The sequence below is a fragment of the Vulpes lagopus genome, chromosome 24 (assembly GCF_018345385.1).
Source record: "Vulpes lagopus strain Blue_001 chromosome 24, ASM1834538v1, whole genome shotgun sequence".
Classification (NCBI taxonomy): Eukaryota; Metazoa; Chordata; class Mammalia; order Carnivora; family Canidae; genus Vulpes; species Vulpes lagopus.
Window position 1 is genome coordinate 41,552,714 of NC_054847.1, and position 108,665 is coordinate 41,661,378.

General features: G+C 44.8%; 1 protein-coding gene, 1 non-coding gene and 1 pseudogene across 3 annotated transcripts; 1 reads left to right on the forward strand and 2 right to left on the reverse strand.

Moving 5' to 3' along the window:
• Positions 1-6,283: 6,283 nt before the first annotated feature.
• On the reverse strand, positions 6,284-6,387 carry LOC121482202. Its single transcript, XR_005985556.1, has one exon. It is a non-coding gene; the product is annotated as a U6 spliceosomal RNA (small nuclear RNA).
• Positions 6,388-11,296: 4,909 nt separating this feature from the next.
• On the forward strand, positions 11,297-70,287 carry MALT1 (MALT1 paracaspase). 2 transcript variants are annotated; one of them, XM_041739707.1, is made up of 17 exons: positions 11,297-11,704; positions 20,095-20,261; positions 30,586-30,707; positions 36,731-36,890; positions 39,503-39,681; positions 40,202-40,298; positions 40,795-40,827; positions 43,766-43,792; positions 44,944-44,976; positions 49,810-50,013; positions 58,449-58,626; positions 59,368-59,442; positions 60,129-60,256; positions 62,595-62,744; positions 64,893-65,050; positions 66,182-66,307; positions 67,342-70,287. In XM_041739707.1, the coding sequence occupies exons 1-17, from the start codon at positions 11,427-11,429 to the stop codon at positions 67,780-67,782; spliced, it is 2,556 nt and encodes an 851-aa protein (XP_041595641.1). In that variant the 5' UTR covers positions 11,297-11,426; the 3' UTR covers positions 67,783-70,287. The 2 variants fall into 2 exon arrangements, with proteins under 2 accessions (XP_041595641.1, XP_041595642.1); XM_041739708.1 differs by lacking the exon at positions 40,795-40,827.
• LOC121481981 lies at positions 31,477-31,947 on the reverse strand (annotated as a pseudogene).
• Positions 70,288-108,665: the final 38,378 nt, after the last annotated feature.

Sequence of the window (108,665 nt, forward strand, 5' to 3'; positions counted from 1 at the left end):
GGTTATTTTTAAGCTGAAGACACTTTTGAGACTAAGCAGATGGCAGTGGGGTCAGCTCTGGGAGTTTCCCTTATGTGATTAAAAGGAGCAACTTCTGGGAAATAAGGCTGCCACAAATTCTTCTTTGGGGCTAATCTACTCTGGAAGGAAAAACATGAATAAAACCTCCCCCAAATCCCTTCTCCAGGGCAGTCTTATTACCCTGAAGATGGAAAGACCACTCACACCTATCTAGACATTATCATAAATCTTCTTATTCTCTACTTTTTTCCTAAAACCCATCTGCCTTTCCTTTTAAAAAAAAAAAGATTTATTTATTTATTAATGAGAGACACAGACAGAGAGAGGCAGAGACACAAGCAGAGGGAGAAGCAGGCTCCCTGTGGGGAGCCCGATGTGGGACTCGATCCTGGATCCTGGATCACACCCCAAGCAAAAGGCAGACACTCAACCACTGAGCCCCTCAGGTGTCCCTCATCTGCCTTTACTAAAGAAACCTATTTGCAAAGTTACAGATCTTTTCTAAAAGTGACTTCCTTTAACATTTTTGATGCTAACGTTTTCTCCCATTTTCATATTGTTGCTACTGTAAATTTTAAAAAGGTTGAAAAAAATAAAAAACCTATTTGTTCTTCACCTAAGAAGCCTTTTCTTCCCCCCTTCCTTTTTTCTACTAGATTAGGGTTGTTGTTTTTTTTTTTTTAAGATTTATTTATTTATTCATGAGAGACACAGAGAGAAAGAGAGGCAGACACATAAGCAGAGGGAGAAGCAGGCTCCCAGCAGGGAGCCTGATGAGGGACTGGGATCCCCAGATCCTGGGATCACATACTGAGTGGAAGGCAGACGCTCAATTGCTGAGTGACCCAGGGTCCCAGTATTTAATCCTTTAACTCTAACAATTTAAGAAGCCAGTTGCTTCCTTTGATGATTCTCTTGTGCGTACAAAATAAACCTTTTCTCCCGTTCATCTGTCTTTTATTGGTATAATTTGCAGGCCCCAGGTACTGAATGGAGGAGGGTAGAAGAAACTCCCCCCCCCCCTCCCCTCCTAGTAGCAAAAAAGGGAATTTGTTGGCTCAGCCAACTGAACTGCAGAAAAGGTAGATGTGAGCCAGACTCAGGGAGGATTACAACCAGGCACTGGAGCAGCACCAGTCTTTTCTCCACCTCTTGTTTCTCTTTCTCAGTGTACCAGTCACTTTTCCCCACCGCCTTACTGGCTTCCTCCACACAGCTGGTGGGGACATGACCACCAAACAGCTCAATTTGTACCTCCCAGTTTTGCTACCTGACACAGCCTGAGACCCTCTCCATTTGGTTGAAGGTCAGAAATTCCCAGCACAGACCAAGCTTGGGGAACAACATGCCTACCTCCAGCGAATCACTGAGCCAAAGAAACATATTGGTAAGAGACTGAAGGCTCCTACTGAACCCCACACTGAGAAGCAGTATTTCTGAGACAGGAGTGCTATTCTAGGCAGACAAAACAGTAACCACCCACTGTGCCATCCTTCCAAACAGCATTGTGAAGACCTCAGAAACAGTGGCCTCACGTGGCTCCCTTGGCATTCTGAATCCTCAATTTCTTGAGCATCCTGAATCCCTGGATTTCTCTGCTAACTCAGTTGGCAGGAGTGAGTGGGGAACAGTAGAATTCTTCCATGAATCACAGCCAGTCCATCTGGAGCTCTGTTTTTTTGTTTTTTTTTTTTGTTTTTGTTTTTGTTTTTTTGTTTGTTTGTTTGTTTTGTTTTTTTTTTTTAGCTTGTCAACAATGCTCAAGTCCCAGAGGGCTGGATCCTTCTCGATTCTATTTTGCTTTTAATCAGAGTTTCGGGAACAATATTGGCTAATATTCTAGATTCTCATCTTTTCTACTCTGTAGCTCCCAAGTTTTCCCCCCACTCTGTATTCCCTTGATTCCATGTTGTCTTAGGAACCTCAGACCCTCAGAGCACCTGGGTGGGTGGCTCCGTAAGTTGGTCGTCTGCCTTCAGCTTGGGTCATGATCTCAAAGTCTTGGGATCAAGCCCCACATGGGGCTCCCTGGTCAGCGAGGACCCCACTTCTCCCTTTCCCTCTTCCTTCCCCTCTGCTCATGCACTCTTTCTTTCTCAGATAGATTAATGGAAAGAAGAAAGAAAGAAAGAAAGAAAGAAAGAAAGAAAGAAAGAAAGAAAGAAGAAAGAGAGAGAGAGAAAGAAAGAAAGAAAGAAAGAAAGAAGAGAGAGAAAGAAAGAAAGAAAGAAAGAAAGAAAGAAAGAAAGAAAGAAAGAAAGAAAACGAACTCAGACCCCCAACTAAACTGTACCATGCTCCTCTTCGGAGTTGATCTTGGATTACCAAATTATCAAATAATGGTAATGGGGAAGGGATGGAAGGTCAGGTCTTGTTTCCCTACTCTCTGCCCACTGCCAGCTATCTTCATCTCCCCTCTCAGCTTGGTTCCCCTTCTGCTGAGACCCATCCTGCACTGTTACCCATAAAAGAACTTTAGAGAAGTATCTCTACACTTGTGAAGACTGTGTGACACGCCCTTCAAAACTTCAGGGAGATAAATTTAGACATAAAACAGGAAGTAATTCTCTATGTGGCTGAGAGAGATCTAAGGGAACTGACTGCCTCAAGATATTTTAAAGCCAAGATGTGAGGGAGTAGTTCTTAAACATTCAGGTGGATCAGAATCAGCTGGAAGGCTGGTAAGCTACATACCCACAGGTCCCATCCCAGAGTTTCTATGAAGTAGTTTTGGGGTGGGGCCTGAGAATTTGCATCTCTAAAAAGAAGCTGCTGTTGGTCCAAGGGCCACACTTTGAGAATTACTATGTAGGGGTTCAAGAAGGGGGCAGCAAACCTCTCTAGGCCACAGGGCTCTCATCTCAAATTAAAGGTGTTGGCTAAGTCGGCCAGAGTGCTCTTTAGGACTGACATTCTGAGCTTACAGGGTTCAACATGTGTTGAATTCTGACTACATGTGTTCTTATTCAAGTTATTCTCATTACCATGAAATAATTATTGCTTACCTATATTAAGATGCCATAAAAATTCCCAGAAGCTTAAGAGCTCTGATCTATACACGGCAAAACCCCATTAAATAAAATTCATTCCGGTCACTTTTGAAAAATTTATATTACTGAATATTTAACTAAATGCCCTTTTACTCACAATGTCAGCTAGCCTCCCACAAAAAAAGGGGGGGGGTTCCAAAAAAAGTCTTCACTGACGTGGCTTTACGGAACAAATTAATAATTAGCATATAAGGCTTAGCATGGAACTAATATTTAAAGACCTTAAATATAATTTAAGCTATTGGTCAACTAAATATGTACTTCTCCTCCCCTTTCTTCTAACAAATAAATATTACTTGCATTTTAATGTAATGCTCTGTCTGCCTACCCTCCTGAAATAGCCGTGCTGTTCACAACATCTAACTTTAGCAAATAACTAATATGGTACCACTTGACCTGTCAGTCATTTAAATATTGTCCCTCTGCCCCACACAAATAAATTGTATTTACATGTTAATTTGCTTAACTCAATCCTGGAGCAGCTGCAGTTACCCTGATAAGACCTTGGCTGGTCTTTGATCACATGGTCTCCTCCCTCTGGGACCTTATGCCTTTCTATGCAGAACCTTAGGATTAAAGGGGACTTCTTGTCTAGTCCCCTCCCCTAATCTGAGCCACCAAATGTGTCTTCAAGGTAGCACGCCAAGGGATTCCCAGATCCAGAAGGGACAGTCCGAGCAATCAGGAGCTTTGAATGGATCACTAACATCTTGTGACAGTCTGCGAAGGTCCTCCATCAGTCACCCCAGAAAACAGGACAGGTCACCTTTGGAGGCACGGAGTAGAGCCAGCACAAATGTATTTAACCACCTTTCTACCTGGGTGTGTTCACATGCAAAGGTTAATTTCATTAACTGGGAATAGTCACAGTTGCCACATTTAAAAAAATATATAAATGATACCATTATCATCCAGGAAATAATCATGCCTTCATCGCTCAGATTCCTTTAACTCTCTGGCCCATCAATCCTAATCCCAGAAGTTTATTTCTCTTTGCTCCCGGCCCATTGCTAGGCCTTTTATAAGTCTCTGGAAAACTAATGAGCTACAATACACTAAAAATGTGGAAATCCTCAAGTTCAACACCTTGCTTTGCCATTTTTTCATGTTTATATAACTTATCTCCTTAACAAGATCGTAGGTTCCTGGAAAACATGGGTTCTGTTTTATATTTTTTGTCCCTTGTTCACTGTGTCTGCAGATCCTGGCCCTTGCCAGGATCTGGCACCCCAAGATCCCTTTCCAGTGTTGGGTTGGTTCCCAAGGGCCATATATATGGAAGAGGGGAATGTCTATAGGAGACATTAAAGGCACTTACCACCACTGGGCAAGTGACCAGCCAAAACCCTTATGGTGGGATTTTACCTTGATGAAATGACACAGACTAATGGGGAACCACTACTTTACCTCAATGGAAAAGAGCAGAACTGGCCTCCTCTGCCTTCTCCATACTTCTTATCTTTAGGGGCCACCCTGATCCCACATTGCCTTTGAGCTGCATGACTAAATCCCTGCTCCACCCCTGGCCTAGTTGGCTTTGGTTCCAAGGAAGTAGGGGTGGACTAAGGCATTCCTAAACAAGATAGCAGGATATCATGGGACCTAATAAGCAGAATGAGCCAATATTTATATAGAAGAGCAGAAAAACAAATGCCATGGAAGACATAAGTGACAAAAGACTGGCTGAAGGTAAGACAGGATCACACAGAGGATGGTGTATGTCTACCATCTCGATATTCTTTTAAGATAAGCTGACCAGTTTTTCATGCACCAGCAATATAGCCCCTTGATTGAGATACTCTTAGCAGCCCTGGCTTTTGGGGGCCTTGGCTGAGCAGGTCAGCTCTGAGCCCCTCCTGGGGACGGAGAGGAATTCAAAGGCAGGAAGTGGGGAGCACTGCCCATGTTAGAAGCTGTTAAGAGCTAGGTGCCTACAAGAAAGAGCCTTTCTCTTAAGAGTGAGCCTAATAGATGGATCTTCACCCTTTTCTCCTGGGCCCTCCACTGGTCTTTGCTTCTCCCATTTTTAGCATTCTGACTCTCTGGAGGGAAAGAGAAGGAATCAAGTGGCCTTTGATTTCATCATTAGCATACAGAAATACTTGTTCTCCCAAAGTGGAATGAAAGGCAGAGATCCTGGGGTGTTCCCAGAGCAAAGGTTCTCCCCTTAGGTTGCCTACTAGAATCAGATAGGGAATTCAGAAAAAATCTCGGTGATCAGGCAGGAACCCCAAGCCAATTAAATAAGAATCCTGGGTATAATCACAGACTCCACTGTATTTTAAAACTCCCCAAATGGTTCTAATGTGTAGTCAAGGCTGAGCCTCACTGCCCTGGAGATTAAGCATCCCTTCTTCTGCCTGTCTGCATTAGAATACCCTGAGGGATACATCAAAAGCTACTGCTGCCTAACCTGAGACCAATTAAATTTAGCATCTCTGAGGACTAGAGCCCAGGTATCAGTATGTTTTGAAGGTTTCTTGGGTGATTCTTTTTGTGTATGTGGTAAACTATTTGTAACATAGAATTTACCATTTTTGCCATTTTTAAGCATACAATTTTGTATGCTTAGTTTTTTTTGTACTTGTAGTGGCATTAAGTACATTCACAATGTTGTGCTCTATCCATTTCCAGAGCTTTTTCATTATCCCAAGCAAAAGGTGTATCCATTCAACAATAACTCCCCATTCCCTTCTCCCCCACGAGCCCTGGTAACCTCTATTCCACCTCTGTCTTTATGAATTTGTCTTTTTTAGGTACCTCATATAATTGGAATCATGCAGCATTTATCCTTTTGTGACTGGTTTATTTCACTTAGCATGATGCTTTCTAGGTTCATCTATGTTGTAAACACGCATTAGCATTTCCTTCCTTTTTAAAGCTAAGTAATACTGTGTTGCATGGACATGCCACATTTTTTTAACCATTCATTTGTTAATGGACATTGGGCTGTCTACCTTTTGGCTGCTGTGAATAATGAGGCTATGAATATTGGTGTACAAGGAGCTGTTTGAGTGCCTGCTTTCGATTCTTTTGGCTATATACCCAGAAGTGAAGCTGCTGGATCATATGGTAATTCTATGTCTAATTTTTTTTCCTGTTTCATTGAGATATAATTGATGCGCAGCATAATGATCTGACTTACATCGATCATGAAATGACTATCACAACAGTTTAGTTAACATCCATCATCTCATACAGATACAAAAAATATATATATGAAATGCTCCACAAATTTGCTATCATCCTTGCTCAGGGGCTATATTAATCATCTCTGTATCATTGCTATTTTAGTATATGTGCTGCCAAAGTGCACTTTAAATTTTGATGAATTGCCTTGCCCTCATATGATTCTATTTTTTTTTTTAAGATTTAGTTATTTGAGGGAACCTGGGTGGCTCAGTGGTTGAGCATCTGCCTTTGGATCAGGGTGTGATCCTGGGGTCCTGGGATCGAGTCCCACGTCCGGCTCCCTGCAAGGAGCCTGCTTCTCCCTCTGTCTGTGTCTCTGCCTCTCTCTCTGTGTCTCTGAGGAATAAATAAATAAAATATTTTTTAAAAAGATTTATTTATTTTAGAGAGAGAGAGCATGAGAGCAGGGAAGGGGCAGAGAGAGAGGGAGAGAATCTCCAGCAGACTCCCAACCCGAGCTTGGAATCTGATGTGGGGCTCAATCCCAGGACCCTGAGATCATGACCTGAGCTGAAATCAAGAGTCAGGTGCCCAACCGACTGAGCCACCCAGGTGCCCCATGATTCTTAAGGATAGCCAAAGATGAAGAACACAGGTGTTCCTCCTACATTCTAAGAGAGCACTGATTAGTTGTTGGTAAGTATTACTGCATGACTTCCTTCATTAATTACATTGTAGCTCAATGAAATTGGGGTTATTAACTAAATTGTTTTAGTCACAAAGTCAAAAGACTACTGGGTAGGTTAATAGTACTCTTGAATACCCCAACAAAGCGTCTCATGGCCATGAGAAATAGCACCTCAATCGCAATTCCTACCTTGAGCTGAAAAGGGTCCCCAGTGATTTGTTAGTAATGATCATTTAAGTATCAGAGTTTCTGAATGATTTGCTTTGTAGATAATAAATAAGACTTCAAGGCTTTTCCTATCAGAGTGCCGTATTTATCATGATACCTAAAATTATTTCTATCATCATACTAGCACTCAGATGTGTTTTCTTGACTCTGAAGGAAAAGTGGAGATACAAGTGATTGTATTGCACATGAAGGTCTTCCATGTCATAAAGCACTGCTAAACTATCCATTGATAGTCTCATGAGAGTTCAAGGGTAAAGGGATGAATAGGTAGGGCACAGATTTTTAGGGCAGTGAAAATACCATTGGTATACTACCATAATGGTGGACACATGTTATTATACATTTGTCTGAATCCACAGAATGCACAACACCAAAAGTGAACCCTAATGTAAACTATGGACTTAGGGTGGTTATGTGTCAGTGGACGTTCATCAGTTATAACACGTGTACCACTCTGCCGCAGGATGTTGATAATGGGAGAGGTTGTGCATGTGTAGAAGCAGAGGGTATATGGGAAATCTCTGTATCTTCCCCTCAACTTTGCTGTGAATCTAAAACTGCCCCCTCCCCAAAAAAACCCTTAATAAAAACTACCCTTTAACAGTATTTGGCACAGAGCCTGGCACAAGGTAGGCATCAGTAAATATTTGTTAATGATCGAATGAATGAGTGAATAAATGAATGAATGAATGAATTTAGACAAGTAATTGTAGTCTTTGGTATGGATGATTCATTATGATGGAAAATTATTATGACATTTAGTTACTATTCCAAAGTTGAAATCCAAATGGGAAAGTGCCCCTAATTCTTTGGGAGATGGCAGCAAGAAGGGACTGCAGTGGGTGTGGAGAGCCTTGTTTCTGAGGGTGCACTGAGTGGCCTCAACACAGAGTGGAGCCAGAGGACATGAAGGGTACTGGTTATAGAATGAGGGTGAAAGACAGGGGTGCCATGTAAGTTACAGGACTCCTGCATCCTCCCCCTCCATTGTACACCAGTCCAGGACTTGAAGGTTTCCTCCTGCACCCGGCCTTTGAAAACCTGTCCAGATATGAAATAACATGTTGTCCTGGCATTTTTAGTTAGAGTACCATCTAAAGTCAAATTCTGTAAAGGAAAAGAAACCTGTGAGTCAGTTTCCAGATTTGTATTTTGAAGATTACATCAACGGATTTCCATAGAAAGAAACCACAAGCTTCTTGCAGATTGTCTGGATTCAGAATGATCTATGTCACTTTTAACAAATGAGGAAGAGCTCCCAAGCATATCATCTAAAGATATGCATGAACTTTGAAGGTGCATTTAAAAGCCAGATCTCCACTCTCCATTTTACTCCTATCTGCGTATGATTGCAATGGTTAGCATAGGAAAGGAAGCGGAATTACTGCTTATTACCTTGTTCCCAAAATTAACGTGGCAGTTTTGAGAGTACTAATATACCCTGCATCTACTTCTCCCAGACACTTTTTATATGTATACATTATTTTCTCTCATTTCATCCTCACAACGTCATTTGAAGCAGGTACTGTTATCTTCTGCTTTTTACAGATGCAGAAATTGAAGCTGAGAGGTTAAAGTAACTTGCCTAAAGTCATGTCTCCAATAAGTGGCAGCATCAACATTCAAATTCAGGGCTAATTCTAAAGGTCATAATTTTCCCTATTAAACCGTCATGCCCCTTAAGAGAACCACAGGGGGTGAAATTACATAATAAAAATGTTAATATTTGATTAAGAGGAGAAAAAGACCAATCTTAAGATGTAATGTCAGTCCATGGCAGAGGTTGGAGGGTGGTGGGTGGGGTGACTGAATAGGTTATAAAACTGCAAGGTAGGTAGGAGGCACCTGGCTGGCTCAGTCAGTAGACCATGGCATTCTTGATCTCGAGTTGTGAGTTCAAGCCTCACGTTGGGGGTTAGAGCCTACTTAAAAAAATAAAATGGGGGCAGCCCGGGTGGCTCAGTGGTTTAGTGTGGCCTTCAGCCCAGGGCGTGATCCTGGAGACCCAGGATAGAGTCTCACATCGGGCTCCCTGCATGGAACCTGCTTCTCCCTCTGCCTGTGTCTCTGCCTCTCTCTCTCTCTCTCTCATGAATAAATAAATAAAATCTTTTAAAAATAATAAAATAAAACAAAATTTCAAGGTGGAAAACAGGACCCAGAGTAGAATGAAATGTGGGAGGCAGTCCTGCTGGCAGGAGAGGAGTGGGTGAGGAGGACATGGGAGGGGATGGACACCGTCAGTATCTAGCTGAGCTATGTTGGATAAAGAAGCACCTGATCAAATTAGGAAGGATTCCCAGGGTGAATAAGATAGATGTGCAGAATAAGATAGATGTGCATTTGACCCCTAGGCACATTTGAGAAGCTGCATAAGCAACGTTGAGCACATAGCAGACTTAGAGAAAAGAAGCCGGTTGAATCCCAATTTTAAAAGACTAGTTGACTAATAAAGACTAGACCAGTAAAAACTAAAAGACTTGATTTCCATAACTGGCCCATGCAAGCTAATAGATTGTCCTATATGTCCGATGACTAAGAACAAAACAGGGAGGCACCAGAAGTGTTCGGGAAAGGTTATCGAGTCAAGCTGAGTATGAAACAAGCTTTTGCGTTTGTAAAGATAAAAACTAGCATTTGTCACCTACTATGTGACAAGCAGAGTTAGGTGCTTTAGGTACATCATCAGCTTCCTTAATTCTGGTAACAAGTTTATACCCACTACTGTGTCTTCGGTCCCATTTTAACAGGTGAGGCAGAGAGTTAAGTAACTTATTCAAGGTCATACAACTAGAATCCAGCAGATCTTTCCGGATCTAAAGGCACTTAGCCGTTGCATTCTCTGAACTCTGCATTTACACCGGATGAAAAAAAGTAAAGCGATTGCTTGTGCTTAACGTGATGGGAGACTGCAGGGATCAACTACCTCGCCAGAAGGCTGCAAGAGTCGGGTCCAGGAAATCCTGCTGCCCTGTGTGATGAAAAAACTAATGGCACCAGAAATGGGGGGGGGGGGGGAGGGCAATCTGGCTGTGGTCGCATTTCATAAGTTGCTTGCTTTTGCCCCAGGAGGCTCCACAGTCTTCAATGGGGGGCAGTCTGACTCGGAGGAAACCACACAATTCCTGCTAAAAACAATCATTTGCAAGATCTGCCATCCAGTTAAGAAAAAAAAAAGTGTAGGCACAGATTTCGAGCAAATTTCCATTAGGTATCTGATGTCTAGGAACCACTTCCCTTAGCAATGCCTACACATCAAGCCCTAAACGAGGAAGCCTCCCCTGAGGTTGCCCAACGCGGCTGCGGGTGGCGCCGCGGGCCGCACCGAGTCACCGAGTCAGCTGAGCGCGGCCGGGCCGGCGCTGGGGAGCCGGGCGCCCTCCCCGCGTCCCCGGAGTGAGGCAACCCTCCTCCCACCGCCTGGGAAGCCCCGACGCCGCGGGCGTCCTCGCCGGAGCCCAGCCGCCCGGGCGCAGCCTCCACCGCTTCCTCCGCCAGCGGCAGCCGCCCGGTCCTTGCCGCTCAGCCCCGACCCCACCTCCCCGCCCCGGAGCCGCGCGTCTCAGCCGCCCCGCCCAGGCCCCGCCCAGGCCCCGCCCCCTCGGGGTAGCACCCGGGCCGCGCGGCCGCGCGCATAGGGGGCGGCCTCGCCACAGGCCCCGCCCCCTCGGCGCTGCACCCGGGCCTAGCGCGCAAGGAGTGGCCCCGCCCAGGACCCGCCCCCTCGGCGCTTCACCCAGGCCGCGCGCATAGGGGGCGGCCTCGCCACAGGCCCCGCCCCCTCGGCGCAGCACCCGGGCCGCGCAGCCGCGCGCGCGGGAGGGTCGGCCCCGCCCCATCCCAGGCCCCGCCCCCGGCGCAGCACCAGGTTCCCGCAGCCGCGCGCACAGGGGTCGGCCCCGCCCCCGCCCAGGACCCGCCCAGGACCCGCCCCCTCGGCGCTGCACCCAGACCGCGCGCATAGGGGGAGGCCCCGCCACAGGCCCCGCCCCGCCACAGGCCCCGCCCCCTCGGCGCAGCACCCGGGCCGCGCAGCCGCGCGCGGGGGTGGGCCCCGCCCCATCCCAGGCCCCCCGCTCAGGCCCCGCCCCGCCCGGGCCCCGCCCCATCCCAGGCCCCGCCCCCGGCGCAGGCGGCGGGGCGGAGCGGCCGGCGGCCCCGGCAAAGCTGTGTCGGCGGGGCGGGCGGCGGAGCTTCCTCCTCGGAGAGCGGTGCGGCGCGGCTGGGCTCGTCCTTCCGCCCCTGCCTCCGCGGCGCCGGGGCGAGCGAGGGGGCGAGCGGAAGGCGCGGCGGAGCCGAGGCCGGCGATGCGGCCGGCGGGAGGCGCGGCGCTCGCGGGGTCGCTGTGCGGGGAGCTGCTGCAGGCCCCGCCGCAGGCCCCGCAGGCCCCGCCGCCCCCGGGCTCGCAGCCGCCCCCGGCCGCGCCCTCGGGGCCGCCGCTCCCCGCGCCAGGCGGCGCGACCCTGAACCGCCTTCCGGAGCCGCTGCTGCGGAGGCTCGGCGGGAGCCTGGACCGAGCGCCCGAGGGCCGGGGCTGGAGGAGGCTGGCCGAGGTGGCGGGGAGCCGGGGGCGCCTCCGGCTCAGGTGAGGGCGGGGCGCGGGGCCTGCGCGGCGAGTGGGGGCCGGGACAGCGGGGCCGGGGCGGCGGGGGCGGGGTGGCCTGCAGGGGCTGCGGGAGACGCCGTGGTGGGAAAGGCCGACCCTGGAGCTCGCCGCCTCCCTCCATCAGACCGACCTCCCGGGCCCCTTCTCGAGGGCCCGAGGGACGGGCTGGAAGCAACGCCGTTGGCCTCCTCCCGGGCTCGGAGCCGCCGCCGTGGGGTGTCGGGACGTGTTTACGCGCCGGCCAGTGCCGAGGCCCCCGGAGAGGGCTGCTTGCGGGTTGCGTCTGCCGCGCGCGTGCCTAGGGTGGACGCTGACCGAGACACGTTAAGTTTGCTGACTTTTACAAACAGAATGGTCTGTTACATGTTCACAGAGGTGACGTGTTTTTCTTTTTTGGAAAAAGAGGCTTTTCCAGAACAGGCGAACATTAGTTAGACAAGAGGCATTGTTTTACTTTGTGAAGGTCCCTTGCACGTCGGGTCCCTGTTCCGTGTTGCAGCCTTCAGGCGGCTGCGCTAACGCCGGATGCTCCAAAGTGTTTCCTCCGAAGGTAGATGAAGACGGTAAATAGCATCTCAGTGTTCCTGTGAAAGACCGTTTTGACCTTGCGGTGCCAGGGTCCCAGGAACTGCACTAGAGATGCCCAGACCACACTTTGAACCACTCCTCTGTACCGTTGTTGGGATTTTGGCCTGCCTGGGAATCCCTGAGAAGTTCTTGTAACTCCTTGTATGACTAAACCTTGGCTTGTACTGTGATTATTTCTACGCTTTTGATGAACTCCTTGAGACCAGGAGGCATCAGTGAAGATTCTGTGTTCTATGCATGGAACCTGTCTTAGGCACTTTGGAGTAAATACTTTGGAAAGGGGAGTCATTCATTCACAGTTATGTTTGTTTTCAGGGCCTGTTATGAGCTGGACGTTCCAAAGGATAAAAAGATGACAAATATTTTATTCCTATTCACAAGGGCCTACCTAGTAATGAACTGTTATTCTGGGGCATTCACAAATAACATGTCCAAAACGCTATGTGGCATGTAAATAGTGATAATAACAACAGGTTATCATTTATTGAACACTTAGTGTATACTAATGCACTAAGCATCTCCATGTATTATCTACTTTAACCCTCACAACAACCTCGAGTTTCAGAGTTTGGGGTTAAACTAGGGTCATGATGATTTAGGGTTCTTTGGCCACATGTGAGGTTGGAATTAAGAAGTGGTAAACTCACAAAGTTGAGTGGACAGATGGCACAATTTTCTGTTCCGGGGGGGGGGGGGAAACATGCTTCTTTTAGGGAGAGGTGGTTGTGCAAAGAAAAATCCAAAATACTATTACATTAGGTCCATAGGTTTCTGAATTTCTAGACTTAACAACAGAAAAATGTTTTCTTCTTTGGAGATCAGATCATCAGATCTGGGATTGGTTAGTTTGTGATTCGTATGCTAGTTAGAGAAGGCTCTGGACTCTGCTGAGGAGGGCCTGGGAATGAGGACTCCTAATTTGGCAGTGGAGGAAAGAAAAGAAAGGAAGGCCCTGCGGCTGAAGAAGCTTGGCTGATGGAATCAGAAAGTGATGGGTACCTGACATCACGCGCTCAGTGTTCCTCCCCAAGCCTCCAGTTGGGTTTTCCCAAAGGCTACAGAATGGTTCGTTTGGCAAACTAATAGAAAAGTCTGAGGCCACATCTCTGATGAAGGTAGTATGGAGAGAAGGGCAGCAGCCTTGCAAGGGGTGACAGGCAACAAAGTGCATGTATTCCTAGAACCCGGCAAATACCAGGGTGGGAGGTCTGAAAAGAAACAGGGAAATGAAAGAAAGAAAGAAATAGATGGGATTTCACCAGACTTCCAGGTTGGTGAAGATTAGTTCAGAATAGGTGAGTGATGGTGGGAGTGGGGGCACCCCTGCAGGCTGGAAAATAGGAGAACATTAAAGCCATATACTTAACAAAATCAGAATTAAGCTGGCATAACAGAAGGGCAGCCCTGGAAACTAAGGGGCTGGAGAGTGACATCTGAGGAGCAAGGTAAGCTGGGGACGCTTTCTCTATGTAAAACCAAAAGAAGCTATTTCAGAGTAATTTCATATTGGTGCTAGAAGAGCATCTATGATAGCAGAAAATCCCAAAGATATTTTTCTCTAGTGTGAGATCGAGGAATTAAAGAGTGACAGTCCAAGTGGACCACAGTTCCCATGAGGATGTGGACTTTTCCCCTAAGGTCTTCACAGGTTGCCTATTGTTTCTTTCCTCTTTTTTTCTGACTCTATACATGTTTCCTCAAATAGATGAGAATTTACTGAATCAACCACAAGAGCCCATCCTGAACTGTCTCTCGCAGATTAGGAATAAATGTTTCATACGATTCTGGGTGACTCAGAGTCCATCCAGGCTTATGCTTTAGCTTCCCACGACCGTGTGCACACGGAAATGCCCTAATTACAAACTCAGCCCTAATTCCACTCCTAACCACCCTGCTACTGAACAGCCTTTGCTGTCAGTGCAGCTAGATGCAGGTTCCGAGTGTCTTGGCCAAGCTACGTAAACTGTGTGCTGGTGTGGGACCTTGGAGCCCGGGAGGTGCCAGAACTTTCAGGAGGCTCTCCTGCTGCCTGGACTCCATGCAGAGCTTGGAAGGGGGCTGTGGGATGCGGGCCAAGGAGACCCATCACTGCGCACCTGCTGCACGGAAGGCGTCTTCACCTGCAGATTTCTGTCCTCACACAGTTATAAGCATGAGAACCTGTGAAAAGCTGAAACAAAAGATCTCCTGTCTCTTCAGTGTCAGAAATTTGGAGTGCTGTAGGGTTCAGGCCTTGTGTCTCTACCTACACGTCCTCACCCAGTCCCCTTCTTGGTGTATCCTTAAGTCTCAGGGTGGATTACTCTTGGTTCCTATCTTTGCTTTGAACCCCCTGGATTCGTTAAGCATATCACCTCCAAAACTTAGCACATTTTCCTCCACAGCCCTCTTTCTCATGCAGTTTTCTTTACCTCGGGAAATAGCGACTGCACCCCTCGGATCGCTCAGGCCCAAAACTTCACCATCAGCCCCGACTCCGCTTTTACACAGCACATCCGTGTTATCAGCGACCCTCGTCTGCTGTACCTCCTGTGCATCCGGAGTCCAGCCTCTCTCACCTGGATCATTCCAGGAGCCGCCTGCCTTCTCCCACTTTGCCCCTGCCCCCAGGCTGTTCTCAGCATGGCAGTGAGAATTATTACTACTTTTAAAAGGTTCAGTCGAGTCTTACCCTTCTTCTGCTCAAAACCCCTTAACTGCTTTTCTATTTCAGAATAAAAACACCAGTTAGCTAACCACTTATCTCTTGGACCCTGTTGCCTTCCTCCCTTTCTTTGCTCTCAGCACACTTGCTTTCTCGCTTTTGACTTGAACACGGGAGGGTCTTGCTGTTTCCTCCATCTGAGATAGTCTCCACAGGTGAACTGACTCCCTCCTTTACCTCTTCAAGTGTTTGCTCACAAGTCACCTCCTTCAATGAGGTCTTCTGTGATCACATTATTTAAAACCACCCGGTACGTCCACTCCAGCATTACTTACTCCCCTGCTTTGCCTTTTTTTGCTCCAGAGCACTATGACCATTGGATGGACACACACACACACCTCTCTCTTTGCCTGCCAGTGCATGTGTGTGTGTATATATATATATATCGTAGTAAAATCCAGGCTGATAGAGAATTTTGTCTTGTTTGCTACAGTATCCTAAAGAACCTAGAAAAAATGGTTGGCCTATGTTAGATGACTAATGAGTAGTTGCTGAGTTAATGAATCGAGATTTCAAAGAGTAAATGTTCCAAGAAGAGAAGCAAAAGAACCTGAAAGCGGGGCCATGATTTGTACCCTAAGGGATGCATGATGTGTTTTATTTGGGTATATATTTTTTTATAGTGAAGATAAATACTTTTCTTAAAAGCAAAGCCTGTTTGTTTCGGTTATAGTCTTTCAACCTAAATGAGAAATTCCAAATTAGGGTTGATAGAAACCACTTCAAAGTATAGTCTTACAGGAATGTAACTAAAAAAGGAATGAAAGGGTCTGGGTATGTAGAGGCATCATCTTAGCTGAAAACCAGGGCCCGTGCAGAAAGTCAGTAAAAAAGGAAAGGAGATACAGAATCTTGTTTTTCTCCCGTGCCTCTTATATTGGAAATTTTTGTCTACTTCAGCTTGGCCTCTTTCTTCATTTGGAAGAAAGAAGTCAAACTGTTTTTCTCTTTCTTCTGTATCAGTATAAACATCAAAGCATCACTTGGCTGCATTTGATGAGATGGCTTCTGAATTTTATGTACCAGATTCTGACTACCTTTCTGAATCATAAAATAATAAGTGTGTGTGTGTATATATATATATACATATATATATATATATACATAGCATACAGCATCCTTGTTTTTATAGATTTTAATTCTAATTGTTTAAAAGAATAGTAATCCTATTGTCTCTAATACTGGTTTCTTGACCTGGGTGTTACAGGAACTAATGAAAGAAAATTTTACAGAATAGAGGACCAGCAGGCATCCATCCCCAGCTTTCATTGTTGCTGTCATCATAGTCACCATTATTCCATAAAAGAAAGGACACCTTAACACTAAAAAAATAGGAAAGACCATCTTGAAGTAAAAGGCAGTCATATAGTCCTTATTTTTATCATTTTACCGTGGACTTCAGATTATGCTGCCACTAGTCTACAGTCCAATTTTGGGAACAGTTGACCTATGTAATGATGAGTCACATTTAACAAAAATAGGGTATTGAATATACACATAAATCTGAGACACTTAGAAAGGAAAACCTAGTGAGTTTAGAGACAAGAGGCCTTGAACAACATGATCGGATTACCAAACTAGTAACTCAAACAGTTTTAAGGAAAAGCTAAAACAGTTTCAGAAATCAGCACAATTAGGAAATTAGTGTTCTTTTCATATCTCATATTTCTACTGCATAATAAGAACTCCCTTTTTTTTTTAAGATTTTATTTATTCATGAGAGAGAGAGAGAGAGAGAGAGGCAGAAACATAGGCAGAGGGAGAAGGAGGCTCCATGCAGGGAGCCCGATGCGGGACTTGATCCCGGAACTCCAGGGTCACGCTCTGGGCCAAAGGCAGGCACCAAACCGCTGAGCCACCAGTGATCCCCCAAGAACTCCCTTTTATTGAATGCTCATTATTTGCCAGTCACTGTTCGAAGTTCTAGCATGGATTATCTAATTTAATTCTAATAATCCTATGAGGGATCCCTGGGTGGCGCAGCGGTTTGGCGCCTGCCTTTGGCCCAGGGCGCGATCCTGGAGACCCAGGATCGAATCCCACGTCAGGCTCCCGGTGCATGGAGCCTGCTTCTCCCTCTGTCTGTGTCTCTGCCTATCTCTCTCTCTCTGTGACTATCGTAGATTTAAAAATAATAATAATAATAATAATAGGGATCCCTCCCTGGGTGGCGCAGCGGTTTGGCGCCTGCCTTTGGCCCAGGGCACTATCCTGGAGACCCTGGATCGAATCCCACGTCAGGCTCCTGGTGCATGGAACCTGCTTCTCCCTCTGCCTATGTCTCTGCCTCTCTCTCTCTCTCTCTCTCTCTCTCTCTCTGTGTGTGTGTGTGACTATCATAAATAAAAATTTTAAAAATAATAATAATAATAATAATTCTATGAGATGGATGATCTGGGATTGAAATTATTTTGCGGGATCCCTGGGTGGCGCAGCGGTTTGGCGCCTGCCTTTGGCTCAGGGCGCGATCCTGGAGACCCGGGATCGAATCCCACGTCAGGCTCCCGGTGCATGGAGCCTGCTTCTCCCTCTGCCTGTGTCTCTACCTCTCTCTCTCTCTCTCTGTATGACTACATAAATAAAAAATAAAAATTAAAAAAAAAATTATTTTGGTTGAATACATTTTTTTCCTAAAGTTACAAGATTACAAACTTCACCACAGAATTTTAAATTTTGAGTGACCATTAATATAAATGCTATAGTAGCCTTTTAATAAAACTGATCAAAATGAATGTGGATTAAGAATATTCAGGAGCACCTGGGTGGCTCAGTTGGTTAAATGTCCAACTCTTGATTTTGACTCAGCTCTTGATCTCAGGGTCATGAGATCGGGCCCCATGTTGGGTTCTACACTGGGCATGGAGCCTACTTACTTACAATTCTCTCTCTATCCCTCTCTCCCCCCACCCTACCACCCCCTGCATGCATGGGCACACCTGCGCACCTGCGCTCTCTCTCTCTCTCTCTCTCTCTTCTTAAAAAAAAAAAAAAAATTCCTAGTCCTACAAAAACTTGCTAACCATGCATCTGGCACAGCTGTGATACTGTTGTATCTGACTCCTTCCATCTAGTCGTCCAGCCTTTTTAGTTATTGAAATTCACTCCATAATCATTCAGATACAAATAATGAATGTGGGCAAGGCAGATTTTAGGTACTGAGGGATTTAAAATATGGGGTTTCTGTTTTCTAGGAGTACTACGATCTAGTTAGGTAGAGAAGACATGCCTATGAAAGAAAAGCACACAGTTTTAAGGCAAAATTGTGTCAATTGAGACATAGAGAACAGAGGTCTGCAAACAGCAATCCCTGAGCCAGATTTGGGCTACTGCCTGTTCTTGCAGTTTATGAGCTAAGATTGATTTTTATATTTAAAAAATTGTAAGACAAAACAAAAGCCAAGAAAGAAAAACATACGCTAGACTGTATGGCCCATAAAACCTAAAATATTTTCCCTCTGGCATTTTACTGAAATTTGCCAACCTTTAATATGTAAGATAAGCACAATGAGGCAACTCTAACGTGTGTTTCGGGGACTTGTGTGGTCTGGGTGAACTCCACAGAGAAACTACAGTTTATATATTGGACTATAATTTAAATTGGCAGGAAAGGGAGAGGTCGCTGCAAAGGTGTGTGAGGTACGAATTCTGCAGTATGTCATGGAGATTATCTAAAGGCTTTGGCTGGCCTTTGTTGTTGGTTATGTCTCTTTGGGAAGATTTTGGGGTTTTTTTTGTTGTTGTTTTGATTGGTTCAACTTTCTTGTTTTTCTTCTCTTGAATGTTTCATACTTGTGCTTTCTCTTCCTATGAAATGGTTGAAGTCCATACTCCTTGTCCTGTTATTTATGACTTTCTGTTGTCTGACCTTACCTGCCTTTCTAACCTTGTCTATGCCTACTGAACACAATGACATTGAAAAGGAAATGGTATATGTATGTTAAATAGTGGTAGTACATGATGTGATGAGCACTGGGTATTATACGCAACTGATGAATTATTGAAAACCACATCTGAAACTAATGATGTACTATGTGTTGGCTCAAATTAAATTTAAATAAAAATAAACAAAATAAAAATTAGTGATAGTTAAAAGAATAGTTTTAACAAAAGGGCAGTGAGACAGTAGGTTCTTTGGGACAGAGGTCAGCAAACTTTTTCTACAAAGAGCTAAATAGTCCATGTGTTTCAGCTTTGTGGACCAACTGCTCACCTCTGCTGTTACAACGGAAAGCAGCCATCCACCGCTGTAAATATGTATGTGAACGAGCGAGGCTGTGTTCCAGCCAAACTGTTTACAAGATCAGGTGGCTGGGTGGTTTGACCCACAGACCAGATTTTGTCTTGCCCCTGTATTAAGGTATTTCTAGATGCTTAGAAGTACTTTGAATGTTAGTAGTACTGCTAGTCTTAAAAACTGTTGAAAAAAATGAGCACACATAGTAAGAAAAATTTGACAGTACACAAGAGTTTATAGTAAAAAGTGAATCCTCCAGCTGCACTGGCTCTCCTCTGTAGGAGAATTACTACCACTGGCTTCTTGGCTATCTTGTCAAAGTTAACTCTGTACATATAAGAACAAATATATATTCTTACTAATAAAAATGATATGCAGAACAGACACTGTTCCTTATCTTTACTCATATTGAATATATATGTAAGCACACTACTTTGCTAATACAAAATACTGTATATTAAGTTTTTTCATTTTTCAAAATGCCTCTTTCTTGGGTCATATTATACTTTATAAAAGCAGAAGAATGAGTAGAGAAAGGTATCTGGCCTTTCTAATCAGTATTCCCAAATTAGATAAAAATTTTTATTGACATCAAAGCCAAACTTCTATCCTGTTTCAAGATTTCTCTCATCTTCTAATTTAGTAGTCAAGGAGCCGAGTTGGAGCAGGGCATAAAGAGGAATCCTCTATGATGGCAGAAGAAGGAAAGGACAGAAGCATTCATAACGTAAATAACTGCACCAGTGACTTACAGTTTATCCCTACAGCAGTTCATACCAGACATGTAGCAGGCATATCATGTTGGAGAATCCTGTTGACTTGAATTAAATCTGTTGTTTGCAGTTGTCTGGACTTGGAGCAGTGTTCTCTTAAGGTCTTGGAGCCTGAAGGAAGTCCAAGCTTATGTTTACTGAAGCTGATGGGTGAGAAAGGTTGTACGGTCACAGAACTGAGTGACTTCCTGCAGGCTATGGAGCACACGGAGGTTCTTCTGCTTCTTAGCCCCCCAGGTAGGTTCTTCTCTTGGGTCTGTTCTCCAGGAGTTTGTGTAGACAAACGTAGAGGAAGATATCTCATTTGACAATGAATTGTATTAAATATTTTTGGAAAATATAAACATTTTTTCCTTCCAGGTTGAGGCTAAAGAACACATAAAAAACAAGTATAATGCATAAATATTTATTGGGTTGTGGTTCAAAAGCATCAACTATAGATAATATTTTGGGGACTAGTAAAATCATTTGGATTTAACAAGTGTATTGATATTAGGGAATTATCATATGATAATGGTACTGTAGCTCTATAGAAGAATGTCTTTATTCCAAGGAGATGCATGCTAAAGTATTTAGGGGATGGAGCACCTGGCTGGCACAGCTGGTAGAGCATGCAACTCTCACCTCAGGGTCGTGAGTTCAAGCCCCACGTTGGGCGTGAAGCCTACTTTAAAAAAGTATTATTTAGGGGTAAGATTTCTTTTTTGTTTCTAGAGATTTTTATTTATTTGAGAGAAAGAAAGCGAGATAGAGAGCATGAAGTGGGGGAGGGGCAGAGGGAGAAGGAGAAGCAGATTCCCTGCGGAGCAGTGATGTGGAGCTCGATCCCAGGACCCTGAGATCATGACCTGAGCTGAAGGCAAATGCTTACCCTACTGAGCCACCCGTAGGTGCCTCTACGGGTAAGATTTCTATAACTCGTGTTGAAATAGTGTAGCCAAGGCTCAGTCAGTAGAGCCTGTGATTCTTGATTTTAGAGTTGTGAGTTTGAGCTCCACGTTGGGGGCAGAGTTTACTTTGAAAGAGAGAAAGAAAAAGAAAGAAAACGAAGAATCAAAGAAAGAAAAGAAAGAAAAGAAGAAAAAAAATGCAGCCAAAAAAATAAGTATATATTAATATGTAGACAAATGAGATAAAGCATATATAATAAATGTTTATTGTTTAAGTATTTCACCAACACGATGCTTTTGAAATGTTGATTGATTCAACCCTGATTTTTCTTCTGATCAGACCAATATTGAGAGATTTTTCACTTCCAGGGTCAGGTGTGAGGAATAGGAAACAGCCCCTTGTCTCCACAACGACAGATAAAGTTGGTCTGCTGCAGCAGTGTCAGGCAGGAGAAACCATGTGATCTAAGTCACTTGATGGCACCAGCACCGCAGACCTTCTCTCTCAGGGGTTTGGTTCACCATTATAGGTTCCACTAGAAGCAGAGAAACCAGTCAAGATTGGGAGGTCCATGGTCTAAGGACTCATGCTCTCTATTTTACATGGTTTTGATGTATGCAGTTTTTATTACATAACTGGCTTATTTGTGATAATGTTTTGAAGTTAACATGGGGAACCTGAAATTATAATTTAGATCTTTGTCAGTTCTGGGGTTCCGGAATCTTCTAACTGAAAAGTCTTGAAGCAGGTTGGGCTTCAAGAGAGGCTGAGGACAGCCCTGTTTTCAAAGAATTGGTTTGTTTTCATCTTTGCCCCTCCTTTCTTGTTTTTGGCTTCCTTCCAAGAGTGACTTTCTACATAGTTGCAAGAGCTCTCCTGACTGTTCCTTGCATTCATCTTTGTTCCAGCAAGAATCATAATAAGATTCACTCTTGCTAACTAATTTCAATGACATGCTTGTCCCTACACCTGTCACTGTGGCGAAGGAGATGGAATGTGCCCATTTGCTGGCTTAGACCCAGGAGAGAAGTTGGGTTGAGTCAGCTTTCCAGAAACTACGTGGATTACCAAACAAAAGTGGGCCAGCATAACAGATGCTGAGGAGGTAACTTAAAGAGTCCACTACAAATGGAAAGGACCCTAGATTATAAGTCAGGAAACTTAGACTCTTAAGATCATCCTCTGCTTCCCGAGGCCTAATGTAGATGATAAAATAGGTCTTCTGTAAATGCCTCGTTTGAGTTACACCTTGTTTTGGGTTCTTGACATCTGTTCCTTAGCCTCTTCATACCAAGAGGTATGGGGTAGGAGTAACCACTGTTAATGCAGCCCCTCTAGATGAAATCATTGTCTGTCACCGATCTTAATAAGGTGATATTTGTTAACTTTTATATCCCCACTGCCTGGACTGTTACCCAGGAATTGTGACCATTGAAATCTGCCAGTTGGGGCACTCAGCGACTAAGTTCTCACACTTCATAGAACCAGGGTCTCCGAAAACTTAGGAAACCTCTCCAGGAAGTAAATATAACTTCTATACACTAATTACTGTTGGTTGCCAAGTCTATAAAATGAGAGTAAGTCTTCTGTACCTGGCAGAGTTGTAGGAGCTGCATGAAGTGATGCTGTGTGGAGTTGCCTATAGGCAACCACAGAGGCTTCCCATCTCATTGGTTGTGGTGGGATCACTAGCCTAAGATCTCGGGCTTCCACGTTTTCCGTTTCCCAAGCGTGACACTGGGCTTTACTGAAATTGAGTCCTGTGTTTATTTATGTGTAATGGTCTGCCTAAAATTTTTGACAATATTTTATATTTTGATTTTTGACAAGCCAGCAGCAAATTACAGAGAGAGCCTTTAGAGATGGCTATAATAAGGAGTTTCTCTGTTTTTCTGAGAAGCTGAGTTTCTCTTGTGTATTTGTTTTGGTAGCGCAACAATAGTGGGGGCAGCATCCCCCTGTCTCTAACTAGAACGATTCCCTTGATTAGGAACCAGCCTCAGAGGTCCCTCACTTAGGATGGACTCTAAGCCAAGTGTAACTCACCCTTAAATTCTTGCTCTCCATGGGCTCTGACACAATATGTTTTCTGAAGGAACCCCATAGATTGAGGTTTCCTCTCTTCTGCTTTCTTTCTAATTGGGCTTTTTCATAGCACATGGATGGCTCGCTGCTCCCTATCCTCAGTATATCTGGCCTATACTTTATGTTACAGAAATCACCTATAGTTTTTGTGTGTGGATGCTGTCCATGCCCATTTCTCAGCACTGATGGTTTCCCTATTTTATTCTTTTGATCATCTCTGTGGGAATTGGAGGGAAGTGGGAGTGTTAGTGAGTATGCTGAAATGGCTTGAACCAGAAGTCCACAATGATTTTTAGACCTTTATTTTCTCATTAAAGCATCAAAAATTCTGATCCCAAAGCAACTGACATTGGCATCTCTGTCCTTTGCAAATGTCGTTGAGCCTCGATGTGCAGTTCAAGATGTTCCTGTTTCCTGTTGTTTTTTTAAGTGAAAACATTTTGAGTGTAGATTATAGGCTCCATCAGTTATGTAATTATGCAGATCACACAACTGCTGCCAAGGAAGTAATGCCCTGGCCCCAAATTAGTTAAGCAGAGGCCAGACAGTAGGGGATAGTTAGAGAGAATTAACATTTTATATATGGGTTTTGTTAGATGAATCCCAAGGTTCCAACTCCAATTCTGTGATGTTTCATTTTGTTTCCTTCTTTATATAAAAGTTAGATCACGGGCAGCCCGGGTGGCTCAGTGGTTTAGCACCGCCTTCGGCCCAGGATGTGACCCTGCCAGTGTCTCTGCCTCTCTCTCTGTGTGTCTCTCATGAATAAATGAATAAAATCTTAAAAAAAATAAATAAAAATAAATAAAAGGTAGTTCACTGGGTGGGGGGATGGGGTACTGGTGATGGGCACTTGATGGGATGAGCACTGGGTGTTATACCATATGTTGGCAAATTGAATTTAAATTTTAAAAAGAAAAATAAAGATTTAACTGAAAACAAACAAAAAAATACTTCACTCTCCAGACATACCAGAAGACTCTGGCCAGGGTCTCCTCATCTGCCACTTCTCAAGTGGCATTTTTACACTTGCCCCACATCTTTTTTGTCTTTAAGAAAGGAGCCAAGGGGCACCTAGGGGGCTCCGTCAGTTAAGCATCTGCCTTCGGCTCACGTCATAATCCCAGACTCCTGGGATGGAGCCCCATGTCTGGCTCCTGCTCAGCAAGGAATCTGCTTCTGCCTTTCCCCTCTCATACTCTATCTTTCTCTTTCTTTCTCACTCTCTCTCAAATGAATAAATAAAATCTTAAAAAAAAAAAAAAGGCAGGAGCCAAGATTGTTGAATATTATTCTTCAATTTCCAAAATACCTTGAGTTCAGAACCATCTTATCTTTACAGTTCTGTGAAGGAACAAGAGCTCTGCTATTATGAACATTTAAATTTTCAAAGTGAGCAAACGTTTGTGTGGAAAATGAGATTTCCAGCGTTTATCATTTAGCCAGAGTCAGTTATTGACAAAAGCAGATTAGAGCCCATGTCTGCTGACCCCAACCGGAACTCAGTGGCATTTCCATCATGCTAAGAGATTTCTGGGTCATTCCAGAAGCTTGGTGATGAATTATTCTTCCAGTTGCCTCTTTGACCTATGGACTGCAGTTCTTTTGTCCTTGCCAAATTAAAAAGTACTCATACCAGGGGCACCTGGGTGACTCAACGGTTGAGCGTCTGCCTTTGACTCAGGTCATGATCCAGGGTCCCAGGATCGAGTCCCTCATCGGGTTCCCCACAGGGAGCCTGCTTCTCCTTCTGCCTGTGTCTCTGCCTCTCTCTGTGTGGGTCTCATGAATAAATTTTAAAAATCTTTTTTTTTTAAAAAAGTCCTCATCCTAGATCTCATTTATAAGGAATTTTTTTGGTTGCGAGAGTGACAGAAATTACTGAAAGGAAAATATCAAGAAGTGGAAGAAGCAATGGTGGTATTGACAGGAGCAATGACAAAAGGAGGAAGAAGAGAGAGAGAGGAAGGGAGTGATGAGGTCCGAAGGAATGTACATCTCTGTGGAGCTCTTCAGGTCCCTGGGCAATGTGGGAGCAGGCAGGGTATGATGAGATAGGTGTAGACAAGGGGCAAATGTCAAGTGCCTTGGAGGAGGGTCATACGTGGACATGCTTTGGTTGTGTTGCAGGGAAATTATTGCAGAAAGAGAAATGGTATTTATTCTGGGACAGTATGAGGCACTTTTCAATGATAACTTAGACATTTTCAGAATAACTATGGAAGAGTTTTAGATAGAAGCTGATGGAGAGAAATGTTTGGTTCGCAGCCTCTGAAGACAGATGTGCCATCGTGTATACAGTGGATCTGTTTCTGGAACAGCTGTTTGTAAATTACCCCAATATTTAAATACATCCTGAGAGAGGCTAACTTAACAGGGAGCTGTAGTGAATCCTGTCAAGTCAAGAACGACCCTAATTTATCTGCTTTGGAATTCCAGCAGGGTTTTTAGTCTTACTGTTCAGTATCATGAATCTGTGATCTGCACAGGTGTGTGTTGGACGCACGATCCTCATGTTCCATCGTACCTAGTTCAGATTCTCCCCGGCTTACAGGAAACGAAGTAACCTCTTTGACTTCTTTGCAGATGTTATCTGAAAATAGGCTTGTTTGTCAGGAAACTGTGCATTCACCCTTTAAAATAGAACTTTCATTTGTGTACCTTGGTACACCCTCCATAGCCCTTTGCCATCTTCTTTCCTTACCTTTGTTCAGCACCTTCTGACTAGTGGGCGCCCCGCGAGGGCGGTTACAGGTTGACCATGGTTCCCTGCCGCACAACACTACGTGGGAGGAAGGAAATTTGTGTGGTGAAGGCATGGGAGGTATTGTGACTTCTTGTCTTTACTACTCACCAAGGGCGGTTTCCGAATCACATTGTGCCTTTCAATTCTCAGTCTTTGAAGCATTAAGTTAATAAATACGTGTATTTATTCGCTGGCTTCTTGTAGACTAGGCTACTGAAATTGATGGTGCAGGTGTAAACTGAGCTTGAATGTACATTAGAAATCATGTAGGCTTGTTTCCCACACAAAGGAAGGACACCTTTTAGGACATCCTGGCCGTATGGATCCTTTGTCCATTAAAGTCATTCATTTCTTTGTAAGACATTCTAGGGAGAAAGCCTTTTAAGTTCCATCATTCTTGTCTCTTGTCTCTTTGTATAATAGGAGAGAATATTTGCCGTGGTCCATTTATAAGCACTGCCATGGTACGAGACATTGCACTCTGCCTGACATTCTCCCTTCAGTAAAAGAGGCTCACTGTAGCAGAAGATTAGCATGGGAGGTGCATTAAGGATCACTGAAAGGGGGGCACCTGGATGGCTCAGTCCATTAAGCATCTGCCTTTGGCTCAGGTCATGATCCCCAAGTCCCAGGATTGGGCCCGCATCAGGCTCCCTGCTCTGCAGGGAGGCTGCTTCTGCCTCTCCCCCTGCTCCTTTCTCTCACTTGCTCTCTCAAATAAATAAAATCTTTAAAAAAAAAAAAAAAGAATCACTGGAGCAGGGGCAGGGGCCAGAGCAGACTCCCCACTGAGCAGGGAGCCTAACATCAGGCTTGATCCCCAGACCCTGGGATCATGACTTGACCCCGGGACCATGACCTGAGCTGAAGGCAGACACTTAACCGACTGAGCCCCCCCGGGCGTCCTTGGCCTGTGACTCTTGATCTCACAGTTGTGAGTTGAGGCTCCATGTTGAGCATAGGGATTACTTAAAAATAAAATCTTAGGGGATCCCTGGGTGGCTCGGCGGTTTAGCGCCTGCCTTTGGCCCAGGATGTGATCCTAGAGTCCCGGGATCGAGTCCCACGTCGGGCTCCTGGCCTCCCTCTCTCTCTTTGTCTATCATGAATAAATAAATAAATAAATCTTTTTTAAAAAAAATCTTTAAAAAAATCACTGGAAAATGCTAGCTAATGTGAAGTGATAGATGTGTTAATTAAGTCAACCGTGGTAATCACTTCATAATGTGTATATGTAATAAATTATCGCAGGATATACCCTAAATGTACGCAACTTTCATTTGTCAAGCATACTTCGATAAAGGTGGAGAAAAAAAATTGCTCGCTGGATTAAAACAAAAGCATGGGGATTTTAAAGCTCAAGAAAACCTAGATTGGTATTCTAGTTCTGCCATTTTACAAGGGAAAAAAAAATTGGTTTCCGAGAGGTTAAATAGTTTACTCAAGGTCATTTGGATGACCTTTTGCAAATTACTTCATTTTCTTCATAGTAATATAGATTTAATGAATATCTAACTCATATGGTTATTTTGAAGGTTAAAGATCAATACACCCGGCATATATAAAGCAGTCAGTAAACTGCTGACGTAGTAGTTTTTATTACAGTGATGAAACACAGTCAGTCAACAAATCCGTGCGGAACACTCACTGTGTCACCATGTGCCAGGCACTGTTCTGGGTGTCGGGTAAACTGGTGACCAAGACAGGCAAGGTCCTTGCTCTCATGAAGCTTCTGTTTTAGTAGGTGAGGCAGACAAGAAAACACAGGGATTTCAGATGGTTCATGCAGTGAAGACCAGAAAGTGGGGTGAATGTAAGTGAGAGGTGGGGGTGGGGGTAGCTGGTTTAGAGATTTTTCCCAGAGAAGCTAGAGACCTAGATTATGAGAAAGAACGAGCCTGTCATGAAACATCGGGGGGTTTGAGGGGAAATCCAGCAGAGGAGTAGTAAGCAGAAAAGTAGAAAATAGGTTGGCTTCTGAAAAGAGGACCAGTGTGGCTGGAGCAAGGAGGACAGGCAGGGACGAAGTTAGAGAAACCAGTTTATGTAGGACCTTGTGACCTACATGAGAAGTGTGCATTTTATTCCAAGTACAATAGGTCAGGCAAGGGCTTTAATCAGAGGAGTGACATGGATTAATTTGTTTTATTTGATTTTATTTATTTAGAAAAAGAATGTGTGAGGGGGGTGGGGGCAGAGGGAAAGAGAGAATCTTTTTTTTTTTTTTTTAAGATTTTATTTACTGATTCTTGAGAGACAGAGAGAGGCAGAGACACAGGCAGAAGGAGAAGCAGGCTCCCTGTGGGGAGCCCGATGTGGAACTCGATCCCAGGACCCCGGGATCATGACCTGAGCCAAAGGCAGATGCTCAACTGCTGAGCCACCCAGTTGTCCCAACATCTACATTTTGAAAGCCCATTTAGCCACAAATCCTATATTCTTCAGATTTATATTTGTTTTCTTCTTTTGTTGTTACAACTTTTTTTCCTTTCTTATCACACATTTTAAGTTTTAAAATCAGAATCTCTTGAAGTTGTGACGTACGTCTCTCCTGGCTAAAGAATGGCATTGGGAATGTTAAAGGCAGTGCTGTGAATTTGCCGGCCAAAGTGAGAGTGCTCATCCCTTTTTCTGTCTTTGACACGTATTTTGCCACCTGCCACAGAGTACAGGTTTCAGAAGAACTGTCACTTCCATACTGTGCTAACTTGGCATCCACATAAAAAATTAATGAATAGGAGAGGTCTCCCTTGGCAAAAGTTTTAAATTCTTTTTTGAGAGGCAAAACCTTTACTAAAGGTTTTCTAGGGTTTCTTCAGACCCTCAAATATAGTAAGTATGCAATAAATATTTATTTATTTTGGTATCTTCCTGGAATGGTTTTCACATACCTGTTTTACTTTATATGCTATTTTTGTCTGGAAAGGTTAGTATCTTTGGTATACTGTAAGATTGCTCTTACTTGGATTAACTCCTCTTCAATTGTAATCTTGTTTTGATCCTTTCGATTAGTGGCTTAAAGAGGAAGAAGATACTGTTAACCATATTCAGGATAGATGAGGAAAGAAGATAAACTAGGTGGAGGGAATTCTATTTTGCAAGTTTTAATGACCTTTTCTTCTTCCTTCCTGAAAGCCAACTAACCCAGTTTTGTGTACTGTAACGCTTGGCAAATGTCAAATTTCCTAACTTTGGTTTTTTTGTGTGTGTTCATTATCTGTTGCATAACAAATAACCCCAAAACCCAAGGCTTAATACAACAACAGTTTTATTACTTCACAAAATTCTAAGGCTAAGAACCTGGAAATGGCTTAGCTGGGTGTTTTGGGCTCTGGTTTTGGCCCCAGCTTTTGGGGCAGGGCTGCAGCCGTCTGGGCTGACTGGGGTTCAACAGTCCTCTTCTCAGGTGCTTCACTTAAATGGCTCTTGGCAGGAGTCCCAAGTTTCTTCCCTTACTGCTTGGGCCTCCCACAGGGCTGCCTGAGTGTCCCCATGACAGGACAGCAGGCTTCCCCAAGGGAGTAATTGAGGGGGGTGTGGGGTGAGGGAATAATTTCATAACTGATTTAGGATTTTCTTTAAAGATGTCCATGTTTTTTGTTTTTTTAAGATTGATTGATTCATGAGAGACACACAGAGAGGCAGAGACACAGGCAGAGGGAGAAGCAGGCTCCCTGCAGGGAGCCCGATGTGGGACTCGATCCCAGGTCTCCAGGAGCATGCCCTGGGCCAAAGGCAGGCTCTCAGCCTCTGAGCTACCCAGGCGTCCCTAAAGCTGTTCCAAGTTTTGATGCTGATAGTCATTCCTCAGATGAGAAATGTGTGTTATCACATGTGTCAGATTTATCCTGCTGTTCGGTTTCCATGCCTTTCTGCATACAGAATAATTTTCTTTTTTTTTTTTTAGATTTTATTTATTCATGAGAGACACACAGAGAGAGAGAGAGAGAGAGAGAGAGAGGCAGAGACACAGGCAGAGGGAGAAGCAGACTCCATGCGGGGAGCCCCATGTGGGACTCGATCCTGGAACTCTGGGATCACACCCTGGGCAAAGGCAGACACTCAACCACTGAGCCACTCAGGCATTCCTAATTTTTATTTTAATGCTAAATCATGCATTGAAATTAAATATATTTTGAAGATGTTTTCATTAGTCAATACCTAGAACAGTGCACCTAACTCAACTGAAGTTCCAGCTGTATGAACATTTAGGACCAAGTATTTGAAGAGTTGGCACTGAGAACTGCATCATGACTTGTCTAGCAGGCATCTCTTTATAAAGTGCATTCTGGGGGGCGTCTAGGGGGCACCTGGGGGTCTCAGTCGGTTCAGTGTCTGCCTTCAGCTCAGATCATGATCCCAGGGTCCTGAGATTAAGCCCCCTGTCGGGCTCCCTGCCCTGCGTGGAACCTGCTTCTTCCTCTCTCTCTGCCCCTCCCCCTGCTTCTGCTCGCATGCTCTATCTCTCTGTCAAATAAATAAGTAAAATCTAAAAAATAAGTAAAGTGCATCCTGATTTCAGAGGTGTTAGAACATGAAAAAAAATATTTCTAAGAATTGTAGAAATATGGCTAACAATTTTCTCCCCCAGTTATGGGAAGTACAGTAGATCAAAGTCTTCTGTGGATGAGTTTCTTTCCTCTTGTTTTTACAAAGCCTGGAACTCACAGATGCACAATCTGATGGGGAAGGAGATATGAATGGGCAGTTTACAACTAGGATGAATATACAGGTTATTTCCAAAATACTTTTTTTTTTTTTTTTTGGTTTCAGAAATATAAACAAGGAAAACCTCTCTTCCGTGACTTAATTTAACTTTTTTTTTTTTTCTTTTTTAAGGAATAAAGATCACTGTCAACCCAGAATCAAAGGCAGTCTTGGCTGGACAGTTTGTGAAACTATGTTGCCGGGCAACTGGACATCCCTTTGTACAGTATCAGTGGTTTAAAATGAATAAAGAGGTAAGTTTTTAAGTGTATTTTACTTCCTCTGTCATAAGAAGAGAGAATGATAGCAAATTATTTAATGTCATTATCCTCAGTGTGTTTTTTGGAATTTTGCTCTGATAGACCTGGCTGTGGTATTACTGAAGTAGACAATAATCATTATTTTGGTAAGACAATTCCAAAAGTTGTCTTATAAAAAAAATGGTGAGCAGGGCACCTGGGTGACTCAGTCTGTTACGCATCTGCTTGCGGCTCATTTCATGATCCGAGGGTCCAGGGATGGAGCCCCATATCCATTGCACTCTGCACTCAGCAGAAAGTCTGCTTCTCCCTCTCTCTCTGCTCATGTGCACACACTCATGCTCCCTCTCTCTCAAAAAAATAAAATCTTTTTTTAAAATGGTAAGCGGAGAGATGCCGGTCGGCTCAGTGGTTGAGCATCTGCCTTTGGCTTGGGTCATGATCCCACGGTCCTGGGATCGAGTTCCTCCTCGGGCTGCCCGCAAGAAGCCTGCTTCTTTCTCTGTGTCTCTGCCTCTCTCATGAAGAAATACATAAAATCTTTAAAGAAATAAAATAAAAGATGGTAAGCAATAATAAAATCAATTCTCAAGACTTTAAAAATTGTAGAAAATTAGGATTACTTGGAACAACGTTAAAAACAGTAAATATCACCAGTACATTCTAACATGCCATACAGAATTCCTTACAACAAGTTATGTTCCAACTAAATTATTTTTTAAATAACTTTATTTTCTTTGGCGGTGTGGGTGGACGTCTAACCTCAGAACTTCTGGAATTGCTTCTTGGTGCCAACAGTCTTTGTGACTTTGAGCACATGGAAACAGAGTCTTGCTGAAAGGCCAGCACCTGCCCACTGTGACTGTATTGCCAATCTGGCTGTCCCTGCAGCAGGGGGACAGGTGCACGGATGTGTTCTTACGGTGTTTCTCAGAGTGGTTGTACTTTCAGATGTGGTGGAGGAAGGCCCGGTGGATGATAGTGGTCTCTGCATCTTCATCCGATCACCACACCAGATTCAGTCTGCCCTCGGATGAAGACATTACCTATAAAGGGGCATTTCTTGTTGGTATAGGACCCTCAGTGGCCTCCTTGGGCATCTTGAAACCCAGACCAAAGTTTTGATGGTACTGTAGGAGCGTCTTTTTGCCAGTTTCTCCAGCAATCCCTCTTCTTATTTTGAAAGCTGATTTGGCTCCTTTGGGTAGGCATGCTCAGTCTAAATGTCCACCATCTTCCCGACCACCTGAAAAAAAAGGCAATCAAAATCTTTAATTGAGGTATTTTTAAGATGACATGGAAGGCAAATAGAAGATTATTCTAAACATTCCATGTAACTATTATATCAAAAGATTTAGGCTAGGAGCACTTGGGTGGCTCAGTGGTTGAGCATCTGCCTTTGGCTCGGGTCATGGTCCCAGGGTCCTGGGATCAAGTCCCGCATCGGGCTCCCTGCAGGGAGTCTGCTTCTCCCTCTGCCTGTGTCTCTGCCTCTCTCTCTGTGCCTCTCATGAGTAAATAAATAAAATCTTTAAAAAAAAAATGTAGGCTATTATGGTAGATTCTGAAGTCAAATTCCAGCTAGGAGAGAGGAGCATTATTCCTCCTGTAGAAATATTGTATCCCTGCGCCCCCCAGCAAGTAATGCAAAATCACACATTGGAATTCTTTTTTCTTAAAAGTTCTTTGAGCCGCTCTGCCACTGGGCATGTCCCACTGCTCTGGCTCGCCCAGGTTGTGTCTCACTTTGGTAGGCTCCTCTATTCTCCCTCTCCACCTCCCCTCTCCCCCTGCCATCCTAGATTGTACCTTGAAACTCCATATTCTTTTCAACCTGTTAGTCAAATAACTAAGCTTTCTTCCAAATGCAGTGCTAGGTCTACATTTGCAAACCTGAAACTAAGTTAAAGAGCTATTCTAAGATTATGATCTTTCCTTTAGTGGAATTGATCCTGTGCCTTAGAAGAAATGTGTGGTTTTATACAATTTCCTATTTCCATCCCTTACACACAGGTGAGGTAGGGCGGCTGACCTGCAGTAAAAGATTGCGCGTAGGCTTTGGTGCTAGACAGGCCTGGGTTGGAACCCTGAGTGTCATTATTAGTGACATGAATTTCTATCCTCCAGGGGTATGAGAATTTAATAGGGCATTTCATGTACCTAGGCTTTCAAGAGATGGTAACTAAAGTTATCTGTAACATCTTCTCAATTGCAAAGTTGCTTTTATCTTAATAAATGCCTTTTGAGGGAGAAACAATAGATAAAACTTGCTATATTAAGCATGTCTTATACAATGGAATATTCCTCAGCCATTAGAAACGACAAATACACACCATTTGCTTTGACATGGATGGAACTGGAGGGTATTATGCTGAGTGAAATAAGCCAATCGGAGAAGGACAAACATTATAGGGTCTCATTCACTTAGGGAATATAAAAAACAGTGAAAGGGAATAAAGGGGAAGGGAGAGAAAATGAGTGGGAAGTATCGGAAAGGGAGACAGAACATGAGAGACTCGTAACTCTGGGAAACGAACTAGGGGTGGTGGAGGGGGAGGTGGGCGGGGGGTGGGGGTGGCTGGGTTATGGGCACTGATGGGGGCACATGATGGGATGAGCACTGGGTGTTATTCTATATGATGGCAAATTGAACACCAATAAAAAATAAATTTATAAAAACAAATAAAATTTAAAAAGTCCAGGAAAAAAAAAAAAGCATGTCTTTTGTAAAGTAAGCCCGGACTTGACAAAGGTAAAAATGTAGGCAGGGGGCAGTACTTCTTCAATTCGAAGAGTTGTAGTAGATTTTAAAGCCCTCACAAGGTCGAGTTTTGTCAAACTGCTTTTATGGTCATGGGGTTATTTTAAGGGATACTTGTTTAACAAGTATTTGGCGAGCACCTGTTTTGTGCCAGGCCATGATCTAAGGCCGTGATGACGAAGTGCTGACACACAGGGTCCTGCCTCCCTTGGTGGGGAGCAACAGTAAATAAATAAGAGAATTCTTTGAGTTAAGAACTATGAGGAACATCAGGGTGATCTAAAGTGAGAAGCCACTGACTGTCTTAAGCAGGAGAAGTAACACGATAGAATTTGTGTTTTTAAAACACAATGCTGCTGCTTGAAGGAAAGCAAAAGAAAAGCAGAAAGACCAGTTAGCTAATGCCTGTACTAGACTGTCAAGAATGACAGTGTGGACCAGAGTAGGGCAATGGAGAGGGAGCAGAGTGCCCAGGTCAGGTTATGTTAGAGGGAGAGTTTTCCACACCTGATAGGTTAGAGGTGGAACGTGAAGAAAAGGGGAAAGAGATCAAGGGTGACCCTTGGATTTTTTACTTGAAGCATCTGGGGACGTGTTATATACCAAGGTATTGAAGATTGGGAAAGAAATGGATTTAAGGAGGTAAATCAAGGATTTGGTTTTAGGTGCATTAAGTTCAAAGCACCTGTTAAGACATTTACGTGAATCATCTAGGCAGGTTGGATATCTGGAGTCAATGAAAGTTTATGTTACAGAAGACCAACCAGTAAAGAGACTAAGAACCTAAAAGAGAGATGGGAGGAAATCCAGCGAAAGATGGTATGAAGCCTAAAAGGGAAATTATTTCAAGAAAAAAAAAGGTAGAGGAGCACATGGGTGGTTCAGCGGTTGAGCCATCTGCCTTTGGCTCAGGTCGTGATCCCAGGGTCCTGGATTGAGTCCCCCATCAGGCTCCTGGTGAGGAGCCTGCTTCTCTTTCTGCTTGTGTCTCTTCCCCTGCCCCCCATGAATAAATAAATAAAATCTTTAAAAAAAAGAAAAAAGAAGAAAGATGTAGTTAGCATTCAGTGCTGCTGAAGGGGGGGGTGGAGTGTGCGTCAAGGAAGATTTGTTTGGGATTTTTTACTTATTTAAGATAAAAAGCACTAGGGTATGTTTTCAAGAGTGATACAATAAACGAAGTAGATGGTAAACTAGAGAGAAAAAGGCAGGAGCAAGGTCAGAGAGGGTGGGATTGGCAGGAAAGAAAAAGTTTCCCTCTGCCCCCCCCCCTTTTTTTTGAGATTTTATTCATTTATTCCTGAGAGACAGAGAGAGAGAGAGGCAGAGACACAGGCAGAGGGAGAAGCAGGCTCCATGCAGGGAACCCAATGTGGGACTCAATCCCAGGACCCTGGGATGATGCCCTGAGCCCAAGGCAGATGCTCAACCACTGAGCCACTCAGGTGTCTTCCCTCTGCCCTCTTCTGTTCAGTCTCTGGGTGCTTGTGAATTAAATGACAAAGTACAGATTAACAAGAGAAAAAGTTTATTCCTTTGGGAATTTACAAAGGAGGTAGCTCCATAAATGGTTAAAGTTAGAGCCTCACATACCTGATTTAGTAGGGAAAAGGGAGGAGGGAGAAAGACTTCTAAGAGAGGAACAAATGGGTTTCTTTAAGAACTACAACAAATTTCTAGAAGAATAAACAGGAGATAAGGAAGTTTGCCCTTATGCAGGTATAAGTGGTCTTCTCATCTTTATCATGACCATAAAACCCTCCTGGAGAAGGGGTTTGTGGTAGGTTTTTTTCTCCATCTCCTTCCTGAGTAAAGCCACCTGAAGAAGGAATTTATGGTAGCCTCATTTCCCAGAAGTGTCTACTTTTAGTTAGATAAGGGGATCTCTGTAAGCTGCCTTTTGGACCTGTTCATCCCAAATGTCTGCAGCTTGAATGAGGCTGCATACCTTCTGGGGTTCTGAGTGGATCCCCACAGATCCTAAGCTCAAGTAGCCTTTGCTAGGAAGATGTGTTTTCTGTTTTAACCAGAGAGAAGGGAGCAGTTATGAAGAGATACATAGATCGCTTTGTGATTAGGTGGCAGGAAGAGGAGAGTTTCTATCTGAAGTTGGTGGCAGGATTGTAGAAGGTTTGAGAGAGAGAAAGTATGCATTAATAGTCTAGTAGGAAAGCAGACTTAGTACATTAACGCGGGGCCAGGTGCAGCCTGCCATCCGAGTTGTCAAATCTTCAGCAAAATGCTCTTCCTCTGGTGCAGGTTCTGAGGGGGCGAGAGTTGAATTCCGTTGGTTGGGACTTGAAGGGGGGTACTTTTGAAAGAGAGCTAATGTACTATAACAAGGCACTCACCTGAGCCTCTTGGAAATGTGCTGGAAGTGAGTGGCACTTACAAATTGATGAGAGCAGCAAAGCAGAAAGAAATCAGTGTGGTGACCAGAGCCCTGGGGAAGACCTTGGGAAACTCTTGGGTGGCCATTCTTTCCCATACTTGACCATGTTTATTCATGCAGGTACAAGTAGTCTTATTTTTTTTTTAAGATTTTATTTATTTATTCACGAGAGAGAGAGAAAGAGCGAGGCAGAGACACAGGCAGAGGGAGAAACAGACTCCATGCAGGGAGCCCGATGTGGAACTTGATCCCAAGACCCCAGGATCACGCCCTGGGCAGTGATTAACCATTGAGCCACCTGGGCTGCCCTACAAGTAGTCTTCTGACATGCTTTCTATAGCCCTTCTCTGCCCAGACCCTGAAAGAAGAGTAGTGGTTAAGGGGTCTATCCTCTTACAGAATTTTGCAGCTGAAAAAGTAGGGTCCCAAGGTGAAATATCTTGCTTATGTACTCACAGCTAATTTGACCAGAACTGAAATTAGTAGCCAAGCCTAACTTTTCTGTGTTACTTATAAATTTGCTGTTGTAGGTTCTTTATTTTATTTTATTTTATTTTAGGTTCTTTAAATACTAAGACGTGAATAGTTTTGAATGACAGAACAGATACTTTCTGTTAGTTTTTGGAAGATCAATGGGAGAGAGCTTAACTCTCTGCTTAATGGATTTGTAAGAGTGTGGATTTCTAAGACTTTAGTCTTAAATCATTCAAAATGTTTGTTTTTTTAAGCAAAAAATATTTTAGAACTTGGGAAAAAGTATGCTTTTGACAGCTCCAAAGAAGTCAACACATTTTTTTGCATGGCACATTTCTCTAATGTATGTTTTGATGAATCATTCATTTACATTCTCTGATTCTTTCACAGATTCCGAACGGAAATGCATCAGAACTCATTTTTAACACAGTACATGTAAAAGATGCAGGCTTTTATGTCTGTCGAGTTAATAATAATTTCACCTTTGAATTCAGCCAGTGGTCACAGCTGGATGTTTGTGATGTCACAGAAGTAACAGGAAGCTTCCAGGGTAAGTGATAAATGAAGTTGAATACTGGGATGGAAATTGCCTTATTTTATTTCGAACATTTACTTTAGTTTCACAGTATCACAAACAGTATTGGCAGCTCAGGTACATACTTACCACCAACAGAAGGTCACCAGTTGCTCACACTTTAGCCCATGCGCTTTAATCCCTTCTCTGTGGACATGTAGACAAGCAGATGCCTTCGACTGGCCCTGCTGCTGGCCCCTGCAAACATTCCTCTTCTTTCTTTCTACACTCTATATCTTCCTCCCAAACTGTTATATTACAGAATCGCATTTTGGAATAAAACCTCTAGAGTTGCTGTTGGCATGAAAGGGCAGGTAACATATCATTCCCTGCAGTAAAGCACTTCATCAGATTTTCTATTCTCTGTCATCCAGCCTTTTAGTCCAGTAACTAGTACTGATTTAAAAAGTCTGCCTGGGGCAGCCCAAGTGGCTCGGTGGTTTAGTACCACCTCAGGCAAGGGCCTGATCCTGGGGACCCGGGATCGAGTCCCACATCAGGCTCCCTGCATGGAGCCTGCTTCTCTCTCTACCTGTGTCTCTGCCTCTCCCTCTCTCTCTTTCTCTTTCTCTGTGTTTCTCATGAATAAATAAATAAAATCTTGTAAAAAATAAAGAAAAATTTTAAAATCCGCCTATTCTAAAGAGTAGTCAGCAGATGGGTATTTTCTGTATTCACATTCACAGTCAAGAATCATATTCTTTGTCATTTTGCCAGACGAAAAGAGTAGGTGGGAAACAGACTTTTTGTTACCAGTCTATCTTCTGTATTCTTCACTCTCAAATTTAGCTTTTCCTATACCTAAATAAATAATCTCTAAAAATAGTCATGATTAATTTAAAGGAATTATTTATATCTTTCTAGAATTTTTCCATTCATGTAATGAACTTTAGTATGTTTATAAATGAAATCCTGTTCATTGGAACACCTGGTGGCTCAGCAGTTGAGCATCTGCCTTTGGCACAGGTGTGATCCTGGAGTCTTGGAATCGAGTCCCACATCAGGCTCCCTGCATGGAGCCTGCTTCTCCCTCTGCCTGTGTCTCTGCCTCTCTCTCTCTCTCTGTCTCTCATGAATAAATAAATAAAATCTTTTTTAAAAAATCCTGTTCATTCAGCAAAGACCAATCACTTGCAATGTGTGAGACACTGAGTTTCATGATGGAGACTTCGTATTGCGTTAACACTAACAAGTCCTCCTTCCTCAAGGACCTTATAGCAACACATGAGTGTTCAATAAATAATGCTTTCTGGGGGCACCTGGGTGGCTCAATTAAGCATTGGACTCTTGATTTCGGCTCAGGCCATGATAATCAGGGTCATGAGATCGAGCCCTCTGTCGGGCTCCATGCTAGTTAAGATTCTCTCCCTCTGCCCCTCCTACACACACATGCACATGCTCTCTTTCTCTAAAATAAATAAATCTTTAGAAAAACAATAGTAATAATGCTTTCTGATATCTGTCTCAGGAAGAAATGCTAGTGATAATGCATCCATATTTATTCCATGCTATTAACAAAACTTTATTTATTTATTTAAGATTTTATTTATTTATTTTACCGCACGCAAGAGAGCACAAGCAGGGGAAGGGGCAGAGGGAAAGGGAGAAGCAGGCTCCCCGCCAAGCAGGGAGCCCTGATGCTGATTCAGGGCTGGATCCCAGGACCCCAGGACCATGATCTGAGCTGAAGACAGAGGCTCAACCAGCTGAGCCACCCAGGCCTCCCCCAAAACTCTTTTTAATAAGTTAAATCAAACAGTAGAATATAGAACTTTCTGTGTTGAGTGTGAATATCACTCAAGATGTTAATAAGTTGTTTGCCCTCACCAGAAAGAATCTATAACCAAACACATGTGGAAACCACTTGAACTATTTTGCCTTTTTATTTTTTTAAAGATTTTATTTATTTATTTGTGAGAGAAAGAGGAGGGGCAGAGGGAGAGGGAGAAGCAGGCTCCCCACTGAGCAGGGAGCCCAGTGTAGGACTCGAACCCCAGACCCTGAGATCATGACCTGAGCTGAAGGCAGATACTTAACTGACTGAGCCACTTTGCCGTTTTAAATGTACAAAGCAGGCAGCCCGGGTGGCTCAGGGGTTTAGCACTGCCTTCAGCCCAGGGCCTGATCCTGGAGACCTGGGATCGAGTCCCACATTGGGCTCCCTGCAGGGAGTCTGCTTCTCCCTCTGCCTGTGTCTCTGTGCCCCCCCTCTGTGTGCATCTCTCATGAATAAATAAATATAATATTTTTAAAATAGTAATTAATTAATAAACAAAGCATACTAACACTTAAAGCTCTGAGAAGTCCTTAAAGAAAAGCTCTGAGAAGCCCTTCCAAAAAAAAAATCTGTTTAACTCTGTTTAACCCAGGATTTTCTAAATGTATTTGTCTTCAGCATCCTTTTATCCACAGAACATCTCTCAAAAGTGCCACAGCTTTATGCAACATAGTTTTGGGAGGTATTATTAAAGATCATTAAAAAATTAACTTGAAAACACTTTTGGTTTTTTTTAGTAAAGGGGAAAACAATTTTATTATTAAGCTAGAGGTTTTATTTATGTTCAGTAATGTTTTTCTTTTAATTTAAGGAAGTTCAGATGGCATCTCTGAATCCAAGTTGCAAATCTGTGTCGAACCAAGGTCCCAAAGGCTAATGCCTGGCAGTACATTGGTCTTACAGTGTGTTGCTGTTGGAAGCCCTATTCCTCACTACCAGTGGTTCAAAAATGAGTCACCATTAATACATGAGACGAAAAAGCTATACATGGTAAGAAGTTAGTAATTTGGGGGTTTTTTGTGTTGACATGTAAAATAGTATAATTGAAAATTAAGACAGATATTAAAGTTCATATTCATCAGGGTGTCTTAATGTTTTCCTTGTTACTCAGTATTAACTCACTGTTATATTTACAAAAGTGCTGTAACATAGCACCAGCCCATATCTAAGGGCTTATTCTAAAATGTTGTATAGGGGCACCTGGCTGGCTCAGTTGATGGAGCATACAGCTCTTCGTTGTGGGGTTGTAAGTTTGAGCCCCATGCTGAGTATAGAGATTACTCTAAAAATAAAAACCTTAAAATGTTGAATAGTACATCTCGCTTACCATGATTGGAATCATTGTATCATTTGCCTGCTTATATTTAACATAAGATATAGAAATAATCTAAGAAATGCCTAAAGTCCTCTGAAATGTTCTAGGTTTTTTTTCCTAATTCAAAACAACTTCTCCAAGCCAATTAAATTGAAAGAAAATGTGTGTGTGTGTGTGTTCTGATATTGATAATAGGTGCCTTATGTGGATCTGGAACATCAGGGAATCTATTGGTGTCATGTATATAATGATCGAGACAGTCAGGATAGCAAGAAGGTGGAAATCATCATAGGTAAGCACTCTTAGTGTTCTGACAAATGGATATAAGTTATGCAAGATGAAACATTGAAGCAATGGAAATTCTTTACCCCATTCTATTTAATGGGGGGTTAAGTATTCAGTTATATTGTTTATACAGAAACAGATTACATAAATTCACAATCATAAACATTTGTGGCCAAAAAAAGTATTCTTTAAAACTTTAGTTATAAGAAATCTGGTTTAAATGGGAAAAGATGTTTAATGAAACATTTTAAGAACCAGGCATCCCAGGCATAGAGAGGAAAGAATGATCGTTAACCAACAGCCCCCATTATGAAGTTCGTAATGTGGTAGTTTGCGCTGTTGAAGCTCAATGCATTTATACTTAGGTTGTCACCAGTAGGAGAGTTGCAGCGTGTGTTGGTTTGCAACATATTTCTGTGATGTTTGTTTCTCTGTCTACCTGATGGCCGCCTTCCTAAGATCATGAATTACAGTATATTCACATCTGTTTTCTCTGATACAAGGAAGAGCAGATGAGGCAGTGGAGTGCACTGAAGGTAGAGTAATCCTTTGGTTTGAAAGCACGTATCCTGCATGCTGGTTCCTCTGGGGATTGATGGAGTGCTCTAGCCTGCGCACGCAGTCATGGAAAAAATACTAGCTATAAGAAGGGTGAAATTTCACGGAGTCTCAGGGTTTTGTAAATTGCCAGGGACACTGTTAAACTGACACACTTCAAGTAACTAATTTTCTGTTGATTTTCTACCACACGTAGGAATAGTGTTTCTGCACATCATATGAATAGGGAGCATTTGCAGTTAATTCTTAATGTTAATTTTTACAAAATTACAAACTAATTTTTAGTAATTTGTTCAAATTTAATTTGAAATTTGTTCAAAAGACTGGTGGCATACTACCATGGATAATGGTTTAAATGATTTTAGCCGTCCTTTTAGCCATGATTATCAGCTGCTCAGATGCGCATGTGGCTTCCGTGTCAGTTTCAGGACAGGCAATTTCCTGTTGAACACATGTCTTATCAAATATCTAATATTTCTATTTCAATATAAAATTGGTAAGATCCATTTTCTGAAACTCCAAGTCTGTACATTAATCTACTATGTCATCTTTACCATAATATAGAGAGAGACAACTGGGAAATCTGTTTCAACATAAACTTTTAAATTTGTTTCAGTTATGCAAAGCATTGTACAGAAGTTCTAATGAGTACATTTTAATACTTACGTTACCTTCTCTTAGTACATTACATTGTTTTACAAAATTTTGTTCGCAGATAGCAAAGTATTTTTTCAATGTCTGCCTCTTTAAACTATTGTATAATCTTGGGGTCTACTTGGGTAAAGTGAAAAAAAAAAAGTTGAATCTTGTATTTCCTGGGTTTTCCTGCCTTTCAAATCGCTGTGGTGTCACACTGAAATGCTATAATTTCTATGTTCGTCCTAATGCATACGTTTGAACAGGAGTTCTCTAGCATAAGGGGGATTCCAGTCCTGTTGTCTATAGAGGCCTTACATGAAGGAAGCATATGAAGAAATCTTCAAAAACTCCTCTTCCTTTTCTTACTTCTTTTTGCCTAATTGAATGATTTCTAAACTTTTCCAAAGTTGGATATCTCTAAGAACAGATATAAAGTGGCACTGCTGTTTGGCTTCGAGGTATTGCATGGAAATTACCACCTTTGCTGTGCTGTTTCTTTACCTGTATGATCATCTCTATAGTTTTTACAGTAGCAAACACAGTCAAACTCTCATTTTCACATAAACCTATCAGCATACTTCGAGATGAAGATCCAACTAGGGAACCACTTCAGAAACTTCAAATGGGAGAATTAGATCCAACTTTTCTTTTGAAAAAAAGTGTGAAGGTTGAGATGTTTTATAATTGATGGATTGACACATACCCTTAACAATATCCTACATCGTATCTTTTTTTTTTTTTTAACCGCAGAACATGATATCACTTATTTCACTTTATGTATTTTATTAAAGGTAGTCGATCAGGACAAAAGATGGGGATTGAATAAATGAAGTCAGGGGATTTTTTTTAGGGCAGTGAAACAAGTCTGATCGTTGTAATGGTGAATACATGTATGCAAGTTTTTTAAATCATTTAGTGGGAGGTCAGGGGAGGGGGAATCCCAGAATGGAATGAAGAATATGACCAAAGAATCTAAATGCGTTACAAATGTATGCAGCAACCTCAGTGAAGAGGGGAAGGAGGAACAAGGTGCCGACCTCAGTAACTAGAAATGAATGAAGTCTCTAAGACAAGAGACAAAAGAAATTGTACAGAGCCTTGTACTCTGGTTGTTGATACTCTTTCATGGGTTTTACGTTATAGATAAGAGTTAAATTCCTCTGTGACTCTTATGAACAGTGTAACATTTGTAATTTATTGCTAATGCTAATTTGCATCTTCATAAGATTTGCAAAGGAAAAATAGATGGCTGTAATGTCATGGGTATTTGCTTAAATGATTGTATCTGTCCTTTCACCAGAGAGTACAGGTTAATAATCCTGAAACCACTGTACCTCCAAAAACACATTATACCCGTCTAAGCATGAGGAAAAAATCAACTAATCCAAATTGAGAGACATTCCACAAAGTACCTCACCAGTAATCTTCACAACTGTCAAGGCCATCAAAAACAGGGAAAACCTAGGGACGCCTGGGTGGCTCAGCGGTTGACCATCTGCCTTTGACTCAAGGCCTGATCCCAGATTCCCAGGATCGAATCCCACATTGGGCTCCTTGTATGGAGCCTGCTTCTCTCTCTGCCTATGTCTCTGCCTTTCTCCCTCTCTCTCTCTGTGTCTCTCATGAATAAATAAATAAAATATTAAAAAAAAAAAAAAAGGGAAAGCCTAAGACACTCAGAACAAAGAGCCCAAGGAGACATAAGAAAATGTAATGTGGCGTCCTGAATGAGGTCCCGGGGGGTAAAAAAGGACATGAGTCATTTATTAGTTGTGACAAATACACCTTACTAAACATAAGATGTTAAAATAGGGAGGCAAGGTATGAATGTATATGGGAACTCTTCTTTACTCGTTTCACATCTCAAACTCTTCCAAACAATTCCAAAATTAAAAGTTTACTAGAAAAAATCATTTGAGATTGTTTCTTAGTTTCACAGAGTTTTCTATTGAGGCCAAAGACCTGTCCCTTGACTGTTTTTGTCTCAAAAGGCCAGAATATCTAAAACTTTGAACAAATGATGAATGAGTCTGTTCTGCTTTTTGTCATTTAACGAAAGTAGCAATAGCTCAGAAGTCCTACACGTATCAACAGTAACATTCTCTCACGCTTAGTAGTTGCATGGCTTCTCCCTGAAGGCACTTGAAAAGTTATAAACTAATGAAATATTACAACATAATTTAATAGCTTGAAACCTACTTCTCTGATTAGTCTTACAACTTATGCTAAATTGGTGGTTCGATTATATAAAACTGATCTATTTTCTCTTCATTTTAGATGAATTAGATAATCTTGGACATCCTGGTGAGTAATATAAACATAAAACATTAGCTTGAATACAATAACTAGATAATCTTTTGCTATAGCAGTCTTAGTAATTTTTTCCTTTATTAAAATAATACAGTTTAGGGTTGAAATTAATACTTACGTGTAATTTCATGCAAGTAAAATATTAAACATATTCTAGATTGTAAGATGACAGAAAAGTATACAGCAGCAGAATATATCAACATATATTTTTATCATTGTGTGTGACTCTAGGTCATAAAAAGGCAGTTAATGGAGTATCTTTATCTGAAGTAAAAGGTGTGTGAGTGGGGAGAAATAGAGGGTCGTGGACCATTAAGAGACTGACACAGGGACACCTTGGAGGCTCAGTCAGTTGGTTGTCTGCCTTCAGCTCAGGTCATGATCTCAGGGTCCTGGGATTGAGTCCCTCCTCAGGCTCCCTGCTCAGCAAGGAACCTGCTTCCCCTCTCCCGCTGCCTGCCACTCCCCCTGCTTGGGCTCACTCTCTCCCTCTGTCAAATAAATAAATAAAATCTAAAACACAAAAAAAACAGAATTACCCTGTCTATAATAATAGACACATTACTGACTCAACTCCCATCTTTCCCTGCATGGTCCTTGGGGTGGGAGGTTTCTCATTCTATGTATATAGATGGCAAAGTGCGCAGACTGTGGAGTGAGGCTTACTAGTTCAATTACTTTGAGCAAGGGACTCACTCAATCTCTCTGTGCCTCAGATTCCTTATGTATATAATGGAGGAAGTATGTATCTTAGACAAGGTGAGGCTTACTTAAATCCATTTTATTTAAAGCACATAGAACAATTCCTGGCAAGCCTTTGGTAACTGCTAACCATTCCTGCACTGCTTATTACCACCACCCACCATTTTCAGACTACTTTCTACCTAGCATATCAAAGATTACTGCCCCCAGCTGTGGTAGTTAATTACTGAAAACATTCCCCTGCCCTGATTCTAACTCTGTCCGTCCAGGTGTGTTAATCAAAAATCTGAAAATATTAAAATTGTTGGTTAGCTGTTAGAAACCACATTCTTTCTTTTGATGCTGCTGCTATTGTTCATTTTTTCCATTGGTCTTTAACCCTGCAGATATTTGTATCATGGACAATAACACCTTATCTTTTTTCCATTTTTATCTTTTTGTAGACAATAAAGAGCAAACAGATGATCAGCCTTTGGGTGAGTAGAGCTTTAAAATGCTTGGTCACAGGGCTCCTGGGTGGCTTTGTTGGTTAAGTGTCTGACTCTTGATTTTAGTTCAGGTCTCAGTCTCAGGATCATGAGTTCAAGCCTCATGTTGGGCTCCACACTGGACATAGAACCTACTTAATAAAATAAAATGCTTGGTTAAAATAGGGGCATCCAGCTTGGTTTTAGCTCAGGTTCTGATCTCACAGAGTCTGCTCGAGATTCTCTCTCTCCTTCTCCTTCTGCCCCTCCCAGCCCCTCTCATGAGCTTTCTCTCTGTCTCAAATAAATAAATTAAAATATTTTTTAAATAAATAAATAAAATGCTTGGTCAAAATGCAACTTTACAGTGCTTTTATGGTGATCATGAAAGGATTCAAGATATTTTATTTTGACATTTTAAATATTTAAATGACACTGAGACCAAATGTTTTATTTTGGATATTTGTAAAAGAAATTCTAGAACAGGGAGCTTTAAAAGATTATGAATTCAGTTTCTGGGACCTAGTCAACTTTGGGATGATTTCTTTGTTTTGGCAACATGCAAGCAAACAAATAAGTAAACCAGGAACCTGCACATGTTACACAGAAGTGATTAATACTATCTCTTGGTGCAGTTAGAGATTGGAGAAGCAGCAGAGAGGTTGCAATAGCAGTTCTATATTTTAAAGGATGAATAGAGGGGCACCTGGTTGGCTTGGTGAGTGGAGCATGTGACTTTTTTTTTAAGCATGTGACTCTTGATCTCAGGGTTGTGAGTTCGAGCCCCATATTGGGTATAAAGATTACTTAAAAATTTAAAAAAAAAAAAAAAACTGTTTTAAAAAAAGATGAACAGAAGGACCTTCCAGACATGGGGAACAAATTTAGATTTCTACGTTCTTTTGAAAAGTGGTAGCTTTTAAGGGTAGCTGTGCTAAAGTGTGGCTGCCCCTTTAAACACGATTTGTGCTCCTCTGTTTTCCTGTTGTGGGCCTACTTCACTCTCTCCCCTCCCTGTCCTCCTCCTTCCCCACATGATATTGCCATGTAGCTAAATGTCTTTACATGGTGGCTGGGTCTCAAAAGTGTGAATCTTCCAAACTTCCTAAGGTTTAGATCCAGAACTGGCAAGTCTCACACCAAATTATGTTGTTCAGAGAGAATTAGGGACTGCCCACATTCAGGGTGGGGGGGCTGGGGTGCAGTTCTGTACCCTGAGGACAAGGATAGCGTGGCTCCTCAGAGGTCCTCCCTTTTACCCCATCTGGGGAAGTAGGCTTAGACTTTACTCTGTAGGACACAGAGATTAAAAGATTGTGTGCAAACCAACAAGAACTGTATATTCAGTCAAATTTGATGCTAATACTCAATTTTTGATAGCCAAAGATTTTTTTATTTAGCAAATACCTAAATAGCACTTAATCTATGTCAGGTTCTTTCCAGGTGCTTAAGAATATTACTTATTTTGGATGAGACAAGATGAGTAACACACTGTCAGAATAATTAGACGTGGAATTAGTGCTGTAACATTGTGCCGGTTTTTGAAGAATACATTGCATTAAGCTTTGGAAGATGCCTAGGAGCATGTTAAAATATCTTTCTGAAGTGGTTTTATTACTCTATTGCTTGATCAACTGGCATTTATGTTTCCTTTTTCCAATAAATGGTTTGTGTTCAAGAAGTTGTGGGTGGCTCTTACAGTAAATGTTTTTCTTCAGAAGATTTCTTCCATCTATTTTATCACTTGCAAACCATCATGAATTGCTTATGTAGTTGCTATTTTGAAATTGTCTTTGATTCCTTACCCTTATCTCCTTAACTTCACATTTTACCGTTTCTTTCTCTGTCGTATCTCTAAAGTCTGGCTTTTTCTTTTCTTTCCTACAACCAATTCCTGGAACGGGTCTTTGTCATCTCTTATATTGACCACTGCGGTCTGCTTCTCTGTTCCAAATGCACCGCACTTCGCCCGTCACTAAGAAACTGTTTCACATGTAGATTGGGCAAGGTAAGATTCACTTACCCATCATCTGTATTACCATTAAACTCAAGAAAATGCATTAAGATATTTTAGGAATTGGCCGTTAAAAATACTCATTAGGGAAAAATTTTTTAAAGAGCTATGGTCAACTACCGATACATTGTGAGCCATGTAGTTTTTAAATCGTTGAACCCTGGCCTTCTGTAAACTGTGCCAAGTGTTCTTTCTAAATAGATGACTCAATCCATGAATAAAGAATTGACATTAGCAAAAACAACTTAGTTTGACAGCTGGTCCTTTACCCCCCCGATTCCAGTGATTTTTTTTTTTCCTGTTATATTCCTTATAATTGTTTTTTGCCAATAAAACTTAGTCTAGGACATATATAGAATTAAATTATCATAATATTCCATCAAAAAAAACCCTCTGGGATTTACAAATACTTTACTACCTGAAAAACTTTGGGAACCCATGATTTGGGCTGTAAGGTGTAAGCCAGAGACACACATTCTCTTACTTGCCCCCCCACACAGTTAGAGGTAGATTGCACTGAGTCTGTCACTGTATCCACAGGTCTAAATTCTGAGGGGGTTGATGTGCTAACAAAAAAATGCACTGAGAATTTTCTTTCTGTGGATTAGTCAGCTAACAGTCTTGCTGGGTACTGGGTACTTTGGTATATAGTGGGTACTTTGGTATAAGAGTATCGATCTAGTTTAAGAAGAAATTAAAACAAAACAAAACCCTAATGTTAAGTTTTATACTGCCTCCTATTGAAATCTATCCTGAGTGTCCTCAACTTTTACAATGATTCTTAGAACTAAAGCAGTTCAGTAGAAACTATGTCTGAATCCTTATGTTTTTTTTTTAAAGATTTATTTATTTATTTATTTATTTATTTATTTATAATGAGAGATACAGAGAGAGAGGGGGAGAGAGAGAAAGAGAGGGAGGCAGAGACACAGGCAGAGGGAGAAGCAGGCTCCATGCAGGGAGCCCGACGTGGGACTCGATCCCAGGTCTCCAGGATCAGGCCCTGGGCTGAAGGCGGCGCTAAACCGCGGAGCTACCGCGGCTGCCCTGAATCCTTATGTTTTATTTATTTATTTATTTTTTTAATCCTTATGTTTTAAATAATCTTGATAATTGACCTTTTCTTCTGAATAAAGGATTATCATTTATATAGGACTTGAAGTGACTTGTACTAAAGTAGAAATGCTTAAGTATGATTCCATATTTCTAAAATACATATATTCATGGGAATAAGCAACTTGCAAGAAATCCCTAATAATGTAAATATAGAATAAAGATACCATGACATAAAAGTATTGAGGCTTTTCACACAGTGGGATTTTCTTTCACTTTGAGAGAGTCCCATTCTTTGAGTTGGTGCTAGTTTTTCTCCAGACCTTGCTTAACACTAGACTTAAATGTTCTGTGGAAAGAAAAGAAGTTTCCCCGAAAGTTTTAATCCATTTAATGATTTGAAATTTTGGAAATTCTGTTCCCTATTGCAGACATCAAGTCAGCAGTATGATGATTTGTGCTGGTTTCAATTTCATAAGAGTGGTATTCATAATGATTTTATTCAGCGTTTAGGGACAGAGGTTGGTCACCTAGTCCTCACCTGTGTCAGTCACAGGCTCACACTCCTACCCAGGGCGGCTCCTTGGCCAGTTGGCTGAGTACTGCCACATGCTCTTGCTACACCTTCTCTGCTGTTCCCTTGTGTCTCTGTACCATAATCAGGGTTGCCCATCCCCTACTGCCAGTCTTCAAGAAAAACATCATAACAGGTTACTACTGCCATGGCCTGGTCTCAGATCTTTAACCACTAACCCCACCCCAGACTAGCAAAGGTGTAGTTCTAAAGACCAGCCTTCTACAGCCATTTTGGGACAAGCTATACATGGTAAAGCTAGCTGATACTTTCTAAGGCATAAATGTGGATCTTTTTGCCCCTTAAAAACAGAAAAATTCTTTGTATGATTGATGAGTGTACGTCTTTGAACGAAGTCTCTGCACTAAGGTCAGAAAATAAACTGTTAAGATATTCAAATCATTAAATGGATTAAAACTTTCAGGGAAACTTCTTTTCTTTCCACAGAACATTTAAGTCTAGTGTTAAGCAAGGTCTGGAGAAAAACTAGCACCAACTCAAAGAATGGGACTCTCTCAAAGTGAAAGAAAATCCCACTGTGTCTTCACATATCCCTAAGGTCACCGAAACCAGGGATTTTTTTTTTTTTTAAGAAGCCAAAAGGTGACAGCACATCAACTGAAAAAATACAGATAGAGTTCTTGTTAAGTCCCTGCTTTTCTCTCGTCTTTGGTTTTCCCCTTACTTGCTCTGACAAGAACTCATCCCGTTCCTCTTTTTGGTATTTCTTTTTTCTTTAGCCTCTTCCACTGTCACCAAACAACCTAATTTGACGGTAACCCAATTACTAATGTTGCTTGTTTAAATTTGCTCCAAACGTCTTGTTGAATATTATATTCTCTACTTTTGTTGTAACTCAATGAAGGTATTAATTTAATATTAGTTACCATACTGATGCATCATATGCAGCTCATAAATATCCTTTGCCTCGTTCTCAAAAGCATCACTAAGTTTGGTTTCAGTGGTTTGAGTTATCAGCCTGTGTTCATCAGTAGAGTTTACTGTATAAAGTGGTCTACTCTACTGTAAAGTGATAGTTCCAAAATGAAATTAAATAGTAATGAGATCTTATTTGTAAAGCAGACATTTTATTATAATTATGCCATTTCCATAGGTTTTGTTTTAATCTTTATGTCCTCTTCTCAATTTCTCATTCACCTCCCCCCTCCTTTTTTTGTTTGTTTGTTTGTTTGTTTAACAGCAAAGGACAAAGTTGCTCTTTTGATAGGAAATATGAATTACTGGGAGCACCCCAAGCTTAAAGCTCCTTTGGTGGATGTATATGAATTGACCAACTTGTTAAGACAACTAGATTTCAAAGTTGTTTCACTCTTGGATCTTACTGAATACGAGATGCGAAATGCCGTGGATGAATTTTTACTACTTTTAGACAAAGGAGTATATGGTAAGATATTTGTAATCTTTGTTTCTATAATTATCTTACTCTTCATTGCACAAGTTATGGTAAGAGATAAAAATCAAAGATTGGGTATGGTAAACACATCCCAGTGAAGAATTTTATTCTTGTAAAAGTGATGGATCTGATCTTCATTCTGTAGTTCCATGTGAATAACTACTTAGCTCAATGTCTTTCCTTTCATGTCTCTTGTTTTATCAAAACAATATTGTTCTTATTAGAATTCTTTCCTACTTTAGGTGATTTTGTTTTTTATTGATAAGAGCTGAAGTGCAGTGAAGCTCAATGACCAGATGGCAAATTGTGGACTCATATATGTACAGTACTGCTGTGTGTGTGTGTAGGACAAAGGTCATCAAGTGTACATTCTATATGTTTTATTCCTTTTTCTAACTATTGCATGGCATTTTCTTGTCCTTTAATGGGAGCTAGAATTTAGCAAGGATATGCTGGTGAAAGGAGCATATGAAAACAATTTGTAAACTAAAGCTCTATACAAACATAGTTAAAGGTGGACCGCCACAAAAATTCTAATGGTAAATTTGTAATCATTTTACGCATTCCTCATCTAAATATTAAGAACACCACATGTATGGTAAAGATTTTTTAAAGACACAGAATATGCTGTCAGTATATTTCTTTGGTGACTTCCTTCTTGTAATGGGTATAAGCACAAATGAAAGGCCAGCTGGCTGGCTGGTCTGAGCCGTATCTCACATGGTGTGCACACTGTGATACCGTGCCGTGGCATTTGACTGCGAGAGGAGTGGCATCTGCAGGCCTATTGTTAGGCATGCTGGTGATAAACAAAAAGTACCGTTTAGCTCCTATATCTTTCGAATTATTTTACTTCAATAATTTCTAAATTTAGCCTTTAATTTATGATTAGACTATTATGATGAGGTGAGCTTGGTGGAGTTGCTAATGGGTCTCAAAAGAGAATTTTTAATGGAAGAAAAACTTTTTTTTTCCCAATATTTAACATGTCACTGTATATGAGATGGGGAGTCTTAAATTTTTAAATATTTAAATGAGTTTCCTCGTAAATAATAAGGATTACAGTTGTGACACAACTAAATATCTCAAATTTGGGATTTCAGTTATGTTGATGTAGTAATAACATAACCTTGTTTATGAGTATTCACTTTTCTTGTGAAAACATAGACTGTACAAATGTGCCTTTTTGGCAATGGGTGTGCATACTTTTGATCTAGATTAAGAGGGTGGTTTGATTCTTTTTCTCTCAAATAATTTATCTCTGTTTATAAAGTACCAAGAAAAGGCTTCTAAAACATCACTGAAAGGAATGAGGCAAAAGGGAAAAATATTAACCAACTTAGAGTTTAGGTTGGTGAAGTATTTTATAAAGATCTATTTATTTATTTGAGAGAGAGAGAGAGAAAGCATGGAGGTAGGGGCAGAGAGAGAGGGAGAGAGTCTCAAGCAGACTCTGCACTGAGCACAGAGCCTGATGCAGGGCCCGATCTCACAATGCTGAGATCATGACCTGAGCTGAAACCAAGAGTCAGACACTTATCTGACTGAGCCACCCAGGCGCCCCAGGTTGGTGAAGTATTTTAAGAATAAGGGAATTACATGAAGTATTGGGTACTTGATTATTCTCATTTCTTACTGACACTATCACCTTAGCTTTAAGCCCTTTGCCTAGCTAGCTCTTTAAATCGAAGCTTTTAATGCCCCTTCAAAGTAGAGAATCCAAAATATTAGAAAGCTGTGGCAAGAAAAAAGCAAAGCTGAGGCTTTGCCCCAGTATAAAAACATCATCCTGATCCTAGAGACCTGGGATCGAGTCCCACATTGGGCTCCCTGCTTAGAGCCTGCTTCTCCCTCTGCCTGTGTCTCTCTCTGTGTCTCTCACGAATAAATAAATTTAAAAAGCCTTTAAAAAAAAAACATCATCTTGGAGTATGGAATACATAAGCGTATTAAAGCAAAATAGCAGCTTAAGAAAGCTAGAAGACTTTTAAGTCCTACTGATTTGTGTCTCAACAGGGTAGCTGCATTATACTTTGAAGGATTATGAACCCCAGACATCAGGCACATGTGCATAGCATGTAAGTGTGGTGAGGCTTGAGGGCGAAGGCCTTCCTCCTGCACTGTGTCTTTACCTCCAATTGGCAGCCCCAGGTCATGGCTGTATCCTGCAGGGTGGAGGAGGCTGGGGCAGAGCCATGGGAGCTTCAGCATGAACAGCTCTAGAGGTGGAAAGCATACACACTCAGGCTTATGCCCTTTTATGTCATGTTGCCCGTGGGTTTGTAAGAGGAACAAAAATTGCTACAGAACAAAAAATAGGCAGTTCACTTTTAAAACATATATAAACGTAGAAAACATACTCTAAGAACAAGAATAACTGATTTCTACTACATGTCCTTGCAGACAAATGAAGATAAAGATTTGCAGTTATCATATGTGGAAGGCTCTGATAGGGAGCAACTGGCCTGGTATCTCCCCCACCGGTGCCTTCCTGCACTCACTGCTCACCGCAGCTCAGCTGTGCTTTTCTGGAGAAGGATATTGGAGGAGTCTGCTCAGAATAAGGCAAAAGCCTGGTTTATTCTGGGGGAGTTGTTCGTTTCAGCAGAGCTCGGTGGTGAAGCAGGAGGCCTTAAGTAAACTCGTTCATGTCCAGCGCTCGGGCTTTTCTACTGACCAGTGTAACTAGAACAGAGTTAACTTTTATAAGTAAGAGTTTCTGAAGTGGATAGACTAACCTGATGAGGTGATTGCAGAATAAAGAAGATAAAATAATTATCCCTGTGCCTGGCCTACTAAAAGCATTGTGGCTGTTGTTACCATTTCCTGAATTCCAGTTTTCCTTCATCTTTAGGTGGGAGATTTGAACCAGATAGTATTCCACTGCAGGCCTCAATTAGAGAAACCCGGCTTTCACGTGTTGTTACTTATTAAGATTCAGCCTAAGATTTCATTTGGGGGCGGGGAGAAGGAGTTTTCAAAATGATAGTGTAATGAAGCCATGAAAAACCAGTACACTGACGTTTTGTATTTTTTTTTTTTTTATGATAGTCACAGAGAGAGAGAGAGAGGCAGAGACACAGGCAGAGGGAGAAGCAGGCTCCATGCACCAGGAGCCCGATGTGGGATTCGATCCCGGGTCTCCAGGATCGCGCCCTGGGCCAAAGGCAGGCGCCAAACCGCTGCGCCACCCAGGGATCCCACGTTTTGTATTTTCTGAGAATAAAGTTAACTAGAAAGCCAGTAGTAGGGCGCCTGGGTGGCTCAGTGGTTGAGCGTCTGCCTTCAGCTCAGGGGGTGATCCCAGAGTCCTGGGATCGAGTCCCATGTCAGGCTCCCTGTGGGGAGCCTGCTTCTCCCTCTGCCTGTGTCTCTGCCTCTCTCTCTCTCTGTGTCTCTCATGAATAAACAAAATCTTTTAAGAAAGAAAGAGAGAGGTAGAGAGAGGGAGGGAGAGGGCAGGGAGGAAGGAAACCAGCAGTAGATTATTAAGAGACAATATAGTGGAGCACAGTGGTTGATCTGGCCGGCGTCCTAATTCTGTTTCCGTCACCTGTTAGTCATGTGGATTTATGTGAGCTCTTATACCTCTCATTGTCTCAGTATTTCCATCTGTAAAGGGGAGATGACAATATTATCTACTTACTTATGAGAAATATATCATGAGGGTTATAGGAGGTAAGAACCATATAATTAAAGCACTTTATTCAAAAAGTGCCAGGCACAGAGGAAGAGCTCTGTAGGTGACGGTGATGGTGGTGGCGGTGGCGGATGTCCTCATCAGCACCTTGCTAGGTGCTGCAGCTCAGCTCCAGTGGGACAGTTTTCCATCCAAACAATGATTTTCTCCGTAGGCAAGAAGAAATATCTGTAATGAACTATATTCTTGGAAATCATGTTCCCAAGAAATCGAATTCCTTAAAGTTCTAATTGATAGGATTATATTTCTAACCACATGAAGTTTTTTGTCACTTATGAAGATGCCAATGTTGTACCTCTCCTTGAGTGATGGGATAGTCGATTCAATTAATAAGCAGTACTAGACATGCAATCCTTAAAATACCATGCTTTGATCTAATTTATTTTACATAAAAAATGTTTAATCTCCCACAATGTCGTTCGGATATAGACTTTGATGCAAAATGTTTTTCATAAGTCATTTTGGGGTAGACAAAAGGTATTTTGTTCTAAGTGCCTTAGTGATTGCAGAGCGGGATTTATGGCACTGAAATAACGGACCACACTTAGGTTTCCCTGCTTGATGGAGGGTGAACCTTCCCTTGAAGTTGGTGCTTCTCCCAAGTTACAAGTCTTGCTACAGACAGTTGTGTTCCGTGATGCAGATGCAATGGAGGCAATCCATGAGCCGCCTGGCTGGCTGGCTTACATAAGAAAGCCAGTTGTAGAAATGGTACAATTTCTGTTGCATATCAGACCCTTTATGGAAAGTTCTCTAGCTCTGCCTCTGTCCTGATTGGTTTGCACTGGTCATTTAATGCATTTAAAAAATATGTTCCTTATTACATTATAGCCCAGATAAAGGAGTATGCTAGGTGTTGAAGGACATTCAGAAAATAAGGAACATGATTTATACTCTCAAAATTATTTTTTAAAGATTTTATTTATTCATGAGAGACACACAGAGGCAGAGACACAGGCAGAGGGAGAAGCAGGCTCCCTGTGGGGAGCCCAATGCAGGCCTCAATCCCAAGACTCCAGGATCATGCCCTGAGCTGAAGGCAGGCGCTCAACTGCTGAGCCACCCAGGTGTCCCTATACTCTCAAAATTATAAATCCCTTAATATAATGAGAAAAAAATGCCTTTTTGGAGTTCAGACACCTATCAGCTATGTGATTTTAAGCAAGTCATTTGATCTCTTTGTAATTTCCTCATCTCTAAAATAGGGGTATAAGTCATTTAAAGATTGCTATATGGATCAAAAATCAGTTCATGGATATGAAGGTGCTTCCAAAACCAAAACCATGAAAAAGCTATACCAGCTTGGAAGCTTAATGTCTATTATGATTTTTATCCAAGAAATTAAATATACATAGAACTGTAGGGTGTCCGTAAAAGCCAGTATGTGAGGGACGCATATTTACAAAGCTGTGCATCGGTTACCTAATTCCAGATCTCTTCCCCTACCCCAGAAAGAATCCCCATGTCTCTCTGCACTCACTCTTCATTCCTTCTTATCCCAAACCCCTGGCAACAACACAACTCCTTTCTAGCTTTATGGATTTGCCTTTTTGAGACCTTCCATAGAATGGAATCATTCCATACGTGTCCTTTTGTGACTGTTTTTTTTTCACTTAGCATAATGTTTTCAAGGTTCATCCGTGTTGTTGCTTTACTATTATGGCTGGGTCATCATCCACTGTGTGGACGCATCACATTTCCTCTCATCAGCAGGTGGACATCTAGGCTGTTTAAATGGTGTAGATACTGTGAATAACACTGCCTGGAACATTCGTGTACACAGTCTTGTGTGGACACACGTTTTCAGGCCTCTTGGGTTTGTTCCTGGGATTGCAATTGCTAGGTATATGATAATTCTAAGTTTAACTTTTTGAGGAACTGCCTAACCTCCCTCCACGGTGCTTGCACTGTTATGTATTCCCACCAGAAATAAATGATGTTTCCACTTTCTCTGCTTCCTTGCCAACACTCGTTACTGCCTGTGTCTTCATTATAGCCGCCCTAGGAAGTGTAAAGTGGTATTTCATCGTTTTTGTTTTGCTCTGCTTTTTTTTTGTTGTTGTTCTGCATGTGCTTTTTTGCATTTGTATATCCTCTTGGGAGAAATGTTTATTCAGGTCCTTTGCCCATTTTTTACTTGGGGATTTGCCTTCTAATGGTCAAATTGAAGGGTTCTTTATGTACATACTCTAGGTACAAGTTGTCCTTTTAGATATGTGATTTGCAAACATTCTCCCTCATTCTTCAGGTTATCTTTTCATGTACTTGATCTCTGTTGTTTAGTGAATTAAATCCACTCCCTTTGTCATGATTTTCAGAATGCTCCCAATCAGTGCACTCTTACTCCCATTTACAATGATAATTTGATTCCTTGCCAGGCTGGTGTCCTTTCTGTTAGCTGTCATTCCAGGTCCACACCTCGTTTCTCTTACCCCCTGCCTGTAATGAAGCTCACTCTTTCTCTGCCTTCCCACATTGTACCCATTGACTCTCAGGGCCACCCATTGCTGTGTCACTGCACCCTGAGTCCTCTCTGCATCTACTCCAATCGTGCAAGGTTTCCTTAATCACACAATTTATGGTATTTTATGGTATTTCATTATTTACTGACTTTTTTTGTTTTTTGACTAACAGGACAAGCATGAGCAGGCCTGAATGAGTTGCAAGTTCCCTGGGGCAGGAACTTTGTCTTCCTTTTCTTTTGCGTTTCTTTTGGCACATACACGATTTCATTCAGGGCACAGAGGTGGAATAAACCCACCTGAATAAATGAATGTGCCCATTTTTTTTTTTTTTTTACCTGAAAGGTGACATGAAAAAAACCTATTTCTCATTTTAGTAGGAGTTCGAGAACAGTAGACCTGGGTCCTGCCCTCTAGGACCGAATGAAGCAAGTGGCTTAATGTTCAGAGCCAAATTCTTTGTTAGGAATTGGGGCTATAGATACAAAGGATTAGCTTTCCTGTTGTTCCCTGTCTAAATCCCATTTTATTGTTGACATTAGAGTATATCCTAGAAAGAAGTCATCATATCCAGAATACCAAGATAAAAAAATTAGTGGGCGGGATCCCTGGGTGGCGCAGCGGTTTGGCGCCTGCCTTTGGCCCAGGGCGTGCGTGATCCTGGAGACCGGGGATCGAATCCCACATCAGGCTCCCGGTGCGTGGAGCCTGCTTCTCCCTCCGCCTGTGTCTCTGCCTCTCTCTCTCTGTGACTATCATAAATAAATAAAAATTTTAAAAAAATTTTTTTTAAAAATTAGTGGGCCCTGAAGACCACATGCTCAGGGGAACATGTCTTCACAAGTATTTCTGTCAGATATTTTTATAAAGAAGCCCATACTGATATTTTGGGTGTTTTTGTTGTTGTTGTTTTTGTTTTTTTACAGCCAAAACAGACTTCTTTTTAAGAAAATGTTGAGTTGGGCAGCCCGGGTGGCTCAGTGGTTTAGCGCTGCCTTCAGCCCAGGGTGTGATCCTGGAGACCCAGGATCGAGTTCCACGTCGGGCTCCCTGCATGGAGCCTGCTTCTCCCTCTGCCTCTGTCTCTCTGTCTCTCTCTCTCTCTCTCTCTCTCTCTCTGTGCCTCTCATAAATAAATAAATAAAATCTTGAAAAAAAAAAAAATGTTGAGTTGTTTGGTGCAGTTTTTATAGTATTTCTCGGTATAGAAATAATGACTCATCTATGAAATACTTTAGAACCCAGACTTTAGATTATTAATTCAAGAGACTCTTTGGAAAATTAATGATATTTATATCTCATAACAGAAAGGAAAAAATAATCCTTGAAATCAGATTTTCCTTCTCTGCTTAGAAAAAGCTACATTTATATTTTTATAGCCCTTACTAACATTATGTGGAAGTGCCTGCAGAATTTCTTATATTGGATATTGCCATTGCAATATCCATCTGAATTGTGTTTATTTGTTCATCTGTTAAAACTTGCTAAGCTCCTGCTGTGTCCCAGGAATACACAGATAAAGATAATACTGTCCTTGCTCTGGGGGAGCTCCTGGTCTCATAGAGGAGACAAATGAGTCACCAAAGAAGTCTTAAGCCTTTTTCTTTTTTATACATCATGAGATAAAATTGTATTCTGTGTTATACCATTGGTTATAAATGTGTTATTTTTATGAATTAAAATACACTTTAGGGGTCACCCGGGGGACTCAGCGGTTGAGTATCTGCCTTTGGCTCAGGTCATGATCCCGGGGCTCCTGGGATCGAGTCCCACATGGAGCATCCTGCTTCTTCCTCTGCCTGTGTCTCGTCTCTCATGAATAAATAAATAAAATCTTAAAAAAATAAAATATACTTTAGAACAGCATCTCAGTGTTGGTCTTGAAAACCATCGTCAAAATATTTTTCCATGCAAGGATGCCTGGGTGGCTCAGTGGTTGAGCATCTGCCTTTGGCTCAGGTCAAGACCTTGGGGTCCCGGGATTGAGTCCCACATCGGGCTCCCCAAGAGGAGCCTGCTTCTCCCTCTGCCTGGGTCTCTACCTCCTCTCTGTGTGTCTCTCATGAATAAATAAAATCTTTCAAAAAAAATTTTCTGTGCAAACTTAGTTAACATTGACTGTGTTTATAATTGAGTATCTCTTAAATAAACTTGCATTAACTTGAAGAAAACTAAAGTCTAGGTTTCTTTCTAAAGAGTGCTCCATGCAGGTTCGGAGTGCAAACTAGAATTAATTTTTACATCTTTTCTTTTTTCCTTTCCAGGATTATTATATTATGCGGGGCATGGTTATGAAAACTTTGGCAACAGCTTTATGGTCCCTGTTGATGCCCCAAATCCATATAGGTCTGAAAACTGTCTGTGTGTACAAAATATACTGAAACTGATGCAAGAGAAAGAAACTGGACTCAACGTGTTCTTGTTGGACATGTGTAGGAAAAGGTAAACTGCCTCATCTTTGTTAAACAAAGTTCCCTGGAATTAGGTAAATATCAGCCTTGAGAGTTAAATCTGAGACAAACCTGGGAATTCTAAGGAGCACTTAAGCTTGTGAGTTTGTAATTAGATTGAAACCAAAAAGGAAACTAAGGGAAAAATACATTTTCTATGTATTTAATTACTTTAACTTTTTTCCTAGTTGTTAGAGAACAGAAGTGAGAAACTCAAAGGTGTGGGTATTTATTCACACCTCAGAACACCTGCAGATGTGTCTAGTCATTGGTGCATTCATTTCTCCAGGAATTGATAGAAGCAGCCCCCACAGAGGTGGGGCCTCTGGCAGTCCTGGGCTCTCATATACAGAAAGGGTTTGGGTCCTAGTTGTTGGCCACCGTGTTACTAGAGAATAGAACCAGGGATTATCCCTCTCTGAAATATGGTTTTGTGCTTGCTCAGCATTTACCGATCAAAAACCAGTGCCAGAGTTCAGATACAACTCCGGTTTTGAAGCAAACCAGAGAGCGGATGATGTGGCTGTTGGCTGTCTCAACAGCAGAGGAGCCCTGGGTTATTTGGGGCAAATATGTGCCTGATTTGATAATAGGAATTTTGAATCTATAATCTTAATTGATGTGTAATTGAATAGCGTTCTCAGATTTTGCATCATTATTATTTATGCTCTCTTTAAATGCTTAGTTTTTTTCACATTTGTATCTATCCTCCTCCCTCCTCCCTTTTAAATAGAAACGACTATGATGATACCATCCCAATCTTGGATGCACTAAAAGTCACCGCCAACATTGTCTTTGGATATGCCACGTAAGGAAATTTTGCATTTGTGTTCAAGATGCCTTCATTTTTCAATGACTTCCTTTTGATTATAGGTTAGAAGCCTAGATATATCTGTAGAAATGTAGGCATACATTTTTGTCCCTAATATTCTTTTTTTTTTTTATAAAGATTTATTTATTTATTCATTCAGAGAGAGAGAGAGAGGCAGAGACACAGGCAGAGGGAGAAGCAGGCTCCATGTGGGACTCGATCCGGGGTCTCCAGGATCACGCCCTGGGCTACAGGCAGCACTAAACCGCTGTGCCACCAGGGCTGCCCCCTAATATTCTTAATAGGACAAATGAGTTAAGTAATTGACTTTTACTCCTTGTATCTTGGCATCTTCTTTTTACTAAACGCCAGAGCATTTAGTTCCTGCTTAAAAATTAACTTTTTTTCCTAAGATTTTATTTATTCATGAGAGACACAGAGAGTAGCAGAGACAGAAGAGGGCTCCCTGTGAGACCCTATCCCAGGACCCCAGGATCATGACCCAAGCCAAAAGCAGCCACTCAACCACTGAGCCACCCAGGTGCCCTAAAGATTAACTCTTTAATGAGACTGTCATTCAAAAGGCAGAGAGGCAAGCAAATGAGGCTCATCAGTATTTATATAAGCCCCATGTAGCAGCTGTTTACTTTTTTAAAATTTTCTGTCTTTTTGCTGTGTTTAAGGTGTCAAGGAGCAGAAGCTTTTGAAATCCAGCATTCTGGGTTGGCAAATGGAATTTTCATGAAATTTTTAAAAGATAGGTTATTAGAAGACAAGAAAATTACTGTGTTACTGGATGAAGTTGCAGAAGGTAAAATTAAAAATAAAGAGAAAGCTACCCAGGGTTCTCTGATAATTATTTTATTCCTACTGTTATTGTGCAGGTTTGGAATTAGTATTTATTTTTGTAAAACAGTTTTTTCTAGAATGTTCAGCAGCACTCCTGTTTTGCTTCTTCCTCCCTCCTCCTTTCCCTGGTGACTGAGCTCTGTGCCATCTCTGCAGCATGATCCAGCTGCAAAGCTGGTCCCAGGCAAGACTGGAATCTGTGAAGTTTCATCCTCAGTGCTCTGTGCCTCAAGCCTAGTGCAGAAAGAAAAAAAAAACATCCAGAGAGCATCCTCTCCCTGGAACACACAGATACAACTTTATAGAAATTTTGAGGCCCTAGTAGAGAAGGCTGGGTTCATTTTTTTTCATGATGGACTTATAAGTTTGTTTGTTTTTTTAAGATTTTATTTATTTATTCATGAGAGACATACAGAGAGGGCCAGAGACACAGGCAGAGGGAGAAGCAGGCTCCTTGCAGGGAGCCCAAAGCGGGACTCGATCCCGGGATCATGCCCTGAGCCAAAGGCAGATGCCCAACCACTGAGCCACCTAGGCATCCCTACTTAGTGTTTTTTTTTTTTTTAAAGATTTTATTTATTCATGAGAGACACAGAGAGAAAGAGAGGCAGAGACACAGGCAGAGGGAGAAGCAGGCTCCATGCAGGGAGCCCGATGTGGGACTCGATCCCAGGTCTCCAGAATCAGGCCCTGGGCTGAAGGCGGCGCTAAACCACTGAGCCACCCAGGCTGCCCCTTAGTGGTTTTTAAATTCTGCTTTCAGGACACAATCCTAGAGGGCTAACATCATGTCTTCCATTTCCTTCTCTGCCTTTTCCTTCTCGGGATAATGTTATGCTCCCATCGGGTGCTGAACAAGTACAAACCCTACTATACCAGTAGACTGCCAGGTATTTTTTTGAAATGTCATTTTAAAAAACATACCCAAAGGCAATTCTTTTGTGAACTAGCCCATGGAAAATGGAGTTTCATGGGTGTTCCAAAGATGGCAGGTAGAGGATAAGGTATGTGAGTATTTCACTAAGAGCTGTGAGTCACCTTTGTTTATTTTCATATTTTTATCTGTGTGTAGATCTCTTAGCTGGATCACCTGACTTAACCACTTTCCCATTTAACATAGCCAGATCTTTGACCTCCCCCCACCATCCTGCTTCAACCGGAAAAGTTCTGCTTTCATCTGTTTTTTATATTTAGCTTCTATTTAAGAATAGATTCTTCTGGGATCCCTGGGTGGCGCAGCGGTTTGGCGCCTGCCTTTGGTCCAGGGCGTGATCCTGGAGACCCGGGATCGAATCCCACATCAGGCTCCCGGTGCCTGGAGCCTGCTTCTCCCCCTGCCTGTGTCTCTGCCCGCCCCCCCCCCCCTCTCTCTCTCTGTGACTATCATAAATAAATTTTAAAAAAAAATTAAAAAAAAAAAAAAGAATAGATTCTTCTCTTTCAGAATCTTAGTTTTACCTCTTTTTTTTTTTCAGATAAGTAACTACATACCCGGGGCCAGATATTATTACTTTATAACTTTATTAATAATTAATAATAATAAATAGTAATAAAAATAGTAAGAGAAACTATAATTTATTCATATTAAAGAATATGATTTATATGGCTTTGTAAATTTAAATTGATGTTTATCAATTGTCACAAGTCCTTGCCTAAAACATGTTGGGTGAAAACACAAAGCATGCATATAGCATAACATTTGTTAAGCTTAAAACCTAAAACATTGGCATAAACTACTTACCAGTGCCTATGCATGAGTGAAAATTAAGATATGCACGGGAATATACATACTACATTGGATAGTGCTTATTTTGAGTCAGGGGAGAGAGGACTTATGGTGATTTAGCCATATCAGTGGTTGTAACATTATTATTTCTTAAAGATATCTGAGATAAAGATGGCATGATATCTTCCTTTCTCATAGATAAGTAGTCATTTGTTTACTAAATACATGTATTTCTCAACAGAGTATAGACATAAAATTACTATGGCTACCCTTGCAGTAAAGAATATACTTCTAGATCTTTGTAAATGTTAAAGCTTCAAATATTAGGGATACGATAATAGAATTATAGAAGATAAAAGCTAAAAGGGGGCCTTTAGAAGTGGCCTGGCCCAATATTTTCTCTGTTTGCTCATTACTTTGAACTGTGCCTGGCACATAGTACGTGTTCAGGAAAATAGTTGTTGAGTGCATGAGTGATAACTGAGGCTGTAACTGGATTTGCCAGAGAATTCTTGACCTAAATATTTTAAACATAGAAAGATTGTGGTCTTAATACTTATTTCTTATCTTTCAGATATGGGGAAATGTCACCTTACCAAAGGCAAACAGGCTCTAGAGATCCGGAGTAGCTTATCTGAAAAGAGAGCACTTACTGACCCAATTCAGGGAACAGCCTATTCCGCAGAATCTCTGGTTCGGAATCTACAGTGGGCCAAGGCACATGGTATGGTGATGTCTGGCTTTTTGTGAGATTTTTCTATACTATGCTGCATTAAATGATGAAGGAGGTTTTTTTCCCCTCCTGAATAAATAGTTTTCCTCTTGATTTTGTACTGAAAATATATTAGCCTGGTGGGCAAACCCAAGACTAAACAACTTATGTAATATACAGTCCCTTAGATCCTATTCTGTTGTGAGCTGTTGGAAGTGTGCTATTTGAAAAATCAGACAGGTTTGGGTTCTGATCCTGTCTCTACCACTGGATAAGCATGTTACCTATAAATGGGGACAAGAAATAATACCTGGTAACGTTGCTGGTCTTGAATGAGATTACACACGTAAATAGAGAAGCACGCTCGTCAGCAAATACTACATGCTCATATTACTGAGTATTCTCTGTCTTTGACTCTTGAATCCATCAGTCAGTGAGCAAGACAATAGAAGGTGAGGTGGAAATCATACCTGTAACTTCATTACCCTGGGTAATTCTATGTGACTTAGTGAAAAAGTAAGTTTAAATTATTGACCGAAATGAAGATTTTAGATTTGTTGTGAGTCCCAAATATCTGTATTATGTATCCCTTACTGTAGATAATTGAATTTGTATTCGTTGAACTTCATTTTCCTAATAGTCTGTTCTCTAAGATATATTTTTGGTAAATATGTTAAAGCACATTAAAATAAAATGCCACAAATATAGTGTCTTGGTTTTTCAGATAGTTGGATAAGTAATTGAAATGAAAAAAAAAAAAAAAGAAATTGATTCTTTTCCTTTAAAAAAGCCCTAAACAACAACAGTAACAAAATCATGGTGGTAAAAATCAACAGTAAATACAACCTTTATGAAATGAAACAAAGAGAACATTTCTTTACTTGCTGTATGAGATGCTGCCGAATTCATGAATTGCCTGCCTAATAAAGCCAATTAGGACTTCGAATTAAAAAAAAAAAGAAAAAGAAACTTTAGACATAGGCTCATCCAATATTTTTATCTGTTTGTTCTTTACTTTGAACTATGCCTGGCACATACTAGGTGTTCAGGAAAATAGTTGTTGAGTGAGTAAGTGATACTGAAAACATCACTGGATTTGCAGGATAGTTCTTGGCCTAAATATTTAAAACATAACGAAAAAATTGTGGTCTTAAAATAATACTTAATTCTTATCTTTCAGATATGGGTAAATGTCACCTTACCAAAGGCAAACAGGCTCTAGAGACGTGGAGAGTTTATCTAGAAAGAGAGCATTTTTTTTTTTTTTTTTTTTTTTGGTAACAGATTTGGTATTTTTTATGTTAAAGAGCGCAAAGTGGTAAAAGGAAAAACGTTAAGACTCCCTCAGTTAATCATCAAAGGATGCAAATTCAGCCTACACAATTGAGAATATATTAATAATTAAGAAACAAATACAGAAAATGGTAAACTTAAGTAGTAATTAGAGAAAATAAAATTAAAACTATGATAGTACAGTTTTTCCTTTTTAATACCATCAACTAGGTACACACTTTGAAAATTAATGTTACTTCATTTTGGAAATATTATGGTGAGATCTATTTACATTCTATATAAAAGGAGATGTCACATGTGTGAGGGACCATCGAGTAGCTGTATCTAATAATCCTAAAGCATGAAATACATATATATTTGAAATAATGACTATGATAGAAAAACAATAAAACCCAGAAATACCACAGATACTCAAGAGTAGTGGAATTGTTCAAAGTAACAAATATTCAGTGACATTATGCTTTCTTAAAAACTGTTTTCATGAAGATTGAGGCAACAGTGAAAATTTATCTACAACTGTATGGATACTTTCGATTCCCACTGTGAAAGTTACATATGCAGAGGGATGAGAACTATAAGGAAATAGTCAATGAAAGATTCTTATTTGCTTGACCAGCAGAACATGGGGCTTTTTTTTTTTCTCTTTAAGTGCATGCATGTGTGTCTGTGTGTTTTTTTGTTTTGTTTTGTTTTTTTGTTTTTTTTGTGTGTGTGTCTGTGTGTTTTTCAACAATGTGTTATAGAACATTTTTAAGTGAAAGCAGAAGTTCTCACTATATTTTGTCCCATAAAGAACAATTGCCTGTTGCTTATCAGAACACTTACCAAGCACTTCTCAAATAAGTTGTTCTTTTTGTTCTTTTTCAGAACTCCCAGAAAGTATGTGTCTTAAATTTCAGTGTGGCGTTCAGATTCAGTTAGGGTTTGCCGCCGAGTTCTCCAATGTCATGATAATCTACACGAGCATAGTCCACAAGCCACCCGACGTGGTGATGTGCGACGCCTATGTCACCGATTTCCCTCTTGTAAGAACCCCCTTTTTTCTTTTACTCAAAATAGGATGGTATAGCGTCACTTACTAAAGACTAAACATATGGAAACTTAAAGTTGATGGTAAATTTAAAGGAAATATGAATACATATATATTCCATTTATCTAAATACTTATTTGTATTTTAGTATTATTAGTATTTAGTATTAGTCTATTTTTCATATTTAATATATATTATATTACATTTAAAAACTAACCCCCCAAATACGCTAAATTTATCAAATTTAGGAATGGCTAAAGTTCACCTAGGAAAGAAGCCTTTAATTTCCTTACCCCTGAGGAGGATATCAAGTGTGAAGAAATAAAATTATCGTATATTAGAAGCATAGAAATTTAGTTGTTTTTTTCTGAAAATTAAGATATCATCATTTATTTCATTTATTTCCGTTGGCCTAAAGAAGCCAATAAATAGTGCTCCTCTTTCCTACATGACTGTAGTAAATTGAGAAGTAAGCAAGGAGCAAGACAAATCCAGAACATCACCCTTGCTACTGATAAAGGTTTCACAGAGGACACTGCTTCGTGTGAGAGCAAACGGTCCAGCCCTGAACCCCAGATTAGACAGGTCTGTCTACCAACCCTGACAGCTCTGGACTCACTTGGGCCTCCTGGGCTTTGGGCAGGGAGAGCCTGAGGCCTTCTCTCTGAAGTTCCAGAACAGATCTCCTGCTCTCAGCCAGGGCTTGGCTCTTAGAGAAGAAAAAGGGAAGGGCTGCCTGTATGTACACGTCCATTTATTCTTTTTAAATATATGAACCATGTAAATCCCCCTACACCTTCCCAAAAGTGTTGAGTGAGCAGGGAAAGAGTCACACACTAACAGGGCTGGAACCCTAAAGGAAGCTCAAGTGGGCTAAGAAGTACTCCTAGGGGTAGTTTGAAAGTAACTAGCCTTGCAGAGCTAACTTTTTAAATGTATCTGTGCACAATTTAGAATTCCTGTTAGACTCTAGAATGTTGTTCTTACAGTTTCTTTAGTCCTAGCAAAGGGCTCACCTCTCAGGCCAAAATTCATAAGAGAGCAATACCTGTTCAGATAGTTTACTGTCATAGACTACGTTGTGACCTTAAGTGATTTCATTAATAACGTCTGCTGATTTTCACAGGACTTAGATATTGATCCAAAAGATGCAAATAAAGGGACGCCTGAAGAAACTGGCAGCTATTTAGTATCCAAGGATCTTCCCAAGCATTGCCTCTACACTAGGCTCAGTTCGCTGCAAAAATTAAAGGTTATTACTTGTCCTGTTTATAACTACTAACGTAATGAAAGTGAAAGTTCATGTTGGTGTGTGACATTGTATTAGTTTATAGATGAGCTGCTTCATTGGTATTAAACTGAAGTAGAGGTAAGTGATACACAGTGCGTCTCATCAGTGACCCTTGCAATATTCTGTTCTGTCCCTGGTAGTGGCCTGAGGGTTTTTGTGTGAGAGCACATGTGATTACTCTCCACATTTTTGAAAACTTAGAGATACAGAGCATGGTCTGCTTTTAAATACCTTCGCATCGGGCAGCCCCGGTGGCACAGCGGTTTAGCGCCGCCTGCAGCCCAGGGCCTGATCCTGGAGAACCAGGATTAAGTCCCACGCCGGGCTCCCTGCATGGAGCCTGCTCCTCCCTCTGCCTGTGCCTCTGCCTCTCTCTCTCTCTTTCTTTGTGTCTTCTTAAAAAAAAATACCTTTGCATCTTCAAGTAATCATTTCCTAGTTAAGGAACAACACAGACTATTGTCATCCTATTCCTAGCTAATCTACCTGCAGTCTCCTTTGTCTTTGAAATAACCCTAATGATCGGATTCAGTGGTATTTCTCCACCTGGGACTGTGGATTATTATTTCATGTTTTTTAAAACAGCTAAACTTCTGGCCTAGGTGTAAAGCCAGATTCTTTCATTAAAAGATCATTCTCCATCTTCACTAATAGGGAAGGGTAAGTTTCCCAACCCCCACCGCTTAGAAAACACCTTTCCACTGTTCACCCAGAGTATGGTACAAGGTCGCTGTGACTCTGGCTGCTGTCAGGAGCAGGATCTAGAATTCCACCAGTTGAAAGTACTGAATGAGGGAAAGGGAAGGCGATTATACTGGGCCTTCCTGAGTGTGGGGAAGGGGTAAACGGGCCTTGGGGATTTGGAACCTGGGAAAGGGGAGTGAGAGTGGCTGCTGTTGTTGTGTGATCATGTGTATTTGTATATGTCAGTAAGTACTCTTAAGATTGAGATGCTTTCACAATTGATAAAAATAATTGTTTCTTTTCCTTTTCAGGAACATCTCATCTTCTCAGTCTGCCTGTCATATCAGTACTCAGGACTGGAAGATACCGTAGAGGAGAAGCAGGAGGTGAATGTTGGGAAACCCCTCATTGCCAAACTGGACATTCACCGAGGTTTGGGAAGGAAGACTTGCTTCCAAACTTGTATTATGTGTAATGGCCCTTACCAGAGCTCGGCATCCACCTCAGCGGGAGGCGGCCACTACCACTCGTCTCAAGACTCGTTCCACGGGGTTTACCATTCGCACCTTGGTAACTCAAGTAACATCTTGCCATCAGATGGCTGTCGCTGCAGCCGGACGGCAGATGCATTTATGTCAAGTCACCACACCCACCACTATCCATGCCAGTTCGGTAGGAGCAACGTGCCAGTGGAGACAACTGATGACGTGCCATTCAGTCTCTCCGATGCACTCCGAATTTCCGAAAAGTGACCTCCTTGTTGTTGGAAGTTGTCATAATTACCAGATGCCTCCTGTGCAACAGGACTGACATGAAGGGAAGCATCATGAAGAAGCAAATACCTATTCAAAGAGAGAGAAGATTAGTAAAGATATTTCATGGCAAACTCGGGACTTTCAGGTGTTGGAATTATATTATTTACCCACGGACCCTCTTCCTTCTTTCTTAGGAGCTGATGAATTGGTTGACTTGTTCTGTAAGGGTAAAGGATGGATGTGTATATGTTCGTGTGTTTATAACAAAAATATTTTCATTTTGAGCACTCTGAAGTAAGAAGATGAGAATGACGTTATTGTAGAGTGAGTCATTGAATTTTTAGAATCGGCAAAAAACCCTGGTGATGATCACACTTAACCCAGTTTCATCAGTGGGAGAAACAGATGGAGGCATCTTGTGTACATTAGAGCTGGCACCAGAACTGAGACCTCCAGGTTTCCATTCCAGTGTTTATTCCACTACACGCTACCTTCCTGACAGGTTCTGAGACACGTTTTACATTTGTAGATGGCTTTAAGGATAATATGTAAATATGCAGGTCTGTATATAATCTTAGAAATGTATAAACCTTAATTTGTGATTATAGGATGTCACTGCAAGCATCAGTTACGAGGTTTGTATATAAATCTTATGTAGAACAGGCAGAAATTTATGGTTCCTAAGGTCAGGAAAGCACATGGAGAGGTGACGAAATGTTTGTCTGTCTTAGAGCAAGACAGCAGGATGCTTCTGCCACTGAATAATCTTGGCAGCTGCTTCTCTGAATCTTACCAACACTGGATATGTCCTCCTTGATAACATTTTTTTTCCTTTTTTTTTTTTTTTCGATAACATTTTCTTAATGAATTTTACTGGCCTTAAGAGAGAATCTCACCACCTTTTGTCCTACCTAAAGCAAGTTAAAATGGCAAGTGCCAATAACAAAAATACTGAATTAGTAATCTTAAAACATTCCACAAAGAAAATACCAGGCTCAGGTGGCTTCGCTGCTGTATCCTACCAAACATTTAGAGAATTACACCAATCTTTTGCAAACTCTCTCCCAAAAATGCAAGGAGAGAGAACACTTCCCAACTCATTTTATGAAGCCACTATTATGCTGATACAAAACCAGGTGAAGACATCACAAGAAAACAGATCAAAAAGTCATCAGCAAAATACTAGCAAACTGAGTCTGGCAACATAATAAAAATGATCATACACCATGACTAAGTAAGATTTATCCCAGGAATGCAAGGTTTGTGTAACATCCAAAAATCAATGTTGAATGCAAACAATTCTCATTATTCACAGTAGTTATAATCTAGGAAGTCACAATGAATACTGAACCAGTGGATGCAGAGCCATTGCTCCTAGGGGAAATGTGTGCGCACGTGTGTGTGTGTGCATTCATATCTCAAATAGATTATATATAATCTTAAATCCTGAGAACAATTTATCCTGGTGTATATTGTTTTATTTTACAAAGAAAATGAGGTTCAAAAATATTAAGTGACTTCCTGAGGCTACCCCACTAATAACTGCCAGAATTGGGATTCATACCCGTCCAGCTGGCCCCAGAGCCAAAGCTCACACAGCCCTGCCCCTGGCCCCTCATCTTCTGGTCATGTCTGGGGCGGAGCTGGAACAGGAAGGTGAACCATGGCCTTGCTCTCCCCCACTGGGAACATGCATATCAGCGAAACTCAAAATTTTCATAGGTCTGCACATATCTATGAGTGATCATTAAAGTGCTGACAGTTTTGATTTGGGGATTACACATTTTACAAATAAACTGGTAAATTCACAAGTATAGGCTCATAAATAATGAGTATCAACCATCCCATACTCATAAAGGACAAAACTACTACATTGACTTGCTTGTCTTAATAGCTGCAGAACATATGATAAAATTCTGCACCCATTCATGATTAAAAATAGTTAACAAACTAAGAATAAAATGGAAATTCCCCAATATGACAAAAAGCAACTACAAAAAGCCCACACCTAACATCATTACTGGCAACAAACTGAATGCTGAATGTCCTCCCCCTAACATCAGGAATAAGACAAGGACATTCACTCTCACCCTTTCTATTCGACCTTGGTTCTTGAGGTCCTGTGCAGGGCATTTAGGCTAGAAAAAGAAAAGTTAATCCTACTGGAAAGAAGGAAAACTATTCATAGATGACAATCTTATTAGATAGAAAATTCTAAGAAATTCGTTTGAAAACTACAAAATGAGTTCACCAGGCTACAGGATAGAAAGATCAATATACAAAGATCAGTTTTATTTCTGTGTCAGCAGTGAACGTTCTGAAATTGAGATTTTTAAAATTTCTATCTACAGTAGCATTGAGATGAATAAAAACTATACAACAGGGATCCCTGGGTGGTGCAGCGGTTTAGCGCCTGCCTTTGGCCCAGGGCGCGATCCTGAGGACCCGGGATCGAATCCCACGTCGGGCTCCTGGTACATGGAGCCTGCTTCTCCCTCTGCCTGTGTCTCTGCCTCTCTCTCTCTCTCTCTCTGTGACTATCATAAATAAAAATAAAATAAAGCATGTGCCCACTTTAAAAAAAAACAACATTGTTGAAAGAAATTAAAAGAAAACCTAAATAAATGGAAATACATTTTGGCTCATGGAATGAAAGACTTTACATTGTTAAGATTGCTCCCAAATTGCTCCACAGAGTTACTGCAGTTACTATCAAAATCCCAGCTGGCTGGTTTGCAAAAATTGACAAACTGATAAAATTTATACAGAAACGCAAAATTAATAAAATGATCAAATTTGCATGGAAAATACAAAAGCCAGAACAATCTTGAACAAAGTTGGAAGATTCACACTTAACCAATTACAGAAATTAACTACAAAGCTACAGTAACCAACAGTGTGACGCTGGTATGAAGATAAACATGGATTAATGGGATATAAAATATATCTGAGAATCCAGAAATAAGCCTATAATGTTTATGATCAATTAATTTTTGACAATACTGCCAATAGCATTCAGTAAGAAAGAGTAATCTTTTCAACAAATAGTCCTAGGACAACTGTATAGCCAAGTGCTAAAGAACCCCCCCCCCCCTACATAAATTTCAACCCAGAAAGGATCCTATACCTAAATATAAGAGCTAAAATTGTAAAACTGACAAGAAAACATACTAGTAAATCTTCGTGACCTTGGACAAAGCAGTGGTTTCTTAGCGACAACACCAAATGCACAAGCAACAAGGAAAAATAAATAAATTGAACTTCCTCAAAATGACTCTTACGTTTTAGAGAACACCATTGAGAAAGTGAAAAGACAACCACAGCACAGGAGAAAGTGTAAAAATCCTGTCTGATAGGTACTTGTGTCCAGAGTATATGCAGAACCTCTTATAATGAGCCATGTATATACTAGTGCTTAATTATGTTTACTGTAGGGCGGTAGCCAGTGAACTGCCCAGTGGGCCTTCTGTAATGATGGAAATGTGTCCCTGTCCTCCCCTGGTGTGCTACCCTCCAACCCCGTGTGATAACTTGAACAATGGAAATCCAGCCAGTGGCTTCCATACTCAACTATGCGGTGGTTTATCCTGTATATTTGAATTTTTTAAGGCATGTATTTATAATTTTAAAACATTTTTTAAACTAACAGTTGTGTATTTTTTGTCTCTTCTATATGCCAGTTGCTTTATAACATTAGAGGGCTTTATACATCAGTAGAATTTAGGAAGGGCAACCCACTGATACCAACGACAATGGGAGGAAGAGATTAGGATAGTAAAGGCTCACCTAAATCCAGAGCTAATATTTGATCCTGGGGAAGGGGTATTTTCTGGAAAGTAACTTCAAAATCCTAAAGTTAGCAATGATAAGTTACATGTTTTCTAATTTTAAAAAAGTTAAGTCAGGGGCGCCTCTGTGGCTCCGCTGGTTAAGCGTCTGCCTTCAGCTCAGGTCATGATCTCAGGCTCCTGGGATCGAGCCCCACAACGGGTTCCCTGATCATTGGGGAGCCTGCTTCTCCCTCTCCCTCTGCCTGCTGCTCCCCCTGCTTGTGCGTGGGCTCTCACTCTGTCAAATAATAAAACCTTTTAAAAAAAAAAGTTAAATCAACACATGGATCATCCAATAGAAAACATTAGTGGTATCCAGCTGAAAGTGAACAGGCCAAATAAATCACAACCTTGAGAAGGAAAGTCTTTAAAGGATACTGACATACAAAGGGGACAATAGCAGTCAGTACACACACAGTATAGACCTTTCCTGGTCCGTCCCCGCCCCCCACCCCCACCCCGTGCTGATTACTTTTCATACCTCTTACTTGCACACAGAGCAACCATGAGGTGGTCTCTTCAGTAGTCAAAATTGTTTTTGACTTGTTAGACTCCGTAAATCCAATCACGTAGCCACAGCTCGGATCATCGACACACTGACACGTAGATCCGGCACAAGTATGGTATCAGGATGAGATCTGATTTTTTAACAAAAGGCCTAATAAACTTTAAATGGTTTCCTCTTATTTGAATATTCCCCTAGTATTTTTTTTAAAGATATTATTTACTTATTTGAGATAGCGAGAGAGAGCACAAGCAGGGTGGGAGGGATAAGGGCAGAGGGAGAGGGAGAAGCAGGCTCCTGGGTGAGCAGGGAGCCAGACTCGGGGCTGGATGCTTAACCAACTGAGCACCCAGGTGCCCCTCGTCTAGTATTTATCTACTATCATGGCTTTTAGCTATTAACTAATGCCAAACACTCAGAATTTGCACAATACTTTTAGGGTACCTGGACGGTGCAGTTGGTTAAGCATTGATCCTTCATTTTGGCTCAGGTCATGATCTCAGGGTCTTGAGATCAAGCTCTGTGTTGGGCTCTGCCCTCAGCATGGAGTCTGCTTGAGATTCCCTGCCCTCCTCCTCGTGCTCTCTCTCTAAAATAAACATTCTTTTTTAAACTTACACATTACTTTTGTGCAATTTCGACCTGTCCTTCTATTTTGACATTGTGGGCTTTATCCAGGCCTAATTAAAAAATATGTTTTTAATACTTTTCCTTATATGATCTACTTTTCATATTGATAAAAAATTAGTAGAGAACAATACCCAGAATATAAGAATGTTTGTATAAGCATATTTAATTCTTTTTGCAAGTTGACACCATTAAAAACACTTCATTTTTAAAATTTTTATTTTTAAGATTTTTATTTATCCATGACAGACACACAGAGAGAGGCAGAGATATATAGGTAGAGGGAGAAGCAGGCTCCCCGCAGGGAGCCTGATGCAGAACTCGATCTCAGGACCCCGGGATCACCACCTGAGCCAAAGACAGACACCCAACCACTGAGGCCCCCAGGGGCCCCCCCCATTAAGAATATTTCAGCATCAGACACAAAGTGTGACTTTACTAAGGAGGAGTCTGCTCGTCCTCACCACCCAACAGTACTGTGGCTTGAAGTGTGCCCTACAGCTTGTCTGTGCTTCTGTTTATCTTCTAGTACTTTACAGAACGAGCAGCACTGAGATGCTAAGTCCTTTCGAGAGCCAGCGCTTTGAAAAGGCTCCTCATCCTTGGAATCTGGCTTTCTCAAAACCATAGCAGTCAGTACACACACAGTATGGTGTGCATTATTTGTTACTAAGGTGCTTCCAACAAAGTACTCTTAAAAGTATTGGCAATGGGACGCCTGGGTGGCTCAGTGGTTGAGCACCTGCCTTTGGCTCAGATCGTGATCCCGGGGTCCTGGAATCGAGTACCGCATTGGGCTCCACTCAGGGAGCCTGCTTCTCCCTCTGCCTCTCTCTATAAAAAAAATAAAATCTTTATTAAAAAAAAAATAGTATTGGCAAGGTAGTATCGCCCTCTAAAATAAGTTGTAATTGGGACAGCTGGAGGGCTCAGTTGTTGGGATATGCAACTCTTGATCTTGGGATCGTGACCCTCGGGTTGCTCAATGGTTGAGCATGTGCCTTCAGCTCAGGGCATGATCCCTGGCGTCCCGGGATCAAGTCCCACATCGGGTTCCCTGCATGGAGCCTGCTTCTCTGCCTATGGCTCTGCCTCCCTCTGTATCTCGAATGAATGAATGAATGAATGAATAAATAAAATCTTTTTAAAAATAAAATTTTTAAATGCTTAAAAATAAGTTGCAATTGAATGTTGTTTACTCCAAAATCACGTTTCAGAAAGCATGGAAATTTAATGTCACCAGTTACCAGTATAAAGTATATTATGACTACACAGAAAGACAATTGATTAGCAGTGTTTCTCTGCTGAAATTATTTGTCTTTGCTTACCTGGATCTTCCAGTTTTTATACAGGAAACAGATGTGTAATTTACAAATACAGGTATACACATTGTACAAGGTAAATATGCTAAGCTTCAGTGCTTTTTATTCTGTTACAAAATAGCTAAGTCTAAAGTAATTACCACAAATCTGAAGGTGTTAACAGTGTGGCTTAATATTAAATCTTCTAAGTGTTTGAAAAAAAATTTTTAAGATTTTATTTATTTATTCATGAAAGACACACAGAGAGAGGCAGAGACACAGGCAGAGGGAGAAGCAGGCTCCACGCAGGAGCCGGACATGGACTCGATCTCGGGACCCCAGGATCATGCCCTGGGCCAAAGGCAGGCACTAAACTGAGCCACCCAGGCGTCCCTGAAAAATATTTTTTAAACACTAAAACATTATTCTTAAAGGAGAAAATATTGGACCTTCTCTAAAGATGAAAGTCACAGGTCACATTCCAAACATTTCTGAAGGAGTTGACTTAAAAATTAGTAATGTCGCTTTAATATGCTCAACAGAGTTCTAACAGGGTAAGATGTTAAAATATATTTTTAAGTATTTTAATATAAGCTTTGGTTTCACCCACTAAACTAACATTCTTTGTGTAGAATGTTCACTACTCTATTGCAAAGATTTAGTGTCTTCCTCGAAGATTGATAATTTTTATACCATATTTCTCCTACGTGCACGTGTTCCCCTTGCTGCTAGACATGGGTTCTGACCCTATTATCTGACCTCGATGTCCTCTGTCCTGTGCCCCAGCTTGGATAAGTGGCCCCATCTCCTTTCCCAATTTCCTTTTGTAACACTTGACCTCATACCTGAGTCTGGTGGTTTTCAAACTGTTCAGAACAGCTTCTGTCTGGGGGGTGTTTGGGGGGTGCAGTCAGTTAACCATCCGACTCTTGGTTTCAGCTCAGGTCACGATCTCAAGGTTGTGAGATAGAGCCCCAGGTCAGGCACAGCACTGGGCATGGAGCCTGCTTAAGATTCTCTCTCTCAGAGCGCCTGGATAGCTCAGGCTGTCACACATCTGCTTTGGGGGATCCCTGGGTGGCTCAGCGGTTTAGCGCCTGCCTTCGGCCCAGGGCGTGACCTCAGAGTCTGGGGATCGAGTCCCACATCGGGTTCCTTGCAGGGAGCCTGCTTCTCCCTCTGCCTGTGTCTCGAATAAATAAATAAAATCCTTAAAAAAAAAAAAAAAAGTATCTGCTTTTGGCTCAGGTCATGATCCCAGAGTCCTGGGATAGAGCCCCACATCCTGCTCCCTGCTCGGTGGGGAGCCTGCTTCTCCATCTGTCCCTCCCCCTGCTGGTGCTCACTCACTCTCTCAAATACATAAATAAAATCTTAATTAAAAAAAAAAAAAAGATTCTGTCCTCCCCACACTTGTGTGTGCTGTCTCTAAAAAAAAAAAAAAAAAAATAGCTTCTCTCTGGCAGGTGGGACTAGGTCTCTGCACCTCGTTTCATCTGGAGCCTCTCTACTCTCATCTGCTTACATACCTCCTTCCAAGTTACCTTCTATTTGCATAAAAAGTTTCTCAGTGAAAACAATGGATCTCATCTCCTCTCACTGGAGCCCGCCACCCTGCCACCCGTTGGAGACCCTCCCCTCAGCCACAGCCATCCAGGCCTGGCGACCTCTGCCAGGCTAGCATGCTGAGAAAGGAGGGGAAGAGCAAAACCCAGCCCAGCCGAGGGCTTCCAGCTTCCTGGTCCAAGGGAGGAGTTCAGGAGGCCAGTCTGAGCTGCTGGTGACAATGGCCATGTGAGCAGGTGCAGGCTGACCTGCTGCCGCTGTGCTTGCCTTACTGTGCTCCGCAGACACTGGGCTTCTGACAAATGAGCGGTCTGTGGGAACCTTGCAGGGGGCAAGTCTATAGGGGCCATTTTTCCAACAGCATTTGCTCACCTCATGTCTCTGTGTCACGTCACTCCTGCAGCAGCTCAAACTTCTTCTTTATTACATGTGTCCTGGTGACCTGGGATCAGTGATCCAGTGTACTGAAAGCGCAGGTGATGTGTTACCTTTTTTAACAGTAAAGTATTTTTTTTGACAATTTTTTTAAAATTTTTATTTATTTATGATAGTCACAGAGAGATAGAGAGAGAGGCAGAGACACAGGCAGAGGGAGAAGCAGGCTCCATGCACCGGGAGCCCGACGTGGGACTCGATCCCGGGTCTCCAGGATCGCGCCCTGGGCCAAAAGCAGGCGCCAAACCGCTGCACCACCCAGGGATCCCAGTAAAGTATTTTCAATAGAGGTACGTACATGTTTTAGACATAATGCAACTGCACACTTCCTAGTTTCCGGGCCAGAGTATGCCGTGTGGGCCCAGGCCGCTCCATGCTGTCACCGGCTCGGAGAAGGCTGCTGTCGTCCTCAGATGCGCGGTCTCCAGAGCCCCCGTAGGGATCGGCCAGCAGCCCTGAAGGGAACCCTGCGCTGGCAGGCCGAGGCACCATGGGACCGGCCTCCCGCAGTCCTCAGCACCAGGGCAGGGGCGCCACGGGCCGCCCCTTGCCCCCGCGCTGGCCAGCAGGGAGCTCCCCTCTGCCGCTCCCGCGCCTGCGCACCGGGCAGCTTCTGGAGCGCCGGGCCCAGGAGCCCGGAGAGCAGGCACCTGCCTAAGGTGGATGGACGGGGGACGTGCTCCCTGGGAGCCCGCGCCGACGGCTCCCACCCAGGTCCGTGGGCCTGCGCGGGGCCTGCTCGCCCCCACTTGGTACACCTGTGCGCCACACACGGTCCCGTACCTGTGCGCCACACGTGCTCCCGTACTCCCGTCGGCCGCGCGTGCTCCCATGCACCTGCGGCCACACACACTCCCGCGCACCTGTGCTCCACCCGCGCTCCCGCCCACCTGTGGCCACCCGCGCTCCCGCCCACCTGTGCTCCACCCGCGCTCCCGCCCACCTGTGGCCACCCGCGCTCCCGCCCACCTGTGCTCCACCCGCGCTCCTGCACACCTGTGCTCCACCCGCGCTCCCGCACACCTGTGCTCCACCCGCGCTCCCGCCCACCTGTGGCCACCCGCGCTCCCGCCCACCTGTGCTCCACCCGCGCTCCCGCCCACCTGCGGTCACCCGCGCTCCCGCCCACCTGTGCTCCACCCGCGCTCCTGCACACCTGTGCTCCACCCGCGCTCCCGCACACCTGTGCTCCACCCGCGCTCCCGCCCACCTGTGGCCACCCGCGCTCCCGCCCACCTGTGCTCCACCCGCGCTCCCGCACACCTGTGGCCACCCGCGCTCCCGCCCACCTGTGGCCACCCGCGCTCCCGCACACCTGTGCTCCACCCGCGCTCCCGCCCACCTGTGGCCACCCGCGCTCCCGCCCACCTGCGGTCACCCGCGCTCCCGCCCACCTGTGCTCCACCCGCGCTCCCGCCCACCTGTGGTCACCCGCGCTCCCGCCCACCTGCGGTCACCCGCGCTCCCGCACACCTGTGCTCCACCCGCGCTCCCGCACACCTGTGCTCCACCCGCGCTCCCGCCCACCTGTGCTCCACCGCGCTCCGGTGCCGGCAGGTGTGCGCTCGCGGTCTGGGCGGTCTGGGCGGTCTGGGCGGCGCCTTCTCCGCGGAGGCGCCCCCGCCCGGTGCTGCCGGGACCCAGGCCCCCACGCGGCAGCCCCCACCGAGGTGGTCCGCGCTCTGCCCACGCTTCGCCTCCTCCACCCCGCGCAGACGGCACTGCCCGCCCCGGGGCGCCCGGCGACGGCCTCGGCGTGGCGGGTGTGGCGGGAGCTCAGCAGCTGCGACCCACACGTTCACCGAAGCAGACCCAGCGGGCCCCGCACTGGGCTAACTGGAGACAGCAGGGGCGTGCGGGGTGCATGGTGACCCCAAAGAGAGACCCCTGCCTTCTAACCCCGGATCCTGTCACCCTGACCCTATTGGTACGCGGGGCCGTAGCGGGTGTCCGACGGGGACCTGGACGCGCGGCCGCCCCGGGCGGGGAGAACCCTCAGCCCCGGGCCAGGTGTCCTCACGGGCACCGACCACCGACGAGGGAGCACGGGGACGCGGAGGAGGTGCGCGCTGGGGGCGGCGGGGGGCGCAGCCGGGACCACGGGCCCAGAAGCTTCCAAGGGAGCGTGGCCCTGCCAAGACCTCAGTCTCTGCCTGCTAACACTGATTTGGGATTCCCGGCCTCCAGCGCCTCGCAAGGGAGCCGGTCGGAGACGAGTAGCCAAAGCGGCTCGCAGGCGCCCCGGGGCGCGGCCGCGGAGGAGGCGGGTCCCGGGGTCCCTCCCCGGCTGCGGTCTCCCGCGCCCCCTCCTGGCGCGCACGCAGAAGTGCGCCCCTCCCGCCCCAGAGCTGGAGGCCTGGGGTGCGCTTGGGAGAAGGGCATCTCCATCCCCTCCCTGCTGGTAGGGGATCCCCGGGGGGCTCAGCGGTTTGGCGCCTGCCTGGGGCCCAGGGCCTGATCCTGGGGTCCCGGGATCGAGCCTGCTTCTCCCTCTGCCTGTGTCCCTGCCTCTCTCTCTGTGTCTTTCATGAATAGATAAAATCTTTAAAAAAAGAAAAAAGAAACCTGTTTGTAAGAAAACATCCTTAAATAGCACGTTCTTGCCCCCACTCCGTCTTGAAAAACACTGGTCCCAAGCTCTGCCCTGTGCCCCGTCATCTTTCCCGGGGAAACTCAACTCCCTGTTGATGGCCCTCGCCTTGCTCTCCTTCCTGTGACTTCCTCATCAACAGAGACGTTTCCTGCAATCACACCCGCCTCCCCGGAGCCAGCCTGGACCTTGTCACCCCAGAAAGTGACTTGAACCGTCCCCGCTCTGATCCAGTCTCCCCTGTGTTCCGCTCCCCTCCTCGGTGCCCCCTGGATGGTAAGTATTCAGCCCAATCCAGACTGCTCACCTGGGGGCATCTAACCTCTGGGGCATCTAACTTCTCTCTGGACTTAACTTACTCTCTCTCTCTCTCTCTTTTAAGATCTTATTTATTTATTTGAGACAGAGAGAGAGAGCACATAAGAAAATGTGTAATAGAAAATACATTTATAGCAAGATACATATATTACTGAAAAAAATCCAGGTGTAAGTAGACCTGCACAGTTCAAATCCAGGTTGTTCAAGGGTCAGCTGTAATAAGGAAAAGCAACCAATAGAATCTTAAGAAGTATTAGGATGCATTCACAAGTAGAACAAATAACCTTATGTTATCAACATAGTTTGTAATTATTTACAAATTATGATTTTCTTCTAAAAAGGATTTGGATAGGGCAGCCTGGGTGGCTCAGCAGTTTAGTCGGACTCCCTGCATAGAGCCTGCTTCTCCCTCTGCCTGTGTCTCTGCTTCTCTCTCTCTCTCTCTCTCTCTCTCTGTGTGTGTGTGTCTCATGAATAAATAAATAAAATATTTAAAATAATAGTAATAAAATTAAATAAATAAATAAAAAGGATTTGGATAAGATAAACTTATTTGTCTTTAAGATACCTATTAACATAACTGAAATCTAAATCCTATCCGGACTGTATTTATATAGCCAAGGAAAAGTAATTCTTCTCCTTAAAAGAAAACTTAACTCTTATCAATATTTGTGTTTAAGAAGACATCTTTCTTCTTAAAGAAACACACACAGGGATCCCTGGGTGGCGCAGCGGTTTGGCGCCTGCCTTTGGCCCAGGGCGCGATCCTGGAGACCCGGGATCGAATCCCACATCGGGCTCCCGGTGCATGGAGCCTGCTTCTCCCTCTGCCTGTGTCTCTGCCTCTCTCTCTCTCACTGTGTGCCTATCATAAATAAATAAAAAATTAAAAAAAAAAAAAAAAAGAAACACACACACACACACACACACACAAAAGACCATACAAAAAAGTTCTGCTTTAACAGTCTGGAGAATGCTTTGGAGGTGTTAGGAAGCTGGTGAGATCATGCAGTCCGATAACTGCAAAAACACTTCTAATCCCACCCTCTAGTAAGTCATCAAAAGCCTGAGTGCAGGGCAGGGGCAGAGGCAGAGGGAGAAGCCGACTCCCCGCTGAGCAGGGAGCCTGAGTGGGGCTGGATCCCAGGACCCTGAGGTCATGACCTGAGCTGAAGGCTGCCGCTTAACCCGCTGAGCCCCCCAGGCGCCCCTTAATTTACTCTCTTGTCTAACCTGGATTCTCCAGTTCGTTCTACTCTGACTCTCACAAACACCACCCCCTCTTTGGACTGCCGGCCCTCCTCTTGTTTAACTGCCAAGAGTCAACCCCAAGTGGCTTTCACACACATTTTCTTTCTCTGCAGACCTTTGTTCCTCCTGCCACCCTCTTGTCTAGGCTGGGAACCCGGCCTCGGCCCCCCGGAGACAGTGGAAGCCACCACAGCTCCCACGAGCATCCCCACCTCCACGCCCACAGTTCCCTGGCTGCTACCACCAAGGGCATGACCCCCTCCTGTCTAATCCCTCCACGGACCCCCGGGGTCCTGCCTCCTTTTTTCTCCCCCAAGTTTCATTTCTTTGGGTATCCCTTCTGTCCTATGGCATTGAGGTCTCTGTTTTCTTTCTTTCTTTTTTTTTTTTTTTAAGATTGTATTTATTTATTCATGAGAGACAGAGAGAGAGAGGCAGAGACACAGGCAGAGGGAGAAGCAGGCTCCATGCAGGGAGCCCGATGCGGGACTCGATCCTGGGACCCTGGGATCACGCCTTGGGCCAAAGGCAGGCGCTAAACCGCTGAGCCACCCAGGGATCCTGAGGTTTCTGTTTTCAATAAATTATTCTTGTCTGCTTCTTCCTCTCCCTCTGTCCCTCTCCCTGCTCCCCTCTCTCTCTCTGTCTCTCTCAAATAATAAAATCTTTAAAAATAAATAAACTCAGCAGGGAAATTTGTACTAGTTCAGAGGATCTGATGGGCTGAGAAATGAGGGGTCGAACTGGCTCCCCTGGGAAGGAAGCCAGCAGGTTTGAAGGCAGTGCTCACTAAGAAGGGTGACAGGTGGATGCTTCCAGAAGGTGGAGGCCTAGGGAGTTCTAAGTCCAGACTAGTTGTGGGGGTGGGGGGCAGGCATGAGGGTGGGTGCTTTAGGTAAGTTGGAGGGTGAAAGTCAGGAGACAGGAGGCAGCTGGTAAGTGGCTTTACGTGCATAAGCCGAGGTGATAGCAGAAGTTGGAGTCCACGGAGGGACTTGGCCTAGATTTTCAACAAATAAATGGCCACCACTTACAAGGTGCCCACCAGGTGCCACGTGCACTTCCAAGTGCTTTCCACATTCGTGTCCTTTACACGTTGGCAGCCGCCCATCAGCCCCGCTTTACAGATGTGGGAACCCAGGCGAGGGAGGGGGCAGGGTCAAAGCGCCAGCAAATGGAGCTGCAGACACCAGGCTGCCTCTGCCTCTGGTTCCAATGACAAGAAGACACCACCCAAGAGGAGGTGATGTTGGTGTCAAGCATGGACAGGAAAGGAAGGCCTAGAGCCAGATGAAGGCCTTGGTGTTCCGCACTGTTCTGGAACTGCCCTGGACAGCTGGCCGACTTCGCAGGAGTCAGACGGGGACAGGACAGTCATAAAGTCATTCAGACTGGCGGGGGGGGGGGGGGGGGGGGGCACCCCCCTGAGGGCAGGGGAGGGACTCTGGCCCGATGCGGCTGGAACTGTGTTCTGGAAGGAAAACAGGAGCATGTGGCCGTGGTGGTCAGACCCCCAGGGTAGCCAGGAGCCAGAGCCTACCCCAGGGAGCACTTGAAGCTCACCGAGCCCCAAGGGAGGAGAGCTCAGGGCTGGAACCGGCCAACGAGGAATAACACCTGCCTGCGTCCACACCCGGGGAGGCGGACCCGTGAGGCTGGCTGGGGCCCCAGCCCAGGGGCGAGGACCAGCTCAGAGCCTGCACCGGGGCCCCCGGGGTCCCTCTCAGGCCTGCAGCTCTCCAGGCCCTGCCCTGCTCCCCCTGCTCGGGGCCTCGCCTTGGTTTCCCTCCGGTGCCGAGCCGGGCACTGCCGTGGGAGGGGAAGCCCAGCAGAGGGCAGCACAGGCCTGGGGCTGTCGGGGCGCCCGGGGTGGGACCCGGTGGCCCTGCCCTGCTGGTCTGCGCAGCAAAGACACAGGATGGAGCAGGCCTGCGTTTCTGTAGGAGCTTCCACACCACTTAGGGCCTCCCCAGCCCGGGTGGTGGCTCAGTGCGATGACAGGAAGTAGAGCCCCCCCCAAGGAGGCCTGGTAGCCCAAGGAACGCAGCCTCCTGATGGCTCGCAGTCAGCCTCCGCCAGGCCCTTGCCCACGGTGGGTTCCTCCCCTGTCCTGCCCTCTTGCTCCCACGGCCCTGGCGCCGAAAAGGGCAATGATGCTCAGAAGTGCCCCTCCTGGGATGCCGGGTGGCTCAGCGGTTTAGCATCTGCCTTCAGCCCAGGTTGTGATCCTGGGGTCCCGGTATCGAGTCCCACGTCGGGCTCCCTGCGTGGAGCCTGCTTCTCCCTCTGTCTGTGTCTCTGCCTCTCTCTCTCTGTGTGTGTGTGTGTGTGTGTGTGTCCCATGAATAAATAAATACAATATTTTTTTAAAATAGAAGAAGTGCCCCTCCAGGCATGGGCATGGCCACGTGCCCCTGGACCCTCTCTGGGGGAAGCTCCTGAGGGCCCCAGTGGCTCAGTTGGTGAAGCATCTGCCTTCTGCTCAGGTCTCCATCCTGGGGTCCTGCTGCTTGGGCTCAGGGGGTCTGCTCCTCTCTCCCTCTGCCCTGTTCCTGTTGTCTCTGTTTCTCTCCCTCTCTCTCAAATAAATAAATGAAATCTTAATCACAGATGAAGGCCCTTCCGTCCTTCTCACCCCACTCTTGGGATTTTTTTAGTGATTGTATTTTTTTTAATTGTGGTAAAATATACCTAACATAAAATTTACCATCTTAACCATTTCAAATGTGAACAGTTCAGGGGTGTTAAGAGCACTCACGTTGTCCCCACTCTCCGTTTTTATTGTGATTTCGTTTTTACATACGGAGCCTGAGGCACAGGGAGTGAACCGCAAAGAAAAGGCAGAGATCTGGAGAAAGATTTTGCTGAGAAAAATATGGAAGGAATCCAAGCAGGGTCTGAGAGGCTTTTCAGGCCGCAGGGCCCTAAGGAACTTTCCAGGACACCTGGCCCCGGGGTTGGGGGGGCACATCCAGTAGCCTTCCTGTTCATTGGCCGCACAGAACCTGCAGCTCATCTGGAGGGGTAGTGAGCACCCCGAAGGGATCCCCGCCCATGTCCAGAAACAGGACCAAAAGCCACTCAAAAATCCTCTCAAATATCGCTTTGAAAATAATCTGTACAGTATGTAAATGAGAGGCAGTTAGGATTTCCTTTTTTTAATTAAGCAGTAAAATGCCTTAGATATTTGGCCTTTGATGAGCTACAAAGCTGAACAGAATTTGAACCCCTAATACTAATGGCTAATTTTTTTAAGATGTTATTTATTTACTTGACAGAGAGAGAGAGAGAGCGCGCGCGCAAGCACTCGGGCAAGGGCAGAGGGAGAGGGAGAGGGAGAAGCAGACTCCCCGCTGAGCAGGGAGCCAGACAAGGGGCTTGATCCAGGGCCCCGGGATCATGACCTGAGCCAAAGGCAGCCACTCAAGCCCCTGAGCCTCCTGGGTGCCCCAAGGCTAATGCTTAGCATCTCCTGTGAGCCTGGCTGCCAGCTAACTTACTCCCCCACCCCCTCAGGCCTTTGCCCTGGAGGTGCTATTAGCAATTCCATGCAACAGAGAAGTGCAGGGAGGCCCACGGGCTGACTTGCTCGAGGTCACAGAGGAAAAGAGTGGGAAAGCCTAGATTGGACCCACACCCTGGCTCCAGTGACATGGCCTCAGGACCCCATCTGTGACCAGCACAGCTCTGGGGGCTGGAGGGCGGCCAGGAGGTGGGCTGGGGGCGGTTCTGTCCTGGGAAAGCTCAGAAATGGGTGGAAGGGTAAGTGTGTCCCCCCTCCCCTTTGAACAATGTCAGGGTCACGGGTCCTGATGAGCTCCCATTGTCCTAAATCTGTCTGTTTTGATTGGCAAATAGCCGCATAAAACCTTTACTGAGTAGTCAGTGCAACCACAGGGCCCTTCACACATCCCCTCACCGGTCACGCCCCTTCTTTCCCCCACGTGCCTCAGTGCAGGACTAAAGTCACCAAAGCAAGCAAAATAATTAATAATAATAATAATAATAATAATAATAATAATAATAAAGTCACCGAAGGACCAGAGAAAATCCCGAATGTTCCTCCACTCCCAACATTTCCCTGGTGCCGCCTGGGGAAGCCCGCCCTCAACCTGTTCCTTCTTCAATCTTGACTTCGCCGCCCAGCCTTTAAGGACCTGGACCCGAGAGCACCTGGCGGGGAGACAGCCCAGGGAGGGAGGCCGTGTTTCCCGTGACCCAAAAGGGCAGAAAGAGAAAGCAGGACAGGAAAGAGGGAACGATGGTCTATTTTCCTGTGCTTGGAATGCATTTTCGGCTCTTACGTTTCAAGCTAATGAGAGGTCGGAAGAAAAAGGGGTTGAAACCTCGTTGGTGCAGGTGCAGGTGCAGGTGCAGGTGCAGGTGCAGCGGGGAGCGGAGCACCCGGGCATCTCACCGACCTCCCCTTTCTGTGACGCCCGGGGCCCGAGTTCTCCTCCCGGGGCCTGCGGCCACCACCTTGTCACCAGGCCGGGACCCTGGGGAGGGACCCCACGGCCACTCTGTGACAACCCAGTCTGTTTCTTTCCCAGCCACCAGCCAACAAAATCCACAGCCTCCGGAGCCCCGGGTGGACCGTCTGCAGCCCCTGCACTTCCCTTTGTCACCGTTCATTGTGTTTTATAAAGGAGGCCCGCTGGCGGCGTGCGCAGGAGCGCGGTGTCCCCAATGTACTTGAGATTTAAGGGTTTCAGCAGAGGGGTCCCTGGGTGGCTCAGTGGGTTAAGGGTTTACCTTCAACTCAGATCATGATATCAGGGTCTGGGATCGAGCCCCACCTTGAGCTTCCTGTTCAGTGGGGGACTTGGAGGGGAGTCGGCTTCTCCCTCTCCCTTGGTCCCTGCTCCTATTTTCTCGCTCGTTCACTCTGCCTCCCAAATAAATAATTCTTTTTAAAAAGTAAGGGTTTCAACAGAAATGGGATGCTAACACAGCAAAAAGCAAATCCAAATGACAAAAAGTGCCAGGAGCGCGGAGACAGCCCCGCCTGCTGTCCGTGAGGCCGTGGCTGCACCCAGTCCCACAGGTGCTGGTTTTCGAGCGCGGCACCCGTGTTCGCGTCACCTGCGCTGTCAGAGATCGTGCATCCCAGGTCCCTCTGTGCGTCCGGCCAGGGGGTCCCCCGGTGAGGACCCCCATCCCAGTGACTACCAGCTAAGACGGACTATTTCCGGTTCTCTCAGCGGACAGAATCAGATATGCATTCTGTTGGGGGTGGGGAATGTCATTCTTTGGGGACTTTCTCATCCCATCCTGTTGGACCAACTATAAATGTCCACTTTGATTTCTTTAAACCAGGGTTTCCCAATCATGGCCCTATTGAAATTGGGGGCCAGATAATTCTTTGTTGTGAGGAACTGTCCTATGAGTCGTGGGATATGCCCTCGGCGCCATGAGATACCAGTCGCATCACCCCACCCCCACCCCCATCCCCAGCCTGGCCACCAGAAACATCTCCAGATGTTGCCCAGTGTCCTCGGGGAGGGCAAAAGCACCCCCTGGTAGGAAGAGCTGATCTGGTGGTTAGAAGCCTAGGGTGTCGCCAAACCTTCTGCAACGTCCAGGACTGCCTCTACCACAAAGAACCAGCTGGGGCCAAATGTCACCAGTGCTGAGAGCCCTCTCCTGTCTCACCTGGTATAACTCACGTTTCTTGGCTTTGCATCCTAACCAATTCCTGTTTGACACAGTCCTCATTAAGATTTTTCTTCCTAGGGGCACCTGGGTGGCTCAGAGGTTGAGCATCTGCCTTGGGCTCAAGTCATGATCCCGGGGTCCTGGGATCGAGTCCTGCATCAGGCTCCCCGCAGGGAGCCTGCTTCTCCCTCTGCCTGTGTCTCTGCCTCTCTCTGTGTGTCTCATGAATAAATAAAATCTTTAAAAAAAAAAAAAGATTTTTCTTCCTGTTCAAAGGACTGAAAGAGCTGTGTGAAAGATAAGAGCTTCGAAGAGGGAAGGTATGCTTATCCCAAAGGTGGGGCTCTCCCAAACTCTGTGGATGGAGGGAGCCTCTCCAGAGGGGAAGGGTGGCAGGGAAGCAAGGCTAGAGGGGAATTGACCCGTGGGTCCGAGGGAGTGATGGTCGTTGTAACCTCCTCGATGCTCACCCCAGAACCCTGGCTTGTAGAAAGTGTCCCCCCGGGACATCCAAGCCACAGAACCAGGAGCGAAGGGCAGCAGGAAGTCTGGAGCACTCAGGGGCTGCGTGGGCAGCGGTGCCTGCGACAAGGCAGGGGCCTCCGAGACGCCCAGGAGCTCAGATCACATCCTAGAATCCACTGCAAGATCTGACAGCAGGACGGTGGGTGGCCAAGACCATCCTGGAGGTCCTAGGACGCAGGAGCTGGGACACATCTCAGCAGATGAGAACTCTTACTTTGAACGTGGTTCTCTGGGAGAGCAGAAGGAAACGCTTACACGTGGTGTTTATGGTTTCCATCAGGGTTCCTCTCCCCGACTCAAAGCCAGAAACAGCCTCCTCAGAGACGCTCCAAAAGAACTGGATGAGGCTTGGTTGTTATGAAACCTGTTTTCCATTCCTTGTCGCTGCTGTGGCCAAGGGCATCTCCCCAGCAACCCGAGTTGGGTCTGCCCAGCTGGTAACTGAACTTTAAATGACTTCCTTCGCTTTCTGGAGGAAGAAGCTTGAGCTGCACGACTGTCTCAGCTCTCCTCGCCCAGGAGAGTCCCAGGAATGACCTCTCCTGTGCCCAAGGTGGGAGGCATGTCAAGAAGCACAGCTCACCTTGGCACATTTCAGAACTCCGGCAGGCAGCTCATGGATGAGGCATCCCATGGTCCTTGGCCTTAGAGAGACTGGTGTTACGGAGAGATTTCCACATTACAGGAATCCCTCCTTGCAATGCCATTCAGTCTCTCTGCCCTGATTTCCCAGCATGGGGGAAGAATAACAGCCCCCAAAGTTGTCCACATCCTAATCCCCAGAACCTGGGAATGGGATCTTGTATGGCAAAAGGGATTTTGCAGATCCAACTAGCAATCTTAAGATGGAGAGATTGTCCTGCGTTTTCTGGGTGGGCTAGTGCCACCACAAGGATCCTTGTGGATCCTTGGATGCGGATCCACATCCGCATGGATGTGGATCCAAGAAGAGCTGGAGATGAAAGAAGGTGATGGGTGACAGAGGCAGAGCTTGGGGGGATGCTCTTTAAAGATGGAGGAAGGGAGGCACTTGGGTGGCTCAGTTGGTTAAGCATCTGCCTTTGGCTCAGGTCATGATCCCAAGATCCTGGGATGGAGCCCTGCATCAGGCTCCCTGCTCAGTGGCAAGCCTGATTTCCCTCTCCCTCTGACCTTTCCCTTCAACTTGTTTTGGCTCTGTCTCTCAAATAAATAAATAAAATCTAGAAAGGAAAGAAAGAAAGAAAGAAAGAAAGAAAGAAAGAAAGAAAGAAAGAAAGAAAGAAAGAAAGAAAGAAAGAAAGAAAGAAAGAAAGAAAGAAAGAAAGAAAAGAAGAAAGAAAGAAGAAAAGAAAAAGAAAGAAAGAAAGAAAGAAAGAAAAGAAAGAAAGAAGAAAGAAAAAAGAAAGAAAAAAGAAAAAAGAAAGAAAAGAAAGAAAGAAAAGAAAGAAAAAAGAAAGAAAGAAGAAAGAAAGGAAAGAAAGAAAGAAAAAAGAAAGAAAAGAAAGAAAGAAAAGAAAGACAGAAAAGAAAAAGAAAGAAGAAAGAAAGGAAAGAAAAAAGAAAAGAAAGAAAGAAAGAAGAAAGAAAGAAAGAAAGAAGAAAGAAAGAAAGAAAGAAAGAAAGAAAGAAAAGAAAGAAAGAAAGAAGAAAGAAAGAAGAAAAAAAGAAAGAAAGAAGAAAAGAAAGAAGAAAGAAAAGAAAGAAAGAAGAAAGAAAAGAAAAAGAAAGAAAAAGAAAGAAAGAAAAGAAAAAAAGAAAAGAAAGAAAGAAGAAAGAAAAGAAAGAAAGAAAGAAAGAAAGAAAGAAAGAAAGAAAGAAAGAAAGAAAGAAAGAAAGACTAGATTAAGCGGTGATAGGCCAAGGAACCCAGGCATTCAGTAGGACCTAAAAAGGCAAGGAAATGGGTTCTCCCTCCACCACCCCCTGCAGGCGCTCTGTCCCTATGAGCACTCCTATCTGGATCCTCCCCCTTGGAGGTCTCTTAATAGTCATTTTAGCCCAATTTCACCTGTATTCATAAGTTGGAAAGGAGAAGGGGTGATGTGAGCCCTCGGTCTCCTCCCTGTTGTCCTGCTTGCAGACTAATCCAGAACTATTGCTCAGAGCTCTGTTCTTTCCCTGCCTCGAGCCAAACAAGGAGTCTCCCTTCCTAGCAGGCACAATGCAAAACCAGGTTGTTTACCAGGGAGTTTTACTGCTCCAGGCCTCGGAGGGAGGACGTTTGAAGAACTGCTTGTTCCCTGTCCTGACTCTACCTCCGTGGTACTCAGATTAATGATTCGCTGGTGGTGTTCCCTTTATGGCCAGGCATTTCCAGGGGATTTTGCAAGGATCCATGAGTTAATATTTGGAAACAACTCCTCGGACTCCTACATAAATAAAAAATCTCGCAAGTCGTCATCTCGGTGCCCTGTAATGAGTCCCTTTAAAATCCCAAAGCAGGGGCGCCTGGGTGGCTCAGTCTGTTAAGCGTTTGGCTTGGGTCATGATCCCAGGGTCCTGGGATGGAGCTCCCTGTAGGGCTCTCTGCTCAGTGGGAAGCCTGCTTGTCCTTCTCCCTCTACCCTCACCCTTGCTCATGCTCTCTCTCTCTCTCTCTCTGAAATAAATAGTCTTTTAAAAATAAAAAAGCAATAATATTCCAAAGCACTGAAAAATCCGCATTGCTCCTTAGTCATAGAAATTAGTCGCACACACGCACATAGTTCTGTGCCTACTTGGTCCACTCACAACGGCAGTCACAGGCACTCAGGAGGTACCAGTCAGGGAGCTTCTCATCAACTTGACAATCTCGTTGACTTGGGGATATAAAGATCACTTGTGACCTGTGCTTCGCGTTCCTGCGAGGATAACAGAGCCCCAGGGGTGTGCTCACTTCTGCCCTGACGTCACCAGCCATGGGAAGGGCCCCCCTGCACAGTACCTGGCACAGGGTGGGAACTCGATGTTGCAAATGGGTGGCGTTTCTTATAATTATAGCAAAGTGGAATGAGCCATTACTGGAGGGACCAAGGCTTGAGTCAGAGAAGCAGAAATGGAGGCCGCTGGTAATAAGGCTTCTCTGCTCTTCCAGTAATTTACAGAGGTTTAAAAATGCAGTGTCTGTCGGACGGGGCTGGGGTCTGCTGCGATCAGGACTGGGCTTCACAGGGGATCCCTGGGCGGCTCGGTGGTTTAGCGCCTGCCTTTGGCCCAGGGCGTGATCCTGGGGTCCCAGGATCGAGTCCTGCATCGGGCTCCGTGCGTGGAGCCTGCTTCTCCCTCTGCCTGTGTTTCTGCCTCTCATGAATAAACAAAAAAAATTTTTTTTTTAAAAGACTCAGGGCAGCCCGGGTGGCTCAGCGGTTTGGTGCCACCTTTCAGCTCAGGGCCTGATCCTGGAGATCCTGGATCGAGTCCCATGTCGGGCTTCCTGCATGGAACCTGCTTCTCAGCCAGAGATGAGCCTTTAAGAAGTTCTGGGAATAGAAATGCTAAAAGGAATACTTGGTCTGGTCGGAAGATGCCAAGCATGCGGACGCGGGGGTCAGGCCGGGACCAGCCCCTGAGCAGGGTCACCCAGGCGGCCCGGCCTCTTCCTCCCCTTCGTGAAGGTTTCAGACCCCAGGCACTCGGAGTTCTGCGGGGAGGCCCTCTTCTGAGTACTCTCTTGCCAGAGCACCGCCTCCAGGGTCGCTGGAAAGCGCTTCTCAGAAGCACGTGCATGGCTTGGTTCCCTTCCTGAGAACAAGGCAGGAGGGTGAGGAGGGGCTGTCTGCTGCGGGAAACCGCAGGGAGCAAGTAGGGGACAGTGCAGCTGCGGGTTCCGCAGTCAGGGCCCCTGGGAGTCTCTGCACGTGGAGAGCCACCAGGTGGCACTGTGATTCTCTAAAAATGCTGCGGGCGTTGGGGGCGAGTGTGTGCAAGTGTGGACCTGTGCACACACGTGTGCTGGGTGAGAGACCGCTTCGCTCAGCTAGGCAGATGCGCCCTCGTCCTCCTTTCACCCACACCCCCTCTGCCCTCCTTCTTTTCTGTTCTTGGTCAAAAATCAGCAGAGAGGAGCAGGACAGCCCAGCAGAGATCCCAACACAGACATCATCACATCAAAGGTATTTCCCCAGATGCCTTGGGAAGAACACTGAGGTCCTCATACCACACCCCCCCCACTCCCCCATCCTGGTCCCCATTCCCCTCCAGGCCTGGACGGGCAATGCTTTGCTGCCTTCCGGGAAGTTGGCCCATCATCTGCTGCATAGTGTAGGCTTACTTGTTTCTAAAAAGGACTCTAGACAGAACAAGACCTCAGAAGAATGATTTAATGTCTCTCTTCGGTGGCATTTTGTCTCACACACTCTAGATCTAGAGAATACGTCCATGGGGAACAGTCCTCTTCCCCTAAAATCACACCAGCATGGGAAAACCCACCTGCCCCGTCTTTGTGTGAAGCAGCTTTCCTCGGAGGCCTTAAAACCCCCGGGCTCCTCCGAGACCTGGAAGCACAGGCAGGGCTACAGCCCCCAGGAGGGAGCCTCAAAAACATCCTCTGCACCGCATTGATCTTGTTCTCTCTCCCCACCTGCTTACTTGGCACTAAAAGCCACCCGCCGAGGCCTGCCTCCTGCCGATTCCAAATGCATTGACATAATGGACTCGTCTCCCCAGGACAAACCTCCAAGGACTCAGGTAAGGCAAGCCATTAATAAAACTGGCGGATGCAGGAGAAGCAGTGGCTGCTTTGGAAAGCAGCACCCCCCCCCCCCCCCGCCACCCCCCACCCCCACCCCCGGGGTTGCTGAGCACTTGAGCTCAGATCCAGAAGCCACCTTCTAACCGTCTAACGGAAACCGCCTGGGCTTCCACCTCTAGGCCTGTGAGCTGGGATGGATGGGCCCGTGCACTAGCTCATTGCCAGCAGTGGCAATAACCTAGGCACACTCCCAAGGCCAAAAAGCCAAAGGCCATACTACCGTGCCCGCGTGTGGGCAAGTGCGCCGCCTGTGCACCAGGCCCCGGGCTCCCTGCTCAACACACGCCAATTTTCTTGATCCTCACAGCGACCACATGTTCAGACGTGGAGAGAGGAGCCTAAGCGAGGGGGGGCGGCACAGGATGCTAAATTGTCCAAGCAAAGCTGGTGGCAGGGGATGACCTGGGACCTTGTCGTCTGTGTGGGGTTTGGGGGGGCCCGGCCTTGGGAGGGCTGGGAGTCAGGCGCACGGCCCCATTCTTCCCCTCGTTCCGGGCCAGGGAGGCCGCCAACGATGAAGAGACACCCCAGGAAGCTGGTGGCGGAGTCTCCGGGGTCCTTAACATGACCCTTCCCATGGCACCGCTTTCCAGGTGGAAACCACGGTCCCTCAGGAGCCGGCGTGAGGGGCATTACTCACACACACTCACACACACGGAGGGGTCTCCCTCCAGGAGACACCTATTTTTAAGGGACGTCGTTAAACCACACGGGTCACATCTGACCCTCGGGTGTGGCCTGGGAACGTTCAGAGTGGCTGCGGTTTTACATCTAGAAGCTCCCACGTCTAAGGACCAAGGCGATTGAAACCCTGTGGCCCTGACCCCTTCTCGGGGTTGCATCCGGGGAGCCCCCAAACAGCACTGGTGGCTCTAGGCCACGCCGGTTTTCTGACCCCCCTCGAGGCTGCCGAAGCCCTTATTATCCTCACACAAAAGTGGGCCTGGAAAAAGGGACAGGAGATTTTCGTGTGCTTTTGCTCTGCGTGCATGTGTGAGTGTGGGAACAAGGAGTGCGGGCGAGGCGGGCGCTGCAGCGGAGTTGGATGAGGCTCGCGGAGAGGAGGCCACAGTGGAGAGGAGGCCACGGTGGGGAGGAGGTCATGGTGGGGTGGGGAGGAGGCCATGGTGGGGAGGAGGCCACAGTGGGGAGGAGGCCACAGTGGGGAGGAGGCCACAGTGGCGAAGAACCCAGGGAAGAGTGAGCGGTGGGAGGGTAGGGGCCGAGGGTTCCCCCCCCTTCGTGCAGAGGACGCTTCAGAGATGAGCCTTTAAGAAGTTCTGGGAATAGAAATGCTAAAAGGAATACTTGGTCTGGTCGGAAGATGCCAAGCATGCAGACACGGGGTCAGGCCGGGACCAGCCCCTGAGCAGGGTCACCCAGGCGGCCCGGCCTCTTCCTCCCCTTCGTGAAGGGGACGGTCCCTGCCCCAGGACTCCTTCCACACCCCTCCTCCCAGCATGTAGCCCGGCTGCGCCCTCCTTTTCAACCCCTCAACCGTGGCTCTGTCCTACCCGCAGGCCCATCTCTGGCCGTCTCCCCCCCCCGGGCAGGGACCCAGGACCCTAAAGCCTTCCCCTTCCCTTCTGGAAGCGAGGGCTTCAGGGTGTCCACAGCTTCCACCAAGTCAGAGAAGGGAAGGCCCTAGAAAGGCCGGGCTCCTCCCTTCCTTCCCCCACGGATTTTCCCAGCTGGGGCCCTCCTCACAATGGAGCAGGGCCAGGCCCGGTTGCTGAGGGAACCAGCGGCAGGCCCAGCCCCCTTCCCCGCAGAAATAACCAGAGAGGAGCAAGGGATTAAATGGCCCTCATCTCCCGGCTCAGAGGCGGCTGGGAGCCCGGCCAGCGCGCAGTGGCAGCTCCCCATTGGCCCGGAGGAAGCAGGAGGTCACCGGCCGGGCCTACCTCTCCCTTACCCCACCTCCACCTCTCTCCTCAACCACAAACCCCCCAAAAAGCGACCAGGTCGCTTCCCTAACACAGGAAGGGAGGGCCAAGGCCACCTGCCCCGGCCTGGCTTTACCCACCCGAGCTCTCCCACTCGGGGAATGAGAGGCCCTGGCTGCCCTGGCCAGAGATGCGATTTTGTTTGGGTCTGACTCACTGTCTGCCAACGTTGGTGGATACGAATCGAGCCCACCCTCCACCTGCAGCTGAGGCACGGCAGGTACACAGGTAAAGGTGTGCTCTGCACGGCACCTCCCGGCCCCCGAGATGGTTCCCAGCCCAGCGGGGCTGAAGTCTCCAGCATGGCCTGGAAGACCTTCCTTTGGTCCTTTAGTTCAGGGGTGTTCGTTCCTGAGTCTCACATGAGGGTTCGTGGGTCATTTGTTCCCAAAACCCACGCCCAGGTCCCACCCCAGCTCATGCAGGTTTGCTTGGTCTCGGGTAGGACTCTGGGGAAGGAGGTTGAGGCACCCTTGCGGCTGTTTCAGAGATGCCACTGTCAGCAGGGCACCTGGGACAGCAGTTTCCTGGCCTGAACACAGTGCTCTTCCTGCCGGGTTTCTTTTACAGCCTTAAAAAAAAATTTTTTTTTTTTAAGGACTATGTAACCCCGGGGATCCCTGGGTGGCTCAGCAGTTTAGCACCTGCCTTTGGCCCAGGACATGATCCTGAAGTCCTGGGATCCAGTCCCATGTCGGGCTCCCTGCAGGAGCCTGCATCTCTGCCTCTCTCTGTGTGCCTTTGATGAATAAATAAATAAAATCTTAAAAAATAATAATAATAAAATAAAATAAGATCGGGGGCGCCTGGGTGGCTCAGTTGGCTCGATGACCAACCCTTCATTTCTGTTTAGGTCATGACCTCAGGGTCATGATCCAGCCCCACGATGGCTCCTTGATCAGTGAGGAGTCTGCTTGGGATTCTCTCTCTCCTCTCCCTCTACCCTCTTCCCCAACTCTGCTCTCTCTCTCTCTCTCAAATAAATAAACCAAGTCATACGGGGGTGCCTGAGTGAATCAGTTGGTTAAGAGTCTGACTCTTGGGATGCCTGGGTGGCTCAGTGGTTGAGTGTCTGCCTTTGGCTCAGGTTGTGATCCCCGGGTCCCTGTGGGGAGTCTGCTTCTCTCGCTACCTCTCCTCTTGCTTGTGCTCTCTCTCTCTATGTCAAATAAATACATAGAGTCTTTTAAAAAAAGAGAGAGAGAGAGAGAGTCCTGACTCTTGATTTTGGCTCAGGTCATGATCTCAGGGTCTTGAGATCACACAGGCTCCGTGCTCAGCAGGGAGTCTGCTTAAGGCTCTTTCTCTTCCTCTCCCTCTGCCCCTCCCCCCTCTAACATAAATAAATAAATCTTTAAAAACAAAAAGAAGATCCTACAACATAGACAGCTCTACGTCCTCTTCTCATTCCATTCATTGCAAGCTGAATGGCGGGATGGGCCTTCTACATGCTGCTGGACAACATGTGGATTGGCAGTGTTTTCAGCAGCCTATTTGGCAACAAGCATCAAGAATATTTTCAAATGGGGATCCCTGGGTGGCTCAGCGGTTTGGTGCCTGCCTTTGGCCCAGGGCGCGATCCTGGAGTCCCGGGATCAAGTCCCACGTCGGGCTCCTGTCATGGAGCCTGCTTCTTCCTCCTCCTGTGTCTCTGCCTCTTTCTCTCTCTCTCTCTCTCATAAATAAAAATAAATAAATAAATCTTTAAAAAAAAAAAGAATATTTTCAAATTATCACCCTTCAGCCCACTAACTCCATCTCTAGGAATCTGTTTTCAAAGAAAGATCAGACGCAGGCAAAAATGTATTTACTGACTTTTGTTTTTGGTGTTATTTATAAGAACCAAAATTATCAACCTCATAAATGCACAAAATGTATAGGGAGAGTTTAATAAACTGTGGTTATTCATGAGACGGAATACTCTGTGATGGTTAAAAATCACTTTTTCGAACAATGTGCACTGGCTCTGCGAATGATCCTTTTCACAGGCCCTCCATGCTTATCTTAGAGGAAGATCCTTCTACTGATTCTACTGTAACCCTTTTGGATGCTCGAGGCCAGTGATCTTTCCTCTCTAGATCACCCATAGCATTTATTCTCCATTTTGGCAGTTTATTCTTCTTATTAGTTTTTTTTTTTTTTTTTTTTTTTTTTTTTTTTTAGTATTTACTATGCACTACTTCTACTTGCTGTCTGGTGTGCGCGTGTACTAAGAATGCATGTCGAGGGTCCACGGACAAGGCGGTGTATATGGAAGATGGAGAGAGAACTCCGTAAACCACTGAGGGCCTAGGCCATGAGTTCCACATCTTCACTCTCTGTCCGCTCATCAGTGCCAGCTTGTCTGAAACCAAAATCATCTTCCTCAAATCCGTTCCAATTCCACAAATCAGTGTTTGAGGATGTGCTTCCCTCCCCAGCAGGGCTCTCCTTCCTGCATTACCACTTGCTAGAGTCATAGCACCTAAACCATTCTCCTTTGGGACATTCAGATTCGAATTCTGGAGCCACTGGCCATCAAACCCTAACACTGTTCCAATTTGTTGTAAGTCTTAGTGCAGGGCCTCCCCTTCCCGTCACTGGCGTGCCACATGGTGAGCTCGCTTCCCTCCTGAACTCCAGCTCTCTTTGCTGGGCCATCCACTTACAGCCTGTCGTCCCTTCAAACTAACCTGTGTCCAGCCACTTGTCAAAGTCATTTTTATCCTGTCACTTCTATGCAGAAGCCTTCAGTGGCCCCTTTCAAAGGGCCATTATTAAATGACATGCTAACTTATCCTGACACATGGGTCTCTCTTTAATTCAACCTCAACCCATCCATCTTGTGGTTTTTTTTTTTTTTTTAATCACACAACTTGTTATCCTTGCCTCCTTTTGAAGTGTTACATGCACCAACTCCTGTATTCTGGTGACTTCTCTTGCTCACTGGGCCATGTTGGATAATTCACATAACCTCTTTCATCTCAGCCCCATCATCTACAAAGTGCGGATAATACTAATAATATCTTCTTTGAAGGATTGTTGTGAGAACAAAGCAGATGCATGAATGCAAAGACCATCATTGATTTGTTCAGTTTTACAACCAGGACAGAGCTTGGCCAGACAGCCCACAGCTGCACCAGGCAGGGTCAGCTGAGGTGGGTCAGTGGGGTGGGAGGATCTATTTCCAGGATGGCTTGCGATGGCTTGCTCCCATAGCTGGCGGGGTGGGGTTGTTGGCAAACTCGGCTGGGGTTATGGTCCTGGAGCCTGAGTCGTTCTCCCATTTGGGCTTCCCATGTTGCTTCCTGTCAACTGGGTTTTGAGAGTCAAGCGGAAAATGCCAGTCTTCTTAAAGGCTAGGCCTGGAAATAACTAGCACAGCATAACGTCCTCCACAATAATGCATTTGTCAAAGCATTGGCCCTGCAAAGTCATGGGCCAGCCCAGATTCAAGGTGTTGGAGCAGGAGACTCCGCCTCTCCAGGAGGGCCGGGCCTGTGCACCCCCGGGGAGGAAAGAAGTGGTGGCAGCCATCTTTTGAGACAAGATACCATCATATTGTCTTTGTGATTCCATACTTTGGTTTTTAGGATTTTTTTATTCATCCGTTTGAGAGAGAGAGAGAGCACTCGAGAGAATGAGCGAAGGAGAGGCAGAGGGAGAAAGCGAAGCCGACTCCCCACTGAGCAGGGAGCCCGATGTGGGGCTCCATCCCATCCCATAGCTTGTCTAGTAGAGATGCTCAACAAATATTAGACAATTACTGAACTCTTTTTTTTTTAATTCCAGTTCAGTTAATGTAGTGTTATATTAGTTTCAGGGGTACAATATAGCGATTCAACAATTCTACGTGTATTACTCAGTGCTCATCATGATACGTGCACTCTTCATCCCCCTCACCCCACCCACCTCCCCTCTGTTAACCAATTGTTTGTTCTCTAGAGTTAAGAATCTTGTTTTTTGGTTTCTCTCTCTCTCTCTTTTCTTTTCCTTTGCTTATTTGTTTTGGTCCTTACATTCCACATGTGAGTGAGACCCTGGTCTTTGTCTTCACAGCTACTGAACTCCGAAGGCCTGTACCTTTCATCTGCCAAATGGCCACTGGGATCGTGGCCTTGAATCGTGAGGTGGCTTCTTCCCGGCGTTCTGATTAGTTATGACGTTCCAGGTGAATAGTAAGCTCTTTGAGGGCAAGGCTCCGAGCTACCATATACATTTTTGTATCCCTCCCCCACCCAGACCGACACCTAGTAGGTGCCTCCACATGCAACCCTTGATTTCCTTTTCTGCACTGGCAAGGGAATAGAAGAGTTGCTTCCACTGAATTTTTGTCCAACGCAAGGCTCACTAGGCTCCAGGGAAATTTCAGAGAAATGGTCTCTTTGTTCTGCAGCCCTGTGCAGAGCTGGGGCCAGAACCTTCCAGAGGGGGAGGCTCAGAGAGGCGGTCGCAGACGGGGGACGTGGGGAGGAAATTCCATCCCAGACCCTCATTTCCGAAACTGCTCTGTGATTAGCCCGGCCTTGCGCCGGCCTGGGCCAGAGGCAGAGAAAGGCCGGCCCCTAGGTCATAAAAGCACTGGGAAAATACAAATGCAGCCCCTTTACAGCCTCAAACAGGAGGTTCAAGGATCTGCTTTGTTGTTTGTTTATCTCTCAGACTGAAGCCAATTACTCAGGTTACTTTTTTTTTTTTTTTTAAGTTTACTAGAGATTGTATTTTAAGTGCATTTCTTCTCAAAAAACAGGCCTCTACTGCACATTTTTCCCCCCTTTGGTTCCAAGAGCTCAAGCCTGGTCTCTGGGGCAGGGAGGGCAGGCCTGGGGTCACATGTCAGAGGTCAGGGGCCCCCTGATTGTTCCCAAATGCGCTTCCAAGTAACCATAGATTTGAACTTTGCATTGTTGTGGGCCCGGGAGAGAGAGACCAGGGGAGGGGGGAGGCCTTCTGTGCGTTCAAAGGCGGCCGCTCTGGTTTCACTGGGCCCAGGTTTCCATCTTGAAGCCGGTCCCCGGAGGGGCGGGGGGGGGGGGGGGGGGGGGGGGGGGCCCCCATAGGTGGGGGTGGGGTGTGATCCAGGGCCACAAATCCTGCCGCTTGACGCACCTTCAGAGCCAAAACACCCAGGTCAGCCTCAGAGGCTGCAGATTCCCCGACTGCTTTCTTTTTTGTTTGTTTGTTTGTTTTTTTTCTTTTTTTTTCTTTTCTTTTTTTTTTTTTTTTTTTTCCGACTGCTTTCTAAAGCCCAGAAAGCCAGTAGAGGTTGTTCCTTGCCCAGAACCAACCAGTAGCTACCCACTTCCCAGCCCAGGCAGGATTCGGTCAGGTGTAGCTAAGTGCACGGGGCACCTGGTAGCTCAGGGGTGGAGCACCTGCCTTGGGCCCAGGGCCTGATCCCAGGGTCCCAGGATCGAATCCCGCATGGGGCTCCCTGCAGGGAGCCTACTTCTCCCTCTGCCTGTGCCTCTGCCTCTTTCTGTGTCTCTCATGAATAAATGAATAAAATCTTTAAGAAAAAGATGTGTAGCTAAGTGCAGGGCACGGAGGTTCAGAAAGGAACCCCAAGTTCTGGCCTTACCCCAGGGTAGCAGGTGTTCGCTAGATAATACGTGTTGAAGAGGAAGTGAAAGATCCCAGACCCTCCCTCCAAACATGTATCTCCACTGACTGATAAATAGGATAAACTTATGTCTATTGATATGGAACAGGGTGTAAGATCTATTGTTAAGTGCAAAACACAAGCTACAGAGTAATACCACTGTGTATGGCCCCATCTACATACGGGACACGCACACATAAGAGAAAAATGGGAGAAAATAAATTAAAACGTTGATAGTGGGCATCCGGGGGGCTCAGTCAGCTCAGCTCATGATCTCAGGGTCCTGGGGTGGATGCCCCCCGCACCCCCCCCCCGCATCCCCCCCAACCCCTGCTCAGCGGGGAGCCTGCTTCTCCCTCTGCCTCTGCCCTTCCCCCCAACTCATGCTCTCTCTCTCTCTTGCTCTCTCTCTCTCAAATGAATATTTAAAATCTTAAAACAAAAACGTTGATAGTAGTATCCCTGAGTGGTGGGATTTCAAGCCATTTTTTTCTTTCTTTTTCCAAATTTTAGAATTTATGTACACAACACATATATTCCTTACATATTTTTAAGAGAAAAATCTATAGTTCATAAACCATTTCTTTAGTTACATGTTTTTCCAAAATGTGGTTTAAAGCACCAGCATCATCTGGGGTGACTGGTTGGCTCAGTCAGTTAAACATCTGGTTCTTGGTTTCAGCTCACGTCATGATCTCAGGGTGGTGAGATCGACTCCCACGTGGGGCTCCATGCTCAGCGGGAGCCTGCTTCTCCCTCTCAGCCACCCCCTGCTTGTGCAATCTCTCTCTCTCAAATAAGTAAATTTAAAAAAAATATATTTTTTAAAGGCATCAGCATCAGATTCAGAGAGCTTGCTGAAAAGGAAGGTCCCTAGGCAAGAACCTGGAGAGGGAGCCTGACAAACAGCATTGTAAACTCCCTCCCCCGACAACTGTAAGGGCACATCTGCTTTCTTCAAAGGTACTGGCTCTGTGACGAAGCATCCATGTGTGCCCCCTGAACCCTGCAGCCCTGGACCTGCTTTCCTTGCCGCTCCTCCGCCCTCCCTGCCTCCTTTCTGTGCATCCTCAGGAACCAGAAATAGCCCGTCAGCCCTGATAACATCGACCAGGCCCTGCTCCTCCACTTGCCCCTGACCAACAGTCTGCAGACAGAGCATCACCCTCCCCTCCTTTCCTTGATGTACTCTTCTCTTGGCCTCACTTCCCTTTTCAGACCAGAAGGACTGACTGCACACGCTGTTTCTTAATTACCTAAGTCAAGTGAAACTGCAACTGTAAAGCACAGTGTGCCCGCCAGCCGGCTGAGGGGCAGCATGGCAGGTGGGCCTGACCCCGCTCCTTGATAGACATGTGATCGTGGGGTGGGTCCTGAACCTCTCCATGTCTTCGTTTCCCCCATTGTAACATGGGGACAGTCCTCCCCACGTCCCAGAGTGGCTGCTACGAGGCTGAAAGAAGCTCACGTGTATAGGCAGAGGATCTGGTGCATGGCAGGTGTCTGACAAAAGTTGCTATTACCAATCTGCACCAAAAAAACTCTTGTACGAAGTCGGAGACAGGCTTCCCAAACTCATCAGTGAGTTTAGAGATAATGCACATTAGTAAGTCTCCCTCCCAAATATTCCAGATTCGTCCCTCTAAGGGGAGGCCCCAGGAAACTGACACTTAGCAAGTAGGCCAGGTGATTCTGATCATACCTTGCAGGTCCCTGATCACACCCGAAGGGACACTAGTCTAGATTTTTATCAGCAAAACAGAAATAACTGCAATGACCGGTCCCCCTATTGAGGCAGTTCACGCTTAAGCAGTCAACCATCCCCAAACTTCACAGGTTGGCTGGCGTTCGGCGGATCTGAGCTGGACCCAGCTGGCCGTGGTTCCAGGCTGGGGTCTGGGTCCAGGTCTGCTCCACAAGTCTTTCATCCTTCCTGGACCAACGGATATGCCAGGCATGTCCTTTTCATGCCACACTTGCCAACATTCCATTGGCCAAGCAAGCATGTGACTCCCAGCATCAGTGAGGAGAGGGACAGATCCTGTACTTTGCCCCGGAGACGTGAGTGAAACATAAAGCCGTATTTCTCTACGCCAGGAATCAACAAACTATCACCTGCAGGTCAAATTGGCCTCCAGCAGGTACAAGAATGATTTGTTTAATTTTTAGGATTTGTAAAGAGGGCGCCTGGTGGCTCAGTTGGTTAAGCATTTGCCTTCAGCTTCTGCCCTGATCCTGGGATCGAGCCCCACATCAGGCGTTCTCTGCTCATGGGGAGCCTGCTGCTCCCCCCTCCTCCCTGCTCATGCTCTCTCTCACTATCTCTCTCTCTCTCTCTCCCTCAGATAAGTGAATGGAATCTTTAAAAAAAGGGGGGGGGGGACACCTGGGTGGCTCAGTGGTTAAACATCTGCCTTCGGCTCAGGGAGTGATCCTGGAGTTCTGGGATCGAGTCCCGCATCGGACTCCCTGCATGGAGCCTGCTTCTCCCTCTGCCTGTGTCTCTGCCTCTCTCTCTCTCTGTGTCTCTCATGAATAAATAAATAAAATCTTTTAAAAATAAAAAGGAGTTGTAAAGTAAAACAAAATGAATAGGAACAGAAATCATATGTGGTGCATGAATTCTAAAGTTTACTATCTGGCCTTTTAAGGAAAATGTTAGTTGATTTCTACCACAAATCATCAAAATGTCAAGTTTTTTTTTTCTTTTTTTTGTTACACAACATTGCTGCACAAATAAAGATGAGTAATTACATATTTTTGTTTGTTTTTAAATTAAGAAGGATTTCATCCCACTTTTGATCTTGGGGTCATGAGTTTGAGCCCCACGTTGGGTATAGAAATTACATTTAAGAAAAAAACTACTACAGCTATCAGTTTAGTAAGAAGGATTTAAAAATGTTTGTAAGACGAGGCACCGGATGGCACGGTTGGTTATGCATCCGACTCTTAGTTTCAGCTCAGTTGTGATCTCAGGATTGTGAGATGGAGCCCCGCATCCAGCTCTGCGCTCAGTGTGGAGTCTGCTTGGAAGTCTCTCTCCCTCTCCCTCTTTCTGTCCCACTCATGCCCTCTCTGTCTGTCTCTCTCTAAAATGAATAGATCTTTTTTTTTTTTAAGATTTTATTTATTTATTCATGAGAGACAGAGAGAGAGAGAGAGAGAGAGAGAGGCAGAGACGCAGGCAGAGGGAGAAGCAGGCTCCATGCTGGAAGGTGGGACTCGATCCCAGGACTCCAGGATCACGCCCTGGGCCGAAGGCAGGCACTAAACCTCTGCACCACCCAGGGGTCTCCTAAAATAAATGAATCTTAAAAACACACACACACACACACACACACACACACACACACACACACACACAAATGGTTCTAAGCCACGGAGCAGGAATGATGGAGAAGAAGCAGGAAGTTAAGGAAAGGAGGACGGGTCTTGGAAGAGAAGTGTCCTTAAGGAGGAAGGGACAGTGGTGAAAATATGTTGGAATCTGGTCAAGTGGAGAAGAGGGGGTGGGTGGGAGGGATAGGATTGAGGAGTGATGCAGTTGTCAAGGAGAAAGAAGACGAAACAGGATGATGTGGGTCCAGGAATACCCAGCTACTGAGTGGCAGGGAAAATCAGCAGAAGAGGGTACTGGTGTCCTAGGAGTGGAGGGCTCGGGGTTTTCTAGGGGACCTTCCAGGAATTACCAGACTGTGGGGATGTGCACCTTGGATTATTTTTGACTGCCTACGCTATTTAAGAGATCTATGGGGAAAGGGATCCCTGGGTGGCGCAGTGGTTTGGCGCCTGCCTTTGGCCCAGGGCGCGATCCTGGAGACCCGGGATCGAATCCCACATCGGGCTCCCGGTGCATGGAGCCTGCTTCTCCCTCTGCCTCTCTCTCTCTCTGTGTGACTATCATAAATAAATAAAAATTAAAAAAAAAAAGAGAGATCTGTAGGGAGAGAAATTAAGTCATAGAAAACTGACACCACCCGCTCTCCGGGTCCACGGGACAGCACAGCCTCCCATTCATGGCAGCGCAAAGGAATTGTGCACCGTGGAGAACAACCATCTCTGTGAGTCAAACTCTCACCCGAACCAGTTTTACCATCTTACTGATTTCCGCATTGATAGACGAGTTAAATACAATCTTTGACACGTGTCTATTTCATAGCTGGATGAAAGTCATAATTTTACCATTAAAAAAAATTCGCTTTTAGCGTTATCTAAGGGATGTCACCTGGCAGTCACCACAGCCCTGTGAAGCCATCGTTGCTGTCAATGTTACACCCCCATTTGGAGGATGACATCACTGAGAAATTGAAAGCTTATTTATACGCTGGCAGGGAGTGGCCGAGTCAAGGCAGGGACTTTGGGAGTCTTCTTCTGACTTCAAATCTCCTATTCTTTCCACGGCTGAGTTAAAGAAAAAATACTTGAAAAAGACTAAAAAAAACAAAAACAAAAACTTGGCAGCCCATCACATTATTCATTTGCTTGTCATTGAGGAGCACAGGAGCTGTGACTTAGCAAGCAAATGGGCCTGGCATTCTTGGGTACATGATGGTTCATGTGCAGATGCTGGGAAAGAAGCCCCAACAGCGCAACCACTTGCCCTGCCAAGAGGAGACAACATTTGAAACCAATAGGATTGCAGCTGAGGACCGTCACCAGGAGGAAATGGGTCTCCACTTACTCTTTGCTCCCCTGACAGATCATCAAACCAAAATTCTCAATAGCTGAATGTCTCACAAGTCCCTTCCAAAGTCTTATTGTTTTGTTTCTGCCACAAATAAATGCCCCCCCAACCCCTCCCCCATATGTCAGTGTTTCAGGTGATTTCACTCTGACACATTCTGCATTTTTCTCAGCATGATCACTTGTGTTCCACAAGAAGTCCAACATTTCATGAACGCCGATGGTGGATGAGCTAGACATTTACAGGGCACTTGACAAATGTTCCCTACGTAACGTCACCATCCGCAAGCTCTGCAGTCGCTCAATCAGCAAATGTTCAGCAGAGAGGTATAATAAGGTTAGCAACGCAAATATGACAACAAAACAAAACCAGATCTCCGCCTCGGTAGGGAGGTCTACGGGAGACTTTCAGGCAAACAGACCATTGCAACACAACATGCCAATCAGGAGTTGGTGTGAGCACGGAGAAACCTGCCCCTGCGTGTTTGAGAGAAGTGTGCAAAGTTTAATGGTGCTAGAATTTGCACTGAGACTGGAAGAAGCAGCAGGAATTTGCCTGGAAGAGAGAGGAGGAGGTGTCCAGAAGCTTCTAGACAGAGAGCAGTGCAGTAACAAAGGGGAACGGAGAACACAGGGTATCTAGGAGGCAGAAAACAGTCCAGGGTGGTTGTAGCAATCAGTATGTAGGGAAGAATTCCAAATATGAAACCAGACAGGTGGGCCAGAACAAGTCATGGCAGACCAGGATGTGGAAACATGCCTGCGGGCAGTAACTGAGTCATAGGAGCCAGCAAGGGCTGAGCACACGTCCTGCACAGAAGTACCCACAGGAGACCTCCAACAGAAGGCAAGGGCTCCAGCAGGCAGACAGTCATACCCCCACTGATTGAATCAACACCCAAAAAAAAGAAAAAAGAAAAAAAAATGAATCAACACCCGAATGTTCCACCCCTGTCCAAATCCCCAAATAGCTTCCATGGCACTTGTCTTTGGGACAATTATTGGGACTATTATATTTGCTAGTCTTTTGGGCTGTTTGGGCTCTTATAGCAAAATACTACAAACAGGGTGGCCTATAAACAACAAAAATTCATTTCTCACAGTTCTAGAGGCTGGGAAGCCCATGGGCAAGGCACTGGCAGGCTCAGTGGCAAGAGCCTCTTTCCTCATAGACAGCCGCCCCCCCACCTCGTGGCAGAAGGGGCAAGAAAGCTCTCTCAGGCCTTTCTTGGAAGGCCACTGATCCTATTCCTGAGGGCCCTACCCTCCTGACCTAATTGCCTCCCAAAGGCTCCATTCCCAATACCATCACCTCAGGAGTTAGGATTCCAACCTACAAATTCCAGGGTAGGGGGGGGCGTGCACGTTCAGACCAGAGTGGTTCTCAAGAGGGATACTCAAGTGAATGCGAAGTTGGTTGGTGTAGTCCTAAGTACTTTCTGTCACCGGATTCTCTCTTCTTGGTCTGAGGTCTCCAATCCTTTATCACGATATTTTAAGTTGGGAAGGGAGAAGACGAATGTCCCATGAACCAGAAGGAGGCCAACACTGTCATGGCAAAGTAAACTGTCAACATGGCCAGAAGCCAACAGATGCCCTTGCCATCCTTGTCTCCAGGTCTTTGGAGAAGCAAACTGGCAGGATGCAGATGACCCCCCTGGAAAGTGTCTCCAGGGACCTCGCAGGGCACACTTCACTAAGTCCCTACCCTTCCCCATCTCCCTCTGCCTGCCCCTCACCCATCTCCACCCTCCCTGCCTGTCACCCTTCAGGAGGAGAAGTCTGCAGTAGGCGTATTTCCCTCTCTGACATCTGCATCCACAGGGAGCTGAGGGAGAGTCTGCAGAGATAGAAAGAGAAGCTTTCTCTTCTATCAGAGAACCAGAGCAGGGAAGTCTGCTCCCGAGAGAGGGTCTGCCTTAGCCATCTGACAGCTTCATCTCCCCTGGGTTCCTAAACATTCCTTTTATTTTAATGTGCTGCCTCTTTATTAAGTATTGTTGCAAAGAAACTGAATTTTGGATAATTGGGCAGTAGCAGCATCTTTTACAGCAAAACACATATCACCTGTTAATAGTGTCTGTGACAAACACCATAGGGGAGAGCCCAGGGGTTCTCAGCAGCAAGGGGCATTGTAGCCCTGTATCCTGCCCTTAACGAAATTCTCACTTCTTGATTCTTCTATTGATTCTGATGTCAAAAAGAGAGGGGAGGAGTGGCTCAGTCAGTTAAGCATCTGACTCGCGATCTCAGCTCAGGAGTCCATCTCACGGTTGTGAGTTCAAGCCCCACGTTGGGCTCCCTGCTGGGCATGGAGCCCACCTAATAAAAAAAAAAAGAGAGAGAGAGAGAGAGAGAAAGAGAGAGGAGGTGGGGAGTGTATACCCATCCTTCCATAAAGCACCTCGGGGGCTCCAGCATCACCTAACCGTCGGGGGTGATGTTACAGCTGGAGCCACCCAGCTCATCCCTGACACCATGGCCCATCACTGCCACTCATGCACCCTTCTCTTCTCAGACCACGTCACTAGTGATTCTTCAGGGATTTTCCAGGCCCGACTCCTTTGGCCTTTAACCCTGCATTTCCCCACAGGAGCCTGCATTTGTTGTTCCTGCAAGCTGAACGTTTTTGAAGGCAGCACCCATGTCTCCCTAGTATCCAGCCCAGGGTTTGACAGGCTGTATTAGTTTCTATTACTGGGTAACAAATGTCACAAAGGAAGCCAGTTAAAACAGCACCTATTTATAAACTCAGTCGGTTAGCTTAGGTTAGACTTAGCTGGGTTCTCTGCTCTGGGTCTCACTTGGCTGAAAGCAAGATGTTGGCTGGGCTGGGTCCTGGGGAAGAAACGGTTTCCAAGTTCATTGAGGTTGTTGGCAAAATTCAGCCCCAAGCAGCTGCAGGACTCAAGTCCCCATTACCTTGTTTACTATCTATATGGGGTCACTCTGAGCTCCTGGAGGCTCCTCCGGTCCTTGCACTTGACCCTTTCCATCTTCAAGCTAGCAAAGGTGCAGCAAATCCTTCTTATGCTTTCAGACTCTCTGCTCTTAGGGGGCTCCTGTGATTCAAATAGGCCCACCCAGGCTGTCTCCCTTTTGAGTAACTCTAAGTCAACTGATTAGTAAGCTTCATGACACCTGCCAAGTCCCCTTTGCCCATGTAAGGTAACATAGTCAGGGTACGGAATCTCATCTTATTTCCTGACCCTGAAATTAGGAAAGGGAATGGAGTGGGAGTTGCTTTATACTTCTTCCTACCACAACGGTCTTGGAATATATGCAAGAGCAAGAACCATTGAGGCAGCAGAGCCTCCACCTGCAGAGCTCTGACTGCTACCACCCCCCTTGGCAGGACAAGCCCTGACCTGGCCTCCTGACCACCTGACTACTGTAGACCTAACTGGGCACCATGATCCTCGTTGGGGCACCTCACGTACATGGTGGCAGGAGCTGAACGTCTCCCAGACCACAGTTGATCATGTGTACAAATCCCGAGCTTACTTAATTAACCCACATATGCCCACCAGCCACACTCAGAGATTTTGCTCTCCTAAATTGGGACAGGCTGGTCAATGGTCTTTCAGCTTTAAAAATGTCCATTTTAGGGGCATCTGGCTAGCTCAGTCGGTAGAGCACACAACTCTTGATCTCAGGGTCTTGAGGAGGAGCCCACATTGGGCATGGGGCTCACTTGAAAAAAAATTAAAAACTAAAAAAAAGATGCCCATTTCTCCTCCACCGACCACATCCCCTAAGCGCTTGGACCTGGGCCGGATTGGGGTCTTTGCTTGATAGTAAAACTTTTCTTAGGTTTGTTCCTTGCTTGTTTTTGACCAGAGCTCTCCCTGCATCCTGATCTGATGTCCTTTTACCCAGTGTCATGTTCCCTATCCTGCACTAGGCCTCCATCCCAGCCCTTCTGCACCTCCTGCAGGTCTTTCTTCCCCTCCATGTGAAGATGTGGGAATCTCCCACTCCTCCTCTAGAAGCTACCATTTCTGTTTCTCACCCTGTGTCTCTGTCCCCTCTGTATCTCAGGTGCCTGGTAGGGGTAGCAATCAGTAGCCATCTGTTCATCGAATGAATGAATGAGTGAATGAATGAATGAGCCAGTGAATGCATTTCTTCCTTTCTTTTTTTTTTTTTTCAGTGAATGCATTTCTAATCTCCTACTGTTCTTTACCATCAGTACCTTGGGGCTACCCTCTGGTTATGGGATCATTCATTTATTCATTACTTAACCCCAGGGATACAAAGATGAACAGAATAAACATTTGCTCTGAGGCTATTGGAAGAATTTGTGCTCAGTAGAGGATCTGGGGAATTTCCCCTTTGGGATAAGCTTTGCCGGCCCAAAGGTGTCTGTAAATTCAGCATCTAGGAGTACAAGCCACTGTCAAATGTAATCATTAAGATTTCAGGTCTGCCAAGGCAAAAGTGATAGGTTTCCATTCTTTTGTGAAATACAGCATTCTTATTGTTTTCCACTAAAAGAGACACTTTAAATTTGCTTCCCACCAGGTTTGAAGCTGGTGGCTAATGTGGCTGAAAATGTTATTGAGCCCAGGGAGGAAATCCAATGCCCTGGGGCCGCCGGGCTGAATGGCAGCCTTGTTTCCAAGGGCATTCTCCTTTGTCTGCCTGGGCTCTCAAATGACATGTTTGGACACAAAGCCTCTTAGGTAGAAATTACTACATTTGCAGGCGTTCCTAATTTGGAGTGAGGTTTATTTTTTCAAAGTCTTTGTTCAAGATTAAGCTTCAGTGAGGTTTTATAGCTGAGTTACAACTCTCATTTGAAAATAGGCTTTATTATGATATTTGTTAGTGTTCTTGTTAATTTTTTTTTTAAGGTTCCTCTCTGAAAGAGAGCCACCCCTGCATTGAGATTTTCCAGCGAGGCTTTCACTTTCTTCCCATCGAGGTCATTTTCTTAACCTCTGGGAGATATTTATCTTCAGGAGTTTAAAACCTTTCTGTGTAAGGAGAGCAGAGGGGAGACAGCTGATAGGGCCTAGGAAAGTCAGAATCCTTGGGGAATTTGGGGAAAGAAAGATTATTTTCTTAATGACTATTATTCTCAGCCCCATAGATTGTTTCCTTAGCTACAAGGACAGGTTTGGGCCAACAGTCCTGGGAGCTCAGGAATCACGCCTTTTGTATTTGAGAGACAATTTTTGCCACTCGCCCACTGTATTGCAGTATAATGTTCTAATTTTCCATATTCTTAATGTTCTAGTACTAGGGACTTGCTGACTGGGAGAGACTGCCCCCCCCCCCCTCCTGTCTAGCCAACCCTGAAAGATAGCAAACTACTCTCCTGGGAGCACTCATTCAATGTGCAAGCTAC

Coding starts and splice junctions, on each gene's coding strand:
- MALT1 (XM_041739707.1), top strand. CDS start 11,427: ATGCGGCCGGCGGGAGGCGCGGCGCTCGCGGGGTCGCTGTGCGGGGAG. Junction 36,891..39,502: donor AGTAACAGGAAGCTTCCAGG/GTAAGTGATAAA, acceptor TTTTAATTTAAG/GAAGTTCAGATGGCATCTCT. Junction 40,828..43,765: donor GGCAGTGGAGTGCACTGAAG/GTAGAGTAATCC, acceptor TCTTCATTTTAG/ATGAATTAGATAATCTTGGA.